This window comes from Salminus brasiliensis, chromosome 23 (assembly GCF_030463535.1).
Source record: "Salminus brasiliensis chromosome 23, fSalBra1.hap2, whole genome shotgun sequence".
In the NCBI taxonomy this organism is placed as follows: domain Eukaryota; kingdom Metazoa; phylum Chordata; class Actinopteri; order Characiformes; family Bryconidae; genus Salminus; species Salminus brasiliensis.
In genome coordinates, this window is record NC_132900.1 from 3,043,307 (window position 1) to 3,185,775 (window position 142,469).

The window sequence follows — 142,469 nt, forward strand, 5'->3', positions numbered from 1 at the left end:
CACTTTATCAGAAACACTTACCTTGTGCCTCCTCTCACTGGCCACTTTATCAGAAACACTTACCTTGTGCCTTCTCTCACTGGCCACTTTATCAGAAACACTTACCTTGTGCCTTCTCTCACTGGCCACTTTATCAGAAACCCCAACCTTGTACCTCCTCTCACTGGCCACTTTATTAGAAACCCCAACCTTGTGCCTTCTCCAACTGGCCACTTTATTAGAAACCCCAACCTTGTGCCTCCTCTCACTGGCCACTTTATTAGAAACCCCAACCTTGTGCTTCCACTCACTGGCCACTTTATCAGAAACCCCAACCTTGTGCCTTCTCTTACTGGCCACTTTATCAGAAACCCCAACCTTGTGCCTCTTCTCACTGGCCACTTTATCAGAAACCCCAACCTTGTACCTCCTCTCACTGGCCACTTTATCAGAAACCCCAACCTTGTACCTCCTCTCACTGGCCACTTTATCAGAAACCCCAACCTTGTGCCTTCTCTCACTGGCCACTTTATCAGAAACCCCAACCTTGTGCCTTCTCTCACTGGCCACTTTATCAGAAACCCCAACCTTGTACCTCCTCTCACTGGCCACTTTATCAGAAACCCCAACCTTGTGCCTCTTCTCACTGGCCACTTTATTAGAAACCCCAACCTTGTGCCTTCTCTCACTGGCCACTTTATCAGAAACCCCAACCTTGTGCCTTCTCTCACTGGCCACTTCATCAGAAACCCCAACCTTGTGCCTCTTCTCACTGGCCACTTTATCAGAAACACTTACCTTGTGCCTCCTCTCACTGGCCACTTTATCAGAAACCCCAACCTTGTGCCTCCTCTCACTGGCCACTTTATTAGAAACCCCAACCTTGTGCCTTCTCCAACTGGCCACTTTATTAGAAACCCCAACCTTGTACCTCCTCTCACTGGCCACTTTATCAGAAACCCCAACCTTGTACCTCCTCTCACTGGCCACTTTATTAGAAACCCCAACCTTGTACCTCCTCTCACTGGCCACTTTATTAGAAACCCCAACCCTGTGCCTTCTCCAACTGGCCACTTTATTAGAAACCCCAACCTTGTACCTCCTCTCACTGGCCACTTTATTAGAAACCCCAACCTTGTGCTTCCACTCACTGGCCACTTTATTAGAAACCCCAACCTTGTGCTTCCACTCACTGGCCACTTTATCAGAAACCCCAACCTTGTGCCTCCTCTCACTGGCCACTTTATTAGAAACCACAACCTTGTACCTCCTCTCACTGGCCACTTTATTAGAAACCCCAACCTTGTGCCTCCTCTCACTGGCCACTTTATTAGAAACCACAACCTTGTACCTCCTCTCACTGGCCACTTTGTTAGAAACCCCAACCTTGTGCCTTCTCTCACTGGCCACTTTGTTAGAAACCCCAACCTTGTGCCTCATCTCATTGGCCACTTTATTAGAAACCCCAACCCCAGTAACGCTTCACTGGTAAGAACATGTGAAACTAGTCTGCCATCTAGTGGTGAACAGCTGTTACCACAGTCAAACTGGTGTAAACAGAGTTCCGGTCACTGACAGGGCTACAGAGCACAGTCCAATGTATTTTAATATTCTCACTTGTCTTTCACCAAAATATTTTATGAGACACATTCACATCAAGGTAAATCACCACCCTGGTAGTAATATCTGCAGAGGGAAATGAAAGCTTGCTCTTTATTACAGACTAAAACTCAAATTAAGTTAAAAGAAGCAGAAGGACACGGATCACAGACATGCCTCAGTCATCTACAGGAACACATGCAGCTCTTTAAATGAAGAAAACCCAAATGACCTGCAACTATTTACACTCCCATCCTCATGCATACCTTTTGCGGGGACAGACGGACAAGCCACAGAAGCTTGAATCATGCACACACTCACACACACACACACACTCTCACAAAGAGGATGGAGTTAGTAATCACAGTGAGAGAGTAGAAGCGCTACAATAACGACCCGTCCAGGGTGCTGTTCTGTCACCTGAAACAAAACCACACCCCTGCACAAACAGAAAAATCACAAATCACAAATACCCCCTTTCAAACCTACACCCTCAGAAACGGAGAAGATCACTCCCATCACAAAAAAACAGAAGTTCTTATAAACGCTGCTCTTCATTTACAGTGAATCAGGAGTCAGGAGTCAGTGTATGAACTAGAAATGAGGCGAGAGCTTTATCGAGAGTGTGAGACCATCTCTCACAATCGCAGGGATGGATGTTCGAACCAGGAGCAGTGTCATGCACGAGGGGAGTATCAAAGTTGCAATTCACAGTAAAAAAAACACAAAGAAACTTCAATTCAACTATCAGTCACCTGAAACCTCAGAGTCCTTCAGAGAGAAACTTCTGCCAAAAATCAAATCGACACTGCTCCCATCCCCCGAATGTAGTTGATCAGCTTTGCTTCTTAAGCTTTGATCTGGAGCTACAAGGCTAATGCGGCTAACAGCTAACGGATGCTCATATCCACCCAGTCAGCAGAGATGTGAATGGGTATGTGTTTAGACAGAGGTGGGTATGGATAGGGATTGGTATGAAGATGGGGATTGGTATGAAGAAGGGGATGGATGGGGACTGGTATGAAGAAGGGGATGGATGGGGACTGGTATGAAGAAGGGGATGGATGGGGACTGGTATGAAGAAGGGGATGGATGGGGACTGGTATGAAGAAGGGGATGGATGGTGACTGGTATGAAGAAGGGGATGGATGGGGACTAGTATGAAGAAGGGGATGGATGGTGACTGGTATGAAGAAGGGGATGGATGGGGACTGGTATGAAGAAGGGGATGGATGGTGACTGGTATGAAGAAGGGGATGGATGGTGACTGGTATGAAGAAGGGGATGGATGGTGACTGGTATGAAGAAGGGGATGGATGGGGACTGGTATGAAGAAGGGGATGGATGGGGACTGGTATGAAAAAGGGGATGGATGGTGACTGGTATGAAGAAGGGGATGGATGGGGACTGGTATGAAGAAGGGGATGGATGGGGACTGGTATGAAGAAGGGGATGGATGGGGACTGGTATGAAGAAGGGGATGGATGGTGACTGGTATGAAGAAGGGGATGGATGGTGACTGGTATGAAGAAGGGGATGGATGGTGACTGGTATGAAGAAGGGGATGGATGGGGACTGGTATGAAGAAGGTAATGGATGGGGACTGGTATGAAGAAGGTAATGGATGGGGACTGGTATGAAGAAGGTGATGGATGGGGACTGGTATGAAGAAGGTGATGGATGGGGATTGGTATGAAGAAGGTGATGGATGGGGACTGGTATGAAGAAGGTGATGGATGGGGATTGGTATGAAGAAGGTGATGGATGGTGACTGGTATGAAGAAGGGGATGGATGGTGACTGGTATGAAGAAGGGGATGGATGGGGACTGGTATGAAGATGGTGATGGATGGGGACTGGTATGAAGAAGGTGATGGATGGGGATTGGTATGAAGAAGGTGATGGATGGGGACTGGTATGATGAAGGGGATGGATGGGAATGGTATTGGGATGGGTGAACATAAGGGTCGGTATGGGGATGGATGAGGATGTGAATGAGTAAAGAGATGGTATGGACTAGTATGGATTGGGATTGGTATGAAGATGGTATAGATGGGAATGTGAATTGTATGGGGACTGGCATAGAAGATGATTGGTATGGAGACAGGTATGGATGGGGACTGGTATGGATGGGTGCGGGCCTAAAAGAGGACTGGTATGGAGACAGGTATGGAGATGTGCATGGTATGGTATGGTATGGATTGTGGGCGGGCCTAGAAGAGGATTGGTATGGAGACGGGTGTGAATGGGAATGTGAACTGTATGGGGATGGATGGGGACTGGCATAAACAGGGTTTAACATGGAGCTGGTAGAATGAGGATGGGAGGGGGGGCAAAAATCAGCAGAGTGTACAAAAAAAATCTGAATCTTAGTTGCTCATCTTAAGTGAAGTGCTGTGTAGTAGACAACAAAACAATGGACAGCATACATCCTGGCTGATCCTACATTTGGGCTCAGGGGAGAATCTGTATCTGTATCTGTTGTGTATCCATTTAATTCACTCACCAAACGAACATGGTACCAAGATCTGTGTTGAACAAGGAGCTTAATATTTAATAACACGGCCTCAGTGAGACCTTGCTCTTTTTAAGCTTGCATCATCAAATATTAAAGACTCACTCAGGAGAAATGATTCCGACGTTAAACATTTTGAAACGTTAAGCACGCGTGGTCTAACTCCAACGCCCTTCGCAGCCAAAGGCACTCTTTCCCTAATCATATAAAAGCTGCCCTCCCTGCCCAGCTCTTTAACATCATCCTCAGCAGAGCAGAGTGGCTGCCATCGGGACAGTAACCTTAACCTTGTGCTTCAACAGGTTCATCATGTCTGTGGAGGTACCGCAGCTAACGGATGCCTTAGTTAGCTTCGCGCACCCCCCCCCCCCCCGCCCCCCCCCCCTCCCACCCCTCAGTATTTGCTCTCGTCCCACGGTGGTAGTCTGTTCACTACTGCTTTGTGGTCTATGTTAATGCTGGCCAGCACGCCGCCCGGGTTCTTCTCAGAGCCTGAGTAGTCGATCTCTTCTCCTTTAAGAGTGGTCATGTGACCCCCCAAGGCCTTTAAAATGGCGTTTCCGGCACAGATGTCCCATTTCTTGATGAAGGTCACGTGGATGTACATATCTGCCTTCTCGTATTCATCATCAGACACGTCGAGAAGAGCAAGCACCTTGTAACCTGCGAAAAGAAGGATACTGTGTAATGCGCCACATTCCTCCCGCTTTATAGCTGTAGTCTTATTACTATCAAATATTAGGACATGTATATTTTTTACGCACAGATGTGCAAATGCACACACACAGCTTGTCTAATCCATGTTAAGAAGTATTGCCAAAAGTACAGGAGACTCTCTGGAGCACCATGCTGCCTAATGCCAGGTGTGGGCTAGAAGGGTATAAAGGCCCCCAGCATTGAGGAGCTGTGGAGCAGTGGAAGAGCTGTGTTCATTGGAATGGTGGATGGTGGTGGAGCTCCATCCAGTACTTTTGGGATCGTTGTGGAGTTGGGGAGGTGATCCTCCAACATCCTGACCTCTCTAAGGCTTTTGTCGCTAAATGCAATCAAATCCTCACAGCAATTTTCCTCCAAAATCTAGTAGAAAGCCTTTTTCTCTGGACAGTAGAGACAGTTACTCCAACAAAAGCAGGGGAAATGCTTTTTAATACGAACGAGCAGGTGTCCCAATACTTTTGTCCACACACACATTATATATATATATATATATAAAATACATTTAATAAAACATAAACAGCTGAAAGTAAAAATGCAGTACCTGCGCCCCCTGCTGGTAGGATTTCAGTAGTGTTCCCAAAAGCCTGCTGAACAAAGCCCTTCACTTTGCCTGCATGAGAGCGCGACACAATCACCTTGGGGTTGTTTGCGTTGTAGGACTCACGGGGCTTCACGTTGGCTCCTTCGCCCACCATGCCCCAAGCTGAAAAGGAGGGGGAACAACTGAGCAACAAGAGGAAACGGTGCTTGAAGGAATCCTCCAGCATTCTCAACCCATTTGCATTTAGAACAGACGACCGGTGGGCTTCAAAGACAAACAGCTGCCTCAGAACCCACCCACTGACCTCATTGTTTTTACCTTTACTAAGTAAAAGAATAGACCCGTATGGCGGGCACAGCCATTTGCAAGAGATCAGACTGAGAAACACTGGATCCCTTCAAACACGTCTAATAACTTCCAGTGAAATACCTGAACTGTTCAAACTGATTATTTGGACAGCAAGTGTTTATTATTGTGCCATATTATCATAAATAACAACCGTATGTAATTATAAATATAATTAGATTAAAATTATAATTATAAATACAACACATTACAAACCCTTGCATTGTCATTTTCACCATGTTCCAATTACTGCCAGCATTAAAGGGTTAACTGGCCTTGCTGTTGGTGTAAGTGGTCAAACAGACACACCTGTGTACCCAGTGAAAGGTTTGTGGATCACGCCCACAACAGGATCTCCGTCCACAGCCACACACACCATGGTCGTGACGTATTTACGCAGGTTTTCTGTTAAAAGAAAGAAAAGATAAAGAACTGTACGTGAAAACGCAGTGATACCTGATACATAATTATGTATAATAACATTATTATAGAATTATTATTATTATGGTTTTATAATTAAAGTGTTCAGATGTTTGTGATAAGGCACAAAAACTCAGCATTTTATGCAAACTTACAATTTTACATATTTCAATGTACTGATTAAATAACTGTCCATTTTTATGTTTATAGGTAATAATTCTAATAAATAAAGACACATTTATTATTAGTATACTAATGATTATATATGTTTTGAAATTTTACAGACACTATCTGTAATTGTTATTTTCGATTGTCACATTATTTACCAAATATTTACATTCATAATTATATATAACACGTATTGCAGTGTTAGACATAAATAAATGTATTGGAAATATTTCATTTATATAATGTTATTCACCCTCTAGGTAATAATGTGCATATATTGACATAATGGTATTTATAGCAATAACCATACCATAATTAATTATAACACTGGTATAATATTACAATATATATGATAGTTATTCATATAAATAATTATATATAACATGCATTAGGTCATTATTGGTCATTTGTAATAACGTTATCATAATGTCCATTATAAATGTAATTATTATTACTATTAACTAATTATAAACAATAACTATTATAAACAATGTTATTGACCAATTGGTAATGCATTTATTGCAATTATTTAATATATATTATGTTATTCTCCCTATATGTAATAAAGTTAAAATAAATTAATTAGTTATGATGAGATAATATATAATTATAATATTATTATAATATAACATTGACACTATATTGACATAAGGTGGTACGAGGTTAGCATCATCAATATTGATAATCAACAGGATTTTATGGTTGAAGTTTAGACATTAATAGTGTCTTAATTTTCTAATATCTAATATTTTTTTTAGCAAAACTCAAATATGAAATATTGCCATATTTCCATTCTGTCCGCATGTATCTGCCAAGTGTGCTGTCTGTAATCTGGATGTACCCTGTAGTGTAACATTTCCATTCAAACAACTGATACTATATTTGAGTAAACACACACACACACACATACATAAACACACATACACACACACACATACACACACATACATACACACACACACATACATACACACACATATACATACATACACACACATATACATACATACACACATACATACATACACACATACATACATACACACATACATACATACACATACATACACATACATATACATACACACACACACACACACACACACACCTGTGTATTCCTGAGTGGCATCCAGTGGATCGATCCACACGGTCACGCTGTCTGCGGGCACCAGTTTCCCCGCTGGGATCTTGTTCAGGATCTCAGAGGGGATGTTGCGCGTCCATATGGTGGCTTCTCCATCAGCGTTATCGTGCTCTTCTGAGACCACCTAATAAAGACATGAATATGAATGAAGCACATCTCAGCCAGCGCACAGCGATCCTCAGGGGTCGTGCTGAGGGTCAGCAAATGTGTGTCCCCACAAACAGCCATTTTAGTCACTATCCAAGCCCACCAGTGGACCTACACAGTGGACCGTGTCTTCTGAGCTGTGTATGTAATGTTGGTGATGGTGTAATAGTGAATACTGCAGAAACTGGCCTAGGATATTACTGTAATATCAGACAATGATAATCTTTTATTTACTAATTTATCTAGATTACATCTACAGACTGTTAAGGTGGGCTATATTTGGTGACTTTTCTTTATTATTTTCTTTATTAAAATGAGTTTAACCTTAATTTAAACTGAAATATGATCATTTTATGCAACTCTAAGTGTGATTTCAATTTTGCTGAATTTAACATACTGGAAAAAATATGCAAAAACGATGTGATATTAAAAATCACATGTTTGCACATGTTTTAATCCCCTAAGTCTAATTTCACTGTTGTTTTAGGCTTTGGAGAGTTGTAGGTAGTTGTATTTATGGTTTATGATTATGTAATGTGTGTAATTACAGTTTTATGCAAAGGTTTAGACACCCCTGGTCAAATTCCATGTAATTCTTGTAAGATATAGAAATACACCTCCTCTACAGAGTCACATTTCTGCACTGTTTAATACAGAACTGCTGTTTATCGTAATTATATAATATCATATCATTATCAAATGTGTTATTAAATATATTAAAATATATTAATACAATTTAATCATGTATTCATATAATTTTTGTGGGGGGGGGCGTTAAAACATAAAATCTGACATGTGCAAACATTATAATCATATTTAATATCATATTCCATTGTTTGTGCATATTTTTTTCCAGTATGTTAAATTCAGCAAAATTAAAATGGCACTTAAAGAATTGCATAAAATTATCATATTTCAGTTTAAGTGAAGGTTAAACTCATTTTCACTCATTTTCATTTAGAAAATCAACAAAATGTATAAACTTATTTATCATGTAATAAAAAAGTCACCAAATGTAGCCCGGAATATGATATTAAATATGATATAATGTTTGCACGTGTCAGATTTTATGTTTTAACCCCTCAAAATTATATGAATACATGATTAAATTGTATTAATATATTTTAATATATTTAATAACACATTTTTAAATGATATGATATTATATAATTAATAAACAGCAGTTCTGTATTAAACAGTGCAGAAATGTGACTCTGTAGAGGAGGTGTATTTCTATATCTTACAAAAATTACCTGGAATTTGACATGGGGTGCCTAAACTTTTGCATAAAACTGTAATTACACACCTTACATAATCATAAACCATAAATACAACTACCTACAACTCTCCGAAGCCTAAAACAACAGGCCGACCCCAGCGTAAAGCAAGGGTGCCAAGTCCTGGTCCAGGAGATCCACCGCCCGGAGGCCCCGGCGTCCCGGCGTCCCGGCTGGGTGGGGGGAGGCTTACCTGGATCATGGTGCCTCACCTGGACTGATCTCAAACTGTGCCTTCCTCCAGGACTGAGACTTGACCAATGCTGGACCCCCGGCCTAGAGCACTGCCTAATGACGATGCAGGGTCATGCCTGATCTGATGGGGTCAGCAAGGTCCCCCACCACTTCTCCCACTCACCTGTAGGTTGGGGTAGGTGTTTCTGAACAGGTAGAACATCTTCCTGTGGGAGTTGAGGTCTCCCAGTGTCAGCTTCTCAACGGCCCCCTCTTTGGTCTTTCCTTTAGACCTCTCCTCCAGGCTGTCCTCCACGCGGATGCGCTTCACCTCCCTGCCCCCCTGCACCGCGGCCTCCAGGGACAGAGCCAGGAGCTCCCGGAGGTCCACCGTGCTCTTCTGCCTGAAAGCGGCGAGCCTGCTGGACAGGACCCCGGCGTACAGGTGGTAAATCACGCCGACTCCGAGAAGACAAAACACGGCCACTCCAAGCGGGGACAGCCGGATGCCCATGGGTGCCATAGCCGCAGCTGCTGGAGCCCCAGCTCCGTTCACCACCGAGCTTAGGGACGCTTCTCCTGCCCACCAGCCAGCCCACCAGCCCACCAGCCAGCCAGCCAGCCAGCTAGCTAGCTGCTGAGGTCGCTTGCAGGCATCTGCATTGTTTCGCAAACGGAGCGAGACCTTAATGGAGATACCTGCAAATCCACGGATCTCCAGCCAGCATTTAGTGAGTTATTAAATTGCTATAAATGCGATATTCGCTCGCTTTTACGACCAGGTGCTGTCAGCAGCTTTGGGCGTGAAAAAAGCCCCTAAAAGAGCCCGAGAAGAACAAACAGCCCCAGTGTTCAGAAAGCTCAGGCTGGTTCCACGTCCGCGGTGGATGACGGCGCACACGCACATACACACAGAAACAGCCCCGTCTCATTTCGCTCACGCTCCCTATGTAGTGCACTAAACATGTCGGATTCGATATCAATAGCCATATTGAATTACTACTCTTATACTAAACGCTATCAATTCTGGAATATACCGAGTATACTACAATACAATTCTAACGTTTTAATGCATTATTTGGTGGGAAAAACACAGTTTTATGGCGTGACCCATGTGCACTACCAAGGGAGCATGATGCCATTTGAGACGCGCCCACACAAGCGAGGCTATTCCTTCCAGGTTGACCCCAGCGACGACTACGAGGTTGGGTTCCAAATCGCATCGTGCCCTACAGAGTACGCTACGTCCGCCATGTTTGTGCTTGTAAAAATTTTAAAACCGGCTGTGTCCCAAATCAAATAGCGCCAATGAATTGATTCTGGAGATTCACGAATTTTAGGTGATTTAGTGTTATCCCACCTACGCCAGTCCCGAAGTGCACATTTTTTTTAGGTGTGGTGTACGTTTATGTACGTTTATATTTCTCAAAATAGCAAATAAATAATTATTTTTCTTTTTATTTTTAAATAGTTTTTTTTTTTTTTTACTATTTTAAGAGTTTTTAGCTTTTTAGAAATCTGCAGTAAATAAATATGTTCTGAAGCTAAAGTAACTTTAGTCCTTTAACGTTTATCCCATCCCCTAAATGTCAAAACTGGCCTCCCAGAATAAGGAGAGCTTAGTATTGGAAATATGAATAATGCTAAATGCTACAAGCACTGGCTAACTCTTACACATTAAAATGATATTAAATTAAAATAAATCTGCTATACTTTTATAACACCAACATCTCTGTTAGTACCCTACATCTCCCAAAACCTCTTATCTACCACAGTAGATAAAGCTAGCTGGCTTTTGAAGAGTTTATGTGCAGCGTTAGCTTACATGTAGCAGCATTTGTATTTTGACTGATTAATGAGCTCTTGAGAACCCTAATTAGTTCTGAATTAATTGAGAACCCAACAAGGAACCATTTAATCAGTTAAACTGCCAGAACCATTGCCTTCAGGGGAGTGGTGGTTCAGTGTGTGTGTGTTCACTACACCGACGGGTCAAAGGCAGAGGCCAAATCTCATCTCTGTCCAACACTAATGGTGACCATGGTTGTCTTGTCTACTAAAGAAACCCTTACAGAACCCTCCTTCTTAAATGAATGAGTTCAACACCATTTTCACGAAGGTCTTGTGGCTGAATGCAATCAAATGCTTCTCACAGCAATGTTCAAAGGAAACCGAAAGCCTTCCCCATAGAGAAAAGGCTGTAACTACAGCAAAACATTAACAAAAATTAAATACTCTTTTTTTTAAATACTTTTTTTCTGAAGAAACATTATAGCAGGAGGTGTCCACAAACTTTTGTCTGTTTAGTCTGTTTGCCATTCTGCTGCGAAAACCTGCAAATGGGAAAATGAGAAGACAGCCCAAGGGATGCTCTACTTAAATCTGAGAACCAAACATCTACATCTGTGGTGGTGAGCAGCAAGTTTTACCACAAAGGCTTATTGATCACAAGGTTGTTGGTTTGATACCCAGGTCTGCTAAGCAGCCACTGTTGGGCCCTTGAGCAAGGCCCTGAACTCTCCAGGGGTGCTGTAGATAGCTGCATAGCTGACCCGGAGCTCTGACCCTGGCTTTCTACACTGGGATATTTGAGGAGAACAACAACAACATAGTACTGTAAAACATAAAGACAATCAGGGCACTTATTAATATATTATTTGTTTAATATTATATAATATGAAGACACATATAGCTGAATTCACCATGTCAGCTTTATTTTACAAATATGATATTGTGAAGTGATGATTGTGTAAGAGTGATTATGGCTCATAAGGCATGATTCTGCAAAAGAAGAGAACTGCTGAGGCCCGCAAAGCCAGTTTCATTATCATACGCACCTCATATTTAGCACAGAGGTAGCCTAAAGATCCACAGACGTTCATGTTAAACAGAATAAATAACGCGGCAGTGCATCTCAAACGTCAACACAAACATTCAGGATTTCACAAAATACTAAAAAGTCTCAGTGGAATGACCGTATAGTCCAGCACATGCTCCTCTTACCACGACACAAACTGCTCATATGATACAACATTTACAACAGACTCATGCTATAGAGTTTAATTATTGGCAACACTAGAACTGGGGGTAAGTGGAGGGAGAATTCACACCGGACATGAACCCATCTACCCTCTACGGTACACAGGGTCTCTACGAACGTTTGGCCGAAAGTGAAGTTCACAATGGTCTTTCTTCTGGCTAGTAAAGCCCACCTGAGCTATGAATGTGAGTGAATATTTAATCACATGTACCTGTTTGAAGAGTGATTCAGTTCAGATTCATTTGACTCCTTCGGATTAATCTGATTACAGAGGGCTTTAGTTTGAGTATCGATTCTGTTCAGATGATCTGACCCCACTGCAGAGTGCAGAGTTCAGACAGACACTAGTGATTCAGTTTAGATGAATCACTAGTGCTGTTTGAAGAGTGATTCAGCTCAGATTCATTTGACTCCTTCAGATTAATCTGATTACAGAGGGCTATTCGAGAAGGGATTCAGTTATAGTATTGATTCTGTTCAGATGATCTGACTCCACTGCAGTGTGCAGAGTTCAGACAGACACTAGTGATTCAGTTCAGATCAAACTGATTCCACTGATTTCATCAATCAGCCATAACATTAAAACCTGAAGCCGATGTGTTGGAAGCTGGGGAAAAAAATTGACGACTGGGTCAGAGCATCCCCAAAGCATTTCCAGGTCTCTTGTGGGATGTTTCCTATATGCCGTGGTCAGTAGTACCTACCAAAAAGTGCTCCAAGGAAGATCAACCAGGGCTCATTAAAGCTCACTTCTCAATCTACAGGACTTATAGGATCTGGTGCTAACATCTTGTTTTGGTGCCAGATGCCACAGGACACCTTCAGAGGTCTTGTGGAGCCTGTGCCTTGATGGGTCAGAGCTGTTGTGGACACATGAGAGCGACCTACACAATATTGGCTATGTGGTTTTAATGTTATGGCTGATCAGTGTATGTGAGTACATGTACAGTACTGTAGACTGAGACTGGCCTGTGACTGTTAGCAGAGAGTCAGCGGATATGAACGTATATAAATAATATTTGAAAAGGTAAACCTGGATGTATATTTTGCTGCTTAGACTTTGTGGAAAAGAGCTGAGTGACCTGCATTAGACATAGATATACACAAAGGCCACGTCCCGACAGCCTGTCCAGACGCAGCCTGAGAGGTTTAGTCAAGGCTTCGGCTCCAGCGGTCAGCGACGGAGCCAGATCCACGTGTTGACCAGCCAGAATGCCACAGTGAGCGAGTACATGACCATCTCCCGCTTGGCTCTCTCTTTGTTCTCTTGCTCCAGCAGTTGAAGCCTTCGGTTCAGCTTTATGATCTGTTCATTAAAAAAAAGGGAAAGATAGATTCAGTAGAATGAATCTGACTGAGATGACAGAGCAGTGATTTAGGTGGGATCCACTTTCTTAGGTTTCTCCTTTAGTTTGATGTGTTCGTATTAAGTTAATTCCAATGAATCAGATTCTATAGAGTAGATAAATCGGACTCCAAAGTGTTTTTTTTAGAAGCAACTCGTTTAAGTCGAGCTCAGAGTGCTGTTTGTGGAGTGATTCAGTTCAGAATAATTTGATTCCTTTAGATTAATCTGGAGGGTTTGAAAAAAGTGATTCAGTTCAGATCAAACTAAGTACAGAATAATGTTTGAGGAGTGATTCAGTTTACACAACTTTGATTCCAGAGTGCTGTTTGAGGTCTGATTCAGTTTTCAGATTATTTGATTCCTTCAGATTAATCTGATTACAGAGGCTTTTTTTGGAGAAGTGATTCAGTTCATACAAATCTGACTCCAAAGTGTTTTTTGAGAAGTGATTCAGTTCAGATTGAGCCAAGTACAGGAGTTGGTTGATTTTCAGGATTCCAGAGGACTGTTTGAAGTCTGATTCAGTTCAGTTCCACAGTAGTGTTCAAGTAGTGAGTCAGTTCAGATAGATCAATTCAGTTCAGACAAATCCTATTCCAGAGTGCTGTTAAAGGAGTCATTCAGATGAATTGAATTTGATTACAGAGTGTGTCTGATTCTAAAATAGTGTTTACAGATTCAGTCTCATCACAGCTTTTCGAGAAGGGATTCAGTTTTAGCATCAATTCTGTTCAGAGTTCAGACAGACACTAGTGATTCAGTTCAGATCAGATCAATCTGATTCCACTGTGGTGTTTAAGCAGTGATTCAGCTCGGACGCATCAAATTACAGCGTGGTGTTTTAGACATGATTCAGTTAGATGAACCACATTACAGATTCATGTTTCAGTACTAATTTGATTCAGAGGAATCTGATGATCTTCTATGGTGGTGTTCAAGCAGTGATTCAGATTCATGTTTCAGTACTAATTCGATTCAGAGGAATCTGATGATCTTCTATGGTGGTGTTCAAGCAGTGATTCAGATTCATGTTTCAGTACTAATTCGATTCAGAGGAATCTGATGATCTTCTATGGTGGTGTTCAAGCAGTGATTCAGATTCATGTTTTAGTACTAATTTGATTCAGAGGAATCTGATGATCTTCTATGGTGGTGTTCAAGCAGTGATTCAGATTCATGTTTCAGTACTAATTCGATTCAGAGGAATCTGATGATCTTCTATGGTGGTGTTCAGGCAGTGATGTTGAGTAGTTTAAATGGATCTGACTACAGAGTCGTGTTGGAGAAGTGATTCATTACCTGTCGTCTCAGGCCTGCTGCATCCACTAAAGATGCATCATCTGGAGTGTTCTCCAAACTAGCATCCAGGGTCACGAGAGCAGTTCTGTCACAACACAGGCAAAACATCCAGCTGCGTATGAGTATAGAATGTGATTCTACATGAACTATACATTTCTATATAATCATTTGTGTAAACAGTCTCATGGTCTAATCACCAGACTGCCACTTTAATTGCCTCTCAATCTTCCCTGACATAATAAGCGTGCAAGACGTCCATCACAGCAGAGCATGCAAGCAGAACAAGAAAACAGCAACAGTGCTCCATCGTCGCTTTTCTAGCCACGCTGCTCCCAACCCGCTCTGTGCTCCAGGGAAAATCTGTCCTCTCCGCTCAAGCTCCACCTCGCTTACCTCTCTAAGAAAGAAAGCACAGCCTGCACAGCTACTTAACCCTGCTGCTGGAGTAGCCGTGACCAGCACATACCAATATATTATTTGGACAAAAGTATCAGGACACCTGCTCTTTCATCGTTTCGTCCAAAATCAAAGGTATTAAGAAGAGGTTTATCCAGCTTTTGTTGGAGTAACCGTCTCTACTGTCCAGGGAAGAAGGCTTTCTACTAGATTTTGGAGGATTATAGCTGTGAGGATTTGATTGCATTCAGCAACAAAAGTATTAGTAAGGTCAGGATGTTGAATGATGATCACCACCCCACTTCATCGTCCCCAACTCATCCCAAAAGTACTGGAGGGAGCTCTACCATCCATCATTCCAGAGAACACAATGCTGGGGGGGCTTTATACCCCTCTAGCCCACGCCTTTAGGCATTAGGCAGCATGGTGCCAATAGGACAAGCTACAAAAGAGGCATCTGGACTGAGGCGGTAGAGTAATACTACAGGATTTACAGTGTAGTACAGCGTTATACAGTTATGCAGGGCAGCAGCTTGCGGCCGATGTAACCAGCAAATTACCGTCAATTCACGCAGATTACAGGTGTCGCTGCATTTTGACCGGGTCTTAGGGGCACTGGGGAAAGGAGATAGACCTGATGAACTAGCCGAACTAAAGCAGATTGTTGCTTCTCGTTCTACCTGAATGTTCTATGCCGAACATTTCAATCCCATGAGTAAGACCGTACTGACCAAGGACCAGTCACGATAAATGCCACTGGTGGGACCGTACTAAAGGGGAGCAACAGTGGTAGAGTCAGTGTTACAGCAGTGTCTCAAAACGAGGAGGGAGTCAGGGGGATGGTGGCCATGCAAAGAGAACATGATTATCTGACTTAGCTGACCATTCAAGTCAGGAGCTCACCTGCCGTGACGGTCATCCAGCATGGTCAGGACCTGCTCGTAGGCTCGGCGCGTGGTGCACTGGATGTAGGACAGGATGCCACTCGCGCTGTACAAGTTCTGGCAGTCCTGAGGGCTGATGAGAGGGGGACAGGCGCGGATCGGAGCGCTAGGAGACGGACTCGCACTGGCCAGCAGAAACAGGAGCAGGAATTAAACCAAAACACCACGGGACATGAGGAGGAGAAGGGGTGGGTGGGAACAGTTTAAGCACTGAACTAAACAGGGTATGATGAACAATGGCAGTTCAAGAAGGCTCCCATTTCTCAGTAGGAATGAGAGTTTTAGAAAGGGTGAAATAATAAAAATAGACTTTTTGAACAGCTGAACAAGAACATGCATTGTTGTTATCTAAGTAAATGACATAATTTTTTCTTAATTTTAAGTTAATTGATGACTGAATGACTTTCATTATTTTTAAGCATCATTCTTCCACAGGTATTTACCACAGGGAGGCTAATCATTGTTTCTGTTGCTAAATAGCAGGACTAAAGCGTTACCTTAACCCTCTGGAGTCTATGAACGCGCCAGCATATCAAATTCAATGGTTCGCCATTAATATTTTTAATGATACAGTGGAGACATGGGGTTTAAACACTTCCTAGATCTGTAGACTTTCCACTGCATCTCATTGCCAGACCGTACATGACTCATATCCGGAGTCACGAGGCTATGAAGGCAAGTCGAGATACTCGTCTCTGCCTCTTGTCGTGTCTAACTGGTCATCTGCCTCTCTTTTGTAATTATAAAATTCGTGGGTCGGTCTTTGGTTTCGTGTGAAACTGACCAATTGACACTCAGAAACTTGTCTTCTGCCTCTCTACATTTATTTACTCAAAATATTTTACTGGTTTAGTGAAGCTAAGACTCAGGTAAACCGTTTCAAGACACCAAAACAATTTTAACAAATTTTTTTTTACAGGAAATATGAAGTAATTCTAAAATTGTGGGGTTTAAGGTAGGAGTATCGGTTCACACAGTGTTCTAGGTCACATGGGGTCTCATTACAGGGTAATCGGGGGTCTGGACATGCTCTGGAAATTTCAATATGTTCAAAAACATGGGTATTTAATATGCAGGTGCCTTTAAAGGCGATTTTGTTTTTGAAAATATTGCAAAAATGGAAAATGCCCTCATAGACTCCAGAGAGTTGAATTCGAGTTACTCACAGCCCTGATTTCAACAGCTTTATGACTTAATTTGACAACATCCAGACAACATCAGCACTTTAAAAAGTCACAAATAAACATAAGCAACCTAAACTAGTCATGCAGCAGACACACACTCGTGGGCTGTGGAACATGGGGCGGAAACTGAATGGCACAGACCACAACACCACAATGCCTCCCTCAGATACACTATATGTCCAAATGTTTGTGGACACCCCTTCTAAAGAGTGATTTCAGCAACTTTAAGTTGCACCTGTTGCTGACACAGATGTGCAAATGCACACAACACACACAGCTTGTCTAGTCCCTGTTGAAAAGTACTGCCAATAGAACAGGACTCTCTGGAGCAGACGGTAACCATGAACCTATCTGCACCATGCTGCCTAATGCCAGGCGTGGGCCTGCATTGAGCTGTGGAGCAGTGGAAGAACGGTGTTCTCTGGAATGATGGATGGGGCTCCATCCAATATGTTTGCAATGAGTTGGGGAGTTGGGAATGATGAGTTGGGGTGGTGATCATCATTCGACATTCTAACCTCACTATCGCTACTCCTGTCACTGAATAAAATCAAATCCTCACAGCAATGCTCCTCCAAAATCTAGTAGAACATCTTTCTCCCTGGACAGCGAAGACAGTTACTCCAATCAACAACAACAAAAAAAAGCAGGATAAAATACCCTTGATTTCAGAAGAAACAATGTATGAGCAGGTGTCCCAATACTTTTGTCCATATAGTATACCTCTAAAGACACATTTGTACAGTATGGAATGCACGCACACACAGACAGATGCACAAACAGACAGATGGTCCAGACTGCATGAAGAGAGAGAGAGTGTGTGTGTGTGTGTGTGTGTGTGTGTGTGTGTGTTATGTGCTTTACTTACGCTTCATATTTGCTTATTTGGCCATTTTGGCGGACAGCTGAGTTCTCACTGGCACAGCGATCACGCCTCAGTCTTGTGTGAGATTGGACCTTTGTAAAGAAAGTGCAGGAATGATGTTAGGTATTTATGAAAAAGGATCTCCTTAACCTTTAAAACAGAAAAAAGGGTCACAGAACCTGTTCTGATTGGTCTAAAGTTAATCATGACTCCTCATACAAACAGTCTAACAGCACCCAGCTGAAGACTACTGGATGGTTCATTTTTAAAGCTGGTGAAACAACAGGCGTGCATTATATGATTATATTCAAAAGTTTGTGGACACCCCTAGCTACAGACAGATGTGCAGATGCACACACAGCTTGTCTAGTCCTTGTTGAAGAGTACTGCCAACAGAATAGGACTCTCTGGAGCAGAGCAACATAATTAACCTACTGGCACCATGCTGCCTAATGCCAGGCGTGGGCTAGAGGGCTATAAAGCCCCCCAGCACTGAGCTGTTGAGCAGTGGAAGAACTGTGTTCTCTGAAATGATGGATGATGGTGCTCCATCCAGTACTTCTGAGATGCATTGGGGATGCATTGGATTTTCCATCCAACATCCTGACCTCACTAACGCTCAAAACCTAGTAGAAAGCCTTATTCCCTGGAAAGTAGAGACAGCTACTCCACCAAAAGCAGGAGCAGCTCTTTTTAACACCCTCAATGTCTGAAAAAACAATGAAACAGCAGGTGTCCCAATACTTCCAATAGTCCATATAATGTATGAATGTTCACGGTTTCTCTACCTCTTCTTTCATCTGAGCTGGTGGTCCCATAGGCTGTTCGGGCTCAAGGAAGTGCAGAGGCTGTTCTTTGAGGGTGAGGACCCGCGGAGGAGCCTTTAACTCCACGGACTCCACTGGAGTGGACTGAATCAGGTCCAAATCTACGGGTCTGCCGAAGCGAGCATCATTATCGTCACCTGGAGCATGAGACATAAGGGGTCTTCATTTGCTTCATAACTTCAATTGAATTGTTGTTATAATTACTAACTCACTCTAAATCCAAGAAAACATGGAATCTGAGGTTACAGGACCCCTATTGTTCTCCATCTCCTGGCACACCCCTAATTTAGGCAGTTAACAGAAGCATGCACTAATAACCAGAATCAGGACAACGATGCAACTGCTGAAGTGGTGGGACGATTGATTTGGAAATACCTGCCACCACGATCCTCTCAGGGACGTGCATCATGGTGCTGTGGGAAGCTTCCATCAGAAGCCCAGTATGATCTTCGGAGGAGTTGGGCCCGATTTTGAGCCTGTCTGGGATCCTCATCTGCTGGCTGATGCCCTCTGTGTACTCCAGCTCATATTGGATGCGGTTAATCTCAGCCATGTCGACCTCGCTCATTTTCCCCACCGCTGTTTTACAAAGAAAAACAACAGAACAGCAGCATGAGAAGCTTGAAACGATGCATTTAACAGTTGGCCTTTAAGACTTTTTAGGGGTTCACAGGCATATGACAGGCCTTTCTGTGTATAATACATCAGTACAGACTGATAAGAGCTGGTAAACCTATTGGCATCATGTTGCCTAATGCCAGGTGTGGGCTATATAGAGAAGTATAAAGCCCCCCAGCATTGAGCTGTGGAGCAGTGTAAGAACTGTGTTCTCTTGAATGATGGATGGTGGAGCTCCATCCAGTACTTTTGAGATGCACTGGGGATGATGAGGTGGGGTGGTGACCATCCAACATCCTGACCTCACGAACGCTCACAGCAATGCTCCTCCAAAACTCTAGTAGAAAGCCTTCTTCCCTGGACAGGAGAGACAGTTACTCCACCAAAAGCAGGTCCACCAAGAGCAGCTCTTTTTAACACCCTTAATGTCTGGAAAAACAATGAAACAGCAGGTGTCCCAATACTTTAGTCCATATAGTGTATGAATGTTCACTGTTTCTCTACCTCTTCTTTCATCTGAGCTGGTGGTCCCGTAGGCAGCTCAGATATGAGATATTAGGTATCTGTAGACTACACTGGCTTTCTGTAGCTGCTGCCCTCATCAGATTCAGAACCCTGACTCTGGCCTACAAAGCCAAGACTGGACCAGCCAGCCCCTCCACCAGTACTTGATGGCGATGGTCCAAAGCTGATCTGCGCCAAGAGCCCTTCCAGCTTCAAGTACGGCTCGGCTCGACCCGCCATCCTTTAAGATCCACGGAAGACGAGCGTCCAGACTTTTTACTGTCCTGCACCGAAGTGGAGGAACGAGCTTCCCCTGGGTGTCCGAACAGCAGAACGCAGATGACTTTGACGTGAAGTGCTGAGTATTGTGTCTCTATACTGACTTCTGTATTTAGTAGTATTACTGTATTTTCTACAGGCTATATTACGCTACGGTCATTACATGGGTAGTTGACAGATATGGCATTTTTGTAAAACATCATTTTTGAAGGCAAAAATTATATATTTATATGGTGTGCTGTGGTGTTTTAGGCACATAAGGAGTCCCTTATTTTAAATAATATACAAACAGCATGATCTGCTTGCACTTTAAATATTTACTGTCATATTTATTTAATGTGAAATTATTAACAACACTATTTTGAGGCAAACTTTGCTGTAATCTTTTGGAAACTTCTGAAATCCATACCGGTTTAAGACCAGTGAGAATTATACCTCCTCTAATGCAAGCCTTATAATCATAGGACATCACAATATATGGACAAAAGTATTGGGACACCTGCTCATTCATTGTTTCTTGTGAAATTAATGGTATTAAAAAGAAAAAGAGCTCAGGTTGGAGTAACTATTGGAGTCTCTACTGTCCATAGAAGGTGGCTTTTTACTAGATTTTGAAGTGCGGATTTGATTGCTGTGAGGATTTGATTGCAAGAGCGTTGCAAGAGCATGGATGATCACCACCCCACCTCATCCCAAAGGTACTGGATGGAGCATCATCATCATCATCATCACCACCACCACCACCACCATCATCATCATCATTCTTCCAGAGAACACAGTTCTTCTTCTTCCGCTGCTCCACAGCTCAAGGTTTCTGGGGGGCTTTATACATACCCCTCATCTTACCCCACATGGTGCCAATAGATCCATGATGTTTATTATCTGCTCCAGAGTGTCCTACTCTATTGGCAGTACATCTCTACAGGCATTAGACAAGCTGTACGTGTCCATTTGCTGTCCACATGTGTGTGTCAGCAATGTATGTGCAGTCATTAGAAAGGGTGTCCACAAACTTTTGGACATATAAATACATGCCACACTAAAGGTCAGAAACGGTGGCTAGTTGTTGCATTCATTAGGAAGCAAGACTTATTGGTATTAATTCCCGTTAGTACACAAATATCACATATTAATTATTGATATTTTGATTGTTTTAGTTACTTTATGTCCAAAGCCATTAAACTCCACATTGCACAGAACTGGCTTCCTGCTAGCGAAGCGTTAGCTGGCTGGCTAACCTAGCATAGCTTGCTAGCGTAGCTACCTCGCTACTTTCACGGATATCCGCTTTTATAAAGGACAAAACGTCTAAATCACAAACGTTTCCGCAACGTTTTAGACTAATATAAATGTCAGGTTTCAGAATATACCGTTAGCTAGCTAGCTTAATGTCATATAGCTAGCATTAGCTACATAGCTAACCAACCTTATTCATCCGTCCGTCCGTCCGTCAGATTGCTGCCTCTCCTTTCGCTTTCACATCTCAACCTGCACTGTCCGGATTAGCTAGCCTGTCTAACTGGAGTATCAGTACGCCGTGTGCTTTTATAAACGCCTCCTGTAAAGATATGTAAGGAATAAACCGCTCCTACCAGATGCTAGTCCATCTGCAGCAGGTTCACTAGAATGAACACGGCCGTGGCTACGCTCGAATCTGCGCACTCGTACCCTATCTAGGGCGCCTATCTTGTGTTACTAGGGCTACAGCTAGCTAGTAAGCTATCTAGTTCTGATCACATTTATCAGGTTTCTATTGAGCCACTAAAGTATCAAGGTGGAAGATGAATAATGAATAATATTTAGAGACATAAACCGTTCCAATAATTTATTAAATCGTTCCCGGAGGAGGCGTTTTAGTTAACTGGCTAGCTAGCTAGCTAAAGGAGGGAACATATTTTAAGGGAACGCTTTATTATCTATATTGAAGGAATTCTTATTATGATATTATTATATACGTATTTAACAATATATTTAGATAATTAAGCCACTAAGTATTAGTTTATCCCCCGATAACGTTACATTAGTGGCTCCGTAAGGTCCACTAATCGAGAGCATATCCAGCACTGTTAGCTAACTAGCACTAGGTAGGTAGCCTAAATTGAGTTGGCATATAAGTAGCTAGCTAGCTAAACTGTTAGGTTTAGTCTGTATTCGCTTTGTCCATGTTTATGTAGCTAGTATGTGTACAATGTCGTTTTATAAAGTACATCAAACATAACCAATTAAGATCTATTAGCGATCTATTGACTTCAGAGCCCTTTTAGGCAATAACTGCCAGCCTCCGGCGCAGCCCAGTTCCCGTAGTGTAGTGGTTATCACGTTCGCCTAACACGCGAAAGGTCCTCGGTTCGAAACCGGGCGGGAACAGGCGACTGTTTTTACTTTTATTATTATTTTACTTGAAACTACTATATTAATCTAATCATCAGAGACTCGCAGACGGTCTGAGAGTTGCTCAAACCCAGTTCCAAACATCCACGTTCTCAATAGCACACTATTTATAGTTTGTTGGGGACTATATGTGGACCATCTGGAGCTCCCTGCTAGTTGCACCACGGCCACCAGAGCTGAACTATGCCTTCAAGGCTGTAATATGTAAATTGACTCTGTTCTGATTGGCTGTCCTGGTTGCAAAAGTAGCCAAGGCTGAAATACCCTGAATAACTTCAGGGTATGGGTGGGTGGGGCCTAGGGCTATTGATGGTTGTGGGTTCGATCTCCAGGCTCCGGGTTGTGGGTTTGATCTCTGGGCTATTGGTGGCAGGATTGTGGGTTCAATACCCAGGCTCTAGGCTGTTGATGAAAGGGTTGTGGGTTCGATACCCGAGCTCTGGCCTATTGATGACAGGGTTGTGAGTTTGATCTCCAGGCCAATAATGGCAGGTTTTTGGGTTCAATAGCCAGGCTCTGGCCTATTGATGACAGGGTTGTGGGTTCAATCTCCAGGCCATTGATGGCAGGATTGTGGGTTCAATAGCCATGTTTTGGGCTGTTGATGAAAGGGTTGCAGGATTGTGGATTCAATACCCAGGATCTAGGCTGTTGATGAAAGGGTTGTGGGTTCAATACCCAGGCTCTGGCCTATTGATGACAGGGTTGTGGGTTTGATCTCCAGGCTACTGATGGCAGGATTGTGGGTTCAATACCCAGGCTCTAGGCTGTTGATGAAAGGGTTGTGGGTTTGATACCTGGGCTCTGGCCTATTGATTACAGAGTTGTGGGTTCAATCTCCAGGCAAATTATGGCAGGATTGTAGGTTCAATAGCCAGGCTATGGGCTGTTGTTGAGAGGGTTGTAGGTTCAGTACCTGGGCTTCACAACTATTGTTGGAAGGGTTGTGGGTTCAGTACCCAGGCTATTGAAGGCAGGGTTGTGGGTTCAATGCCTGGTCTCAGCAAGCTCTTACTGTTTGGCTCTTGAGCAAACTCTTAGCTCCCTAGGTGCTGGAGTTGGCTGCCCACCACTCTAGGAGTTTGTGTGTGCTCACTGCCCCCAGTTCACTAGTTTTTGTGTTCACGACCACAAAATGGGTAAAATGCAGAGGACACATTTTGCAGTGCACCTTTACTTTATATAGGTCAATACTTTTGATTCTTGTGACCTCCCAAAAAACAGATCTGGGGAGGAAACTACAGTAAAACAGGGACCACAGTCCAGAAGCTAAACCAACACAACAGAAAGATATACATGCCCTTCATGTGAAGAGACGTAGCCAGCAGGTGGCGCACATTCACCACTAAAGGCCTCTCATGGCCAGATATGTGAAAGTGGCCTGTTGTGATGATGCTGGAGATGATTCCTCTGGTAGGTTCTGAAGCAAGGTGACCTGAAATGCTGATTCCAGTCATGGAGACTTGGGGTGGGGTTATCAAGGGTTATCCAGGTCATCATGTTCAAACCAGACATGAAGCACTCACATGGTGTTTGTCAGCGAGCTGTTAATGCCAGTCGCACTGCCATTAACTATTAATAGCGACATCACATAAGAGCAGCTATCCTCCATCAAGGTCACAAAGGTCGGGACAATGTTGTTTTTCTGGAAGGCATCTTCATCCTCGCGGGTTGTCACTTACTGTTGTCTCTGCAATCACTCTGCGTCACGTCGATCAGGGGCTGTCCAGCGCTCTGCTAAAACCTCAGGGGCCTGTCCAGTACACACATTACACACCTGACTGATCTGAGCACGCTCACTTGTTAACTGGTAATGTGACGGAGAGGGAGAGCCTGTAGCTCCAGAGGCTCATTATTTAGGATAATTGCTGACTCCACTCTTTCTAATAAATGAGAATGGTCATGCTGGTCAACCAGTGTGGTCATGCCAATGATTCTGGTTGGCCAGCCAGGTCATGCTGCCAAGGCTGGTCAATTAGTGTGGCCATGCTGGTTGACTAGCTTGGTCAAGTTGGTCATACTGGTTGACTAGTTTGGGTGAGCTGTTGTTGGTCAACCAGTGTGGTCATGCTGGTGATTCTGGTCGGCCAGCCTGGTCATGCTGCCAAGGCTGGTCAATTAGTGTGGCCATGCTGGTTGACTAGCTTGGTCAGGTTGGTCATACTGGTTGACTAGTTTGGGTGAGCTGTTGTTGGTTGACCATTGTGGCCATGCTGGTCAACCAGTGTGGTCATGCTGGTGATTCTGGTCGGCCAGCCTGGTCATGCTGCCAAGGCTGGTCAATTAGTGTGGCCATGCTGGTTGACTAGCTTGGTCAGGTTGGTCATACTGGTTAACTAGTTTGGGTGAGCTGTTGTTGGTCGACCATTGTGGCCATGCTGGTCAACCAGTGTGGTCATGCTGGTGATTCTGGTCGGCCAGCCTGGTCATGCTGCCAAGGCTGGTCAATTAGTGTGGCCATGCTGGTTGACTAGCTTGGTCAGGTTGGTCATACTGGTTAACCAGTTTGGGTGAGCTGTTGTTGGTCGACCATTGTGGTCATGCTGGTCAAACAGTGTGGTCATGTCAGTGATTCTGGTAGGCCAGCCTGGTCATGCTGCCAAGGTGTGATCATGCTGGTTGACTAGCTTAGTCAGATTGGTTATACTGGTTGGGTTGACTAGTGTTGTTATGCTGGTCATGTGGATCAACCAGCGTAGTCATGCTGGTCAACAAGGCTTGGCCGTAGTTGTTAAGTAGTTTGGTCAGGTCGGTCAGACTGGTTGAGTAGTTTGGTGTAGTTGGTCACAGATTTGATCATGCTGGTCATGTTGGTCAATCACTGTGGTCATGCTGGTCAACCTGCTTGCTCATTCTGGTTGACTAGCTTGGTCATACTGGGTAACTAGTTTGGTCAAGGTGGCCTCCAGTTTCATTAAGCTGCTTGTGCTGGTCTAACTGGTTGTCTAGTTTGGTCAGGTTGGTCATGCTGGGTGACCAGCTGTCACCATGCTGGTGATGCTGGTCAACAAGCTTGGCATAGTTGTTAAATAGCTTGGTCAGCTTGGTCATACTGGTTGACAGGTTTGGTAAAGCTGGTCAAGCAATTTTGCCAAGCTGGTCATGCTGGTCAGTCAGCATGGTCATGCTGGATGACCAGCTTGGTCATACTGGTTGACTAACCTGGTCAACTTGATCATACTGGTGGACCAGCTAATCCATCTAACTCAAGCGAAAGCTTTTCCTACGCTGGTCAAGAGCTAAACTGGTCAACCATCTTAACCAGTTTGACCAGTTTGAGCTGAGTCCTGGTGGTTGGCTTCTGGGTACTGCAGCAGTTGGACTGCAGTGGCATTAGCGTGTCACTTGTGCCCCTGAAAACTGGATGGATTTACTGGCTTACAGTGGGTTAAACCCTGGCCCCACTCTGCTGCCCTGGGTGTTTAGGGGATTATGGTGCTAGGCCCCTATTTTCACCTCCACTGTGAGGTTCTAGCTCTGGTGCAGATGTGTCAACTCATGGCCGTGGGGGTGGGGAGGTCGTGGGTTCATGTCTGTGCGCATTGCAGAGCGTTTTAGCACTCTGAGGGTGTTTTAACACTCGAAAAATTCCATTTTACACTTGTAATTGTGTTTTTAACCCTTTGGATCCGTTTCTGGCTCCTGATTAAGAAGACTGGGCCATGAATCCCCCATACTGAACACAGTCCCCTTTGGTCAAGCTGGTCAACACACCCCCTTTATTCGGCCTGAGTGGCAAAACATATAGGCAGCAGCGATTGTTGGGGAAAACGGCCAAACCTGGAATGAAGCAACTGATTATCTGCTGAAGTTAAAGGCAAATGGACTCAACAGCGATCCATCAAAATTACAAAAATACTAAAGAACCACCAGTCCATGGACGGTGATGTGTAACCAGGAATGTCCAGCTAACCGAGGCTCAAATCACACCTGTTTAGAAGATAAAGTCGAGTGAATGGCCTTAAGAGTGTTTTCCACTGTTTTCAGGCACATTTCGTGGACTGGGTCATCCAGGCTTGCTTGCTCACCCCTTTCAGTGACCTCCGAATTCCTGCTGAATCAGTTTGTACAGCCGTTCACACTGAGCGCTAACGCTGCCGCTCAGACGGACGTTTTGCCACTCAGTGGGTGTGGCTGCAGTGACTCCCGCCACCTGTGCTGTCAGGTGCATGCCCACTATCCACCTTATTAACCATGAAACAATGGGGGTGGCCATCGTAAGAGAAGAAGATACGCTACAGCGTTATGAACACAACTCAAAGAGATCTGAGTGCTGTGGGATGTCCAGTGTCCAGGGGTGGTTCTAGACCATTTTAACTGGAGGAGGGCAGGGGGGTGCAGTCCAGGGCCAAGGGTTATGTTAGAGGGGCCGATTGCTTTCTAGATTATGGTGCTTGTTAAACGTTAAACACTTAGCTTCATATATAAACGACTTAATATGCATTCTCAAAAATGCTAACCTAATTATATGATTATTAATTATAACGATTATTTGAACAGTTTTGACAAAACATTTGACTTTACTGTTAGTTCTTCTAGGTTTTTCTTTTTAGATACTTTTAGCTGGTGAAATAAAATATAGCCACTGAAACGTTGCACCTAATTTAGTGGGGTCGCAGGGGGGTCCAAGCGTGTTGTCAGGAGGGACACAGGTTTCCCTCGGCCCCCTACCCTAGAACTGCCACTGACCATATCACTCTTCAATGCCTTCTAAAGAAGAGGACCCATGTCAGTGGATGAAGATGCTACATTAAAAACATTCACCCAAACGTTCGTACATCAGGGGAAACCAACACCAGAACATCCTTAACCAGAGACGTGTCTCGGTTGTGCAGCTCCGGTGCTAGTGGGGTTAGCTCTTAGGCTAATGCCCTACCTGATGTCCTCGTCAACACCTGGCGCGTCCGCAGATTCACCGCAGCCTTATAACTGTTATTTCGTCAAACAAAATGGCAAGAGAAGGCGTATGGACGTGGTGTATGCTGGATGTATCAATACTTTTGTCCGTATAGTGTGTAGCAACCAAATATTTAAAATAGTTATAATAATAAATACTAAATCGAGCAGTAAAAGATGTAAAGCTAAACAAAATAAAGCTAATTCTGCTAGTTTGTGAAGACAGGCAGAATAATAAGTTTGTTCACAGAACTCAGGATGTCATGTGTAATCCCCAAAGTAATCCCAAATTTAGATCAGTTCCACTTAAGGAACATCCTCCACAAACATTTTGTAGCAAGATATTTTTAAATTGGACAAATATACAGTGTGGCGACGATCTCAGGGGAGCTCAGTCAGACTCTTTTATGCACTTATTATGGAAAACAGTAGTTTGTGGACAGTAGAGACAGTTACTCCAACAAAAGCAGGATCAACTCTTTTTAATAGCCTTGATTACAGAAGGAACAATGAATGAGCAGGTGTCCCAATACTTTTGTCCAAATGCAACAAGCATATATTGTGGAGTCCCTCAGGGTTCAGTTGTAGGGTTAAGAAAGTGAAGTGATGAGAGTGATGAAATTAAGTGTAGTATACAGTACATCAACATCAACAACAGCCATAACATTAAAACCACCTACAGCTCCTGTCATGAGGTGGGATCTACATATTAGGATGCAAGTGAACCGTCATTTCCTGAAGGGGATCTCAGAGCATTTCCAAAGCATCTCCAGGTCTTGTGGGGATTTTCTGGTATTCAGTGGGCAGTATGTACCAAAAGGGTCATGGGGACCTCATGGAGGCATGGAAAAGGTACTAGAATGTAAGAATCCAGAACCTTTGGACATGGGTTGGATTTTCTTGAGGACTGGAGAACTTTTAGAAATCTTGGGGTGGGGGGTGGCTTCCAAAATGAGCAGCCTAGGCCTTGAAGGCCCCCTCACAGCCTCCGCATCCTTGGGTATGACTTTCTCTGGTCCTGAAACTGATGTCTGTAGTACTTCCGATGCTGTTTTCCAAAAAAACGATGAAACGGTTGACCTAGAATGCCAGTCTGAGTGGTCTGGGTGGGGTAAAGGTAACATATCTGGCGTCCCACTTTGGTCTGAAAGCCATGGATGTGGAAATAAGGTGCTGTGAAAGTTTAATGAGAGGCTGTCATCTTTTAAAAGTCCTCTCTTCGCCCACTGGCCTGCCCGTTCCACACCTATCCGTGCAGACCCAGACCACCACTCAATGACCTCATTCTGCAGATAGCAGCCAGACAGCCTGAAATCTGGTTAACGGTGAAAGCCATGCTTCAGCTAGAAATCTAATTTACACACTCCCGCCCCAGTTTTCCCAGTTGTAGTCGATCAGCCGAGGCATGTTTGGAGTCTGAGGCTTTTTGCTTCTGTTGTTTTAGCACTGGAGGTACTTGGCTAATGTAGCTCGTAGTTTATTACATTATATGTCCAAATGTTTGTGGACACTCCTTCTTATCAATGCATTCAGCTACTTATATGACTCTCATTACAGATAAAACACGGACCTATTGGCTCCATGCTGCCTAATGCCAGGTGTGGGCTAGTAGAGGGGTATAAAGCCCCCCAGAAACATTGAGCTGTGGAGCAGTGGAAGACCTGTGTTCTCTGAAATGATGGTGCTCCAGTCATTTTTGTAATGAGGTAGGGTGGTGATCATCATCCAACATTCTGACCTCACTAATGCTCTTGTCACTACATGCAATCAAATCCTCACAGCAATGCTTCTCCAAAATCTAGTCGAAATATTGCCTGGACAGTGGAGACAGAATAAACTCAGAAGACAATGAATGAGCAGGTGTCCCAATACTTGTGTCCAAATGCAAAACCCAATGTGAATTATAATGGCAACCATTTAGCAAATTTTGTGGAATACCTCAAGGTTCCATTCTAGGGTTTGTGAAATTGCTGCTAATTGTGGAAGTAATGTAGTTATGAGAGTGAAGAACTGAAGTGTAGTATACAGTACAACAATCAGCCATAACATTAAAACCGGTAAAGTGAATATTATTGATTATCTAGTTTCCAAGGCTACTGTCAAGAGGCGGGATCTACATACATACATAGACAAGCGTGAGGATCTCAGGCCAAATTCTGATGTGGAGACGAGTCAGACTTGGTCAGAGCATTCCCAAAACATCTCCAGGTCTTGTGGGTGGGGTGTTTCTGGTATGTGTATGTAGCTGTGGTCAGTACCTACCAAAAGTTGCTAATGCTTATTGAGGCCCCACCTCACAACTTACAGGATCCAGTGCTATTGTCTTGATGTAGCGCCAGATAGCACAGGACACCATTAGAGGTCTTGTGGGGTCCATGCCTTGAGGGGTCAGAGCTGTTTTGGCGGCACGAGTGGCGGCCCTAAACAATGCAAACAAGGCAAGTGGTTTTAATGTTATGGCTGATTGGTGTACTAGCCTTTCCCCTGTGCCCCCTCTGTCGCATTGACCTTTTGCCATCGGCTCTAAACTGTTCCTTTGAGGGCAGCACAAAGCCAGCGCTGAGAGGTCACGGTGGCTTTCGTGAGCATGCAGAGTCAGGGGCCTCGTTCACCCTTAACCATGAAAATGAAAACACCCCCCCACCTCCCACCTCCCACCTCCCACCTCCCTCTCCTTTCCCCCAAACCACCATCTCAGCAGCAGTTGTGTTAAGCTGTGTAATGTGTTCGGAAGCAGCCGCCCCCGTGGTGTGCATATTGTCACCTCCAGCTTGTGAGTAAACAGATCCTTTTTGGCTGCTTTTGCGCTGACACAGTTCACCCCACCACCCCCCTCCCTCCCCCCCGCCCTCTCGGCTGGGTGCTTGTTCAGGAACAGACCTAGAAATGGAGGGATGGTGGGATGGTGGGATGGCGGGAGGGGGAAAGTAGAGAGGAAAGGAGGGGTGGAGTGAGGGACTTGTGCAAAACAACAGATCACTGCCCCCCTTATCCCTTTGTGTCGACAGTGATAATCCATCAGAACAAGCCCCCCCCCCTCCCCTTCTTGCCTCCTGCCTTGTGCTGAGCTGAGCGCATCCATCACGTAAACAAACCTCATAACACTCCTCTTTGACATTTTTCCATCTAGATTCCTGGAAAAAAAGCAGAATACACCATAATAAGTTTTTTTTGTTTTAATTTTCACCCACTTCAAAGCACGAGGCTTCAAAGCCTTAATTGAACTCAATTGCCACTTTTTTCGGAAGCACAAAAAAGCCACCAAACATCCGTGGAGACAAATCCGAACACAAAATCCAGTTTTTTGGTTAGAGAGCGAGGGATAAAAGAGGAAAGAGAATATGTGTGTGTGTGTAAGTGTGTGTGTGTACGAGTTAGGGAGTGTATGAGTGCTTTCTGGCACTCTTGTTTACTAGCTGAGGAGATTGGGAGTGGCTCTGGCTCGCACTAGCCAGAGTCTAATGAGGTCACACCCTGGCAGTGTTTATCAGCCCTGGGTCCGCCCACTGGCTTGTGATTGACATGTGGGCTTAGCCCCGCCTCTTTTACTACAGCCCACAGCCTGTTCATAACAACAACAACACAGAGGATAGGGAGCTGTCCGGGGTGCTGAAGGCAGCAGAAGCAGCAAGCAGCTGAAAGAGCTGAAGAGTGGAAAGGAGGCAGGAGGGAGGGAGGAGAGAAGGGGAGAGGAGGAACAGGAGGAGGGAAGGAGGCGTGTTCTTTGTGTTTTTGGTGCTCGAGTTAATCTGCCGTGGCATCCACACGTTCAGGAGCATCCTACGACGAGATGCCCAGCTTTGCTTGCTGGCTTGCAGAAGGATAGTGCTCGGAAGCAGCTCCGTTCACACACTGTGGACTTTCTTCTCGGAAGTGTGTCAGACTTGTTTCCTGGCTTTCAGCGAGGCTTGGATGACTGGAATCGAGGGAATCGAACTGTGCTGGAGGATGCTTTTAGCTTCATCCAGTTGATGCTTTTAGCTTCATCCAGACTATTAGTGTAGACTGGTCAGATGAAGAAGGGAGCATCTGCTGGACTTGCATTAAGTTTCGCAGGGTCTCCAGGGACTTCAGGGTCTTCAGGTGCCCGGGAGAAGGGGCTGCGGGCTGGGTAACTTCAGCCCCAGCTGCACCCTCCCCTGGATTGTGGAGCTTCAGGAATCTGTAGGATTTCTACGGTCAGCTTTTTGACTGGACGATGGCCAGTGCTGTTCATGCAGGACTACTGTTGATCTCTCAGGATTTTTCAGCCCAGCTTGCTCGCTTGCCGTGGATTCACCTGGACAGGTGTGCACCACAACCAGCAGTAAGTAGCCTAGTAAACAACGTAGCGCTCAGAACTGTCACTCACAGTTCATGTCACAGTGTTTCTGGTAGAGCTGGATGTCTAGATTGGTGCCACTCAGCAACTGAACTTCATGTGGGTGGATGTTATGGTTCTTTATGGTTCTAGACTCTTAGAAACAAATGCCACAGAGTTATTTGAGCAATGTCGAATAAAACCCCCTTTTAAATCACATGTAAAGCATATTTCAGAGTTGTCTAAGAGAGTTTGGAGAACCTTAACATGGTTTAAAGAACCTTCACATGACACACAGGTTCTATACAAGGAGTTCTTCCTAGAACCTTTACAATTTTAACACTTCTAACACTTCTTGTGCATGTATCTTATCTCTCTATGGTTAGATAAGGTATCTATGGTATAGGTATTTATGGTTCACTAATATAGCATCCATTGGAAGGTTCTACAGAGAACCAAGGGTGGTTCTTTTATGGCATAGTGCAAAGAACAAATATCTTTTTTTAATTGATTGGTGTAGAACCTTTATATATTTATGAGGTTCTTAACATTTGCACAAATTGGTCTGGAGCAGTTGAGACAAGGTTCTCAACTAAGCAAAACCCAATTTATTGCTGTATAGAACCACAAACAGCATGCTAAGAACCTTTCCGCCAGGCTAAGAACCATGTAAACAAATGGTTATTTGAGTCTTGCAACCTTTGAAGCCCAGCTTGTAAAGTTTAACTACTGTTTCGACAATGTAAAGGTTCTAACCTCATTAAAGAAATGTCCTAGAACTACATACCCAAGGCAGGAACCATTGAGGAACCTTCATGGTTAGCAGCAAACCTTTATTGACTGTATTAACCTATATCTGGAACCCTGGCATATATACAGATAGATACCAGGGTAACAAGGTAAGAGATGCTCAAGTACTGGACAGTTCAGAGGGTTCCCTGCCCTCTACCTGCATCAGGTGTGTTTACGCAGGGAAACCACCACGCTGCACTGGACTGCAGGCCTCCAGGACGGCGGAGGTAGACAGAAATGCCTATAGATGTTGCTCCAGCTTCTGGACCACAAAGCATCACCTTTAATCCAGGTTGCTGCTCGTCCTGTCCACCTCCTGCAGCCTGTGTCACTGCTCGGCACGCTGTTGCTTAGCTACATGCCTCGCGAGCCACCTTCGCCAATTTTAGAAAGTCTTCAGAGCATCCGGAGAGCTGAGTGCTGCAGGTAAAGTCAGGAGGAGGGTTAGACGAGGTAATAAAGTAAAGGAAGAGAGAGAGAGAGAGAGAGGGGTGCAGAGCTTTGCAGGGCGATAAACAAGCTGGGGGTTTCGCAGCTGCAGAGCAGTGGGCTTACAGGATTAATGAGAGCAAACGTCTCCGGGGCTTAAAGTCAGGCAGCCGTCAGGAGGATGCTGGAACAGTGACTTCCAGCAGCAAACACACACACACACACACACACACACACACACACACACACACATGCATCTGCATGCCTCAGGTATGACTGACAACACTGCACCATCACACACTGCAAACACGGACATCGTCAACAACCTTGTTCATCATTAAAAGTGAAGGACGCTGGCCTGGATGCATGGTTCTAGACTCTTTACAGAAGTGCCACAAGGGTTCTGATGATGATGCCTCCTGATGATGAACCACCTTTGGTTCTCTTTAGAACCATGTTTGAGAAAGAGATCTGTGAGTAAGAAGAAGGTTTATGTTAAAATATATCAAATTCCCCTGGGGTTTTTTTCCTAGAACCGTAATATGATCTGGAGGTTCCCTCAGCCTTCAGAAGATGTTTCACACCCACACCTCATTTACAAAAAATGGTTCTTCAAAGAACCATCTACTGAAAGGCAGTTATGTTTAAGAGTGTTTTAACACTGTTAAAGGTATTAGATACTTAGGAAGAAACTTTTGGAGGAAACTGTGGAGGAATCTCTTAAGGTGCTTTGAGGAACCTTTAAGGAACCCTTTTCTTCTAAAAACCTTTTCTTGAGGTTCTTGAGGTTCCTCAAAGAGATTCTTCCACAGTTTCAAATCGAAATGTCCTTTAAGGATCTTATACTTTTTACAGTGAAGGGAACCCCTTTAATTGGTGTAGAACCTTTATATTGCATGGTGGTTCTTTAAAAAGGTTCTCTGTATTTATACTCCTCACTGACAAAAAAAGGTTCTCCTTGGTGAAATACCATTACACCAGGGTTTTTTGCGGAACCAAAATGGTTCTCTTATGCACCACTTGTATCAGTGCAGGCTGTTGAACCTGTTGCCAGGTTACCCCCCCCCCCCAATTACATGGCTATTAATCAGCTATTAATCAGTTATGAATTCAGAATGGTTCAGTTATTGATTATTAATAAATTAGTAGTATTTTGTTCAAATCAATTATTAATCATCATTATTCTGTTATTAGTTATTATAAGTTATTATTCAGCTATTAATCAGTTATTGATCAGTGATTTAATTATTAATCAGTTATTATTTAGCTATTATCAGTTATTGATTGGTTATTATTCAGCATGATTTAGTTATTTGTTTTTTTATTGGTTATTATTCAGCTATTAATCAGTTATCAGTCAGTTATTAAATTAGTTATTACTCATGATTGTTTAATTATTGATTATTAATACATTTGTATAATTTTGTTCAAATCAATTATTAATAAGCATTATTCTGTTTTTATCTGTTAGTATTCAGCTATTAATCAGTTATTGATCAGTTATTATTCAGCTAGTACTCAGTTACTGGGTTATTAATCAGTTATGTAAGTATAGTTTAGTTATGAATCAGTTATTATTCAGCTATGTCTAGTTTATAATTATATTCTTCCACTATTGATCAGCTTTTGATCAGTTATTAATTAGTATGGTTCAGTCAGTAATCAGTATTACTCAGTAGGTACTATGTAACTAACCTACAGGTTATGTAAACATGAGAGCATCATCATAAATGATGATATATATTAATATAATTATATATATTAATATTAAATAAGAGCACACACAGCAAAAATATAACCATGAACCATCCCACCAGCTTTTCACCACAACTTGAAGATAATTAATAATTAACCCCTTAGAGTCTCAGGCTTATTTCATCCTAAGGCTGGTTATTCAGTAACTGCAGTGAAAACAGTGCGAGTTCTATAAGGAGTGATGGACGGAGGCCTGGACCCTTCAAACCCTTCAGGCTGTTTTTTCACTTTGCCTTATTTTAATCATGGAATTTATTTGACTTGAATGAAACCAGGTCACTATTTAAACTCCACAGGCCTGTGTGTGGGTTCCCCACTCTCAGAACCACAGAAATATCCTTCGTGTAGGCGTCAGCAAGCCAGTAGTCAATTGATGCAATGTAGTTTATTCATAAATCACGCAGATTCACGTCAGCACTGTCTTGTTTATTTTGTTTGCTGAGAAAAAACAGCATTTTAACCCCTTAAACTCCAGTATACTGCTTGTTATCCAGCTGTTATTATTATTATTATTATTATTATTATTATTATTTAAAATGCAATTACAATGTAAACTATTAAAGTTATGATCGTGCTACAAAGCAATGCCAATGAAGAGCCACTGTAGGCTTCATAAAGAACCAGACACATGTAATACATGTAGCACATCTGAAGATGAATAACCGCCCTTTAAGGGGTTAACAGCAGATAAGAGCTGTAGAAGATGCTGCCCAGTTGCAGGTCTCAGAGATGGCCGTGTAATTCCCATCTGGCTGCCCTCATTGCCCCCTCCTCCATCCCTTCATCCCCCCTCTCTCCACACACACACACTCACACACTCACACACACACTGCCTCCTGCACATAAACAAGCATGCTTGCAGTCTCGGCCGCTCTGCACACACTGACCTACATAACGGCTCTCCCTCCACACTGCAGATGTGTATCGTGCTTCCACACCCCCACACACACTCCGCACCGCTGCACGACACACATTTGAGCGGCAGTAAGCACATAAACACGAGCACATGCGGTGCGGAAAGCTTAAAAGTAGACCGGTGTCCCAACACACACACATATATACACACGTACACACTGCAGAACATTCAAACTGGTTTAGAACTGCAGGGCTGCAAACACACACACACACACTCGGAGTAGGTGCTAGCAGCAGTCAGTAGTCAATTCCTGGACAAATATCATGCAAATCCAAGCCCAGCACTCTCTTATTCACCTTGTTTACTGAGAAAAACAATATTTTAACCATTTAACCCCCTGTTTCTCTATTAAGTCTGTCTAATATGGCTAATTATGCAGTTATTACTATTAATTACAATGTAATTACTATGTAATAGCAGTCTAAACAATTCGTTTTAGTGTTTTTTCCGGGTAAACAGGTGTTATTCTAATGATTATGTTTATGTAATTCACTTTTACTCCACTGCTGTGAATACAAATCAGGCTATAAGCGCCCCCTCATGGACAGCTGTACACCTGCATTTCTAGACAAGCTGATCTGAAGGTAGAGAAGCATGTGGACTGAGGCGGTAGAGGCGGTAACTCTACAGGATTGTACACTAATATGAGCGATACAGTGTGACCAGTTCTGGAGAGAGGTTCTCCTGCAGCTCCACCAAAGTTACACAGTGCAGGAGCAGGGTTCTGGCCCCACCGTTCCCCCCATTACCATCAGTCAGTGGTGCATCAACAGGATTCTGAAGTCACTGCTGTATTTTAAGGTACAACTGCTACATAATTGTGCTTCCCATCATCTAGTACGTCGAACGTAGGATGGTGTTTCCAATAAAGTGGCCACGGTTACTGGTATGTAAACTGAAAGACAAAGCAGCGCAGGAAGTGAGTGGTCCAACTGCTAAACAGCCTCTTTGTTCGTCAGAGTGACCGCCCCAAAAGCCCGCCGCTCTGAGCGTGAGAACAGGCCTGCACTGACAGCAGAATCTCATTGACCCAGAATAGCCGCATACGCACACGACAACCCACCCAGGGCCAGCCGAAGTAGTTCACTCAGATGCAGAAGCGATCGCACCGCACGCGCAAATGGGTTAGCCGGAGTCACTTCTAGGACGCAGAAAGAACCCAAGTCTCGGAGGGATGGGAACTGTGCCTGCCTCTTATCTGTTTGCTTTTCCGCTCGTCTTTGTTCCGGTGCTGTGTGTGTTTACCGCAGGGAGGCCTTCTCCTCTCCCCTGACTGGGACTGCACGCTTCCCCCAGGAGAGAGTGACGCAACGTCTGGTGGCTGTAATGATGCAACTATTACCTCAACACTGGGCCCGAGTGACTCTACACACTGTATATACCCTCACTGGCCACTTTATCAGCTCCTTCGTAGCTCCCCCTGTAGCCCATCTGTTGATGCCCTGCTTGTGCGAGCCATTCGATAACCATTCATCAGCGGTCAGCTTCTGACCACAGAGCTGCTCCTGTCTGGATCGGTTTGGGTGGTGGACATGCAAATGACAAGCAAATAGAAATGCATGGGTAGGTGTCCCTAATAATGTGGGCATGAGTGGAACTGCAGGGTAGGCATTTCCAATGAAGTGGCCAACATCTGGAAATGCAAGGTCTGTGTTTCCAGTAAAGTGTCCAGAAAGTAAATATGTACAACAGAAGTTTCCAATAAAGTGGCCAACATCTGGAAATGCAAGGTCAGTGTTTCCAATAAAGTGGCCAACATCTGGAAATGCAAGGTAAGTGTTTCCATTAAAGTGGCCATGAGTGGAAATGCAGGGTATGAGTTTCTAAAAAAGTGTCCAGCGAGCTGAATTGCAGGGTAGGGGTTTCCAATAAAGTGACCATGAGAGGAAATGCAGGGTAGGTGTTTCTAATATAGTGGCCAGTGTGTAGAAATACAGGGTAGGGGTTTCTAATAAAGTGTCCAGCATGTAAAAATATGAGTTGTGGGTTTCCAATAAAATGGACAGTGAATAAAACTGCAGGGTAGCTGTTTCCTGCAGGGTAGCTGTTTGGAATAGGGGTTTCTAATAAAGTGGCCAGTGCATGGAACAGCAGGGAAGGGGTTTCCAATAAAATATGGCATGTGAGTTCTATTGCAGGGTAGCTGTTTCCAATAAAGTGGCCATGAGTGGAAATGCAGGGAAGGTGTTTTTAATATAGTGGCCAGAGCATATAAATCCAGGGTAGGTGTTTCCAATGACATGGTCAACATGTGGAAATGCAGAGTAGGGGTTTCCAATAAAGTGTCCACAAGTGGAAAAATTAGGTAGGAGAGTCAATGAGTTTGATTGCAGTGTAGGTGTTTCTAATATAGTGGCCAGTGCATGGAACAGCAGGGTAGGGGTTTCACACATGGAAGTACAGTATATTGATATACATTAATTGAAGCCTGTTGTGTTTGCAGAATGTCCAGCTGGTATGAACCATGATGAGCACCAAAGAGGAAGACACGCTGCGATTTCTCCAGTATGTTGAAGACAGCGGTCTGAGAGCGTATAACGGCTTGGTCACTCAGAACCTGGACTACGTGTGGAATGAGAAGAGCTGGAGCAGCATCCAGGAGAAAAACGACAAGAAGAGAAAGCAGGAAGAAGCTGTGAAAAGGTCAGTGTGTGCTGGAGAGGAGCTTTCAGGGCTTTATTGTTGGGTCAACACCTGGTTTGGTGGTAAATCAGGGCTTAATGATGGTAAATCAGGTGAGCTGCTGCTGCTGCTGCTGATGATGATGGAGTTGAACACATCCTCCACGCTGTGCTGGCTGGACTGGGGGGCGTCCAGGAGAACCCTGGAGGAACCGAGCTCTGTTCTTCAGACTAGCTCACCAACTTGATGTCACTACTTTCTTTCTTCAGAATGAGAAGCTCTTGTTTCTCCTGTTTACTGGATTCATGTTCACCTGCTTTATCTGTTCTGATGAGATCTGGAGCTTCTACAGTAGAACTCTCTCACTGCTGACTACTACTGACATGATTTACAGTAATGGGATTAGGTGCCTAAAACCTCTTTACTGTACTGTAAATGCATCACATACACACACACACACACACACACACACAGATGACCACTGCTAGCTAACAGCTACATTTCCCCCTGGCTTTGGCACAGTGCCACAGTACGGCCGGCCAGCGAGTGTGTCCCCCCCTCTCCTTGGAGGCTGATTAATTTTTCAGAGTTGGACATATTTAGGCCTTGTTCTCGTTCACGATCCGTTTTTGTCCTTGGTGCTGAAAGCCAAGGTGGCGTGGGTGAAATGTTGAAAGGGTGTAGATATGCTGGTGCAGTAATAATACACCACCCTCCACTGTTTCTATTCCCATGTCCGGTCCAAAACTGGACCAGTCGATCTAAAACGCACTATACGCTATATGGACAAAAGTATTGGGACACCTGTTCGTTCCATGTTCCTTCAAAATGTTCAATGATAATAAAAACAGTCTCTCCTGCTATTGTTGGAGAAACTATCTCTACTGTCCAGGAATTAAGGCTTTCTACTAGCTTTTGGAGAAACATGGTTGTGGATTTGATTGCATTCAGCATCATGAGCATCGTTAGTGAGGTCAGGATGTTGGATGATCACCACCCCACCTCATCATCCCCAACTCCCTGACTCATCCGAAAAAGTATTGGGGGGCTTTATACCCCTCTCTGCTCCAGAGAGTCCTATTCTATTGGCAATACATTTGGACATATAGTGGATTTGTACAGTGCAAGTCAAGGGGGGGGCGAGCCATGCTTACAGCACCCCTGGAGCAGGGAGGCTTGAGGGGCGCACCCAAGGGTCCAACAGTGGCAGCTTAGCAGACCTGGGTACTGAACCAAGCCACCAAGCCACCACTGCAGACCTATGAGGCTTGGAGGTACACCTGCCTCTTCAGCAATTCCTGGTGTAGAAGTACTGTAGCCAGTTTTCCAGGCATGACGTGAAACTTCATGACCAGAACATAAAAGAAAGCTGCTGTTTCTACCACCATCCCACCGCCACGGCCCAAATCGTGTGGTTTTACAGTGTTGTTGACGACAGAAACATTAAGATACTGAATAATGAATCACTCCAGCAGTCCCAACGAACCCCACCGACACAGTGCGGCTGTAAATGTGCTGTATAAGTCACTACTCTAGACTCTAGCTGCTCTCCGTAATGCACCTTCCATGCAGTGTGTGGCTCAGTCTCAGCTGGGTTATGACGTAACCCTGCGCTTTCCAGGAATCCTTCCTCCCTCACCGCAGCGAACAGCGCGAGGTGGCGTTTTACGCAACCTCTTCAAATCAGAGGGTATAATTACATAACTTTATACGTTGGAAATGTACGTTTTATAGAAGTCACTGAATCATTTATAACGCTTATGGATTAGCAAGTCTTATGATTAATAACTGTACAACAAAACAGTTATTTCCTGCATTTGAAAATGACAGATGACCTTTTAACTGAAGAGCTCATGAGCTAGTGTGTTTCCTTCTCTTGAGAAGTTTCTAATCTGGAGATGTGCTTTGTCCTCTGAGGCCAAAAACATCCATTTAGCAAAGTTTATAGATCTTTTAGAGAAGGAAATCAATGAAAACTGTGCCTTTTAGGCTTAATTGAAATAGTTTGTTTACATCTACTACTTCCATGACATCGCTGTACAATAAACAAAATCATAAGTAAGTTATTTGCATAATAATTGTGACCAAAAAACACTAATTTTGCAAAGCTTACAGACTTTTTTGGAGACAAAAATCAATAAAAACTGCTGTTTAGGCCTAATTAATAGCTTATTTACAAATACTACTTCTATGCTGTTGCTGTCCTTTTAAAACCTCATAATGTAGTTAATTACATCAGAATCTTTACCCAATAACATGAACTTTACAAAGTTTTTAGACTAATGCCAACAATGTTTTTTGGTCTTATTGCTATATTTGGTTTACACCTGCCTCTTGCACGTTATTGGTGTACCATCAAAATCTAATAACTGAGTTATCTGCATCATAATTGTGACCCAAAAACACTTATTTTGCAAAGCGTATTTTGACAGTTTGGAGACACAAAACAATAAAAACTGCTGTTTAGGCCTAATTAATAGTTTATTTACATATACTACTTCTATGTTGTTGCTGTCCTTTTAAAACCTCATAATTGAGTTAATTACATCGTAATCTTTACCCAAAAAGTTTATAGACTAATACCAACAATGCTTTTTACTCTTATTGCTATATTTGGTTTATATCTACCTCTTGCACATCATCTGTGTCCTATCAAAATCTAATAAATGAGACAAAAATTATGTACATGATCATAATTCTGACCCAGAAACCTTTTTCACGGCATTGCTGATCTATAATAAACTCATAACTGAGTTATTTGCATCATAATTTTGACCCAATTTTAGACTTTCTGTAGGAGAAAACTAATAAAAACTTATTAATATATTTGGTTTACATCTACATTTTGCATGTTATCGGCGTGCCATCAAAATCTAATAATTGAGTTATCTGCATCATAATTGTGACCCAAAAACACTTATTTTGCAAAGCTTATTTTGACAGTTCAAAAACCAATGAAAACTGCTGTTTAGGCCTAATTAATGCTAATCTATGCTGTTGCTGTCCTTTTAAAACCTCATAACTGAGTTATTTGCATCATAATTGTGATCCAAAAACTTAAATTTTGCAAAGTCTATAGATGTTCTAGAGAAAAATAACGAGTGCTAACAATGTTTTTTGGCCTTATTGCAATATTTGGTTTACATCTACCTCTGGCATGTCATCGCTGTCCTACCGACTCTGTTTATTTCATCATAATTTGGTGCACAAGCAACAATTTTGCAAAGTACATACACATTCTAGAGAAGCAAATCAATAAAGAATCTCCTCTTTCACGCGCCCTCGCTGTCCTGTTGATAACTTATAAATAATTGTGACCCAAAAACATCAATTCTGCAGTGTATAGACCTTCGAAAACTGTTATTTTAAGGCCTCATTAATAAAGTTTATATCTTTAGAGCTTCTTACATGTCAAGTATTTTGATTACGAGGTCGTTGGTTTGATACTTGGGTCCACTAAGCTGTTGGGGCCTTGGGACCTTAAGCAAGACCCTCTACCATCCCATGTTTGGTACCATGACCCTGAGGAGTTTCACTGTACTGTACAAGTATGCACATGTAAAGCACATTATTATTATTATTATTATTATTATTGTTGTTGTTGTTGTTGTTGTTATTATAAGCTTCCCTTTACATTAACATACTTTACAAGTTCAGAACTTCCACCTTCATCCACCAACTGATCATTTCTGAGCTATGAGGTTTTGTCATAAACATGGATCAGAACACAGTACAGCTGTTCAGTATCTCTCAGCATCCTCTCCGGCACGTTTGAGGATGTCCCTTTATCGAGAATTTGCTCAAGCGCCACGTTTGTGAGTGAACTCCCTCTCTCTGCTCGTCTTTTCAGCTGTTGCTGAAGTTAAATATTCATACGTCGTGGCTTGAAGGAGAAAAAATCTGGATTTTTCATGAGGCGTATAAGTGGGTCAATGAGACGACCCATTTTTTAGAGACAGAGAGAGAGAGAGAGTGGCAGAAGAGAGAGAGAGAGGCTGAAAAAGACAGGGGGTGTAAGACAGAGAGAAAGACACTACGAGAGAGAGAGAGAGACTGTGGGTAAGAGCTTAAGTGTGAACAGCCCTGCTAGCAGGAGACGTGTTCTGCCTGGTGACAGCTGGAGCAGCCACCAGCCAATCAGATCACTCAGTTTGCTGGAAGGAGGCGGGTCTTTCCCCACTCTCCGGCGTCCCATTGGTGGGCCGATGGTGTCTCTAGGAGCGCGTGGAGAATGTACCCATGCGCTCAGTCACGTGCTCGCTTCCAAAAACTCAGCATCAAAGCAGCAGAGCTGGAGCTGCACATGCAGAAACTCATCATCCACAGATTACGCCGGCATACACCGCAGGTCCCCTCAGATGTTGAGTTATGAGTTATGTGCTAATAAACAAATAAATATGCAAACAAATGCAGCTCATTTTTTAAATTCATGTTTTATGTTTAATTGGCTCACCTTGATTCGGTCAAACACCCACAGAACATCTGTGATTGGTCAGGAGGCGCACAGGACCCAGACACTGGCTAGAGACTTATTTGCATATTGCAGACTTCAACATTAGTTCAATGAGTTATGCTGTGTTTGAGTTATGCCCTATGTGAGTTATGCTGTGTTTGAGTTATGCCCTATGTGAGTTATGCTGTGTTTGAGTTATGCCCTATGTGAGTTATGCTGTGTTTTAGTAATGCTGTACTTCAGTTATGCTGTATTTGAGTTATATGGTAAGTGAGCTATGGTGTATTTAGGTTATGCTGTATTTGACTTATATAATATGTGAGTTACTGCTGTATTTGACTATGTTATATGAATTATATATATGGTATGTGAACGATGCTGTATTTGAGTTATATGGTATATAGAATATGTTGTATTTGAGTTATGCTGTATTTAAGTTATTTGTTTATGAGTTGTGCTGACTTTGAGTTATGCTGACTTTGAGTTATGCTGTATGTGAGTTATGCTGAATTTGAGGTATGCTGTATTTGAGTTATGCTCAATTTGAGTTATGCTGTATGTGAGTTATGCTGTATGTGAGTTATGCTGACTTTGAGTTATGCTGTATGTGAGTTATGCTGTAATTGAGTTATGCTTTATGTGAGTTATGCTGACTTTGAGTTATGCTGTATGTGAGTTATGCTGACTTTGAGTTATGCTGACTTTGAGTTATGCTGTATGTGAGTTATGCTGACTTTGAGTTATGCTGACTTTGAGTTATGCTGTATGTGAGTTATGCTGAATTTGAGGTATGCTGTATTTGAGTTATGCTGTATTTGAGGTATGCTGTATTTGAGGTATGCTGTATTTGAGGTATGCTGTATTTGAGTTATGCTCAATTTGAGTTATGCTGTATGTGAGTTATGCTGTATGTGAGTTATGCTGAATTTGAGTTATGCTGTATTTGAGTTATGCTGTATGTGAGTTATGCTGTATGTGAGTTATGCTGACTTTGAGTTATGCTGACTTTGAGTTATGCTGAATTTGAGTTATGCTGTATGTGAGTTATGCTGATTTTGAGTTATGCTATATGTGAGTTATGCTGTATTTGAGATATGCTGTATTTGAGTTATGCTGTATGTGAGTGGTGCTGTATTTGAGGTATGCTGTATTTGAGTTATTTGTATATGAGTTATGCTGTATGTGAGTTGTGCTGTATTTGAGGTATGCTGAATTTGAGTTATGCTGATTTTGAGTTATGCTGACTTTGAGTTATGCTGTATGTGAGTTATGCTGAATTTGAGTTATGCTGTAATTGAGTTATGATGTATTTGAGTTATGCTGTATTTGTGTTGTGTTGTATGTGAGATGCTGTTTGAGTTATGTTGTTTTTGAGTTTTGTTGTTTTTGCGTTATGTTGTCTGCGAGTTAGGTTGTATATGAGTACAGGGACAGAAGTGAGCTGAAACCCTGACCACAGGCTGCACCTGTTCCGCAGCCCCTCTCTGCTTTACTGAGCAGAGGACAGGCAGACTTAATAAAACACCTCGCTCCCAGACACACACCTGTGCCAACATGGCAGACTGGCAGCCCATGTCTCGCCCTTTTGTCTCATCTCTGACTGATAGTGGCTCGTCTTTTCTGTACGTATGGTTGAGCTATGGCAAATAGATCACCCAGGATAACGCTGCTCTCAGTTTGATGGCTTACCTCAGCAGGTATTCACACACCTACACCTAAAAGTGTTGTATATAGCGCTGAAAAAGAGTTCTACATGGTACTGTAGAAGGGTTCTTTAACTTAGAACAATAGTGGAACCCGTTTTGGTGCTCAACGTTGTTCATGGTTCATGCCATTGTTCTATATAGAACAACAAGCTTTAATACAGAACTCCTGAAGACCCTGTTTTTGTGAGGGGGCTTTTAAACATTCTAAGGGTTCTGTGAGTCTTCTACACAGGAACTCTGCTTTATGTTATCATGGTTCTATACAGAACCCCACTATATTAGACCCTTGAAGAACCCAGTTTTAAAGGGAGCTTGAAAGCATTCTAATATTTCCTTGCCATGGTTCTATACCACACCCCTGTCTTTACTAAAGAACCCTTTAAGAACCCAATTGTTAAGGGTGCTTTTAAGCATTCCAATGGTTCTATAAGTTGTTCTATGTTCTATTCAGAACCCCTTCCTTTACTACGGAACCGTTGAAGAACCCCACGTTTAAGGATCCGTTTTAAGCATTTCAGTAGTCATATGAGTTGTCATAAACCATTGTCTTCACTACAGAACCCTGAAAGAACCCCGGTGCTGCTATTGCGGTTGTCATGGTTCTATACAGGACCTCTGTCTTTATGACAGAACCATTTTTAGGGTGCTTTAAAGCTTTTAAATGGTTCTTTGGGTTATTATGGTTCTATACAGAACTTGACCCTTGAAGAACCCAGTTTTAAAGGGTGATGTTCCGATGTTTCATTTCATGGTTCTATACAGGTTCCCTACCTTTAACAAAGAACCCTTGCAGAACCCTCTTTTGTAAAAAAAAAAAATCATTATTGATTATAGATCAGTGCTGTTAAAAACTTCAGTTAAAACCAGTCTAAAACCAGAGACTCGCTCAGGGTTGGTTCTGGACGGTCCCCGGAGTGTTGGAGTTGGCTGAGGCAGCAGTGAGGCGGCAGTGAGGCGGCAGTGAGGCTGGCTGGAGTCAGTGTCTGGCAGAGTTTTTGGTTGTCGGTTCTGGGCGTGATCAGGAGCATGCAGCGCAGACAGCTGCCCCAGCACCCTGCTCTTTCTGCTAATGAGGGCTTAATGCCTCAGCCATCATGTGTGTGTGTGTGTGTGTGTGTGTGGGGAGCCTCATCAGGAACGTGTGTGTGTGTGTGTGTAGACTGGTTGTTCGGAGCAGCAGCAGTAGCAGATTTTGTGTCTGCCTTGCGTGGGTACCCTGTTGCTAGGCAAAGTTAAACCCCTGACCAATGAACCCTTCTCTCCAGACTCCTGCTGTTCAGCAGCTGTGGGGCCTTGTGTGCATGTGTGTGCGTGTGTGTGTGTCTCTGTGTGTGTGTAAGTCACACACTCGCACACGTACGCTCAGGTGATAGAAGGAAGAACCAAACTGTGATGTTCTAGACATGTCAGACTGGATCAGAACATCTCCAGAACATCAGGCAGGTGTTATGGGTTGTTCCCCTACCAAAAGTGCTCCAAGGAAGAATAGGTTCAACCTCCTAGGATGCCATAGCAACTGCTTAGCAACAGCGTATCAATCACTTGAAACCACAGAATTGGCACATTCATTTCATAGAACATCCTAGCAACCACTTGTGACATCATAATAACCACGTAACAACCAGAATGGCATATCAACTAGTCAGCAGCACCCTACCAACCATCTAAAAACCACCCAGCAGCATCCTAGGAACCACCTAGGCCTGCATAGCAACGTCTTAGGAACAGCACATCAACCATGTGGAAAAAGATAGGAACTGCAGAGCAGTCCTCTAGGATCCTATAGCAACAGCATATCCTTGCAACACCTTGAACAGCATAGCAACCACCTTGAACAGCATAGCAACCACCTTTCTCACACTAATAACAGCAGATTTTGCACATTCATTTCATAGAACATCCTAGCAACCACTTGTGACGTCATAACAACCTCATAGCAACTAGTCAGCAGCACCTAGCAACCACCTAGGACTGCAAAGCATTGTCGTAGGAACAGCACATCAACCATGTGGAAAAACATAGGAACTGCAGAGCTATAGGATCCTATAGCAACCACTTGGAACAGCATAGCAACCACCTTTCTCGCACTAATAACAGCAGATTTTGCACATTCATTTCATAGAACATCCTAGCAACCACTTGTGACATCATAACAACCACATAGCAACCGCATAACAACCAGCTTGGTATATCTAGCTCATCAGCAACACCTAGGATCCTATAGCAACCACTGAGCAACAGCATATCAACCAATTGGAACAGCATAGCAACCACCTTCCTCGTTTTAATTACTACAGAACACATTATTTTTGTGTTTGACATCATAAAAACCACACAGCAGCATCCTAGCAACCACCTGAGACTGCATGGCAACATCACAGCAACCACTTGGGCAAGCATAGGAACTGCCTAACAAATATAGAGCAGATCCCTAGGATACCATAGCAATTTCTTAGCAACAACTTTGCTACTATGTGGAATAACATAGGACCTGCCTAGCAACTGCATAGCAACCCCCTTCCTCACTCTAACGACTGCAGAACAGCTCATCAGCTAATTACCAGCCCTTCCTGAGCTGGGTCAGACATATTGGTGACACAGAATAACTCAGAGGGTCAGAGGGTCTCCCGGACTGGACAAACCACCGATTTTTACTGTGTGCCAGCTCCTCTTTGTTCATGCACCTCAGTGTGTGTGTGTGTGTGTGTGTGTGTGTGTGGGGGGGGGGGGGGGGGGGGGTGTATAAGTGAGTGTGTGTGTGAGTGTTTGTTTGTCATCAGCAGCTCTCCACTAATGAATTGCACGCTGGAACTACTCATCTGAGAGAATGGCTCAGTCAGAAGCATCGATTTGTGTTTAACCCCGGCTGTGGGCCACACTCGCAGACACAAAGGCGGAGTGAAAGGCCCCGGCACAGCGTGAATTGATTTCTTTAAGCGGATGACTGGCCTGAGTTTAGAGCTGTAGACTGAGGGGACTCTCTGGCCTTGCCAGCGCGCTCAAGTTTTTCTCGCACTGCTAGCAAAGACTGAGAGATGGAGAGTGAGCAGTGTGTTTTGAACCTTTTATGATGTTTAAATGCTACATTAAGCTCTTTTTATGGGAAGAAATTGGGGCGAATGCAGAAGTTAGCCATGAAAGAAATACTGGAAAAATAAACGTGGGCATGCAAATCACATGCAAACCATCAATATCCCATGGAATTCTCCAAATATGTTCTCCAAAATATCTCCAAAATGTTAAAACTTCACAGGAGAAGCAAAAAAAACCCTCTGAACTTTCAATGGAAGCCAAAGTAAAACTATCTTGGAGCATTTTTATTGGTCAATTCGTCACAAAACCAGTTTCCCAATATGTCAAAAAGTGAGATACAAATTTTTTTACACGATGGCAATGATAAGCAGCTTTGCACTACTCACCAGAGTTCACTTCGAAAGGTCAGCATATGCAGAAGCCCTGCATTAACCCTTACTAGACAATCGGCACTGAGTTAACCCTAAGTCATGTAGAGCTTTTAGTGCCATTTTGCTGTAGTATTAACTTATAATGAATCATTATTACATATTAATTACATACTTATTACACTCTATTCAATTAGGGATGTACCAATCTGATCAGTCAGTATCAGTATTGGTCTGATATCGGCCAAAATCACCTGGATTGGATATCAGAAAAACAAACAAACAGTAAGATCTGATCTGATCCATTAGCTTAAAGCTTTTATCAATCATGTGAATGCTTAAACCCTACAGCCCAGGCATACATGGTTTGCCTGTAGTCTAGGCCTCATTACTCAGGATCAGTGTAACTTACAGACAAGATACTCATATCATAACAACAGCAACAGTGCCATTGGCCTTCCATCTCGTCATGAACCTCTAATAGTGGAATATCTGATGTTATTTAGATGGCTATGTTAAGCGAAGTTCACCCAGATAAATGTACTATTAACAGTATCGGACATGAAAAAGTGGTATCACACCACCCCTGCATTCATTTAACGATCTATGTTCACTGGCTTTGGCCAAAATGCAAGACAAATAGTGTAAAAATGATGAGTGTTAAGGGGTTAATAATATTGTCTTCTTCTATCTCTTATTCTCTCTCTCTCTCTCTATCTAGGACGGGTGAGGAGGTTCCAGCGGAGGTCAAGCACCTGCGCATGGCCTTCGTGAGCATGCCGGCTCCAGCTGAGCGCGTGTCCCCCCAGCAACCCCAGCTGTGCAGCGCTGGATTCGGCGTCCGCTCCCAGTCCCTGCACTCCGTAGGGGGCGGAGAGGAGGAGGGCAGCCCCACGTCCCGCAAGCAGCCTCCGCCCAAACCTCGCCGCGACCCCAACACCAAACTCAGCATCTCCTCCGATGCCGTGGACCTCAGCAGCTCCACCTGCAGGGGCGGAGACCCCGACAGGTGTGATGGTAAGTTCAACTCTGCAAGCTGCAGATTGAGCGTGATTGAGGGTGTGTGTTATAGGCCATAAAACCAAAAACACCGCCCATCATTCATCAATCAGCTCTACTGTCCAGGAAGGAAGGATTTCTTACCCTGGCTGTGAGGATTTGGTTGTACTAAGAGCAGTAATTGTGGTCAGAATGTTTGGATGATTATCACCTCACTTTATATGCAACTCCCCAACTCACCCAAAAAGTCCAAGATCCATCCATTAGATGCTCCAGAGCTCAATGCTGGGGGGGGCTTTATACTCATCTAGCCCACGCCTGGCATTAGACAGCATGGTACCAATAGGTTCATGATGTCTATCTGCTCCAGAGAGTCCTATTCTAATGGCAAGGTCTAGATAAAACTGTGTGTGTGTGTGTGTGTGTGTGTGTGTGAGAGCATTTGCATATCTGTGTCAGCAATGAATGCAACTTAAAGTAGAGCAATGCATTCATTAGAAGAGGTGTCCACAAACATTTGGACGCATAGTGTATTATGATTATAGTAAGCATTTAGGGCTGGGACTGAGAGCTGACTGAGAGCTGAGGAGCCAGTGGTCCACTACTACAATCAGCCTCAGTGAGAAACATCCCACAAACATCTCATCACTCGTCTGGGTGATCTAAGACCTTCTGAAAGATCCTCTCGCTGGCTGTGCGCCAAGCTGCAAATGAGGCAAGTAGTTAAGTTATTAAGTGGTGAGTTGAGGAATGAGGACACTTCTTGCCAGCTGGGATGACCGGGGCTTGGCCCAATCTCACATCAAGTAGTAGTAGTAGTAGTAGTAGTAGTAGTAGTAGTAGGCAGCTGGGATGTCCCAGGGTCACTGGGTTTGCTTGCATATCTGCTGCAGGACCACTACTGTCCTCAATTCCATCCCATTCATTGTCCTGGCCTGCATTCCCATGCAGATTACAAACGGGAGAATCGCGCTGTGTTTTTTTTTAATGCGGCCCCGGCTTCGCTCTGCTCTACTTTTGAAAGCGCTATTTTTCGCGGCAGGGAGGCCTGGGACTCGCACTAATCAAGTTACTGGCTTGTGCTGGAGCAAGTTATTGGATTTGGGAGCAAGTTATTGGATTGCGGATATTATCTGTGTGAAAAAGGACTGGAAGAACGAAAAACCTGAAAGCGATTAGGTGTAATCTGTCATATCTGAAGTCGGTTGTGTTTTAAACGCAATAAAAGTACATGCATAAACAGATTACCGTGGCTTGTACGTGATGAAACTTTCATAGTGCAGTGCTTATTGGGTCACGTTATATGGACAAAACGGTGGAGCTGCATTTAAATTGCTGCATATTGTAACATTGCAACATATTAAAACACATCGGAGAAGCGATAAGGTCATGCTTAGAGACTGGTCTGCACATGGATACCTCGAGATACTCATCAAGGCCATCTACAGAAACTGTAGGCTAGACAGATCACCTGCACTTCCTAGTATTCTGCAAAATCCCCTCGAAAAAACACCAGCCCTAAATATCATGCTAACGTTTGAAGAAGCTAAAATATATCGTACAGCCCTGGTTGACTTTGAATATTCCGATAAGACTCAGAGCTCCCAGAAAGTACTGAGCTCTCGGAAAGTCGGGGCTTTCACAACGTCAGGGCTTTGGAGTGCAGGCTGGGAAGGCATTAAGTGAGAGGATATGCTAATGTGTTGCTGTAGTTGCTGAGGTACAGATTGGATGGGGATCGCAGTGGGCACACTGATCTTCCTCAATGCCACGGCAACCAAGCCCACAGAAACAGAGACCCCCTACAGCTCCTCCAATCCCCGTGTCAGCCACAGGCCTCGGCCAATCGCCGGCCGACTGACAGCAAGTCAGATTGCCTCGGCAACCAATGGGGGAGCGCTTAGCCGCCTAGCTCTGCTAGACTCTCGTCCAATGGGGAGTGGAGAGTGGGGGATGTTCCTCATTGAGAGGAGAATTGCGTTGCGTGTTGCGAAGGGTGGTGGAGGGTGGAGGGGAGGGGGGGGGTTAGTGCGTGGGGGAAGTGGAGGAGGAGGGGGGGTGGGTTAGTGAAGAGGGAGGGGCCAGGCCGCACAGGATTCATTCAGGAGGAGCGATTGACCTAGATTTAGTTCCCCTGGAGGAACGAGGGCGAGGGTAAACACATCCACTAGCGCAGAGAGGGAAAGGGGGAGGTGAAAGAGAGAGAGGGAGAGAGAGAGAAAGAAATTGCTCCATTGCTCGTAGAAATGATCTCAAGATCCACCAAACCCTTTCACGTAATTAACACATCTATACCGTCTTTTTCCTTTTTTTTATTTGTACGCCCAGGCATGCGCAAGGGCGCCCTCTGACTCACACGTGGCGCATGAAAAATGCCTTAAATCTGGGTGCAATGCAGCTTCACACCTCTCTCTGCACCCACCGTGTCTTTTTTTATGCTAAAATTCATTGTCCTTCCCTATTTGCGGTAGATCAAGGATGCCAAAACCCGAACTACTGGCCGGGATCATCCTGCTCTGGCTCTCAAACTCACTTGAGAAGGGCTTATAGGCCACAGCATTAGCTGAGGCAGTGCTGGTGGGTCCTGGCCATTTATGTGGGTCACACCCTGAAACCTAACTGTGGGTCCAGACTGAGAAGTCCATATGTGTGCTGGGTTAATGCATACATTCACTAATGCCTAGGCATATTTAATTATGCACATCATACCCACAAGTGTGCTTGTGTTTAAGATGATAGTGTTGGAATGAAAGGGTGAGCCTGGACCATCTGGTATCTGAATAATTCACAGTGGAAAAAAAAATCTCCAGCGTACTGTAGATACGGTCAGACTTTCTTCAGAATATCAAAGATAAGCAGTTCTCATATCCCAGCAGGCCTCAGGTTTTTGAGCATCAGTGTTTCCTTCCACTGGTGCCCTTTTATGTAGTACTAAAACAGGTTCAGAAGCTGACTAGGTACAAAATGCCCAGAACGTCTTGGAAAATGCCCAGAAATATCAAATGCAAGCGAGAACTGCAGTGAATTCCATTTGTGAAAGTTTTATGCTGAAAAATGACAAATCATGACAGTAAAAGGTCAAATTTACAGTTTCTGCAAATACTGTGCAAATACAAATCAGCAAAAACACATTTTTTTTATCTTTTTCTGAAGAAAATGCAATATTTTTAATGGAAATATTGAAACAAATGGACAAATATATAACATTTGTTGCTGTTCTGCATTTATTTTTTGACATTACTCCAACAGAGGCCTTCACAACTGGACTGCAGGGGCCCAGAGTCCAGCACATATTTATTTATCTACGTCACCGATCACCTGCTGGAGAAATGCTGATGCATATTTCTGCATTCGGGCATGAGCGGACGCTGTAGCATTTAGCCAACATAAAGCCACACTAAACAGCAGAGAAAGTAGCAACTAGCCTTTACAGTCTTCAATACTGAGGCTAAGCAGCTGCACCACAAATAAGAGTACAACTACCCACATAGGGGAAGGTAGCCTGGGGGGAATGACCCACATGATGATGGTAAGTAAGGGGGCATCATCTATTTGCATTCTGAGCATGTCCCCACCCTCCTTGACTCACCACCAGTCACCAGGGTGTAGTCATTCCTCACAGGCTACTCTCTCTAACTGCCCGGCCTCACTGTTTCTCACTGTTGAAGGCTGTAGGAGCAAGCATTTGCTATGCTGTTCAGTGTGACTCTATGTAGGCTGGCTATTGCAGTGGTCAGTCTCGCATTGCACTGGGATTATACTGTCAGTTTTTTTGGGAAATAATAAATATTATTTAATATTCAACAATTAAGGAATGAAAGAATAAGAAAGTTTGTTGGTAAGGCTTGACATTTTTACAGTAATTTTTTTTTTCACAGTAATAAAATTGCCAGTATTTCAGGTCATTAGATTGTTCAGAAACAATGAGATGATTGACATGCTTTAACTGAAAGAACTCACTTCCTTTCTGAATCTGTTGCAACATCAGCGGAGAACTGGCCTACTGAACAACACACAAGGCCAGTAAATCACAGGCCAGAACCCCAGAAAAATCAAATCCAGGGTCCAACATTTCACATTTGTTAAAAGTTCATTTCTACCTGATACTTATACCTGCTTTTTTCTTTTCTCACCCAGCAATGCAAGGCTGTAGTGAGGACTGCAGAAGGGTCCCACCTCCAAAGCCCAAGAGGAACCCCAATACTCAACTAAGCACCTCGTTTGATGAGTCCTACGTCCGTAATGCAGCTTCGAGAGTTTCACCGCCCATGCCCTACTCCAGGGAGGCCAAGGCTTCTTCACCTCCTTCTCCTCCTCCACCTCTGCAACCCCAGAGCCCACAGCAGGACTCGGACTCAGAAGAACCTGTTTATATTGAGATGTCGGGCAGCGTATGCCGAGAACCGCCCAGTCGCAATGAGGACGAGGAACCGGGCGAGGCTGTCTACGAGGAGATGAAGTATCCGGTCTTGGATGAGTTTGATTCACGTTGGGATCTTTCCAGTTGCCGCTCGCAGTGTGCCACACCTTGCCCCTCTGATATAGACTTCCATAACCCCTTGAGCCGGTGCTCGACACCTCGGGGGACACTTTGTGACATTCCCGCACCTTTCCCTAACTTGCTGACCCACCGACCGCCTTTACTTGTCTTCCCCCCAGCCCCGGCGCAATGTTCACCCAATTCGGACGAATCCCCTCTTACACCTCTGGACGTGGCTAAATTGCCCATGTTAGATAATGGGTCCTCCTATGGCAAGTCACCCACTTCATCCTCCTCTCTGGAGCCACTCAGCTCCGCCTCGACCTCACACATAAGACGGGCAGAAAGGGAACTGACTGCAACTCCAACCATAACAGTCTCAGGACGTTCCTCAGCACCCCCATTACCTTGTGCGCTCTACAGGAGCTCAGGCAATTCCCACAACTACCAGAGGAGTCACTCAGCTTGCCCATCACCGGTCAGCATGGGCCGCTGCCTCACCCCACTCAGCCTCATGAGGACCCCAGCCTTTGATGGGCCTTTCTCAGGACCTGCACTGCCCCGAAGCGCCTCAGCAACACCGCATGGCAAGGGTTCTCCTCCCCAGGACCAATCAAGCCGCCATCATGGGTCCATGCAGAACGTCTCGTCGGGACGCTCAAGGACACCAACCAGCCCGCTGGACGAACTCACCAACCTCTTCACCACTGGCAGGAACATGCTGAAGAAAAACTCCAGCGGCAGGAAGAGCAAGGAGCCTGGAGAGAGTGAGTTCCTCTCTGTTGATTAAATGAAAAAATGCCTCACAAACACTGATAATCAATAAGAGGCCTGTCGATTCTGGTCTCAAAGTGAAAATCATTGCACTGGATCACTCAGGTCAATGAGTTCCTAATAGGGGCATTTCTTAAAAACCAATTAAGCCAAAAGTCCTTTAGGTCAAGTCAAGTTAAATGTATTTAACAATATTTAAACAATTTTAACACAATATTCATGCAAAGCAACTGTACAGAACAGCTAAAACATGTAACCCTAAGTAAGCAATACCAACACTCCCAATGGGGGACTCATCCTCCTCTGGTCAAAACTCCTTATAAATGACTAATTAATGAGATTCGAACTGGGATGTTGGATTTTCCGAGTTCCAAGTAGGAAATTACAACTGGAACATCCCCTGCAAGTTTGATTTCCTACTCAGAAATTCAGATTTAGAGAGACTCAGAGCTTCACCAACCCCCCAGTTCAGAATCCAAGATGGCCGCACAGTAGTACAGTAGTACAGTAATAGTGTTATACAGTTTATCAGCCCTTCTATCTATTTCTCAGACTCAGTACTGTCCACCTTCTATCTCCGGATGTGTTTCTGTGATGTTTGGATGAGCAAAATACCATATTTTTCATTGCTATCAACTAGTATCGCTGGGACATTAAAAGTGGGACAACTTTTGGTTAGATTCGCCGTACAACCCCATTAAAGGATTATCAAACCAGTTTTGGTAAACTCCGAAGTTTTTAACTAACTGTTAACTTTTAAAATACTTGAAATAGTGTTCAATTGTCTGAAGTTTTAACTGGAACACCATGTGACATACGTCTGAAGCTGTTCTCAGATGTACTGATATGATCGTTGCTTAGCAGAAGTGATAGTAATTCTGCTGCTGAATCAGTCCCATCATATCTCCAAGGGCTGGTACAGCAGGGTGACCAGCTGAGATAGAGATAGAGGTAGTTGCAGTTAAAGGTGTGGACTGCAGCAAATGCCAAGTATGGAGGTAAGGCAAGGTAGCAGACCCTAGAGAACCTGCCGGACAGTTTTCCGCAGCAGTCTAACTGAGAACACTAGGTCCAGCACTGGTCCAAGAACTGTCACTTCAAACATGAAGAAGGCTTTCATTTGTCCACCATCGCCAGCTGTGGGACTCCTGGCCTGCTTCCTCCGCAAGCTGGGTTAATCTGAACGCTGCAAACAGGCTAGTACAGATCATATGATTTAATCCGCGGAGATTAGGGGCTGGAGCAGCCTGTATAACTCCATGGCTACAGAGGCATTAAGCCACGGCAGCGCATTACTTTTAAATATGTAAACACGATGTTTAAACACCGGCCACTACACCCCTACCACGAGCCCCCTGCCAAATGTTTGCGGTACTGGTGGAGAGATGATGGCTTTAATATGGAGAAACAAATGCGGTTTGTTAGAAAGCTGGGTTTTCCAAGAATATTGCATTAGCATAGTTTGCACATATGTACGTAGTTACATGCAACACTATATGGACAAAAGTATTGGGACAGCTGCTAATTCATTCAATTCATCCTTTTGTTGTTGGAGTACCTCTCGCCACTGTCCAAGGAAGGCTTTCAGATGGAGTTGGGAGCATTTCTGCGAGGATTTTAAGAGCGTGAGGGTGAGGTCAGCATGTCACCAGCATCCGTCATTCCAGAGAACACAGTTCTCCCACTGCTCCACAGCTCAATGCTGGGGGGCCTTATACCCTTCTCACACCTCTCACACCTGGCATTAGGCAGCATGGTGCCAAAAGGCCAGAGGGTCCTATTCTATTCACAGTACCTCTCTACAGGGCCTAGACAAGCTGTGTGCATGTGCATTTGCACATCTGTGTCAGCAATGGCGTACTGAATGGCGTAATACTGTCTGCATTACAGCACTTAGGGCCGTGCACTTGTGATGAGATGTGAACTGTCAGTCGTTACGGGCTGCATCTCTTGAGCAACAACCTCCACGGTGGTTGCTCTCCTAGAAGAAAGGTCATCTCAACACAACCTCTTTTAAACCGGCTTGTTTGCTCGTTCACTCGCTCGCTCGCTCTCTCTCTCCCCGAGCTACGCATCAGTGAGACTGCCCTGTTTAGACACAGCGTTGTGAGCTGCTCGAAAGAAGTGATGCACACTCTCTTGCTGGCGAGCTGAGTGTTCGTCCTGGTAACAGAGGAAGGGAACTCCCTGCAGATTCTCCCTCTGAGGAGCGGCAGACCAATCAGGATGCAGGTCACGGCCGCCCTGTTGCAGGGAACGTGTGAAGCTGGGAGCTCTCGGTGGAAAAAACAGGCAGCAACAGAGAGCGCTGCACTACCTGCACAGACATGTGCTGCACTCCAGAAAAACAACTGCTTCTTTCATTACAAGCGCTTCCAGCTCAGGCAATTAGCTTGGTGTTAATTGGTAGCTTTGCGGCTGCTGCTCAGGACTGTCTGGATACACTTTCACCCGCTGCAGTGCTCTACAACCCTTTGTTGGCACTGCCTAGTTGCAATGTGGCATGTACTAGTAGGTAGTCTTGTCTGGTAGCCATGCGATTTGCCTCTGTTGCCATGGGCATTGTTTGCTGAGCACATTTTCGTATGGATCAGTGGAGGTTTGCACCTGTGTCACACCTGTATTTCATCTCACGGAGCGATTCGGTTGGCTCCGGGACGGTTTGCTTAGGAACATCATCTGTCTTGGTTGTGGGTGGAGAGCACGGATGTGTTTGACCTATTTATCAACCCACCAATCAATGTTCCCTTGCCTGGCAGGGGCTGTAGATTAAACTGTACTGACAAGTGCTAATGGTAGAAACGGTGATGGTGATGAAACCTTCAGAAGAAATGACAGCTCAGGAGGTACTGGACGTCAATTTGACTCTAACATTGTACTGTCCAAAACCATTGGGCTCTGAGTGGTCCAGTGGACTAAGGTGCTCACACTATGATCCCAAAGATTGTTGCTGGCTCGAATCCAGCCTCACAATTGGCTCTGTTCTCTCCGGGTGGGTAGGTGTCTCTAGCCAGAACCTGAGAGAGCACAATTGGCCCTGTTCTCTTTGGGTGGGTAGGTGTCTCTAGCCAGAGCCTGAAAGAGCACAATTGGCCCTGTTCTCTCCGGGTGGGTAGGTGTCTCTAGCCAGAACCTGAGAGAGCACAATTGGCCCTGTTCTCTCTGGGTGGGTAGGTGTCTCTAGCCAGAGCCTCCAGGTGGGTAGGTGTCTCTAGCCAGAACCTGAGAGAGCACAATTGGCCCTGTTCTCTCTGGGTGGGTAGGTGTCTCTAGCCAGAACCTGAAAGAGCACAATTGGCCCTGTTCTCTCTGGGTGGGTAGGTGTCTCTAGCCAGAACCTGAGAGAGCACAATTGGCCCTGTTCTCTCTGGGTGGGTAGGTGTCTCTAGCCAGAACCTGAAAGAGCACAATTGGCCCTGTTCTCTCTGGGCAGGTAGGTGTCTCTAGCCAGAACCTGAGAGAGCACAATTGGCCCTGTTCTCTCTGGGCAGGTAGGTGTCTCTAGCCAGAACCTGAGAGAACACAATTGGCCCTGTTCTCTCCATGTGGGTAGGTGTCTCTAGCCAGAGCCTGAGAGAGCACAATTGGCCCTGTTTGCTTTGGGTGGGTAGGTGTCTCTAGCCAAAGCTTGAAAGAGCACAATTGGCCCTGTTCTCTCCAGGTAAATCACATCACTTCAGTGCGATGCTGACCAGCATGGGCGTCTGCTAGCCTATGCATCAGAGCTGGGTACCTGGCGTTTTTCCTCCAAGGCATTGAATGTGTGCAAACCCCTTAAATGCGTGGGTAAGTTAGTGGTCTCCGGTCCCAGCAACATGCAGGGAAAGTGGGCAACAGGGGCAGGGTTGGGAACCACTGGATTATGGGAATCGTTTGTGGTTGAGCACTTGTGGAATGTATGCTGACTTGCTTCTGTTCTCCAACAGGTGAAGCCAAGGGGAGATGCCACAGCTCCGAGTCCAAGAGGGAACACAAGGAGAGGAGCCATCACAGCAAGGAGTCTAAAAGGGACAAGGAGCGCAGCAGCAAGTCCTCACATCGTCGTGAGAGCAAAGATCGAGAGGCTAATGGCACCGAGGCACTCCCAAGGCGAGATAGCAAGGACAGAGGCTGCGGTAATGCGGAGCCATTATCCAGACATGACAGCAAGGACAGGGGATGTAGCAACGGAGAGCCATTACTGAGACGGGATAGCAAGGACAGGGGATGCAGCAATGGAGATCCGTTACCACGACATGACAGCAAGGACAGAGGCTGCAGCGGCCCAGATCTGCTTCCCAGGCAAGACAGCAAAGACAGAGGATGCAGCACTGCCGAGCCTGTCTCACGACTTGACAGTAAAGACAGGGGCTGCAACACCACAGAACCTTTAGGCAGACGAAACAGTAAGGACAGAAGTAACGGCCCAGAGATCCTTCCCAGACAAGACAGCAAAGATCTTTCTAGGAACGGCCTGGAACGGCGTGACAGCAGAGACCGAAGTTACGAACTGTTACCCAGGCATGACAGTAAGGAACTGAGCAGGAATGGCCTGGAGTGCCGAAGGAACAGCAAGGAAGGTGGAAAGAATGGCTTGGACTCTCGTCAAGGTAGCAACTACAACGAGTGCAAGGAATGGAACAGTAATGGGACAGACATTGTAAACAGAAGAGACTGTAAGGACAGGGGGGTGCACACGACAGATGCCTTGTCCCGGCACGACAGCAAAGACAGAAGCAGCTACAGCACAGAGTCGCCCAAAGCACATGATAGGGATGCAAGGTCTGGACTACATTCAAGTGTGTCCGGCAGACCTGGACGATCCCCTGTGAGTCCCACGGCGATGGTGGGGAATTCTGGTAAGTCTCGAAGGATTGAGTGTGATACGATGATCACTTGCGTATTGTGTATCTCCTTATCATGCGATACATGTCCAAATGTTTGTGGACAACCCTTCTAATTCTAATCTACCTTAAAAAGAAAGACAGTAGAGACAGGATAAACTCTTTTTTACTGCCCTTAAATATGGAGCAAACAATGGGCTAGCGGGTGTCCCAAAACTTTTGACCATATAGTGTAACTTAACCTTCTTTTGAACGTGTTTTGGTCAACCGGGAGATCTAGTTGTTTGTGTTAAAAGACTTCAATCTCTACTTACAGAACTGAGGGCAGGTCCAAAGGTGGGCCGCTCCCCGTCCACACCAACTGCACCATCTCCGCTGGGGACACCTCAGAGGCAACCCTCAGAAGCCCAACAGGTACCCTTATAGTTTCCACAATTATAGTTTGCTGCCACTAAATATAAGCAAGTGTTGATAATCATACCAACCCCCATCCTCAAACTTCTGTCCTCCTCTTTTGCAGATGCCACCCATGCCGTGGGTATACGGCGACGCCACCATGCTGGAAATGATTGAAAGGAAACAGCGCCTGTGCCGCGAGATCAGGTCCCGCCAGCGGCTTCCAGACCGGAGCCCCTGCAAGAAGGAGACCCTGCCGGCTGTGCCCAACTGGAAGAAGGCCAACGGGGCAAAGAAGTATGGGCCTCCTCCATACCCCACCCAGACCACTGTCTTCTGGGACACAGCAATCTGACTGGTTGCGGAGCACTTCAGGACTTAGGACTTAAGACTCTGCCCATCGTCGCTGAGATGGGCAGGGCAGCCAATAATTGTGCTCCTGCTGGAGGACAGGCAGTGCGCGATTAACATAGCAATACCGAGTGTGCAGATCGTCAGGTTTTCGTATCAATGTTTATATCCGATATTTTTGTATTGTGATTCCTTGTAAATGACCTAGGGTTAACAGATATTTTCTAAACAAGATGGAATATCTTTGCAAAGAATATGTAGAGTTAGCACAATACCATTTTACTTTTCTTTTTCTTTTTATTATTTGTTTTTTTTTTTACATCACAATACAAAAACTAGCTAATCTCATTGTATCACTGACAGTCACAGGCCTTTATCTTTCAGACCTCTCAAAATTAAGGTTACGTGGCATTTCGCCATACTGAATGAAGTATATTTTAACATTGGATGTGAAACTGGATGAGGGCTAGCTCTAGTCGCAGCCTTGTCTCGCTTTTCATTTAATAGAATGTGCAATTAAGTCATCAAGTACTCGAATAGATGAAATATTCTCAACAGTCAATTATTCCGTTGTTTTTTTTTTATTATTTATTTCATAAATGCTTTACTGCTCGAGCTTTGGGTTTGGGTGCACAATTACAAAAATCGAGGGTTTTGGTATGTAAGATAATCGAGAGTTACCGAAAGCCGAGAGTTACCGAAAGAAAAAGAGAGAGAGAGTGTTTATGAAAGGCAGTGGATGGTAAGAAATAGGGAAGAGAAAGGATGACAATGAAAAGGACATAGTTCTAAGGGCCCATTTTTGCTCTGTAGATTTGGCAGATAGGTAGCGCTGTAATCCTGAGGGTGTGGCCCTCTTTTTTGGGTCTGTGGCAATAGCTGGCAGGAGCCGGTGAGAATCCTCTACCATGCACTATGAGGATAGTTGCCCAGAGATTAAAGACAATCTGGAATATTTAAAGTATTTTTACTTCTTAACATTATTTAAAGGTTGTGTAAATGCTTGTTTAAAGAAATGGTATCTGGAGGAGTAGTATTTGCTGTGGTCCTGCACTGGATGACTGCGTCATTATTTGTTGGTAAGTTGTTCCTTTTTGTCATTTTGATTGATTTGTGATGGACACAATCAGCCCTGTTTGGGTGTTTGAAACCAATGACCAATGGCTCTTAGCAAAGGACTTAGCAACCGTGGCTACATGACCCAGTAATAGGGGCAACCATGGTTGCATGACAAAAAAAGGGGCAGTAAAGAAAAAAGTAAATGCACTCCCATAACCTTCTACATTATTTGGCTGGAGACTTCCATCAGGCCACCCTCCCTCTACCTCAACCGTTCAAGGTTAGTCCAAGTGGTCATTACATTTGCACGACGAATGCAACATCTGCATTGCCAAAGTGTTTTGGATCGTGGAGCGAAAACCGCGCCCCTGCCCCTCCCACTCTACTCCACTTTATTCCCGCCATGGACTTTATTTAGGAAGAATTACAAAAATGTGTTGCCTTGGAGATCGGCGCTCACTGTGACTGGGTCACACTGAGGGGGGGAAGGTAACAAGCACTGTAGCCTAGCAGGCCCAACATGGGCAGCCAGTGCACCAGTGGTTTGCGGTTTGAAGGTAATATTCTGGTATGCCGCTGTCGGGCAAAAACCTCCAAAATCTCCATTGACATTTGGACATAATGTGAATCTGGCAGTTGTTCTTTATATTGTTTCAAAATTCCATGACGACCGGGCCAATAGAAATGCTCCAAAATGCCCCCAATTCTGACATTTTCACATTGAATTCCATTGAAAGTTACACAGGTTTTTAGGCTCCGAGTGGCTCAGCGGCCTAATGTGCTACCACTGTGGCCGGGGGGTCGCCATAGATTGCGATCGAAAGCCGAGCCATGCCACTTTGTTGCCATCAGCAGCCAGAATCTGGGAGAGCACAATTGGCCATGCTGTCTCTGGATTGGTAGATTGCACTCCTCCCCCTCATCGCTCTTAGAGAGATGTTGGCCCGACCCGGCCCAGGCGCCTGTTAGCTGGTGTGGTGGTGCTGGGGACCCTGTGCTTTCCTCAGAGCGTGTTGGCTGCCTGGCGATGTTTCCGAAAAGAGGCGGTGGATGGCTTTGCATGCAGCGGAGGAGATGTCCTTACCTTGCCTATACTTAGCGTCGGGAGCATTGCTAGCTCTAGGGGGAGCTATTAATGGGTGGGTTAATTGGCAGAACTAATTAGAAGAAAAAGGGAAACATACAATAGTCACACAGGTTTTTTCCTTCAGGTTTTTGGATGACAGTGACCGTATGCTTCTTCTAGCTGGCCACTGGTCAGTTCTTGATACTTTCACTTTCCTAGAAATGGCAAAAGGAGGCCATGAGCCCTTTTTAAACCAGACCAAATGAAGTATAAACATAGTAGCTGGAGTATCACTCAGTATATGGTCAAAAAGACATGCAAATTCTGAGATGTTTCCATACATGTGTGTGTCTGTATGTGTGCCAAGCTACATTGTACGCAGGTCACCTATTAAATGATTGTTTGACATTCACTCTCTTGTGCCCGGGAGGTGCAGGTTAATGAAATGTAACGATGTACAATCTCTTTGTATGTAAAATGTGCACTGTGACAGGTAGAAAGACTACGTCCTTTGTCTTATTGCACTGAGTGTTCTCTTATCTGTATAGTAATGTTTGAGCTAAAAAAAGAAGTATGCTGATTGTCACAAGGGTCTTTTTGAGAGAAATAAATATGGACTTCAAACTGCTAAGGAGATACGAGTCGTTCTGCTCATATGGGCTCTGTGGCATAAGGAATAGTGTGGTCTTCTAGCTGGGGGGGGGGTCAAAAGTAGTGGGTTCAAATCCCACCAGAGTTGGCACTGTGTGGTGGGATGGTGTGCTGCAACAGGTAACACCACTACCTGTCAGTGAGCTTGATTCCCAGTCCTTGGTCCTTGGGTAAGATACAACATCGGTCCAACTATGTAATACAAGTAAGCTTGTAAGTTGCTCTGGATAAGAGTGACTTTTATTTTTTCAAGTGAACCTGCACCGTAAAAATTTAGTCAGGCCAACTTCAAAAGAATAACTGATTAAATTGACAGATTATTTTACTTTTCAACTTAGTTTAGTCAAAAATAATTTATTTCTGCATCTCAGTTTGGTCAACATTACATCCTGAGTTTGGCCTCAAAAACATCAGTAAATGAGCTGCAGCTGAAACTGATACTGTGTAAGATGTTCGGCCTGTGGCTCCGCCCCTTCAATTACTTACTATTTATGCAGGTTTCCATCTGCAGGTTAGAACTTCTCCTATGACATTGGGGAGGCTTCCTATTTTCAGACTCCTGACCATGGAGGGCTGGGGGTGTTGATGGGATTCAAACTTATGATTGCTTCTTGACAAGTAGGCAGTTAGACAGTCGCCCCACTCTAGAGCTGTGAAGCCGTGTACATTTCTGTGTCTGAGAAAGAGGTAAGGTACATTTACTCAGATCTGTGTTTGTGTGTAGTGTAATTTCACAGCTCTAGACTGGCCCTATGGTCTAACTGCTGCTCAGCAAGTGTGAGGAGGTCATCACAGTTCAGCACTGCATTGTCAAAAGCCTCCCAGTCTGGGGATGTCATGTGATAGGGGGAGTTCTAACCTGCAGATGGGAATAAAAAGTCAACAAATTGAGGGGGTGGCGCCACAGACTAAACATCTCATGCAATGTAGCTCATTTATTAATGTTTTGAGGTTCAACTCAGTATGCATTGTTGACCCGGGGGTCGCCATAGATCGAGATTGAAAGCCGAGCCATGCCACTTTGTTGCCATCACCAGCCAGAGTCTGGGAGAGCACAACTGGCCTGGTAATTTATGATTGCTTCTTATGGTCTCTTGACAAGTAGGCAGTTAGACAGTCGCCCCACTCTAGAGCTGTGAAGCCGTGTACATTTATGTGTCTGAGAAAGAAGGGAAGGGTACATTTACTCAGATCTGTGTTTGTGTGTAGTGTAATTTCACAGCTCTAGACCGGCCCTACGGTCTAACTGCTGCTCAACAAGTGTGAGGAGGTCATCAGTTCAGCACTGCATTGCCAAAAGCCTCATCAAATGCCTCCCAGTCTGGGGATGTCATGTCGTTGGGGGAGTTCTAACCTGCAGATGGGAATAAAAAGTAAACAAATTGAGGGGGCGGAGCCACAGACTGAACATCTACTGCATTATAGCTCATTTACTAATGTTTTGAGGCTCAACTCAGTATGTATTGTTGACCAACCTGAGATGTAGTAGTAAAAATGTGAGTTAGCAGAATGTTTGACTTAAATATTTTGAGTTAACATTAAAAAATGCTCTGTAATGAGTTACTGCATCATGTTAAGTTGGCCTGACTTTTTGTACAAACCCCCCTCGTCACATGTAGTAACCTTGAGAATGGTGTTTGCCCTGGGAGTAGTGTAAGTATTGACCACGGGACATGAAGTGTAATCAGAGATAAATATTTAAAAAATATTTTTATTTTTTTAAATATAAAAAAAAGCATTTTATTATTGGAGTATCAAAATGTGTACTAGTCATCAGTTCAGTTTATGCAAATTCACAATGATTACAAGCAATGAATGAACATAAGTCACTCTATCATCATAAACACGGTAAAAGAATAAGGCTCAACCACCTTATTAATCACATTCCGGATGATCTGCCCAAGGTTCGTCACCATTTCATGCAGACGTGGCATCGGCTGGTGCGGTTCCGCTGCTGATCTGCAGCCTTCAGTGTTTGTGTCTGTGGGGACTCGACAAACTCGCAGCTCACGCGAGTCAGCCAAAAGCTGTAGATGTTGGCAAAGTAGTGGCACGTGCCACGCAGGCCCTGGCACTCCACGAAGGGCTGCGTCCTGAAGTCCTTCAGACAGCTTCCAGGAGAGGTCAGAGACTGACCACCACCCTCATCGCCAGAGCCAGTGTGCTGGGAGAGCAGTTGTTAGACACAGATAGACGTCTATCTGTCAATATATACATATACATGTGCACACATACAGTCATATCAGAACATTATGACCACCCCTGGGCGTCAGGATGCCAGGATCTCTTGCATGTATATATATGTGAGGACACCAGTCAGTTGTAGCAGAGTGCACAAAATTGTACAAATACTTTGTTACCTTACTTAAGTAGAAATGTTGGTTATCTAAACTGTACTAGAGTAATAATTTTTTACTTCTAGTTAAATTTTCACCCAATTATCTGATCTTTCTACTCCTTACATTTTAAAAACTATAGACCCCTGTGGCGCGTCCTAAGCTTTCGGCCTTTGTTTTCCTTCCATTACTTTTACTTTTCTACTTGAAGTCGTTCTGAAACCAGTACTTTTACACTTTTACTGGAGTAAAAAGCTTCAGTTGTTACTTCAGCTTCTATAGAAGTCTTTTAAACCCTCGTATCTCCACTCAGTTTTACCTGAGTGATGAATGTGAGTACTTTTGACACCTTTGGTGGTAGCATCAAGGTAACCAACAACTTTGTGGGATGTTCTAGAGCTGGCGTGACATTAAGTGCCACTGATGCCAGAGAGGTGATGATGACTGTAATGTGAGTGGTACTGAGCAACCGCTGTGGTGGGGCAGTTAACCTCTATAGTGAACACCTTCCATCACCTAATACAGTCCATGCCACAACGTCTCACTAGTGTCAAGTCAAGGTGGTTATTCCCGTTATTAGGTGGTCATAATATTTTAATATGACTGTATATATATATATATACAGATTATACTATATATAACGTCCAGCCCAGAGCAAAGACAAACTCACCATGAGGAATGAGTAGCCTATCCAAAGGCTTCTCCAGCCAGACGGACAGCTGGGCACACTGGAGTCCTGGTTATGGACTGCCACCGCTGGAGCAGGAGCCTGACACACCACACAGCGGCTGATGTACTGTTGGATCTCTCCACCTGATACTGGCATCATGGGCACGGGTCTGTTAGTGGTAAGCCAGTAGGACTTGTCATTGCGACTGGCGTAGTGACAGGCAGCAGAGTTACAGTAGGAGAAGGGCATGGTGCTGAAGATACGTAGACATGAGCCTGCTTGGCCTGAACACAGAGGGGGAGGAGGGGGGTTTCATATGGTCTGAACACATACATTTCCAGTATCATACCAGTAACTTTCCATGGGAACTTTAGCTTGGGAACTATGAAAATATTCCAAAATGTAAATTATTGTGAATTATTGTAGGAATTAATAGAAAATATTGGATAATTTGATCATCAATGTACTAGTTTTTGATCAACACCAGACATGACGGCATACCAGTACAATAACAATCGCCATGGGAATGAACAGGTAATTATGGGAATAAAATGAGAATGTATATATATATAACTTTATGCACATTTCTCATCTGTAGCTTTAAATATTCCCATTTTATTAAATATTAAATAAGGTAAATTTCCCAACTTTAAAAAAATTCCCAGAATTTTGTAACCCTAATCTATGCCACTGAGACGGGATGCAATCTTAGGTAAGCTGAGGTTGATTCTTCTTAGCTTGAAGACATACTGTGGCATCAATGTGAGTATCGAAGCCAGTAGCGATAACTAAGGTCCCCTAAACTGACATTTTACCTAAATCTTGTGTGTATGCTCTCTCCTGGCCCTCCAGATAAAGCAGGCTGTAACCACTCCAAAGAAGAGGCATGCCTAAAGGACACTCAGGTATTGCCTCAGATTGACTGTGGATCACCAGGAGAAACACAGAGCTCACTGACACACTTGGGCCTGGGAAACCAGGCTCTCCCTTGGGACCTGGAGGGCCTGGGGGTATATAGAAAACAAAGAAAATCATTCAGAATAACATCTACACATCAATGCTCTACACAAAGTTGCCCATTTTGTCTTTACCTTGTGGTCCAACAAAGCCTTGTGGTCCAGGATCTCCAGCTGCCCCACAAAGACCTGCATGTCCTGCAATTCCTTGCTGCCCAGGTGGACCACGATTGCCCCTCAGACCTTTCAGCCCTAAAAGGAGACCACAACATTATGCAGTTCCTCCCACAGCCTCCCATATCAAAACGATAGATGAGTTGAAGGGAGTGTGGGAAGACCTTACCTGTGGATCCTGGGTTTCCTGGAAGTCCAGGAGCTCCTGGGAATCCCGGTGATCCAGGTGGTCCAGGCTTTCCTTGTGGTCCCAGTCTGTATGGGGGAGGGCCTGGGATGACTATACCAGGTTGTCCTTGGGAACCTAGAAGGATGTAGAGGAGATAAACAACGGTATTCCAAGATCACTATGTGTCCAGAAGTTTCTGGACACCCCTTCACAGCTTGTCAAGTCCTTGTATAGAAGCACTGCCAAAAGTATAGGACTCTCTGGAGCTGAGACACACATAGACACATATTGGCAGCATGCTACCTAATGCCAGGGGTGTGCTAGTGAGGTATAAAGGCCCCAGGCATTGAAGTGAAGTTGACTGTGCTCTCTGGAATGATGAATACTTTTGGGATGAGTTGGGGTGGTGTCCCAATACTTCTGTCCATATAGTGTATGATCAGCAATGAGCAGCAAAAACTTACCCATGTCCCCTTTCATTCCTTTATCACCCTTGAACCCTGGTGGCCCAGGTCTGCCTACGAGACCTGGTGCTCCTGGAGGACCTATCAAGCCAGGTAATCCTTGCACCCCTGAAAATTCAGTTAAGAACACAGTTTGAAACCAGTTCAGGTATCCATGCATCCATGACAACAAATGTGAATTATCATGAACTTGGGTTTGGCTGTGCATGCTATTGCAGACGACTTGCCTTTGGGCCCTGGTGGTCCACTGTACCCAGGACGTCCTGGGAGTCCCTCTGTACCTTTCAAGCCCTTTGGCCCAGGGTGCCCTGGTAGCCCCACGTCACCTGGGTCTCCTGAGTAGGGGAAAACTAACCCTGGAGGTCCAACTTCACCTGGTGGACCTAAGACCAAAAATATTATGAAGAGCAAATGAACAAACAGTTGAGGGACACTGTTTATCAGTATACGGTCAAACCAGCATAACTGGGAGGTTATGGAAACAGGATAGAGGAACCACTTGTGTTTTGGTTCTAGTTGCTTGGCAACAACAGCAGCAGTAGCTAGATAGTAGCTAGACAAGCTTCAGCACACCACTTACTCTATAGGGACAAAAATATTGGGACACCTGCTCATTCGTTGTTTCTTCGGAAATGAAGGGTATTAAAAAGAGTTGATTCTGCTTTTGTTGGAGTTACTGTCTCTACTGTCCAGGGAAGAAGGCTTTCTACTAGATTTAGGAGGAGGGCATTGCTGTGAGGATTTGACTGCAGCGTTAGTGAGGTCAGGATGTTGGATGATCACCACCCCACCTCATCCCCAATTGCCCCAACTTATCATAAAAGTATTAGATGGAGCCCTTCTATCATTCCATTAGCCAGACTTCTCTACAGGGACTAGACAAGCTGTATGTGTGTGCATTTGCACATCTGTGCTAGCAATTACAACTTAAAGTAGCCAAATATATTAATTAGAAGGGGTGTCCAAAAACTTATAAACATATAGTGTAAAAAAATATATGTAAAATGTAGACAAATGACCGCGTTAACAACTAGTCCAAAAAGAACCAGCCTGGAGGTCCGTAAGGTCCAGATGGACCTAGGTCCCCGCTGAGTCCTGGGATTGATCTGTCACAGTTTCTGCCTGGGACGCCAGGTGGACCGGAGGTGCCAGGGGGACCTGAGGTAAAATCCACAGCATTATCATAAACTCAGCAAATAGGTACCCTGATCAAACACTGTATGAATAAAATATTTATCAGCCTTTTAACAATTAATATCCATCTCCATATTCAAACATGCTCCCAGAAATGCCTGGACGAATCCAAATTCTGCTCATCTGAGTGCAGAGCAATGGTGTTATCCACTATGCTGTCCTACCGCATTCTTGCGAAAAAGGTACCCATTGTAAAAAAAATTTAATTCCCAGCCCAAATTCAAGTATGGGAACCATTTGTTGAGACCTGGGTCTCCAGGCTGCCCTGGCAGGCCCTTCTGTCCTGGATGGGAGATTCCTGGATTTCCGGGGGAACCGGGCAGACCCTGGTCTCCAGGATCACCTCGTAAACCAGGAGGACCAGATATACCAGAACCTAGAATTGAAACATTGTAATATCAGACACATTTAAACACAACTGGTTTTTAACTAAAACAATATTTGGAGGTAAGGTCCAGATACTACTTTCATCAAAGGGTCAGGTCTCATAACAGAATAGCCACTGAGGTTTGTAATGGTCAACTAGTTACATTAACCGTTCAATTACAACATCCAGAAACTGCTTTGGATCGAAGAGCCTCCCTAGTGCGATTCTCTCACCTGTCCCGCCTCTCTCTCCTTTATTACCAGGGAGACCATGCAGGCCATCTAGTCCAGGAGGTCCTGGAAATCCTGGAAAAGAAGGAATCCACTGTCATCTAAAGCTAGAATGAAATACTGGCTGAATATCATGCTTCTTAGGAATTCTTGCTTGTTCCTGTTCATACCTTTTAGACCTGGTAGTCCTGGATAACCTTTAGGTCCTGGTGATCCTAGAGCTCCTGGAGGACCAGGAAGACCAAAACGCGAAAATCCTGGAGGACCTATGTGTCCTACACGGACACAAAAACACGACACGTCATGAATGGCTGCAGGTAGAGTACTAGGAGGATTGACGTTCTGTGAGGGAGCTTTCAGAGGCTTTAAATGAGATTACCTTGAGGACCTGGAGAACCTGGTGGTCCAGGAGATCCAGGGGGACCAGGCAGCCCTCTCGGGCCTTGAAGTCCTTGGTCTCCCGGGTCCCCAAAGACTCCTTCTTCCTCAGCTGTTAGGAAAACAGTAGTTAAAGTACTAATCTGGTAAAATAATAATAATAATAATAATTTGCATATGTAAACATGCCAAATGTTGCCAATCTGCCAAGACATGCTGCTTCTTAAGCAGCCTACAGTGGGTATATACTGAGCTACAATTAGCTAAATTAGCATTAGCTGAACTAGGACTACGTGTTGATTAATGCATTGTTGCATTTGTTAAATAATGCTGTTAATATATCATTTTTATATCATTTTCACTTCATTCATTTATTATTACATTGTTATATTACATCTTAATTTATAGATAAAAAAAAATCAGAGCACTTTGCTGCTGATGAATAAAAGGGAGGTTTCCAAAGACACACATAAACAGAGACACAAAAAAGGTCAGATTCCATAAAACACACAACTTAATTCTGAATAAATTCCATCTTAAAAAAAATTAAATTAAATAAAAATGAATACATATATCTGACCTTTTGGTCCATTGTCACCCTGAAACCCCTTCGGCCCTTGTGGACCTGGAATTCCGACAGAGTCTCCTTTGTCACCTAGAAAAAGTAACATAAAAATGGTATATGAAAAATAAAACGTTTGTGGACACCCATTGCTGACACAGATGTGCAAATGCACACACATTGCATGTCTAGTCCCTGTACTGCCAATAGAATAGGACTCTCTGGAGCAGATAAACAAGAACCTATTGGCACCATACTGCCTAATGCCAAGCGTAGGCTAGAGCAGGGGTGGGCGATGGGGGCCGAAGTCCAACAATTAACAGGTGTGCCCCAGCCCTCTAGAACCAAAATTGCTCACCCTTGGGCTACAGAGATATAACCCTCCTAGCTTTGAGCTGTGGAGCAACGGAAATGTGCTTTCTGGAATGATAGTGGTGCTCCATCCAATATGTTTGGGTTGAGCTGGAGATGAGGTGGGGTGGTGATCAACTAATGATCTTGTTGCTGAATGCAGATAAATTTTCACAGCAATGCTCCTCCAAAATCTAATAGAAAGCCTTTTTCCTTGGACAATACACACAGTTACTCCAACAAAAAGCAAAAGCAACTCTTTTTAATACCCTTGATTTTGGGAGAAACAATAAATGAGCAGGTGTCCCAATACTTTTGTCAACACAGTGTACAAAGTTAAGAAGTTAGGAAGCTTAGTTACTGTATATAATCATGAGAACCTACAGTATCTTATGATTACCAGCATATCGGTAGCCATGTGAGTCTTATACCTTGAGCTCCTGGCAGTCCCTGGTTTCCTGGTGCTCCATTTAGTCCAGGAAGACCTGGATCACCCTGCATGAAGAAAGCTATTATTATCTGACACTTTGCAGCTCTATTTTTGACACAGGCAGCAACTCACCTGATCTCCAACATGTCCTGGGAAGCCCATAACTCCTGGATATCCTTTAGGTCCAGGTGGGCCTGGTGATCCCTGAGGGCCACTTCTTCCAGGTAAGCCAGGAAAGCCTTTCTGAAACCCAGGGCCACCATTCAGTCCATTCACGCCGTGTTTACCAGGTGACCCTGGAACACCTTTAGGTCCTGATGAATGGACATATTTCATAAGTACATTATACAAACCTAAACCTAAGCATAACAAAGCTAAAACAAACAAAAAGAGCATAAAATCTTATTGGATGATGGTAAAACTTAAAAAACAAAATAATGCTGAAATACAACAATAAACACAAATTAATAAACATAAGTAACAATTTGTAATTTGTATTAAAATAAAAAATAGAAATAAATAGAAACAAACTTAATTTAATACAATAAAATGTTATTAACTATTTATTTTCTTGTATTTTTGCTCCCTAAGAGCCCCCCTAAGACCCATTTACCTCTAGGTCCTGTAAAGCCTGGCCTTCCATTGATCCCAAGTGAACCCCTCCTGCCTTTCAAGAGAGATACAAGACCTGGAGGTCCTGGAAGTCCGCTAATACCTGAGCAAATTGTCCACAGGACATGACAAGAACATGGTACACAGCTTAAGGTCGTTGGTATGTACACTGGGTTGGCCATTTTATCAGAAACACTGTCCATATAGTAGCACTTGTGGGTTATTGCAATGGCCATGAAGGGTTAACTGCCTTGTATACACTTTTCTATTAAAGCCAGGAAGTAAGCAGTGTACCTTTAGATCCTTTGCAGCCATCATCCCCTGCCACACCTATCTGGCCCTCATCACCTTTCACCCCTGGTCTACCCGGTGGCCCTGGAAGACCTGGGTATCCAGGCAATCCTTTTAATCCAGGCAACCCAGGATGTCCTCTGATTCCTGGAATGCAAATTTGGGTATGCATTTCTTTACATCTGCACAGCCATGGATTTGATGGATAGATAATTAGGTTTCAAGTGTTTAAACATAACAATATGACCTACCTTTCATTCCAGAGAGCCCACCTGGCGCTCCAGGTGGTCCTCTTAAGCCATGAGGTCCAGGTGCACCAGGGGGACCAGGTTGACCAGGTGGACCAGGAGTTCCCTTCAGTCCATTTCCAGGAAAACCTGCCAGTCCCGGTTCTCCTTTCACACCTCTGATGCCTTGCAGAGAGCACAGTGTCTTATGAGTTACATGAAGGTTATTTGGAAAAAACAGCAAATTCAGCAAAGTCTTCTCAGCCTTGTTTACCTGGCTGTCCAGGCAGGCCTGGAAGTCCAGAGGGGCCTGGGAAGCCTGGATAACCATTACAGGAGCCAGAGCTAACTCCTGGTGGTCCATGTGGGCCTGGGTCTCCAGGGTCTCCATGTTGCCCTTTACATCCTACACTTCCAGGAAGGCCTGTTTCTCCTTCACGAGACAAACATGAGAACATTGGACATTTGAACATTAGAAGCAAATGGGAAAAGGCTGTGCAACACGTACCTTGTAATCCATTGGGGCCTTGAAGACCTTGACCACCCTTTGGACCAGGGAGTCCAGGAAATCCTGTTCCAGGTATTCCCGGTCTACCTCTGAGGGAATCTCCTGGAGGCCCCTTTAACCCTGGAGGTCCTGGTGGCCCTGGTGATCCTGCTGCACCATTATAGCTGCATCCAGGGGGTCCTGGATCTCCTGGATCGCCTCGTATTCCTGGATGACCTATGAGGGTGACACTTGAATTCACATCAGCAAAACAACAAATCAGTTAACACAGTTTTCCCAAGGACAAAAACACGAGATTTCAACTTACCTGGAGGTCCGTGCCCCCCACTGTTTCCATCATCTCCTTTTTCGCCTTTTGGTCCCTGTAGACCAGATAAGCCTTGATATCCAGGTGGTCCTGGTGGTCCAGGCGGTCCTGGTTATCCCAGAAGAGAACTAGTCTTTTGAAACCATCCCACAAATGAGAAAGGTAAATTATCCAAATAATTCTCTGCGAAATTATTGTCTACCTTGGTCCCCACTGTCACCCTGTGGTCCTGGTGGGCTAGGGTTACCCGGAATACACGGAAGCACATCCCCTAAAAACACAACTGTAAAGCTGTAGTTCCAGTATTGGATCTACTGTAAAATTTGGCAGCACTCATATAAACATGTACCTTTTTGACCTTTAGGCCCAGAAGATCCTGGTGGACCTTCTGTGCCCTGGTCTCCTGGTGGTCCTGGTGGCCCTCTTGGCCCAGGCACACCTATGCCTTGAGGTCCTGCAGGTCCTGGGTATCCTTTAAGCCCTGCAGTTCCAGGGTATCCTTTGTATCCCTTGGAACCAGGATAACCATCACCCTAGGAGGACAGTTTATGACAAATCTTATAGAGTGTGGCTTCCAAACCTGCAGTGGACCAGCTTGTATCAGCTTGAAGCTAACACCAGACCACCGATTTCAGGAGGACCAGAGATCGGGCTCAGGGATAGCTTCAACACTTGATCAAACGCAAAGCAAACAAGCATTCCCATCTCCGGAAACAAATACCTAAGGCTAGTGTGAATTCTTAAAACTGAGGCTGTTAATGAAAGGTCACATTGTACCTACACCTATAGGCCCCAATATATACAAAATAGATGCCATTTGTAGACTGTAGCCCATCTGTGTGGCACCTATGTGACAGGTGTTTCCAATAAAATGGCCTACACGTGAATGTTGAAGGTGGGTGTACCTCATAGACCAGCTTGAAGAACTCTTGTAGCTACCTAGTAGAGTGAAAATCTACACCATTAAGTGAAGTGTCTTGCTTATGAACTTACTGGTGGTCCTGGGTCTCCAACCAAACCAGGTTGCCCTGGAAGTCCTGGATGACCAATAGCTCCTTGTGGACCAATACGCCCTGGATTGCCCTGGTCTCCTTTTATGCCTTAATTTAGATGGAACAAAATATAAGTATATATGTAATATATATAACATACAAATACTCAAAGCTGATTGGTCACAATTTGAGGCCGGTGTTGGTATTGAGCTTATCTAGTACCTGATCTCTAGTAGTAGATATTATAAATATTCAATAGTAGCGACTCAGCTTTAATGAGAACCAATGAGAACTTGAGACAAGCCTAACGGAGAGCCACGAATCTTACCTCTTGTAGTTGAATAATAAGGGTCTCCTTTCTGACCTTTAAAGCCCTTAGGACCAGGTGGACCTGGAATTCCCTAAACATGAAAGATTTTGTAATGATCATTATACATACTACACTATATTGACAAAAGTTTTGGGACAAATTGAGATTTTGAAGATTTGCCACGAGGATTTGATTGCATTTCGGTGAGAGCATTGGCGAAGTTGGGATAATCACCACCCCAACCAGCATTGCTCCACATGTTGGGTAGGGCTTTATTTGGCATGGTGCCAAAAGTTTTATGTTTATTAGCTATTGTTTCCATGTGCTATTTGGAGGAATAACAGAATATTAGGCATATACTTTGGCTCATCATAATGTTTTGGCTTATCTGTGTATATATATATATATATATATATATATATATATATATATATATATACGTATGCACAGCACTCTGGAGTTCACTCACACTAGGGCCTAGTGGACCTGGGTCTCCTCGGGGCCCTAGTTCACCCCTCAGTCCCTTCGTCCCAGGAAAACCATTATATCCTGGAGGTCCGGGTGGGCCAGAAGGGCCAAGCTGGCTTGACCCATCAGAGCTGCAAAAGATATCCCCGGGACAGCCTGAAGAAAAGAGCATGGATTACATCATGCACCCACTCAGCCAGTCTGTACTAAGCAGAGGTAAAACAGTAATACACACCTTTCTGCCCTTTATAGCCTTTTACCCCAGGAAATCCTTGGTCCCCTTTATCTCCAGGCAGGCCGGAAATACAACAGCAGCTCAGGCACCGAGTGTCTGTCAGACCATGTAAAGTTACAGAGCGGGGTCAGGGCCGAGTGCTGAGCTCAGAGCAGAGTGCAGAAAAGCCTCCAACTGACTCAATATCTGCAGCAGAGCTCCAGACCTGCTGCTGCTGGTAGAGCTTAGAGCAAAGGGGGAGCAGCTCCATATTAATACAGCCTATGGGTTTAGAATGGGATGTCCTATAGGTATAGTGGTTGCTGAGGTGTTGCTAAGCAGTTGTTATGGTAGCCTAGTGATGTTGCAATGCGGTTGCTATGGCGTTGCTTAGTGGTTGGTGGGGTGTTGCTAAGCAGTTGTTATGGTAGCCTAGTGGTGTTGCTAGGTGGTTGCTATGGTGTTGCTTAGTGGTTGCTGAGGGGTTGCTAAGCAGTTGTTATGGTAGACTGGTGGTGTTGCAATGTGGTTGCTATGGAGTTTTTAAGTGGTTGCTGAGGTGTTGCTAAGCAATTGTTATGGTAGCCTAGTGGTGTTGCTAGGTGGTTGCTATGATATTGCTTAGTTACCTGATTGCCCAGGTGGGCCTCTGACTCCTTTGATCCCAGGAAATCCAGGTGATCCGGGTGGCCCAGGAATAATGTTTAGCAAGCCTGGGTCTCCCTTGAAACCTTTAGGTCCCTCAGGACCATGCAGTCCAGGAGGGCCAGGGGGACCTACAACAATCAAAACAATGGCAGGAAAAAGAAAGTAAGGATAAGAGGAGAAGATTTAGGAGTGACGCGTGTTGAGACGTGAAGGAATAGACTGAGGTGGAGCTAGAAAGCTAATGAAACGGTAATAGAACCAATCCCACATTTGCCTCAACCATGTTTCCACGGTTAACCTCAAAGAGACCTATAGACCACATGATATGCAGTTATCTAAAAAAAACTGATGCGTCAAGCATGTCTCGTTTGATTGACCACACTTAAAAGAGTCTATCAGAATGGGTTTTGGTGTAAAACAGCTCACCAAGTCAGAACTAAGGCTTAAGTAAGGCTTAACATTCTCTGGTCAATTTGAAAAAGTTTGTGGACACCCCTTCTTCTGAATGAATTCAGCTACTTAAAGTTGCACCATTGATCTTACCACAAGTGTGCAAATGCACACACAGCTTGCAAATCCCTGTAGAGAAGTACTGTCAACAGTATAGGACCCTCTGGAGCAGACAAACATGGACGTCTTGGTAGGGTATAAAGCCCCCCAGCATTGAGCTGTGGAGCAATGGAATTGTGCTCCCTGGAATGATGGATGGTGCTCCAGACAATAATTTTGGGATGAGTTGGGGAGTTGTAGATGATGAGGTGGGGTGGTGATGGTAATCATCCAACATCCTGCCCTCACTAACGCTCTTGTTGCTGAATGCAATTAAATCCTCACAGCAAGGTTCCTTCAAAATCTAGTAGTAACCCTTTCTTCCCTGAACACACAGGTGTCCCAATACTTTTGACCATTTGTTGTACAGTGAACCCCAATTTTACACCAAATCCCACTTGATGCTTTCTAGGGATAGATTCTAGAAGATAGATGCTACATCAACCTGAGAAGGTCGCTCCACTTTGTCCAGGTTGTCCTGGGTCTCCCATCAGTCCAAAATCCCCTGAAGGTCCTGGTGGTCCACGTGGACCCGGGTCACCTGGGTAACCTAAAGATTGACATATTGTCAAATAAGTGACTTAAACAGAATCTCCAAGGAATGCCCTGAATCTTTTATGTGTATTATTTTCTAATAGGTTCTACATATTCCAGCAAAGGTCAAGTGATCAAGGTTCCTCACCTGGCTGTGGGTCGAGATGGCGATCCCCTGGAGGACCTCTTAAACCTGGATCCCCTCTTCCCCCCTAAAGAAAAGCCCATGATGTAAAAGTCATATCTGACCGTGTGTAGGTATTAAGGTCTGACTCATATGGGTGGCCACTCACCTTCAGACCTGGGCGACCACGCTGACCAGGTGCTCCTGGGTCTCCATGAGGTCCCTGAGAGATTGGGAAGACTTTAGTGAGTTGCGAGAGCTGAATTGTTTCGTACAAGAACGTACAAGATATTTCATGTCATTTATAACCTGTGAACCTCGAGGTCCTGCCAAGCCATCAATACCTGGAAGACCCTGCAGAGAGAGGAACAGCAGGACTAAAAAACAGACATGTGAAATGGAGAACAACTGGGAACAACAATAAAATATACTCTATATGGACAAAAGTATTGGGACACCTGCTTAATCATTGCTTCTTCTAAATTCAAGGGAATAAAAAAAAAAGAGTTGCCAGCTTTTGTTGGAGTAAGGAAGGCTTTCTGCTAGATTTTGGAGGAGCGTTGCTGTGAGGATGTTGCGAGGTAAGGATGTTGGATGATCACCACCCCACCTCATCCCCAGATGATGGAGCACTGCTGGGTGGGCTTTGTGCCCCTCTATTAGCCCACGCCTGGCTTTAGGCAGCATGGTGCTTATGGGTTCACGCTTATCTGCTCCAGAGAATCCTATTCTATTGGCAGTACTGTCTTTCTACAGGGAGTAGACACGCTGTGTGTGCATTTGCACATCTGTGTCAGCTTGAAGTAGCCGAATGCATTCATTAGAAGGTGTGTCTTGACATCATGGTGACCCCTGGTTCTATTCACCAGCACTGTAACCTGAAACCTCTGCACTGCACCAAGATTTGCTGACATCTCAACCAATGAGGTGGGATTCCCCTTGGCTTGTTCCAGTCGTCACAGTAAAGCCATGCAGATGGTCCTCTCACCCGAAGGCCAGGAAATCCCGGAATCCCCTTTTCTCCTTTCACCCCAGGTGCTGACGGAGTTCCCTGAAGATAAGCGAGAGGGAGGAGTTTGTCAGCCAGTCAGATCTGCACACACACAGCACTACCTCACAAAACCATGGCTGTGAAAAAGCCCTGAATCATGAGGAATCAGTCTAACGGTGGTGATTCAGCTGAGAACAGACAATAATACTCAAGCAGAGAAGAGCACTTCCTGAAGGAAACGCAGATGGTTGGACAGCTAAAGTGGTCGCCACCTCCTGGCAGATGGTTGGCTGGTCTGACCTGGCCGATAAGTAAGGCTGTTTTGTAGGTATTTGCAAAAGAGTTGCTAGGTGGCTGCTAAGGTTTCTCGAGTGGTTGCTATGGTATGGCTAAGTGGGTGCAAGGTAGTTGCCATGGTGTTGCTAGGCATTTGCAATGGTATCCTACATGTTACAACAGGTGGTTGCTATGGAGTTACAAGTTGATTGCTATAGCACTGTAAGGTAGTTGCAATGGCATTGCTTAGTGGTTGCTGAGGTGTTGTCAAGCAGTTGTTATGGTAGCCTAGGTGGTTGCTGTGCTATCCCAAGCAGTTGCTATGGTGTTGCTAAGTGGGTGGTAGGTAGTTGCCATGGTGTTGCTAGGCATTTGCTATGGTATCCTACATGGTTACTACAGGTGGTGGCAGTGGTGTTGCTAGGTGGTTGCTATGGAAGTACAAGTTGTTTGCTATAGTGCTGCAAGGTAGTTGCAATGGCATTGCTCAGTGGTTGCTGAGGTGTTGCTAAGCAGTTGTTATGGTAGCCTAGTGGTGTTGCAATGTGGTTGCTATGGCGTTGCTTAGAGGGTGCTGAGGTGTTGCTAAGCAGTTGTTATGTGCTATCCTAAGTGTTTGCTATGGTGTTGCTAAGTGGGTGGTAGGTAGTTGCCATGGTGTTGCTAGGCATTTGGTTGCTAGGCTATGGTATCCTACATGGTTTATACATGTGGTGGCAGTGGTGTTGCTAGGTGGCTGCTATAGTGTTGCAAGGTGGTTGCAATGGCATTGCATTGAACAATTTCAGATTTCCTGATACACTGAACTGTTTCCTGAACACACACACACACACACACACACACACACACACACACACACACAGAAATATACTCACATCTGGTCCATCTGGCCCACAGGCTCCTGTATCCCCCTTCTCCCCCTACAGTGAAAAGCATCAAGGGAACACTTGATTATTATTTTAATGACGTCCTGCTGAGCTGATCACGCCGGGACCGTATTTACCTTCGCTCCTTTAATGAGGTGGTCCACAGGAGGCTCCTCCAGCTCATCTGGTCCAGGTAGACCTTGCATGCCAGGAGCTCCCTAAAGGACAGGAAGGATGCTGAATGAACCTGTCAGCCTGTTCCTAGTGGTGCTTTAGAGAAAACCAAATCGCCTATAAAGCTTAAGAGAATGCAGATCTGCACATGCTCACCATTTTACACCATATATTTCAAATTATATATATATTTTATTATATTTTCTTACTATATAAAAACAAACACACAAACACTTTCTCATTCTCAGTGATAATAAACTGACATAGTGATTCTGGAGCGCCACCCGGTGGATGAATCCCTCCTGTACTTTCTCTAATCCAGGACATTGAGGAAACCAAAAGCTCCTGTCTGGCCTGTAGTGCCGCCGTGTGGCCACAGACTGCCTAAACAGTGCCAGGTTAAGATACAGGGATGTGCTAAATACTTTGCATATCTGGGGGGCCGCAAGGAGCCAGATTCACTTCACTAGAAAGAAAAAGCCCACCAAACATTTTAGAAGCGTAAGTGCATCACTGCATGTCTGCTCACCTCATTGCCTTTCGGACCAGGAAGTGACCTGCCATCATCACCCTGAAAACAAAGACAGTGTATACTGTATGTGTGTGTGTGTGTGTGTATTTTTAACCGTCATTTACCATGTCCTGATGCGTCAGGACATGGTAACCATGGTAACCACAGCTTCGGCCAAAAGTCTAGAAGTCCTCATATCTAGATTCCATTCCTCCCTCCATCTGTGCAATTTTAGTACCACCACCCCAAAGCATGACAGATCCCCCCTGCCCCATGCTTCACGGGTGGCAGCGCATTCATCCAGAACTCATCCAGGTAACGTGTCCTTCTTATGACTCCACCACCAAGATCATGTTTGTGCAAGCAGCACTGCACAGCGGGACGGGGCACCACCAATCCTCAGGTTCTTGGCAGTCACATGCCAGCAATTCATTCTCTAATTACACAAATGTGTGTGTCGTTGATTACATGCATACTTACGGGTGGTCCCTGAGGCCCTGGAGGACCGGCAGGACCCTTTTGGAAATGGAGAGAAATCCATAAAAACAGTGTTATCTCAGTATAATAGTGTAAATATCCCACAAACGTTTAAAAGATTAAGATCTTAAAGGATTCACTGTTGTGAAAATCGGCATGCAAAAATCTCATCTTACAATAAAGCCAGCTGGACCAGGAGGGCCTAGGCCTCCAGGGAGCCCGTCAATGCCAGGTAGTCCCTAAAATAGAAGAATGCACAATGTAAAATATGTATAGCATATTCTTTATATATATATATATATATATATATATATATATATATATATATATATATATATATATATATTATTATATATATATATATTCATATAATTCATAGAATATATATATATATATATATATATATATATATATATATATATATATATATATTCTATGAAACTAATTTGACAGCTACAAAGTTGAGGAAATATTTATTTTTACATATTTTATAATATTTTATTAGATTTATAGTGGTATTGAATATTGAATATTACATTTGTTAATGTGTGAATATGTGGTATGATCTGATGGAGGCTATGTGAACCAGGAATGCAGACATTCTGGAGATGCAGATAGCCCAGAGGTTAAAGGGTCAGAAGCTTTAGGGTAAGTCAGATATATTAGATATATACTTTATTAGTTTTATAAGTAAAAGTTTTTATTTATAGCATTATCCACGTCATTATTATTTATTAAATCATGTTTAGTTTATGTATATTAGTATTACACTACTGCTGTTACTACTTCTACTAATAATAATATATTTTGTGTAGGTTTACATAGAAATGTTATTTACAATTACAATAACTGTTAATATCACACAAATATGTATAATAACAAACATAAAAATGGAATAATAGCCATACGTATTGTTATTAATATTGAATTCAAGTAAATAATATTACTGTTAATAATAATTTAGTTAGAAAATTATATTGACACTTTCTAAAGGTCATTGTTTGTAAACACAAGCTTGAACTGCCTTTGTATTGGCATGATAATACACTTTATCTTTAGTAAACATTAATATTTCAGAACATTACAGCAACTTACAGGTGGGCCAAGAGGACCCGGCAGACCAGGGTTTCCCTGCAGGAGAGTAAATTAAAAACATGTAAGAGAAGCCTCAGGTCATTTCAGCCGCACCCAGATTCACAGTAGCTCTCCTCTACACTTAGCTGACCAATGGTAACACTACCATCGCCACTAGTCACTTGCCACTGGGCCGCTGGACGATTCTGCTAAATGCTAAATCTAGGGCCTGGAAAGTTCCCCCAGAATATAAGGAGGAGAGAACTTTGGCCACTGGAAAAGCATCTCTAGATATAGCCTGACCAATCAGGTGCATGCATTAACAACACACACACACATACACACACACATACACATAGGTAATAAAACACACAACTGCTTTAAGCTCACATACTGGAAGTCCCCCAATGGATACAAACGTTGCCTCCCCCTTCAGGCCTTTGGGACCAGGCAATCCCTAAGTAAGAGAAGACACCTCTATGAACAGTCACTTACAGATCACCTGACACACATTGCTTTTACATGTACGCTATCAGGCAAAAGTTTTAGAACACCCCCCCATTTTAATCAGCAACCCACTGGCAGTGCTGCCCGGCCGAGTCAAGCCTGCTTCTCGGCCCTGACTTTCCTTTTTCTCATTCAACACCCCCCCCCCCCCCCCCCCCCAGCTTTTTTCCCCATGAGCGCTTTACTGCTTACCTTTGTACCATCTGAGGTCACTGGACTTTGAACCCTTTTTCTCGTCATTAATCTGGGAAAATTGGGGATGTTCTAAAACTTTTGACCAGTAGTGTGATAATGTTTCAATTGGAAATATACAGGACTTACATCTAATCCAGGTGCTCCACCAATCCCTGATGGCCCAGAAGGGCCAGGATCCCCCCGACTGCCATTACAGCCATTCGGACCAGGTGGGCCAGGAAGGCCTCCTGCACCAGGGTGTCCCTGACACACAACACACACACATGGCATGCTACGTTAGCCATAATAACAAAGATGTGATAATGCACACAGTGTTTTAACATCACGATTTAAAGGAACGGTTCATCAAAAATCCCTTTAAAACCATTTAATTGATGAACCATTCTTTTCAACTCAAAAGCCTTTAGTGTTTTATACAAAGTATTTACAAAGGCTTTATAGTTTACTTAGATTATTGTCAACTTAAAAACTCAAATTAGCCAAATAATCATGGAAATACATGGATGGAATCAAGGAAAACCATCAATGTTTTTTTTATTATTATACTAAAGTATTAAAGTTATGATGAATAATTCCGCTCACGTTAACACCATTTGCTCCAGAAAACCCTGGAGTTCCGGTACGTCCCTTGAAAGAAATGGGAACAAATTAGCAGTTACTTACACATATATCAGATATACACATATACAAGACATTTCTCTAAGTAAAACACAGCCCGGGGATGTCCTACTAGGCATGTTTATCGGATATCAGCTTTTTTAGCCACAATCCAGTTCCGATCCTTTGTTTTTACCACTGTGTTCTAGCAGAGTGCCCTCTGGCGCCCTCTAGGTGCCATGAAGAGATATTATCCCCAGCCTGATGCAACGAGGAGCATTCTCAGAGAGCAGCAGAGCAGTTTAGAGTCTGCAGGGTGGAGCTATGTGAAACATATGTAGAGCTTTGACTGCGTTTGAGCTGCTTTTCCTACAGACGTTGGTCTATTTTCTGCATTTTTTGGCCTCTCTGCCCAAACAATGTGTGGAAACACACTCCCACCCATGTCTTTACTCTTTAATTACAGCTTTAAAAAAAAAATCAACTGTGGCGGAAACCTAAACATCCGATCTGAGTATTGCTTTAACCCCTAAAAAAAAAGCCTACAGAAGTGTTCCTGTAGCTGCTGAGTAATACACTTTAGTGGGTAATATGCCTTGGAGTGTCAAGGGGTTACTTACCCTCTCCCCTGAAGGCCCCTCTAACCCAGGCTCTCCCTGGACTCCTCGTCTTCCTTTTTCTCCCAGCCGACCCGGTGGACCACGAGGCCCTGACTCACCCTGCGGACCCTGCTCACCCAGCTTACCTGGAGGCCCCTATAAAAAGTAGAGGCGAAATCAGCGCTACTTAGTTTGAACAGAACCAAATAAAAAAGTAAAGCCTACTGCTCAGCTTACTTCAAAAGTCATTAAGAAATCCAGCACCTCAGTATGTTCATACCTGCGCTCCTTTGGCCGGCTGGCACCTGCACACAGAGCAGTCTCTGCCTCTACATGGCTCCAGTGTGTCGCCCTGATAAATATTAAAGAAGCGAGACACAGGGAAATCAGGACCTGCAACACTAAGCCTGCTGTAATGGTTCACAACACTCTTAGTGCCCTATCTTACACCCTGCGCAAGGCGTATCGTGATGCCCATTGCTATCTTACACCCCGCCAACAGTCTATTTTCACACCTTCGTCCTGCGTCGTTTAAACAGCAGCGCTGCTTGTGAATATCTCTACACTCATGGGCACGGTGGTCTCAAAATGAGGGGTGTTCAGGTCAGTTTCTGGAGTACTGCTGTGTATCTTGACTACGGAAAACACAGGAGGAGCTCCACTGACTGAAAACAGCCTAGTCAGACATTCGTCAACAGTCAGACGCTCGTTGCTATCTTGGCAGTGAATTGTCAACACAGGTGCGTGCAGCCCGAAGCTCGTATCCCGCCCCCCCCCCACGCTTTACACCAATGAAATAGCAACCCGCCAAGGTCAGTCTGACCGCACCTGGCTCTTAAAGGGATGGCAAGCGACACGCTGATTGGTTTATTACTGCACGTTACGCCCAAAACAAACACACCCATGATTAATTAAGAGACAGTACATGAATACTTTTGAGCGTTTCAAACCGCACAAGGCGAACTTTTCCCGCCGTTACCATAGCAAAGACACACTGACACGCCCCCTAAATCAAGTTGCATGGTGCGTGGGTGACGGATCACCCGTGGGTGGGGTGGCAGGGTTTAACATAGCGGGACTGTATGGGCCCTTTAAAGATGGTTGTATTGGTGGGCTGGGGGTATTGTGGGAAAATGTACCCTCATACCTGCTATGAGAAACTATTTCAGCGGGAACACGAAGAACCTGGTTATCAGAACTGATCTCACACCAAATTCCTGTCCCACATTTCTCCCACAAAGTGCTCCCATAAACACTGAGAAGTCCGACCAAAATATTTACCAAATATTTGGATGCGGAGGATCTGAGGTGAAGACACTCCTCCGAGCAAAGCTGCCCACAGGCTGGAACAGTTTCACTTTCAATAAGCAGCTAAAATCCTTATTCCCAGGCATTAATTATTAATAATTAAGAGGAAACAAGGATGCTGCGGGGAAATACATGTCTTATACGGTATTATAAACATCAGCATGAGCACACATGAACTCTCTCTCTCTCACACACAGTCACACACAGCTGAGGGGTAGAAATATGCAGTGTTTTAGTAACAGAATAAGGACTGACCTGTGGTCATTACATACTTATGGTCATTCATCACATTCTCTGCTGTAGGAGGTATTGCCCATATAGGCATTATAATTGACAGAGTAGATAAACATGAACCTATTGGCACCATACTTCCTAATGCCAGGTGTGGGCTAGAGGGGTATAAAGCCCCCCAGCATTGAGCACCCCAGCAATGATGGATGGTTCTCCATTCAGTACGTTTTGAATGAGCTGGGGTGACACTTTTGTGACTGGATGCAATCAAATGAGGGGTGATCATCCAACATCCTGAGCTCACAGCAATGTTCTTCCAAAATCCAGTAGAAAGCCTACTAATTTTCCCTGGACAGTAAGGACAGTTACATTTTATAATAGCCTTGATTTCTGAGCAGGTGTCCCAATACTTTTGCAAGAATTGATTATAGAATAATCAATGGAATTGGCACTTATTTCAAAGTTACTCAAACTGAATCATGAATTGAAAGAACCCCCCCACCCCCCCACCCCCCCTCAACACTGAGCTGTGGGGTGGTGATCCTCCAGCATCCTGACCTCACTAACTAATGCTCTTGTCGCTGAATGCAATCAAATCCTCACAACAATGCTCTTCAAAAAATCTAGCAGATAGCCTTCTTCCCTGGACAGTAGAGACAGTTACTCCAACAACAGCAGGATCAGCTCTTTTAATACTCTTGATTTAGGAAGAAACAATGAATGAGCAGGTGTCCCAATACTTTTGTCCACATAGTGCACATTTACTATTTATGCTGCAAAGAACCCTCAGTAAACTCAATTGAACTGGATTCATTAGAAGTGCAGAAGTGAAGTATGTCTCTATAGATGATATTACTTAACCAGGGGTGCCCACACTTTTGCATTAGACTGTATATAAGGTAAGCAGGGGAATGTTATTCGCTTGAACGATGTAAACATGCTCATTAAGCCTGGTGACAGGAGCACTGAAGGAAAGGGCACTCACCGCGTTGGCCTGCTGTTCTGAAAGGTAGAGCAGAGCGATCCACCTGCAGCAAAGCGAAAACATGAATGAAAACACATGAATTTGCAGGAAATCCGCGCATAGCAGAGCTGTTTACTGATCCTGACCAACACCACACTGTCCGAATGATTGTGCAGAAAGTATACCCTTCATCCGGATAAAGAGGCCGTTTTTAAGCAGGCCTCAGGAATGTGATAAGGTGTCGTTGGCTAAACAAGAGGTAAAGCATGTGGGTAATGGGTTGATGATGATGTAATGATGTAAGAATTCTCAAAAATGTGATCAGATATTGCATAATTGGTATAAATGGTGTTACATTAACAACCAAGACCCTGATTTACATTTTTTTTTTAAAGTTGCATTACATTACATTAAATAATAATTTAATCACATTATTATTCTTATTTCTTTGCATTTTTTTGCACATAAAGTTAAGTTCACATGTATAGTCTTCTGGACACAGGGTTAGGGTTAGAGTTGATTTAATGGTAAGGTTTAGCCTAATGTTAGGGTTAGGGTTGAATCAAGGGTAAGGTTATGAGTAATGTTAGGTTAGGGTTGATTTAATGGTAAGGTTTAAGTTAAGGTTATGAGTAATGTTAGGGTTAGGGTTGCTTCAAAGGTAAGGTTTAATTCAAGGTTAAGGTCAAGGTTAGGGTTAGAGATGTTTTTTTAAGTTTTTTGGGTTGATTTAAGGGTAAGGTTATGGGTAATGTTAGGGGTAGGGGTAGGCCTGATTCAATAGTAAGGTTTAATTTAAGGTTAGGGGTAGGGTTATGGTTAGAGTTGATTCAAGGGTAAGGGTTATCTTAATGTAACGGTTAAGGTTATTGTTTGAGGTTAATGTTAGGGTTGATTTAAGGGTAAAGTTATGGGTAATGTTAGGGGTAGGGTTAGGGTTGATTTAAGGGTAAAGTTATGGGTAATGTTAGGGGTAGGGGTAGGGTTGATTTAAGGGTAAGGTTATGGGTAATGTTAGGGGTAGGGGTAGGGTTGATTTAAGGGTAAGGTTATGGGTAATGTTAGGGGTAGGGGTAGGGTTGATTTAAGAGTAAGGTTATGGGTAATGTTAGGGGTAGGGTTAGGGTTGATTTAAGGCTAAAGTTATGGGTAATGTTAGGGGTAGGGGTAGGGTTGATTTAAGGGTAACTTTATGGGTAATGTTAGGGTTAGTGTTAGGGCTGATTTAAGGGTAAGATTATGGGTAATGTAAGGGTTAGTGTTAGGGTTGATTTAGAAGTAAGGTTATGGGTAATGTAAGGGTTAGTGTTAGGGTTGATTTTTGGGTAAAGTTATGGGTAATGTTGAGGTTAGGGTTAGGGTTGATTTAAGGGTAAGGGTATAGGTAATGTTAGGGGTAGGGGTAGGGTTGATTTAAGGGTAAGGTCATGGGTAATGTTAGGGGTAGGGTTAGAGTTGATTTAAGGGTAAGGGTATAGGTAATGTTAGGGGTAGGGGTAGGGTTGATTTAAGGGTAAGGTTATAGGTAATGTTAGGGGTAGGGGTAGGGTTGATTTAAGGGTAAGGTTATGGGTAATGTTAAGGTTAGGGTTAGAGTTGATTTAAGGGTAAGGTTATGGGTAATGTTAGGGGTAGGGTTAGGGTTGATTTTTGGGTAAAGTTATGGGTAATGTTGAGGTTAGGGTTAGGACTGATTTAAGGCTAAGGTTATGGGTAATGTTAGGGGTAGGGGTAGGGTTGATTTAAGGGTAAGGTTATGGGTAATGTTAGGGGTAGGGTTAGGGTTGATTTAAGGGTAAGATTATGGGTAATGCAAAGGTTAGTGTTAGGGTTGATTTAGAAGTAAGGTTATGGGTAATGTAAGGGTTAGTGTTAGGGTTGATTTTTGGGTAAGGTTATGGGTAATGTTTAGGTTATGGTTTGGATGGATGGCTCACATTAACTGTTGAGCTTTGTGCCAGACGTGGTAGGTCTACTGTTCTGATATTGTGGTGCTCCTTTTGTTATACAGTATGAATGCAGGACTCACCAGACAGTAAGGATTAGATATCTAACCACGTTGGTCAACAGCCTCATAGTTCACTGTCAGGTCAACGACTTTTCTTCCCTCCGTCCTTGTTTGGCGTGCTTGTGCTTGCATCAATGTTCCATGAAGCGTAAATGAAGACTAGCTGTGACATAATGCAGATATCAACTGATAAATTGCAATGAACAGATATAATAAATACTAATCAGTGATCAAATTACCCATAAATAATCAATATTTCCCTCATCAAGAACAAAAAAATGGGTCATCTTGCATGTTTAAGGTGGTAGTAACTTCAGGCTCCTGCAGATGGCGCTGCACAAGGGCTGCAAATGATCAGGCTACAAATACCTGCAAGGTGCGTGAAGGAATTTATAGATTCATAGATAGATAGTAAATGGGTCACTAAGCAGATGCACAGCAATGCTCCTCCAAAATCTAGTAGAAAGCCTTCTTTCTTGGACAGTAGAAGAAACAATGAATGAGCAGGTGTCCCAATATTTTTGTCCATATAGTATATGCAGGTGCTGTGGGTCTAACCCCAACCAAAGTCACAGACTTACTATTTATGCCACAAGAACCCGTAACAAACGCATTTTAAGGCATATTTAACGAACTGGATTCATTAGATGTGCCGAAGTGAAGTGTGTCTCTATAGATGATATTACTTAACCAGGGGTGCCCAAACTTTTGCATTAGACTGTATATAAGGAAAGCTGAGTCACCAGCCACCGGGTGTCCGACCACAAAAAAGAATTAGCGATTGCATTTGGACGTGGCAAAAGTCCATAGTGTGAAGGAAGTAGCTGAATCTGCAGATGCATGGAAGCTTACGGTCATACTAGCAGTGGCAGAAATCCCATTGTAAAATTCATTAGGCCTGTTTGTTGGAACACTTTTTGACGAGTCAGTAGCTGGGCCCGAAACTGTGCCCTATTCATTACATTGGGGTTTCGCAATTTTGCTGTGGTATCCGAAAACATTGCTCCACATTTTCAGTGCACCATAGCAATCCCACAATGCACCGTAACATACAGCGTAGAAGCAGTGTATGTTCGTACTACCAAGAATCCCCCACTAGTAAAAGTTTTAATAACAGAATTAATAAAGAGTGTTAACCCCTCATACACGGGTAATACATACACTACATGTCCAAATATTTGTGGACAGCCCTTCTAATAAATGCATTCAGCTACTTATTGCACACAGGTGTGCAAATGCACCTACATCTTCTCTAGTCCTTGTAGAGAACCACTGCCAATAGAATAGGACTCTCTAAATAAACAGATACACATGAACCTATTGCTACCATGCTGCCTTAACACCAGGCGTGGGCTAGAGGGGTATAAAGCCCCCCAGCATTGAGCTGTGGAGCAGTGGAAGAGCTGTGTTCTCTGGAATGATGGATGGTGGAGCTCCATCCAATACTTTTGGGATGAATTTGGGAGTTGGGCATGATGAGGTGAGTGGTGATCATTATCCAACATCCTGACCTCACTAACTAATGCTCTAGTCACTGTATGCAATCAAATCCTCACAGCAATGCTCCTCCAAAACCTAGTAGAAAGCCTTCCTCTTTCCTGGACAGTAGAGACAGTTACTCCAACAAAAGCAAGACATTCTATTTTTAATATCTTTGCTTTCAGAAGAAACTATGCATGAGCAGGAGTCCAAATACTTTTGTCCATGCAATGTGCAGTGAAATCCTCACCCTGAACATCTCAACAGAAGCTCTTACCTGCTTTTCTCACGCTCCAGGATCTCAGGTAGCTTTCTCCAACGCTCAGCAGCTCACACACTCAAGCCGATGAGCATGCTTTCTGCAGTCTAGAAGCTCAGAGAAGATGCAGACTCCTGAGTGGGGTTGAACAGTGGGTTGAGTTTCACTCCCTCATTAGCATCTGCTCAACAAGCCTGGAAATCGACCGTAAGAGTCCTCACAGACGGTGGCTAGATCCTCAGAGAGCAGACTGTGAGACTAGGTTGATGTTGAAACGCAGCTGAAGTGAAGTGGCGTGAGGGCTCCTGGAGCTTCGGGAGTGGAGGAGGAGGATGGTGATGATGAGGTCAGCCTGGATGCTGCTGGTGCTCCACAGCATAGCAGTGATGCATGCCAGGGCAAAGGAGGTAGGTCAACTCACTCTGTCACTTTTGCAGTTATGGTTTGTTATGATGATAGTTCAGTTATCTGATTTGGTGGGTCTATGATTGAAAGGTCAGTAGTATCATTTTTTTTCACTTCCACTTAAGGTGCTTTAAGGGAACCTTCAAGAAAAGTTTTTTAGAAAGAAAAAGGATTCCTTGAAGGTTCCTCAAAGCACCTCAGGAGGTTCCTCCACAGTTTTAAATCGAAGAACCTCTAAAAGTTCTTCGAGGAACCTATTCCTTTAACAGTGTACTACTATATATTAGATATTAGTGCTGTGTATATATTGGAACAGTGCATATTACAGGTGTAGTAAACTATAGTAACCATCTAATTTTCCTAGAAAGTTCTAGGACTTTTCCTAGAAATTCCTTTTGCTCAGAGCTGGAATTTAAAAGCATTCAGTTGGAGACCTTAAAAAGTCTGAAAATACAGAAAAAACTTTGGATAATGCAGGGAAATCCAGGAAAAGTATGGAAATTCTGATCTATTTTCAAATATTCTGTTCAGTATTCTGTCAAATCAATATTATATCAATATGAAAATCCCCAGAATTGATATCCATGTAGACCCTGTATGTGTAGCCCAACTGGGAACCATAGAGTTGTGTCCTTGAGTTCCACGTTGGCCCCACATGTGGATGCTCACCAGGTTCAGTGTTAAACGAGGGGTTAAATATGGGTCCCATCTAGGCCTTGTATGCAGTGTACAACCCAGATGGGACCCATGCTTAACCCCTTGCTTAACACTTGTTTAACCCTAGGTTAAGGTGGGCTGTAACAAATGAGGCCCATTTGGGAAGCCCAACTGGGTCCCAGGAAAAATGCATGGACTAACCCACTCAGAGCCCATATGCCCATCTGGAACCCAGCAAGCCCAGGTTCTTAGATCTATAGATAAATGGAACACAGCATTACTGTTGGTCACAACACCACAGTTCAAATCCCGGGTCATGCTGCTTGGCCATCGGCAGCCGGAGCCTGGGAGAGCACAACTGGCCATGCCCTCTCAGGGTGAGTAGATGGCACTCTCTGCCTTGGCACAAGCATCTGTTGGGTGATGTATAAGAGCTGGGGAGCGCTTTGGATGCCTAGTGATGCTGCATTGGCGGCAGTTTGAACAGTGGCGGTAGCCTCCTAGTGTCGGGAGCATTGCAGGTGATTAGTGAAGTCCTAGTAAGTTTGTAGACACCTGCTCCTCCAGAGTTGCTTTTGGAATTAAGGGTAATAAATATTAGGGGAGTTGTTTTTCCTTGCTGCAGTAACAGCCTCTACTCTTCTGCGAAGGCCTTACACTATATTCTGGAACATTGCTGTGAGCATATGATGGCATTTGGCCATGAGAGCATTAGTGAGGTCATGGATGATTAGGCCTGGATGAGAAATGCCACTCAAACGTCTCTCAAAATCCCAGAGATGTTGTCTTGACCTCCAGTACTGCACAGAAGAAGCCCAGTGCTCCCAGCCCTGCACCCCTCTATCTACTGGTTAGCCTTGGACATGCTGTTTTTGGAATTATGCATGGACGTAAACAAGCTGAGCATGCACAACAACATGCCTGTGTCAAGGATAAAGGGTGCAAACACAAAGAAGCTTTTTTAAAGGAGTGTCCGGATACTTTTGTCCGTTTAGTGCATGTTTATACAGATAGATTGACAGACCAGTCTATCTGGTGGTGTTGTTACTTAATTTCTGGACTGTTAGCGAGGCACAGTGTAGCATATGGTATAAACAGACAAACAATGTCGTCTAGATCAGCAGACAATCCAGGATCATGTAGGTAATTAATGCCGAAGTGTCTGGTGAATGCTTTTTGAACTTTCCTCCACTAGTGTGTGTCTGCTTCAGTCCTGGTGGTCTCTTCTGTGTTTACAGGCAAGAGTAAACAGTAGCAGAGAGAAAAGTAAGGCGGATGTCAGCCAGTGTTGCGTGTGTTGCTGTATGTGGTTGCTTATAGCGGTTTAGGATGCATTAGGATGCCCTGACTCCAGGAGTTTAGTCTTTCGCTGGGGTATTTATTCAGGCAGGGCCGTGCAGTATGGACTAACCTCATAATAAGGTCACACTGCTGGACAGATACATACAACTTACATGATCCAGAAGGACAGTGAGTGCAGCGTTACAGTAGCACGACATGTAATTGCAAATTAACAGACATACACTATATGGACAAAAGTATTGGGACACCTGCTCATTCCTTGTTTCTTCTAACTGTTCAGGGAATGCTTTCAACTGGACTTTAGAGCAGTGCTATGAACATTTGATTGCATTCAGTGTTTGCAAGAGTGTTTGGTGAGGTCTATATGCCCATTCCAGTGCATTTGGCTACTTTAAGCTGCACAGATTGCTGACACAGATGTGCAAAAGCACACACGCATAGCTTGTCTAGTCCCTGTAGAAGTACAAATATTGCCAATTGAATAAACACAATGATGCCTAATACCAGGTGTGGACTGGAGGGGTATGAAGCCCCTCAGCAGCAAAAGTAATGGATGGAGCACCATCATTCATCATTCCAGAGAACACACTTCTTCCACTGCTCCACAGCTAAATGCTCCTGGGGGGCTTCATACCCCTCTACTAGCCCACGCCTGGCATTAGCCAGCATGGTGCCAATAGGTTCCTCAGGTTTATCATGTTTATTTAGGTGGCAATATTTGTACTTCTACAGGGACTAGACAAGCTATACATGTGTGCATTTGCACATCTGTGTCAGCAATGGGTGCAGCTTGAAATAGCCAAATGTACTGGAATGGGTGTCCACAAACATTTCTCTGTATACTATGGATTAGGCACTTTTAGGCCACTTATGCTCCATGGGACTTCCGGATGGCTTTGGCATCGCCAGGGATTGAACCTACAATGTCAAATTTGCTGAAATTAACATTTGAGACACCTACTTCCATTCGCCATAACATTAGGAACACCTACCTAATATTGAGTAATTCGAGGCATAGACTCCTCAAGACCTCTGGAGATGTCCCTTGGTATCTGGCACCAAGACAAGACGTTAGACGTTAGCAGCAGGTCCTTAAAGTCCTGTAAGTTGTGAGGTGGGACCTCCATAAACATCAATGAGCCTTGACCACCCATGACCTGGATGCCGGTGTCACCGGTTGTCCTTTCTTGGAGCACTTCTGGTAGGTACTGACCACTGCATACTTGCATGCCTGATGTTTTGGAGATGTTCTGACCCAGCCTAACTCATTTTTCCCTCATCTTTCCATCACCTTCAAGAACTGGGTTCACTTGCTGCCTTATATATCAGTGTATACCTGTCAGTGGTGCTAATGTTATGGCTGATTAGTGTATGTGCCACTTTTATGGCCTGTGTTTCAGGGATGTTACTGTAACAGGAAATCCATGTGTCATTGTGAAGGAGTCAAAGGACAGCGGGTGAGTAATTAATTTACATATTAAACATGTTTTAGACGGACAGACAGACGGACAGACAGACAGACAGACAGACAGGCAGACAGACAGGCAGACAGACAGACAGCCAGACAGACAGACGGACAGATCTGAAACTCATTTAAGCATCCAAATGGTTCTTTAAGTTGTACAGGATCTATGTAGAACCTCAACCTTTGCTGAAGAACCAGTGAAGAACCCTTTTGGTGTATAGTGAGTCCGACTACTGCAGGTGACGTCACAGTTCGTTAATATCATCATGCTTTCCAGACTAATAAACGAGTAAACTCAGTTGGATTCAGTTCGGTTCAGACTGGGCTCCTCAGTCTGGCTCACATGCTCAACCACAGCTGTAACAGATCACTCGTTCAGGCTGACCCGCAGGCCGTGTGCTGGTGTAGGAACGCCGAGGTTTCTGAGGACCTTGAACTCAAGCCCACATTCATCCTGTTGCGGCTTTACTGCCTAATTTCATGAATTTTATCAGCATTCTTTATTTGCTTTCATTTAGTCGCAGTCGTTTCCCACCACTGTGCCAACCTTGTCTTCCCACATCTTCACTCACTCGCTCACGGTTCGCAGATAGCAAGGAAATCACCTCAAGTCACCTGAGATCACCTCAAAGCAGTAAAATTCCCTGGTTAAAATTCAGTGGTTAGAGCGGTTAGAGGTTGTGGGTTCAATACCCAGGTCCACTAAGCTTGTCTAGTCCCTGTAGAAGTACAAATATTGCCAATTGAATAAACATGATAAACCTGAAGAACCTATTGGCACCATGCTGCCTAATGCCAGGTGTGGACTGGAGGGGTTTGAAGCCCCTCAGCAGCAAAAGTAGTGAATGGAGCACCATCTACTACGTACTTCTACAGGGACTATACAACTAGACTATGTGTGTGTTCATTTGCACATCTGTGTCAGCAATGGGTGCAGCTTAAAATAGCCAAATGCACTGGAATGGGTGTCCACAAACAAGGGTGAGTAATTAATTTACATATTAAACATGTTTTAGACGGACAGACGGACAGACGGACAGACAGACGGACAGATCTGAAACTCATTTAAGCATCCAAATGGTTCTTTGAGTTGTACAGGATCTATGTAGAACCTCAACCTTTGCTGAAGAACCAGTGAAGAACCCTTTTTAAGGGTGTATAGTGAGTCCGACTACTGCAGGTGACGTCACAGTTCGTTAATATCACGGCTATAATAAACATTTGCTTCACTCACTCGCTCACTTTTCTCGCTCACGGTTAAAGGTTGTGGGTTCAATACCCAGGTCCACTAAGCTGCTACTGTTGGGCCCTAAAGCAAGGCCCTTAACCCTCTCTACACTAGGGGGTGCTGTAGCATGGCTGGCCATGTGTTCTGACTGCAGGATGAAAATGCTTATGCTATTGAATTAGCATGCAGGTTGTAGACCGAGGTCAGAAGGCACAGCTCTGCACAGTGTTTGGACCTGAAGCTCTTGGTAGCGTCAGGCTGTTGCTCTGCTCAGCCTCAAAGTAAACTGAATGAAGGGATGAGTCAGAGAAGTGGTAGCTGGGAGTAAACGGCAGGGATGGTATATAGTGCTGGACAGACTTTAGATAGTTACTGATATGTGGGTTAGAGTGACACGTTTAGAAGAGCTCAGGCTTGAGTGCTGATCTTCTCTGTGAACTCCAGACACTGTATGGATGAGTTCAGGTCCACCAGCAGCTCAGCTGATCTACTATATTAAAGGACTGATTAGGTGAAGTTTGCAGTATTAGGAGAATAAGAGGATTTATCGTGGTTCTGAAGTACATCTAGAACCTAAATATCATAAAGCAGACATTGTAGTAAGTAGTAATAGTTAATAAATGCAATATTATTAAATAATATTTAAAAAAATAATAAAAAATTAAACCACAGGCCGCTATCCAATGTACGGACTAACCTCATAAGGTCATACTGCTAGACAGATACATACAACGTCCCAGAAGGACAGTGCGGCATTACAGTAGCCCAACATGTAATTGCACATTAATAGACACACACTATATGGACAAAAGTATTGGGACACCTGCTAATTCCTTGTTCCACAGGCCACTATTCAATGGACACACCACCAACTCCCGCCTTCCAAGTACCAGAACGTCTTATATACATCTTTATGTACATTGCAGACATTGTGTCATAGTAATAGTTAATATATTTAATATTATTAATATAATATTATTATATTTAGTATTTTTAAAATGATTATTTATATATTTTTTTATTTATTTAAACTCCGGGCCGCTACCCATTGGCCATACCACCACCCCCCGCCGTCCAAGTACCAGTACACCTTTATGTATATCTACACCTATACATGCATACACACGCCTTTGCAAACATACATACGTATACACACACATACACAAACCTACACAATTACAAAAGTATCCATACACACCTTTTCCCTTTTTCTTCTGTTCTTATCATCTTTCTGTTCACTTTCCTTTACAGTACGGAGACCATATAGATAAAGCAGTGGTGAAGCTTCACCCATAGGTCCCCAAATGCTTCACTCCCAACACCCATGACCCCGAAATTAGCACCCTAAGTGGTGAACTACAGGTACAGACCTAGCTGAACAGACATAGACTAGACGGACAGAGAGATCCAGAACAGACATGGGCAGGGACAGACAGAGCAGACCTAGACCATCACTAAAACATGACATGTTTCAGGGTATACCAAAGGAAATGGCAAGGTTTAGGCTCTAAGATAAAACTTTAACACTTTCCGTTATTCCTCTAGGGAAGTAAATGGCTCCCCCTTCTGGACTTACTGATTATATATATGTATATATACAATATCTCAATGAATCAATGAATGCTTTTTAGATTGCAGAACCTTTAGGATATTGTGAATGACATCTAGTGGTCTTGGTTGTAATGTGTGTTATTATATATAGAGAGAGATACAGAGGTTTATATATATATAATATAGAAATATATATATATATATATATATATATATATATATATATATATATATATATACCTATGCATATTTCTCTCTCTCTCTCCCTCTCTTTCTCTCTGTCTCTCTCTCTACAAACACACACACACACACACACACACACACACACACACACACACATATATATATATATGTATATATATAATCTAGAAATATATATATACTTATGCGTCTTTCTCTCTCGCTCTCTCTCTCTCTCTCTCTCTCTCTCTCTCTCTCTCTATCTCTATACATACAGACACACACACACACACACACACATATATATATATATATATATATAGAAGAAGTTTGGAGTGTGGAGTGTGGAAAGAGGACAGTCATTTCTATATAATTTATGTTGAATTCTTATTGCTCTAGGGAAGCTAATGGCTCCCCCTACTGGACTTATTGATGATTTTTAGATTGCAGAACCTTTAGGATGTTGTGAATGGATGGATCTAGTGGTCTTGGTTGTAATTTGTGTGTTATTATATATATATATATATATATATATATATAGAGAGAGAGAGAGAGAGAGAGAGAGAGATGCAGATGTTTATATATATATAAAATATAGAAATATATATATATATATATAAACCTCTGCATCTTTGTCTCTCTCTCTCTCTCTCTCTCTCTCTCCATATATATATATAAGTTGTGAGTGTGGAAAGAGGACAGTCATTTCTATATAATTTATGTTGAATTCTTATTCCTCTAGGGAAGCTAATGGCTCCCCCTACTGGACTTACTGATGCTTTTTAGATTGCAGAACCTTTAGGATGTTGTAAATGGATAGATCTAGTGGTCTTGGTTATAATGTGTGTTATTATATATATATATATATATATATATATATATATATATATATATATATATATATATATATATATATATATAACTTAGGCATATTAAAAACATTTAAAATAGTGGTGTCGATCTCAAAGATCTATAAAAGTTTAATTGCTTTAATCACAGCAATATTCACATAATTAATACAGATTAATTATGATGAAAATGAAAAAAATCTGTTACAATACTAGCTAGCACATCCTTAAATGTTTGGGCGGAAGAACAAAAAAAAGTCTAATAAACTGTCTAGACTACTTTTAAAATATAATACCTCAGTGAGTTTTAAGAACTTTAGCCTGGAACATGATGAGGCTCAAATACAGAATAGTAGAGAAAAGGCTTCATCAACTTTTAAAGGGAGACGTGAATGGTCTGTCATTGAGCTACGAGAGGAGCAGCAGTGTGTGTGTGTGTGTGTGTGTGAGTGAGAGAGAGAAAGAGAGAGAGAGATGAGGGAAGGGTAAGAGAATGGGAGTTAGTTATGAGGTTTAATCATGTTAAAGAGATCTTGTCTGTGAGCTAGTCTGAAGAACAGAGCTTGGTTCCTCCAGGTTTCTCCTGGACGCCTCAGTCCAGTCCAGCCAGCACAGCGTGGAGGATGTGTTCAACTCCATCAGCAGCAGCAGCAGCAGCAGCTCATCTGATTCACCATCATTAAGCCCTGATTTACCATCAAACCAGGTGTTGATCTGAGGAGAACTCTAAATAATACTAGACTTCATGAGAGAGGAGAACTTTGGAGATGTTCTAATGGTAAACACAGCGATGGAGAACCACCTCCACCACTTTCTGTAGGAGTGTTATTATTAGTGTTTATTCTATTTTTTTTACTAAAGAAAATTGAGAGTGTTTTAACTTGCTAAATAAATATAATAATTTCAGAGTTATTAAAAGGTTAAACGGTTGACAACCTACAGCTGTTTTGTAGTATTGGAAGGAAAGTAAGCTTTGAAAGCTCATGCAAACCTTTCAGGTGTCCCTGAACCCTATTTTGCTGCAGGATTTGTACAAAAAGACAGAGAAGCTGCAGATAAAGTCAAGGTGTCCGCTAGGTCAGTCCCCTAAACCATCAAACAGCTCCAATTCCACAGCAGCATCTGAAGACTAGAACACTTTTGATTTGCAAACCAGAGAAAGAGGACAATTTACGGTCCCAAATGACATAAAACCCGAAGCGGTGCTGTGTCCCTGTACATCACCAGCTTCACAAAGCTGGAATTTATGGCACTGCTGACGTTGGGAAGCCCATTTGTGTCTAGGACATTTGCTGGAACACTGGAGCAGTGGAAAGGTGCCGAGCTCTGATTATGATCTAAAACACCTGACTATCTCAACAACTAGATGTTTAGGAGAAGTTGTGGAGCACAGAACGTGAGGTAGACGTTCACCTTACCTTTTATTTTCCATGCCCAGTACACCACCACACCTGCTACTAAACTTAGAGGGATGGCATATGTATGCTTTCACATTCCCAATATATATAGTACATGACTATTTCATACATATGCCTCATATTTCCATATTTCCATATTAAAAGATAAAACATGTCCCACAGGGTGAGAGAGGATACCCTGGTCCTCGTGGGCCTCCTGGATTAGAAGGCTATGCTGGAGCTGAAGGTCATCGAGGCCCTCCAGGTGAAAAGGTAACCTACTGTAAAGCAAGGGTGGTCAACCGGCTTGACCAAGCTAGTGAATCACCTACCTAACATGTCCATCTGGGGCCCAAATTGGGAAACTCTAGAAAGTTGTGTCCACTGACCCATATGCATGCCCATCAGGGTCAGTGATGGGACCAGGAGGGGTTAAACATGGGCCCTAACTGGGCTGTGCATTGCATATGGGGCCTAGATGGGATGGGTTACGCTGGACTGGAACAATGGGGCCCAATTGGGGAAGCCAAATCCATTCAGAGCCCATGCCCACCAGAAACCCACCTAGCCCACGTTCCACCCATGTGGGCCCCACATGAGCATTTTGGCATGACCAGCTTTATGGTGCTCCAACACAGCAGTAGAGGTGCAGTAGTAAAAACAAAGGATCAGACCTGGAACAGAATCTGAATATATGAACATCTCTGTCTGGTCACTCTGCTTATGTAGCTTGGTGTGGAGTAAGAACTACTCCTGTGTCTATAGGAGATATAAGAAAATGTACAGCCTGAATACAAGTGAAGAACAGTGAAATTCTATGTGAAATACTGTCAAATGAACCTTTTACTCTGTTGTTTAAGGGATATCCTGGTTCTGTTGGTGTTCCTGGAACAAAAGGGGACAGGGTATGCATTTTTATAGTCTGTGTCTGTGTGTAGTGGTCGAGTGTGTGCTTGTAAATGGATTTGAATATCACCACCTGTCAGAAATGGCAACTTTACTTAACTTTTATCATTAGCTCAACTGTCTAAGGGGGTAGTAACTTCAGGCTCCTGCAGATGGCGCTGCACAAGGATGATGGGGCTAAAAATACCTGCGGGTGTGCGACAGGATTCATAGATTAAGAAAAGATGTTAATGATTGGCTAAAAGGAGTGATTGTATTTAGGCGTGGCCAAAGACCATAGTGTGAAGGAAGTAGCTGAATCTGCAGGTGTATGGAAGCTTACGGTCATACTGGTCTACCAGCAGTGGCAGAAATCCCAACCTACAGGAATTCTCAATCTACATTCTCCTCCGAATCAAGTCAGCGGAGGTCCTTCACCACCAATTTCTGAAAGAACACTCTGCAGGGAGCTGCAGACCATCAACATGTGGAGCAGAGTGTCTTGCAAGAGTCCTTCACTCACTTCTGCTCATGAATAAGGAGAATTTCCTGTAGACTGGGGTTTCTGCCACTGCTGGTAGACCAGTATGACCGTCTGCTTCCATACACCTGCAGGTTCAGCTACTTTCTTTACACTGACCAATTTTCCACACATCCAACAAGACACCCTCTCTACTAGACTGCCTCTTCTCAATCTACGAGTCTCGACACACACCCTGCAGGAATGAATAGCCCCATCATCTTTGTGCAGCGCCATCTAAAGGAGCCTGAAGTTACCACCACCAAACAAGCAAGGTGACTAAGCATATGTTAATATAACAAGATTCTCTAATAAGACTGAATTTGAGTCATGATTGTTGATGTATTCATTATGAATTTCTTGTGGTATATAATAAATATATATCTTGAAGCTGTTGCACAAAAAACAAGTGTTTCTATTGGTCCTTTCATTTGGAAGTCCTGTTTGTGGAATGCAATGTTTTACACATTGACCTGAAGGTTTCATCTGTATTTAGGGACCTAATGGAAATATAGGTTTCCTTGGATCTCCAGGGTTGCCGGTGAGTTTGTCTATCTTTAACGTCTGCACTGTTACATCGTACATTACCTGAGTGTGTGTTTAGTCAGATTCGGGTACAGTTCGGGTATCAAGTTCACTCAATAATACTGAATAATTAGTTGTTATTGATTTAAAATAGGTCTTAAAATTAAACCTTAAACCTAAGCCTAGGTACAAATACCAATAAGATAAAGGCACATCTTCACAGGTCAGTTCACTGATATTAGCCACCTCCTGTCATGGACACAAAAACAGAAACACCTGATTAGTCATATGACTTTTTAGTATGTACAGCAATGTATTTACAGCAATGTGTTTCTATGGCGATGTATTCATTTCATAGGCAAACAGATATGTGTCTCAAACAAGCACACGAACCATTATGCGTTTGGTAAAAAAAAAAATTCAACGATTTAATGATAATTGGATGATTTTTTTATTTATTATGTCAAAATATGCTTAAAATAATGTGTGGAATTGGTCCAATTCTTCAGGGCATTCCAGGAAATCAGGGTCCTGCTGGTCTGCCTGGTAGCCCTGGATGTAATGGCACAAAGGTATTTACTAATATGAGCCATGTAATTGTTGAATTATGTAAAGTAAAAAGTGAAGTATATTTGAAGGCAATGTATTTCTGAATATCATCATCGTTTCTGACCACAGGGAGAACCTGGTGGACCCGGCCTTCCAGGCCTTCCTGGCTACACTGGACCAACAGTAAGAAAGCAACCTTATAATAGTCTAATTGTTTCTTTTGGGTTCCTGTAGAGAATATGTTACAGTGAAATGATTGAACCAGGCAGAAAACTGACTTTCCTGTTGTTTTAACCTGTAGGGAGCTGCTGGTCCACGTGGGCTAAAAGTGAGTTTCTTCTCAAACTACCTTCTTCTTCACTGTCATCAGCATTATCCTTGTTTTCTGTCTGTTCATGGGTCATGTAGTCGTCATGAACATCAGTCACCAAGCTGAACAACAACATCGTCTGGTGACGAAAATTCAACCTCTAGACAACGTTTAAAACCAACGTTGGTTGATGTTCAGTAACCAAACCAAAATCCAACGTCTTCCAAACATCACATATCAATGTCATACTGATGTGAAGTTCTAATGTTTAGTTAAAAAAAAAAAAAACATCTGCTAAACCTCCTGATGTTAATGTCCAAACAACAAGAAATCTGACCCTCATTAGATGTTGATATGAGGTTGGTTTCAAGTTGGGATGTTCCATACAAAAAATCACATACCAACGTCATACTGACGTTAAGTTCTAACGTTTATTTAAAAAAAAAGTCTGCTAAACCTCCTGATGTTAGTGTCCACACAACATGAAATTCAAACATTATTAGACATTAAGATGAGGTTGGTTTTGAGTTGTGATGTTCCATAACAAAAATTCAATGTCTTCCAAATGTCACATACCAACATCGTACTGACGTGAAGTTCTAACGTTTATTTAAAAAAAAAACAGCGTCTGCTAAACCTCCTGATGTTAACGTCCACACAACATGAAATTTGAACCTCATTAGACGTTGAGATTGGTTGTAAGTTGTGATGTTCCATAACCAAAATGCAACGTTTTCCAAACGTCACATACCAACGTCATATAGACGTAAAATACTAACGTTTAGTTGTGAGGTCTGGATGCCAACACCCAACATCTGCTAAACCTCCTGATGTTAATGTCCACACAACATGAAATTCAAACATTATTAGACGTTTATATGAGGTTGGTTTTGAGTTGTGATGTTCCAAAACAAAAAAAAACATCATATAGTAGATCGTCATATAGTAGACCGTCATATAGAACGTCTGCTAAACGTTCTAGAGTTCATTGTCCACACAGCGTGAAATTCTAACATCGTATATGAAGTTGGTTTTGAGTTCAAAACTCAACATCTGTCTAATGTTGGAGCTTGATGACAACCCAGTGTTAGTTTTTGATGAATGTGTGGCTTTGATTTCCAATCTGTACAACATTGTTTTTTGACATAAACACGATTTTCTTTCTCAGATAAAATTTAACGTCTATCCAACATCTTTTTAACATCAACATGATGTCCATTTCCATGTCCATTTAGTCTTTAAACCCCTAGGATTCAAATGAATTAGGGGCTGAGTGTGGGAATGGCCAAAGCCTCATACATTATATGGACAAAAGTATGGGGACACACCTCTTAATGACTTCATTCAGGTGGTTCATTCAGTCCCATTCAGCCACAGGTGTATAAAATCAAGCCCCTAGCCCTGCAGTCGGCCTTTCTTCCACAAAGAACGGGAAGGTTCTAAAGAGCTCACTGAACTCCAGCGTGGTTCTGTATGTAATAGGAGACACCGCTGCACCAACAACTACAACAAGTCAGCTGGTGAAATTTCCTCCCTCCTAGGTCTTCCTCCATCAGCTGTGAGTGGTGTTATTATTGAACAGTGGAAGAGTTTAGGAGGAACAGCTCACAGAGAGCAGCTCAGGAACCGAGTGTCTGTCAGACCACGTAAAGTTACAGAGCGGGGTCAGGGCTGAGTGCTGAGCTCAGAGCAGAGTGCAGAAAAGCCTCCAACTGACTCAATAACTGCAGCAGAGCTCCAGACCTGCTGCTGCTGGTAGAGCTTAGAGCAAAGAGGGACCCTTTAAATTGAACTTGTTACTTGTTACTTTTTCTAAAAGGGTGAACCAGGACCATCAGCTCCAAGTATAAAAGGACCACCAGGATCTCCTGGATTTGATGGTGCTCCAGTATGTACTTCTCCTCCCTTCTCCAATCACTTTTATATAAACCTCTCTCTCCTCACGTGGACATGGTCTTCAAAAGTATTGAAAAGTTACCTGTCTCACAGGGACTGCCCGGCACACCTGGCCTAGATGGATTACCGGGGCCTGCAGGTTACAGAGGAAGTGATGTGAGTATCTTTGCCTAACTGGCAATACAAATAACAACTATATTAAAGCAGTAAATGATACACTATGTGGACAAATGTTTGTGGACACCCATTTTAATGAATGCATTCAGCTACTTTGAGTTGCACCCATTGCTGATGGGCAAATGCACAGATGGGCAAATGCAAATGCACACATACACAGCTTATCTAGTCAATGTAGAGACATACTGCCAGTAGAATAGGACTCACTGGAGCAGATAACCATGAACCTATTGGCACCGTGCTGCCTAAAGCCAAGCGTGGGCTGGTAGAGGGGTATAAAGCCCCCCAGCATTGATCTGTGGAGCAGTGGAAGAACTGTGTTCTCTGAAATGATGGATGCTGGAGCTCCATCTAATACTTTTGAGATGAGTTGGGGAGTTGGGGATGACGTGGGGTGGTGATCATCCAACATCCTGTTCTCTTTAATGCTCTTGTTGCTGAATGCAATCAAATCCTCACAGCAATTCTTCATAATCCAGTAGAAAGCCTTCTTCCCTGGACTGTAGAAACAGTTACTCCAAAAGAGGCAGGATACATTTTGGAAGAAACAATGAATGAGCAGGTGTCCCAATACTTTTGTCCAGACTGTGAATTTTACCATTATGCAGTTTTGGATTATGGATTTTATCTCAATATTCATAAATATGTGTAGCAGGTGTATCTGTAGATATGTGGATGGACCTGTTATTAATATTGTGAGTCTGGAATTGTTGTCTTTGTCTCTATAGGGACCTATTGGGCCCCAGGGACCTCCAGGATTAAAGGTATTGTTTGGCCACAATTCTTTTGCTTGATTTGGAACTGTTGACCATTACATCTGAACTGCAAGTGTGTATGTATTTATCTTCTAGGGTAGAGAGGGGCGGCGGTCTGGTGTTCCGGGACCTCCTGGTCCAAAGGTTAGACCTCATCTATTATGAAAGCCTTTCTCATCCTCCATCCAACTGTTGCTCCACAGGACAGTTTGCTGTTGTCTCACAGGACAGTTTACTGTTGTGCCACAGGATAGTTTACTGTTGTCTCACAGGACAGTTTGCTGTTGTCCAACAGGACAATTTACTGTTGTGCCACAGGATAGTTTACTGTTGTGCCACAGGACAGTTTACTGTTGTCCCACAGGACAATTTACTGTTGTCCAACAGGACAGTTTACTGTTGTCCCACAGGACAGTTTGCTGTTGTCCCACAGGACAGTTTACTGTTGTCCCACAGGACAATTTACTGTTGTGCCACAGGATAGTTTACTGTTGTGCCACAGGATAGTTTACTGTTGTGCCACAGGACAGTTTGCTGCCACAGAACGGTCTATTGTTGTCGCATAGGATAGTTTACTGACAAGGACAGTTTACTGACATATGTCAGTTTACTGTTGTGCCACAAGACAATTTACTGTTGTCCCACAGGACAATTTACTGTTGCCCCACAGGACAGTTTGATAGTTTGATAAATAGGACAGAGTACTGTTGCTTCATGGTACTATTTGCCTTTGATTCATAAGCCCATTTACTGCAGTTCCCGCAGTTAAATAAGGCAAGTTTACCACTGCTGATATGCTTAACCGCTGATATGCTTATTATGGGTTATTTGCTGGGTGTTTCTCCCTGCTTTTCGATGTGGTCTTAATTCATGAATTTGTATTTTTAGGGAGATCATGGACCCCCTGGGAGCCCTGGTCTAAGAGGAACAAAACTGTATGCAACTCTCAAACAAGACTTAAAGGTAATGTGTTTGTTGGTCATTCTAAATAATGCAGAAGGAAATGACCAGCACGGCATTATTGTGTACAAACAAGGACAGAATCTAATTCTGATGTCTAATATTAAATGTATTTAAAATTAATAATTGATAGGATAGTACAAATAAGTAATAATAATAATAATTATAATAATAATAATAATAAACATATTTTTGTTCAAATTTGTCCAAATGTCTAATTGCCAAATGTCTTTCCTCAGGGTGATAATGGAGATCCAGGTGAAAGGGGCTGCCCTGGTTCCCCTGTGAGTATCTCCATATATTTAGAGTTGAATTAAATAAGGAATGTCGGTCTGTTCTTTAGATTATTTTAACCTTCAGTATTATAATTATTAGTCTATAATATGATTATGGAATATATCATGTTTTCTTTTTGTCTGTAGGGGCATCCCGGCTGTCCTCACCACAGAACTGAAAAGGGGGACAAAGGTGATGCAGGTCCTGAGGTAAAGTTTTGTCCATACATAACTTCCAATTGTCGTTTCTTGCATTTTGCGGTGAGTTTAGCGATGCACGTCTCTGCCCATGGTATCTCTGCTGTGACACATTAATCCATTGACACCAGAATTACTAGAAGTCCCTCAGGGATCAATTGTAGGGCCTATGAAATTATTGGTAATTATGACCATAATGTAGTTTATGAGGGGGAATTGTTGACTTACATACTTACACTACCTGTCCAAAAGTTTGTAGACACCTGCTCCTCCAGATTTTCTTTTGAAATCAAGGCTAACTATTGCATCTGGAACATTGCTGTGAGAATTTGATGGCATTTGGCCATGAGAGTATTAGTGAGGTCAGGTACTGATAATGGATGATTAGTTATATGCGATTCAGACATATATCCTAGAGGTATTGGCTGGATCTCCAGGCTGCTTCTCAGCCCAGTTTCACCAGTGCTGCAGGGCTTTATGCCTATTTATCTACTGGTTGGCATTGGGCATGCTGACTTTGGACTTCTGCACGGCTGCTCCAGAGGGTTCTGTCATATTGGCAATGCTTTTCTGTGGTGATGAAACAAGTAAAGAAGCTGATCATTATCAGAAATCTTCAATTAAAAGCCTGTGTCAGTAATAAGAGCAGCGCAAAGTAGCCTCATTAAAAGCTCATTAAAAGAAGCGTCCGCATACTTTTGTACATAGTTGTGGCACGACTTCAGAACTTTTTGATTGTCTTCAGACATTTTATATGACCATATATTCATTGGTCAGAATAGGTGCAATTAAATAAATGTAGGAATTTATGTTTAATTTAACATATTATTTAATTTAATGTTTTTTTTTTACATTTAGGGAAAATTAGGGAAGGATGGATTGCCTGGAGTCGGTGGATTAACGGTACCGTTTTTCCTCATTTTCTGCTTCATACTTTTATACTGTAGATCTACAAACCTTGAGGCAGGAGATCTACACACACACACACACTAATGTACATGTGTTTATGAAGGAGTCAATCACACAAATCAGCCACAACATTAAAACCACCTGCCTAACACTGTTTAGGTCCACTCCTGCCGCTAAAACTGGTAAGGTGAGACCTCTATAAGCATCAATGAGCCTTGAGTGCCCATGACCCTGTGGCTGGTTTTGGTTGAAGACCTGCCTGAGGTTCTGGAGATGTTCTGACCCAGTCTGACTCCTCTCGCCTCACAGTTTGGTTCTTGTCAAAGTGTCTCAAAGAGTCTCATGCTTCCATCACCTTCAAGAACAGGCTGTTCTCTTGCTGCCTGATAGATCCACCCCTTGTCAGGAGCCACCGGAACCAGATGATACAGTTTATTCACTTCACCTGCAGTGGTTTTAATCTTATGGCTGATGTTATGGTGTATAGTTACATTTTATCGGGAAAATGTGGCTATGGTATCTGCACCTGATTCTGTCGGTGTATCCATTTGTGTGTATCTATTAATCCTAAGGGTGAAAAAGGACACCCTGGTTATCCAGGATATCACCCTGGCCCCCCGGGAGTCAAGGTCAGCGTTACATAAACATAATGTATACAGCTATATCATTTTAAAAGGACAGATTCCTCAATCCTGTCATCTTTTTTTTAAGGGAGAGAAAGGAGACCAGGGTCCAGTAGGTCCTCCTGGAGAGGTGTGTGAAGCATACTGTATATTGTGCTGTCCAATGAAAACCGTGTATCTCCAAAAAACAGCAACTTTACAGGAACTTTACAGGAACTTTACAGGATTAGGATTCAAGTCCAAGTCAAGTCAAGTCAGATTTATTTGTATAGTTTTTTACAACTGTTGTCGTCACAAAGCAGCTTTACATAATTAGTAATTAATAAAAGACAAAAAAGAAAAAAGAAATAACGTAAGACATGAAGGATCAAAAGACCCCCAGTGAGCCCCAACGACAACAGTGGCAAGGAAAAACTCCCTCAGAGCTGGAGGAAGAAACCTTGGGAGGAACAAAGACTCACAAGGGGGACCCGACCTGTCCTCCTCTGATCAGAACTATTTATTAATTATTGATAAAAATGACCAAACCAGATACAGCAGATAGTTAATAGTGGTGATATTATTAACAGTGGCAGATAGTTACGAGTCCATTAGGGTTTGAACATGGTCATTAAACAGGTAGCAGTGGTAGGAGGGTGTGCCGCTGGTCTGGTATGGGTGGTGGTGGGTGGGAGGCCTGCTGGTCGGACTGGTAGGTGGCAGCTGGTCTGACGCAGGTAGTGGGGTCCGTTCACCCAGAAATATTGATACAGTGTACAGGACATCTACAGGGTCCAAAGGATGGAGAAAACTAAAAACGTCCAAACATGGAGATACATGTTTTTCATTTGACAGCAGCGATATGATTTAGTTTGTTCATAACAGACTTTGCATTGCAGGTTTTACAAAATTGAAACTTTGCATGAATTCTGATAATCTGAGCTTTTGAATATCAAACCTATGAAAGTGAACATAAATGGAAACACTATCACCACTGTGGCCTGCAGGATAGCCAGTATTTTCCACCCAAAGGAAATCAGGGGCCGCCGGGTCCTACAGGACCACCTGGTTCACCTGGGAGACCAGGTGAGTGCAACTAATGCTGTCATGCAAAAGCCTTGTATCTCATTTTTTTTGACATGATTTAAATTTGTCAGAATTTCATAACAAAGTCTTTTTACATTGACTTCCATTAAAATGATTTCTTCTTCTACTGTGATGTTGCTATTTTGGAAATACAAGGTTTCTGAGTGACAGAGACAACGTATTTTCATGAATATTCATATATTTATATATTTGTTTATCATATGTAATTCATGTAAAGGTATCTTACACTCTATTGCTGCTGTCATGACACAACCGTGTATGTCATGTGGAATTTGGTAATTGGTAATGGTAACTGGTAAAATGATAATGATAATTGGTAAAAGAAATGGTAATTGTGGACCATTTCTACTGGTCCATTTATAATGCAGATGATGAAATGATGATTGTAAAAATAATAGTGCACTAGCCATCAGCAGCCGGAGTCAGAGAGAGCACAACTGGCCTTGCTCTCTCAGGGGTGGGTTCCTCCCCACGTCTCTCCTAGTGTGATGTTGGTCGGCACAGGCGACAGTCTGTTAGCTGTTGTGTTGGAGCCGGGGAGCCCTGCTTTCCTCCGAGAGCACGCTGGATACCTAGCGATGCTGCATCAGTGGTAGTTGGAAGAGAGCCGGTGGCTGGCTTTACATGTGTTGGAGGCAACGTGTGCTGGTCTTCACTTTCCTAGTGTTGGGGGCCTTGCTAGTGATAGGAGGAGTTCTCCTCCTATAGTAATTGGCCTTCCAAATTGGAAAAAAAATAAAATTAGAAAACAACACATATATATATTTATAGAAGCAAAAAATATTTGTAAATTTAATATTAATGTAATAACATTTTTTTAAAATTGTTTTGGCTCTAATTAAATTTGATATACAATGTTTATTAAATTAAAATTATTTTTACTATTACAGTAATGCTACAATATATAATTTGTTATGTTACATTTTTTAAAATTGCATGCATATAAAATTAAAAAATTTAATTCTTACACTGGTTATTTGTAGATTGGCTTTGTCTTATTTATAGTAAAAAATAATGTATTAATGTATAATATATGCATTTTTTTTACCTTAATTATTTTTGTCCTTTGAAGGTGTCCCCGGGTTTCCTGGACCCCAAGGCATACCAGGTAGAACAACTGTCATTTTCTCCTGATGTCCTAAACATCCATTAGAGCTTATTGTACAGTTGTGTTCAGTTGTTAGTAAACATACAGTACAGTCAAATCCATACGACGTCTCACACTGTCGTGCTTTTGTTCCCTCAGGGTCGCTTTCATGCATCATTAGATTGGTTTAATCATCCAGTCCTCCAGTGTTTGAAATGTACACAAATTCAGGAATTCAGACGGGGTCCAACATGTTTTCACAGCACTGTAGGTGATAAAGTGTGTGTTTTCATATGTGTGTGTTTGTGTGTGTAGGTGAATATATTGTCCCAGGACCTCCCGGACAAAGAGGCCCACCAGGCCAGAGAGGGCCCAAAGGGGATAGGGGTGAGCTGGCTGCAGATCTTTTTGGACCTCCTGGTAGAGATGGACCTCCAGGACCCCCAGGGCCTCCTGGTGACCCAGGACCTCCAGGTGCAATATTGCCCACAGGTAGTGACCAAATCTCTACAAAACATCGAACAAAATATGTTGGTGTATCGTTCATAAAAAAAAAAAAAAAAAAAAAAAAAAAAAATATATATATATATATATATATATATATATATATATATATATATATATATATATATATATTAAAATGTAACATTTTTTAACATTTTTAAAGATGTCACAGATTATACCAACCAGGGGCCTCAGGGTCTGAAAGGAATCAAGGGTATGATAGGCCCTCCTGGAGATAGTGGTGGGCAAGGCTGTAAGGGTATGCAAAATTTTATATTATAGGATTATAAAATAGTCATATTAGTCATGATGTTTATAATAAAGATATTACAGTCATTTTACAGTGGCCGCAAATCTGTATTTTGTATTGCAGGTCAAAAGGGGGAGCCCTGTTTTGAATGTTGCCATGGACAGCCAGGCCCGGCAGGCCCTCCTGGTATTCCTGGTAAGAATATAATCAGTATCTACAGTTAAATATTGTGCAAAGATTTGCAGTGAATTGGAAAATGCATTAATAATTAATATACTGAATATGCTTTGAAGTTTTTTTTTAATGCTTTACACTCCCAGGTTCAAATGCACCACCCGGGCCGAAGGGAGATGAGGGATTTAAAGGGTTCCCCGGTGCACCCGGCTTTCAGGTGTAGTGTTGATGAGAGCACTAGTACACTTATAAATAATGAACTAGACCCTAGAAAGTATTTCTAGGTGTATTTGCAAGTATTCCAAGCTTCTAGGAAATAATGGAAGGTATTCGTACCAAGTCATCACAGTACGAGTGAGGGTTGTGGTTCAGTGCATGCAGTTCCACAGAGAATTCGAGGTACGCGATATTAGGGTAAATACAGTCATTTCACAAGTGGACGCCACCTGGACACCTTAAGCTAGATGCTGTTGAATTTGCATGGTATTGTGGTATGGTAGTGGTTAGGAGTATTGCTATGGTAACTGTAGTGTTGTCCATACGCCCTGAGAGATGACAGGGTCAAGCCGAGCCGTACTTAAAGCACAATGGGCCCTGGGTAAGGATTGGGTTTTGACCATTGGCATCAGGTAGGGAGGAGCTGGACCATTCTTGGCTTTGCTGGCCAGCATCAGGGTTTTATATCCGCTACAGAAAGTAAATGAAGGGAACACAGCTAGGAAGTGACATGGGGAAATATCGGAAGGTTGAAGACAAGTCAACTTGCTGCATTCTGGATCAGTTGCAGAGGCCTGATGTTGAGTTGCAGTCTTGAGATAGCAGGAAACTGAACGAGCACCTGGGTGGCCTCCCTAGATAGAAATGGTCAAATTCTCTGAGTGTTGTAGAGGAGACGTCTGCATGGCTCCAGCAACTAGTTCTAGATGTTGCTCGGCTGAAAACATTGGTCCAGATTCACTCGAAGGCTGGTTCTGATGACTTTACCTTGTCATGAAAGGGGGCTCCAGGCCCACCTGGACTTCGGGGTGCACCAGGAGCTAAAGGCATTGGAGGAATCTTCTACCATGAAGGGGAGAAGGGGGATAAAGGATCTCTGGGTTTTCCTGGTCCACCTGGATTACACGGCATGCCTGGTTTTCCTGGACTCGCTGGGCTTAAGGGACCACCTGGGCCCAAGGGGGATTCGGTAAGTGGTCTAAAAGGGGGGTTTATTTATTTATATAATGCATTTGGCCTACATATTTAACAAGCCTGCAGTAAAATGGTCCCCAGGTCAGCCAACGGAAGGCATTGGCATTTTATATCTCCTTAATGTTGAAAGAATCCATCATGAAGTATTAATCTTTATATAACTAGAACTTGGAAATCAGTGTCAGGGGAGATCCTGGACCTCCTGGGTTTCCAGGGCTTCCAGGACGCCCAGGGCCAAGTGGGCTACCGGGACCTGCAGGACATGGACCGCTTGGCCTTGCTGGACAGAAAGGCAGCCGTGGAGTGCAGGGCCTCAGAGGTCCTACTGGACCACCAGGCAAGGAACACAAGCTCTCATGCTAGACTGTCATTGATAATGTGACTTTCTCTTATTAAACTTCTACTCTTCTTTGTTAGGTCAGAAAGGGGAGCCTAGTGGCTTTAATGGAAGTCCAGGCCTTAAGGGAAAGAAAGGACCCCCAGGGCCACCAGGATCAGAAGGTAAGTAGTGGGAAAAGAGCATTAACACTGAATGGTCATGAATTCCAGAAGGTTCAGTGAAGGTTTGGCCCAAAATGTGGTGTATAAACTTTGCATTTTCCCACTGGAGCTAAGAGGCTAATAAAGCTAATAAGCCTTAGCTCCATAGGAAAATGATAGTTGGTGCTCCATCCAATACTTTTGGGATGAGTTAGAGAGTTGGAGACTGGGTTTAAGTGGTGATCACCCAACATCCTGGCCTCGCCAACACTCTTGTTGCTGAATACAATCAAATCCTTGCAGCAATACTTCTTCAAAATCTAGTAGAAAGCCTTCTTCCCTGGACAGTAGAGACGGTTACTTCAACAAAAGCAGGATAGACTCTTTTTAATAGCCTTGATTTTAGAGGAAACAATGAACGAGCAGGTGTCCCAATACTTTTGTCCCTATTTTATAGCTTTAATATGACTGTCATGTTGCCTCAAAGGTTCTAGATAATAGCATATGCTCAACTAGGATACACTTAGCGATCAGAACAAATGCAGGAAAGTGACAGCCCATTACTTTGTTTACAGGGAGTCCTGGGGAACCCGGCAGTGCAGGAAATCCAGGTCGACGTGGGGCAAAGGGAAACCGTGGCATTTGTTGCTCTGAAAATATTGGACCACTGGGAATTAAGGGTGAGGATTTATTCAGCTTATACATGAAAATATGAATAAAAATAATAATAACAGGAAAAAAACAGCACCCTGTGCTTGGACCCCTCATGATAGCACATTGTAATATAAATAAAGAAGTGCTTAAGTTCACCTACGAATTTTAGGCTAAATATTATTGGTATATTATTAATAACACACAAGTACATAAATAGAGCATTGCTATATGAACTATAGTAATATCATTAACTGTACTATATGGTTTGTATTTGCATTTTTCTATAGGTAACAAAGGCCAGCCTGGGTCTCCAGGTGTTTCTGGATTAGGCTTAAATGGCCAACCTGGACAGATTGGACCACCAGGATTACCAGGGCCAAAGGTCAGAGATGATTGATGCAGCAATCATGCAAAACAAACAGAAAAAGTTTGTGGACATCCCTTGTAACGAATGCATTGAACTTCTTTAAGTTGCCCTCATTGCTGACACACAGCTTGTCTAGTCCCTGTAGAGAAGTACTGCCAATAGAATAGGACTCTATAGAGCAGATAAACACGAACCTATTGGCATCATGCTGCCTAATGCCAGGTGTGGGCTAGTAGAGGGGTATGTATAAAGCCCTCCAGCATTGAGCTGTGGGGCAGTGGAAGAACTGTGTTCTCTGGAATGATGAGTGAAGAAACTTCATCCAGTACTTTTGGTGGTGATCATCCAATATCCTGACCTTACTAACACCCTTGTCACTGAATGCAATCAAATCCTCCCAGCAATGTCTCATAATCTTCTAGAACGTCTTCCCTGGACAGTAGAGACAGTTAGTCCAACAGAACTGAACAAACCTAAAGCCCTTGATTTTATAAGAAACAATGAACATGCAGGTGTCCCAATACTTTTGTCCATGTTGTGTTGTTTCATTGCTGAAAATCTGGAGAACAGTGTCACTGATACTAATTGCCTGTAGGGGGAAGTTGGATATGGACCCCCAGGGCCAGATGGTATTCCAGGGAATCCAGGTGAGCCAGGTGTTATAGGTCCTCCAGGAGACCCAGGGTTGTCTGGTGGGCCTGGACCGCTTGGACCACCTGGAAGGCCAGGAGGCCTTGGCCTGAAAGGTAAACAACCAACAAGCATTTTTACCATTTCAAGCTAATTACTGGTTAGATGAGCGCCCCTTAAGGTTGAAGATTCACTGACTGTTATCTATTCATGTGATTCTGAAACAGGGAATAAAGGTGTGGTGGGAGTGCAAGGCCCAGCCGGCCCACTGAGCGACTGTAGAGCAACGATTGGTCCTCCAGGAAGTCCTGGAATTACAGGCCAACCAGGTCCACCAGGTTAGTCCATGGTTCCAATCGATCTTAAACCCTATCTGAGCTGGATAATTGAGTACAGTCACTGTGAGCTTTACACATATGAAGCCATTCTGCAGGACCAAATGGACTGAAAGGCATTGGAGGCAGTCCTGGTGTCCCAGGCTTTGGTCTGCCTGGTCCACCTGGACTTCCTGGACCACCTGGGTCTTCGGTTCAAGGGCCACCTGGGCTTCCTGGAGAACAAGGATTCAAAGGGTCAGTTGGACTTCCTGGAGTACCAGGTAATGTGCATTGCCACATTTTAAACAAGTTGTTTCTTTATTATTTACATATGACTATGTCTGTCTTTGCTGTTCTATCAGGACTTCCTGGAGACCCAGGAATCCCTGGAACATCAACCAATGGCCCACCTGGTGCTCCTGGATTAGCTGGACCACCTGGTCCTAAAGGTTGGGCACTTACACACATGCTATAGGTCCTCTAATCAAACAAGGTGCTATTAACGTAGCGCACTAGGTGGTGATGTTTGTTATTTTTGAAGATAGCTTTCCTATCTTCATTTGAAGATAGCTTTCATCTGCAACATTGGTGAGATCTCAATCTGGCTCTACTGGCAGGATCTCGAGGTGTAGCAGGCGTTAAAGGTCCAAGAGGTCCCAAAGGAGTTTCTGGAGATGTTGGAGAAAATGGGCTACCGGGTCCTCCGGAGATTGGTGAACTTGGACCTCCTGGAGATCCTGGGCTACCAGGTCTGTAGAGACTCGTAGAAGGTTTTTCTAAGTCCAGCCGCCATTTCCACGGTGTGAATGTTTGCTGATGTATAGACAGATAGAAATGCAGTCACATAGCTCTGCATTGCAGAGACTGTTCATGACAGTGAGAAGCTACCTTGTGTTGATCTTTAATATAATAATATAATGATGTAATAGGCCTGCCTGGTTTCCCGGGTGAAAGAGGAGATCCAGGACCTCCAGGACTAAAAGGAACTGATGGACGAGATGGCATACCTGGACAACCTGGACCACCAGGTACGTACAGTATGTGTGTGTGTGCGTTTATTTGCTTTATTTATGAGGGGAAATTAGTTTACTGTGGAAACCTCTGCAGGTCTGCTTGGCAGTGATGTGGTCTTCAGCTTTACGTTCTTGTTTCCTAGGCCCCATTGGTGATAGAGGTGCCGACAGCTACACTCCTGGTGCACCAGGCTCAGCTGGACCTAGGGGAGATCCTGGACGTATAGGCTTTCCTGGTCAGGGTCTTGGAGAAGCCCAATCCACTTAATTATTTTTCTTAAATCTGCATCTCTACGTGTGTGGCAGCTGTGTTTTATTCCAAACAAAGCTGAGTTATCTGAATTTACAGACTATAAATAGCATAAAGTCCCAACAGCAATTTGAAAGACTAGTGGAGAGCCGGCCGAGACATGAGAGCTGTGATTGGCCGTCGAGGTTATTATTTCAGCATAGTGATTTCTGAATACTCTCAAAGTTCAGATATTAGTACTGTGTTTAAATCTGAATAAAAACTTCTTTACATTATAATTATTATAATCATGTATTTGCATTATTTGAGCAGTTGTTTTTGAGCAGTTGTCATTTCTGCTCAGAAATAAATAAATGCTCAAAATATTAATATTTTTATTCTGGAATTTAGGAGAAATGTTGTCCATGGTTTATGAAATACAACGTAAATGTTAATTTCCCTATGAATAATATATATATATATATATATATATATATATATATATATATATATATATATATATATTCCCAAGCTCCTTTATGAGTCAGTGTTTCCTCTAGGATTTCTTTCACAAGCAGCAGCAGACCCACAAAAAAGCTCCAAACCAACTTTGTAATATTATTTTAGATCCATGTATACATATAGTATCTTTACCTCACTGTGAACTGGCTGTTTACCAGCCACTAGCACAGTAACGCTACCTGAAATAACTTTTTAGAGCATTTATTTGTTTCCCAAAGGACTGTCTGCCTTCATCTGAGCAACGTTTAGGCCACATTTGATCTTCTGTGGCTTTTTCTCAATATTTATTATGTATATAAATATATGTATATATGTGTGATGAGGAATTGACATGATTACCATGATTAAAAGCCCTCTGCAGAGTTTTGTAGTTGTGATTTTATGACATTTCATAAAATTCCAAAGCAGCAGCAAAAACTGATTAACGTCACTGTGAATCTGAAAAATGTGCTTTTTGAATCTGGCCCATAATATTTACCTACTTCCACTATGTGTACTGTATCATATCTATTACAAGATAGAGCCAATGTCTATTACTTACATTTCATTGGTGGCCTATCCTGTTTAATAAGGTCCTCAAGGTGTAAAGGGAGAACCCGGTTTATCTGGACTGCCTGGGCCTTCAGGAGTACCTGGTCTACCAGGACTTAAAGGACTTAAAGGAGATCCAGACACTGGGTCTGTGGGACATCCTGGGCCAAGAGGGCAAAAGGTACATTGTCTATACTATCTATACCGTGATATTTTTACTAGAGCAAAATCTCAGTCTCTAGCAGATGTTTATCATTATTTAATATGTATAGTATATTATTTTACTTTTCCAACTACCGTCTGTGGATGTATGTGTGGTGTTGTCTCTCCACAGGGTGAGCCTGGACTACCAGGTGGCACTGCATGTAAAGGTGAGAAGGGAAATGTTGGACATCCTGGCCTGCCAGGTAACTATGGGCCAGCAGGATCTTCGGGAGACGTGGGAGCCCCTGGATTTGAAGGTGAACACCAATTTAGTTGAAGTGTTTATGGCAGTGTACTTACTAAGATAACAGTAGTTCATTTGTTTATTGTTCATTGTTGTTGTTTTTTGTTCTCCATTATTTCTATAATTTTCCTGTCTTAGGACCCCCAGGCCCAACTGGTCCACCAGGCTCTATTGGTCCTCCTGGGCCTCCTGGACCTACAGGGTTACAGGGACCACTAGGTATTTTTATATGTTTTACATCAGTATGATGTGTATTTCTGAGGTCAGCTTCAAATTCCAGTCATCGTTCTGCACAATTTAAAGACCTTCCTTGGAGTTTAAAGGGTTAATACCACAAAAAGATGAAAATTGAGATTTTCATAAATAAATAAATAAATAAATAACATCATACAGTGTCCATATATGGTAATTATCAGCTGCCCATTCAACCTACAGCAGACAGTCTCACTAGGTTCTCCTGGTGCTCATGAGATTCTTCTTTTGCTCACTTGGTTCTTGCGTCCCATCAGTTGTTTTTTTTTAGTCTAAGCTGAAACTAAACTAAACTTTTTCACACATTTCAACCTGGATTTCTTTGTGAACCGACACATATAATGTTTAATACAGGGCAGCCAATCAGAACAGAGGTTATTTATGTATTTCTATTTATATATTTGTCTTAAAAGCTCAGGTATGACATAAGGAATAACCACCCTTACCTGTAGAACTTAGAGAGATGGAGAACTTGCCAGGTCACTTGTCACTATGTTATTGTAGGCAAGTCAGTAATGCCTTTGTTTAGACTGAATGATGGACATGGGCCCTGAGATGGGCTTTCTGACCTTTCCCAGGGCCTCCTGGTTCTCCTGGACCTCGTGGACCTGTAGGAGAGAAGGGAAACCAAGGGCTGGATGGCTTTCCTGGAACACCAGGGCTGAAGGGAGACACAAGTATAAGCCTACTTTGAATTCAATATGTTTATTTTATTAGCATTATTAGAAAATATCAGCAGGTCCATAATATCTGCAATGTAAGGTGTTGCCTATACGCTTTGCATGTTTATGTCCTTTTTAAGGTTTTATAGGGGGAGTTTCAGGCAGAAAAGGAGACAAGGGACAACCAGGTAATAGTAAAAACATTTGTGGAACAGGCCGATTAATAAATTGAGCAGATTCAGGTCAGATACCTTCATTCGATGTATTTCGGTGTTCAGTTATCTGTCTATGTGCTCCACGTCATTAATATAATCATCAGGTTCTAAGGGTGATGCAGGACTTCCTGGAATTCCAAGTTATGGGTCTTTTGGTCCTCCTGGAAATAAAGGAGACCCCGGGCCCTCAGGACCTCCTGGTGTACGTGGTTATCCTGGTGCTTCGGGTGAATGTTTCAGTGGGAGGAAAGGGGAGCCTGGACTTCCAGGCAGGCCCGGAAATCCAGGTGAGGACTCAAGTCAAGACTGATCTCAGCCTCGGAAATTTCACCACATCTATATTACATATATTTATAATCGCAAGCAACCGATTTGAGACTTTGTAGTCATGTAGTCATGTGTGATTTGCAGGGCCACTAGGCTCTAGAGGCCCTCCAGGGCCTTCCCTACCTGGATATAAAGGAGACAAAGGAGACAGGGGGCTGCCAGGCCAACCAGGTCGTGCTGGTGAGAGGGGAGACAGCGGACCCTTTGGGCATCTGGTAAATTACTCTTCTGAAGCCTCAAATTATCTGATATTTTGTTTGAATGTGTTTTAGGATTTATCATAAATAGCTCTGTACATTTAATTAAGTGTGAAAATTGATCCCAAACCACAGCAGCATCCATCTCAGGTTTTCCAGTAAGAGCAATTACAACACATCCACAATGGACCTGTATGTGAAACTGGAGCTTCATGTGTTCTATAGTGTTTTCCATCATTGTATGTTGTATAAGCTCCATGCTGCCTTTATTGTTGGATGCGCTATGATTGCTTCTAAGGGAGTGGACACACTTTCTGAGCACAGTTCAATTCACAGTGCATTTGTTTCAATCTTAATTATGTCCCTAGTAAGATATTCTCCTGAAAGACACTTTGCGAAACAAATAATAATAAAATAAAAATGCATAATTTTACATAAAATTACATATTAAATAAATGCAACAGCAACTTTGAGAATCCACCTCTGTAAAGGCAGAAAGCAGATAATACAGCAGAAACATGTTATTTCTATTTAGATTATAGCTGGATAAATACAGTACCAGTCAAATGTTCATATCATCATCTCATAAACATTTGATCCATAAACTAGAATGGCCATAATTTTTGTCTTAAAGATAAGATAAGATAATCCTTTATTAGTCCCACGGGTGTCCACCGTGGTTAGGATGTTGTGGCTGGGGGTTGGGGTTGAACTAGGCCTGAATTTTAGGTTGAACCAAAAGGAGGGGATTTGGTCATATAGGCTTTTATTGGTCTGGCTAAATGAGTAATAATGTGTTAATGTACATTAACATACTGTAGCAGCAGGGTTTAAGAGGTGTTTCCACCTATGTTTGACACATTGCCCCAGTCCTACAATGTAGGTTGTAACATTATTATGACATCTATTTAGGTTGGAGACCAGTGTGTTTCTCTGGTGTCCTCTTTTCTAAAAAAAAAACACAAATATGGTGACCCAAATGTTTTTAAGATTTAAGACAATCAGCATCCATTCCACCAGGTGTGTCCAAACTTTTGACTGGTACCGTATACTGTGGTGTTCACAGTATTTGATTTGCATTTGACTTCATCATGCTTCAATTTGCACAGGGGCCTGTGGGTGGAGTGGGCCCTCCTGGGGTACAAGGGGATCCCGGACCATCTGGACCTCCTGGGTTACAGGGTGAGAAACTGCATTTTTAAAAAACTCAAAATAATTCAGTGTGAATATGGGAGAGCATTCTAGAACAGTGGGAATAGGAGGTAATGTAGAACAGTGGGAATATGAGGTAATGTAGAATAGTGGGAATAGGGGGTAATGTAGAACAGTATGAATAGGAGGTCATGTGAACAGTGTGAATATGAGGTAATGTAGAACAGTGGGAAAAGGAGGTAATGTAGAACAGTGTGACTATAAGGTAATGTAGAACAGTGTGAATAGGGGGTAATGTAGAACAGTGTGAATATGAGGTAATGTAGAACAATGTGAATATGAGGTAATGTAGAACAGTGGGAATAGGATGTGATGTAAAACAGTGTGTATAGGAGGTAATGTTTGAATAGGAGGTTATGTGGAACAGTGTGAATATGAGGTAATGTAAAACAGTGTGTATAGGAGGTAATGTAGAACAGTGGGAATAGGAGGTAATGTTTGAATATGAGGTAATGTAGAACAGTGTGAATATGAGGTAATGTAAAACAGTGTGTATAGGAGGTAATGTAGAACAGTGGGAAAAGGAGGTAATGTAGAACAGTGGGAATAGGTCATGTAGAACAGTGGGAAAAGGAGGTAATGTAGAACAGTGTGTATATGAGGTAATGTAGAACAATGTGAATATGAGGTAATGTAGAACAGTGTGAATATGAGGTAATGTAGAACAGTGTGAATATGAGGTAATGTAGAACAGTGTGAATATGAGGTAATGTAGAACAGTGGGAATAGGATGTGATGTAAAACAGTGTGTATAGGAGGTAATGTTTGAATAGGAGGTTATGTGGAACAGTGTGAATATGAGGTAATGTAAAACAGTGTGTATAGGAGGTAATGTAGAACAGTGGGAAAAGGAGGTAATGTAGAACAGTGGGAAAAGGAGGTAATGTAGAACAGTGGGAATAGAAGGTAATGTAGAACAGTGGGAATAGGAGGTAATGTAGAACAGTGGGAATAGGAGGTAATGTAGAACAGTGGGAATAGAAGGTAATGTAGAACAGTGGGAAAAGGAGGTAATGTGGAACAGTGGGAATAGAAGGTAATGTAGAACAGTGGGAATAGGAGGTAATGTAGAACAGTGGGAATAGGAGGTAATGTAGAACAGTGGGAATAGAAGGTAATGTAGAACAGTGGGAATAGGAGGTAATGTAGAACAGTGGGAATAGGAGGCCGTTTGAATAGAGAAGCGTTCTCGGAATGGGAGAACATTCTAGAACAGTGTAAATATGTGAAGAACATTCTAGATCAGTGAGAACCCAGTGAGAACATTCTAGAACATGGTAAATGGGGGATTTACAGCAAAAGAAGGGAAATAAGGAACAAAATGAGACATATTGTTCATAACAGTTGTGCCTTTTGATAAGGTGAGACCGGAGAACCCAGCTACTATCCAGGACGCAAGGGTGTACCTGGACCCAAAGGACCTCCTGGACCACCAGGTCAACCCTTATAGAAAACACATGCTGACTTCGGCCATAATGAGTAGGTCTTTGATCTTATCATGGGTGTTTGTGGGCTACTGCAGGTTCAGAAGGGCCAAGTGCTCCACAGGACTACACTGACACACCTGGAGACCCAGGGCCAGATGGAAGCCCTGGAGCCCCAGGCTTACCTGGATATACTGGACCAACTGGACCACCAGGGCCTGCAGGTGTGCTCCTATGAACCTTCTGAGGTTGCTGTAGGCATGTTGTATTTTTAGATTCGTTGTTTTCTCGCTCATTCATTCTGTCTACTATAGGTGTCCAGGGCTCCAAGGGCTTTCCGGGGCAGTCTGTTGCAGGTCTTCCTGGTTTTCCTGGACAGAAAGGAGATAAAGGAGCACCTGGGCAGCCAGGTAGATACACAGCTATCAGATTTAACCGAATGGACCTGTGAAATGAAACATTACCTGAACGTTTAGTAAATTAACTTCCAGTGTTCTCTTTCCAGGGCTCGAAGGTTATATGGGCCAGCCTGGGCAGAGAGGTCTTCGTGGACCTCCAGGTAGAGAAGGTCCAGGCTTTCTCGATAGTTTCCTGCTGACCAGACACAGCCAGAGCATACTAGTGCCCACCTGCCCACAGGGCACTTCTCTCATCTACTCAGGATACTCCTTACTCTTCATAAACGGGAATGAGAGAGCACATGGACAAGACCTAGGTAACCCAAAGATGAGCCAGAAACGCTTCGTCTACATGAACTCAAGCCAAAATCTCAAATCAAGATTTTACATTGTCTTAAGGGGCCAGTTTTCAATGATTCCTGACGATTAGGCAACACTAAAGAAACCATCCAAGCAAAACCATAGCAACCACCTAGCAATTCTAAGCAACACCATAGCAACAACATGGTATACTATAGCAACCACCTTATAACACCATAGAAATCATTTAGCAACACCAAAGAAACCACCTAGCAAGACCATAGCAACCACCAAGCAAAACATCTAGCATAAGAAGCAAACATCTAGCTACCACCTACCAACCACTAAGCAACCACCTGGGATACCAGAGCAGCCACTGAACAATGCCATTGCAACCATTTAGCAACACCATAGTAGCCACCCAACAATGCCATTGCAACCACTTAGCCATAGCAACAACCCAGGTATACTATAACAACCACCTAGCTACTACCACCTGGCAAAACCATAGCAACCACCAAGCAAAACCATAGGCAGCAAACATCTAGCAACCAACTGGGAAACCACCTCATTTAGTAACACTACAGCAAAAACAGCAACCAAATATGAAAAGTATGCCAACCACCTAGCAACCACCTGGCATACCATAGCAGCCACCCAACAATGTAATATCAACCATTTAGCAACACCATAGCAACCATTGTTTTACTCAGGTACGATGGGGAGCTGTCTGCCTCGCTTCTCCACCATGCCTTTCCTGTTCTGCGACACGGAGCACACCTGCCGCTTCGCCTCCCGCAACGACTACTCCTACTGGCTGAGCACGGAGGAGCCCATGCCCATGGACATGGATCTGATCAGGGGTGACGTTCTGGCCAAATACATCAGCAGGTGCAGAGCCAGTCTGGTTCATCTCCAGGAGAATTACTGAAGCCCGGTATTGAAGCCAGAATCTGAAAAATCACTGCATTCATCTGTTTGCCAGGTGTTCAGTGTGTGAGAGCACAGCCAATACCATCGCCATCCACAGCCAGACCACACAGACACCCCAGTGTCCTCGAGGCTGGTTTTCACTCTGGACTGGTTACTCCTTTGCCATGGTAGGAGTCAGACGTGTCACTATTTCTGTTATCTACAAAGTGTAAAGCGTCAGCAGCCTTCTAATCTAATTTTCTGTCCCGGGAGCTTATGTTTTATATACTATACTACAGCCTTTTTCTTCACTCTCTGTGTTTTAGCAAACAGGTGCAGGTGCGGAGGGCTCCGGGCAGCCCCTGATCTCTCCTGGTTCCTGTCTGGAGCACTTCCGACAAGTTCCCTTTATCGAGTGTCATGGTCGCGGCACCTGTAACTACTACCCAGACTCCTACACCTACTGGTTGGCCTCCCTCGATGCCGGACACATGTTCAGGTGACTCTGGCAGTTGCACTTTATTTGGAGAGGTCCTCTGTAGGTGATAAATACACTCTTAACAGAGTATCAGTAACACACCAACTGCAGATCAGTGCAGCAGTGAAGCACCTGAATCCTCTGAGGTAAAGATCCTGATGATGTTCTAATCCTAACCTTAACCTCGACCCCAAACCTAATCCTAACCTTAACCTCGACCTCAAACCTAATCCTAACCCCCCTTCAGATCCTAATTCTAACATTAACCTCAACCTCAACCCAAAACCTAATCCTCATGCTGGTCCTACCTCTAATATTAACCTCAACCCCAAACCTAATCCTAACCTTAACCCAAAATCTAATCTTAACCCCCATCTTGATCCTAATCCTAACCTCAACCTAAAGTCTAATCCTCATGCTGGCCCTACTTCTAACCTTAACCTCAACCCCAAACCTAATCCTAACCCTCATCCAGATCCTAATCCTAACCTCAAACCAAAACATAACCATGGCTCTAATCCTAACCTTAACCTCAACCCCAAACCTACTCCTAACCCCCATCCTGGACCTAATCCTAATCTCAACCTCAAACCAAAACCTAATCCTAACTAATGGGGCAGTGGTGGCTCAGCGGTTAGAGCACCGGGATATCGATAACAAGGTTGTGGGTTCGATTCCCGGGCTCGGCAAGCTGCCACTTGAGCAAGGCCCTTTACCCTCTCTGCTCCCCGGGTGCTGGAGTTGGCTGCCCACTGCTCTGGGTGTGTGTGTGTGTGTACTCACTGCCCCTAACACGTGTGTGTGTGTGTGTTCACTACCAGATGGGTTAAATGCGGAGGACACATTTCGCTGTACAGTGACAAATACGTGCACCTTTAACCTCAACCCTAAACCTAATCCTCAACCCAAAACCTAATCTTAACCCTCATCCTGGGAGCTGATTGGTCAGGGAGGAGAGTCAGACTGGATTATAAGATATTAAACTCTAAAACGTGATTTTAAGAAAAGTCTCAACCAAATCAGTCTAAACTAAATCAGTCAGTCCAGAAACTCTGATTACATAAAGAATGTTATAAAGAATGAATTAATTATCAGCTCATTTTGATCTAAACTGGATTATTTATCGTCCGGTACTCAGCATTAAGAGACTGGGATTGGATATGGGGTAAAATACCCTTGTATTTTGTGTGTGTGTGTGTGTGTGTGTGTGTGTGTGTGTGTGTGTGTTTTGTCTTACAGTAAACCTGTGCCTCGAACTGTGAAAGGCCCAGAAATGAAGAGCGTCATCAGCCGCTGCCGCGTCTGCATGAAGGAACTGTAGGACCAGCTGACGAGCCGCTGACATATTTACATTAATTATTATATACATTATTAAACGACCTGCACTTGTTCTTTTAATTAAAAAGTGATATTAGTAATGAGTGTATGGCTGCAGTAAACACACTTTAACAGCACTAGTACTGGGGGCCAGGGGGGTTGGGCGGGGTGCAGTGGGTTATGTATTGTGTATTTGCTGAATTCACAGATGTACCCAGAGGCCCCTGCCAGTCAGTCTGAGGATATGAAGTGAATTCATGAACTGTATATGTGGTAAATGTGGCCGATTTTTTATATCGTCAGCAAATAAAATAATTAGAAATGCTGCCTGATGATTTTTTTTTGTGGTTATATACAGACATATAGGCCTATATATCTCCATAAACCTTCATAATACCATAGTATTTACAACACCATTAAAACCACCTGCCCAATACCGCGGACGTCCGGCTCGTGCTGCTAAAACAGCCCTGACCCAACAAGGTGTTAGCCCATGAAACCCTCGGCTAATGATTTAGTTATTAATCCTAAAAAGTGGAAAAACTACTTTGCACCGATCAGCCATAACATTAGCACCACATGCATAATACTGAGTAGGTCTCCCTTGTGCCAGTGCAACGGCTCTGACCGCTTGAGGCATCTGAAGGTGTCCTGTCCCCATGATGTCACCAAAATAGCTCTGACTTGTGAAGACATGGACTCCTCAAGACCTCTCCAGGTGTCCAAGTCCTGTAAGAGGTGGGTGGGCCCTACATGAACATTAGTGATCCTTAGGTGCCCATGACTCGGTCACCGGTTCCTTGGTTGTCCTTCCTCTGAGCACTTCTGGTAGGTACTGACCATTGCATACCAGGAACACCACACAAGACCCCAACAAGAGCCTGATGTTTTGGAGATGTTCTGACCCAGTCTCTTCTGACTCGTCTAGAACACCACAGGTTTTTGTTTGCTCTGGTTTGGTTTGGGTCAGCGTGTCTTTTATGCTTGCCCATTTTTTTCTGCTTCCAACTCATTAGCTTCAAGAACTGACTGTTTATAGAGTCCCAAGAACCCTCAGTGAGCGACATTCATGAAATGAAAAAGCGTCAGTGAGGTCAGGGGCTGATGTTGGATGATTACTTCTGCCATTCCAACTGGACAGATGGACAGAATGGCTGTACATACATAGTGTAACACCCATATCAGCAGTGGGTAAACCGTACAGAGACAAACGCACTAATTAGAAGGGTTGTCTGCATACATTTGGACATGTTCAGTTTCCAGACAGGAATTATGCTCTGTCCTGGACTGGACTGTGTGCTCCTTTTAGTGGAGTATCTCCATTCAGAATGCTGTGTGGTTCAGACTCCACAAGACCTCTGAAGGTGTCCTGTGGAATCTGGAACACCAAGATGTTTGCAGCAGATCCTTCAAGTCCTGTAAGTTGTGAGATGAGGCCTCTATGAGCATCAATGACACCTGCATGATGTTTTGGAGACGTTCTGACCCAGTAAATGTAAAGGAAGGTGCCAGAGCGGTGGGCGGCCCACTCCAGCGCCAGGGGAGCAGACCGAGGGTAAAGGGTCTTGCTCAAGGGCTCAACAGTGGCAGCTTGCCGAGCCCGGGTATCGAACCCACAAGCTCTAACCACTGACTGTACACTTGCTGCCTAATATATCCACGCCTTGACAGGAGCCAATGTAGATGAGGATGACCAATGACCAATGATAATGCTATGGCGGACTTATGGCCACCAGATTTTGTGAGTCACACAGGGCTCTATTTGAGGGCCTTCTATTCAGAGGTTAAAGGACTCATCTCTGTTCATCTCTGTTTGTGAAACCAGCCTATAGTCTTCATCCTTTCCAACTGAACTGCCTTCTAACCAAGATTTGCTTGCTTGGCAAACGAAGCCGACAAGGCCCAAGCAAAGACACTGGGGTCAAATCCTCGGTTCTCCCAACAAATCCAGTTACGATGAGTCTAGCAGTTTCATTTTCCACCCAGCCTAGATAATGCTGCTAGCCGGCATCAGTCACTTAATGCTTTACGATCTGGAAAAGGAAAGGTCAGCACAGAGGTCACCAGGCAACACAGTAATGTAATGAACAGCCATTAGCGGTTTATTAGGGTGGGCCGCACACTTTGTTTGGCCTTTGGAGAATTAGCCATTAACTATGCTTGGGGAACTCTTTAGAAAAGCGGCTGACGATGGAAAAATTGATGCGAGCTTGATTGGTGACCCAGCGACTTGGGCGAGCTAGGTCCGGCCCAGGTTTACGATGTGGCTTGAGGACCTGCGTTGTAAAACCTTTCCATGCGAAAATGATTTCATTTAAGGACAAACAAGCCAGCTGTATAAAAGCTAGGCCCTGCAGCTGGAGGCAGACAGGGAACAGCACCCGAGGGGCACTGCCAAGCTTCAGATCTCCACCAGCTCCTTGCTACAGACCGAAGAAATGCCCTCCTCATCACTCCACCTCTCCCTCTCTCTCATGTGCCTGCTCGTGGCCGTGGGCGTCATATCGTGTGGTCGCTCCCACATGGTGTTGAATTCCCTGGAAGGCTCTCGTGGAGGACCAGCTGGAGAAGAGGTAGGAGCCAAGAACAAGAGCATGAAGTTCTTGTTGTTGCTGATGCTCAGATTTAGAGCTTAGAGACGGTTGAGTTGGATCAGGTGTGCAGGTGTGCAGGTATCCACCAAGCTGTGCAGGATTAAAGGCCTACCTGGACACCTGGATTTAGAGATTTGGTGATGTGATCAATTCTGACTTGTTAATTATTATTATCAATATTATCAATATGACCAGAGAACCTATTTCTCATAGTCTCTTGCTGAGGAGAGGCTTCTGTCTGGCCAATCTGCCATAAAGCCAGATTGGTGGAGGGTCGCAGAAATGGTTGACCATCTCAACGTTTCTCCCATCTGCATACATGATCTTTGGAGCTCAGCCAGAGTGACCATTAGGTTCCTGGTCACCTCTCGGTCCAAGACCCTTCTCCCCTGATTACCTAGTTTGGTGGGGAGGCCAGCTCAGTCCTAGTTGTTCCATACTTTCAGTGCAGCAGGATGTTCTTGTAGGCTTCTCCTGGTCCTGAGCTCTACTGGCAGGTCTTTTCTCCTTGGTTTTTGCTCTGATATGCATCGTCAGCGGCGAGACCTCATACAGACAGGGGTGCGTCCTTCCAAATCCAATCAACTCCAATCAAGGTGTAGAAACATCTCAAAGATGATGATCAAGAGAAATGCGAGCCCCCCCCAGAGCAGCAATTCAAGGGTCATAGTAAAGGGTCTGAATACTTATGTCCAAGTAAATATTTACAACCCTGTTATTAACCACAATGTTGTCAATTGAGCTCTACTGCTGCAGACTTGCACTGGTCAGATTTGTCCTCACACTGTGCTATTTTCTCTCCTTTGAACGTCCAGCTCTCAGAAAGGTTCAACTTCCCTGACCTCCAGTGGATGCTCAGCAACTCCGAGCTGGCGCCCATGCAGGTAGAAGAACCCCCTCAGAGCAGGCTGGAGCTTGAACGGAGAGACAACCCAGTCACACCCAAACCAGTCACCTGCATGAACTACTTCTGGAAGTCCAGGACGGCCTGCTGACCGGCGACCACGTCTCGGCTCGGAAGCTGGACCCAGAAGCATTTCTTCTGAACATGCTGCAGAAATCCTCCCCCACCCCCAACCCCCACTTCTTCCTCTGTAGCCTTCACCTTCCAGGGCAGGCTGCCGTGTAGCACAGCTGAACCTCTGTAATTGTCGTAATTGTAGCAATTGTAGGACTGACGGTTCCTCGGTCTCAGTATTATCCTGTTCTAAAGCACAAACTGCTCCAAATAAAGTGAACATAGCATCAACGAACTGGTCTGTGTGCTTTAATGTGGACATTTCTGCCGCTGTTGACCGTACCACCACAGAGAGGAAGAGGAAGGCTGTAGCTTAGTGACAGCCAGTGCTGCGCTCTTAAAAGTAAAGGTGCTTATAACGGTTCTTCAAATCTAGACCTTGAAACCAGCTTCCAGTCCTGGACTTTGAAATCCTTGGTAGGTGTGACACGACCAAGTATGAGGAACCTTTAAAAAGAAGGAAAAAAAAGGTTTAAAGAACCTTCACTTGTAATATTTCTCAGCCAAACTAATGGTTAAAAGGCTCACACCATTTCTACAAATATGGTTCAGTACGGAACCCTAAGCAGTTCTTCTATGGCATCACCCAAAGAACCCCTTGTAGCAACACCTTAGGATTTAATATATGTAAAGAAACTTTAAATTGGTGAAGGACTTTTATATTAAATGGTTCTTTAGATGTTCTACACACAAAAACATCTCTTTTTCCATAATACAAACATGGTTCTGTATGGAACCAAAAATGATCCTTCTATGGCATCACCCTTAGTAGCAAGAGAGTAGGGCTTTAGATGTAATATGTGTGAAGAACTAGACCCCCTAGTAGCAAGAGAGAAGGGCTTAAGATGTAATATCTATGAAAAACCTTTGAACTCATGAACTCTTAGATCAAATGGAGGTTCATCAGACCTTTGACAAGGTTATTTATGGAACCAAAGATGGTTCTAGGTCATTGCTCAAAGACCCCCCTAGTAGCAAGAGAGTAGGGTTTAAGATGCAATATGTGCGAAGAACCTTTACAACAAATGTCGGTTCTTTAGACGTTTTAAAAGGTTTCTGACACATCTCCATTACAAACACAGTTCTTTATGCAACCAAAGATGGTTCTAGGTCATTGCCCAAAGACCACCTAGTAGCAAGAGAGAAGGCTTTAGGATGTAATATCTATGAAGAACCTTTGAACTCATGAACTCTTAGATCAAATGGAGGTTCCTCAGACCTTTGAAATTGTTATTTATGGAACCAAAGATGGTTCTAGGTCATTGCCCAAAGACCCCCTAGTAGCAAGAGAGAAGGCTTTAGTATGTAATATCTATGAAGAACCTTTGAACTCATAAACTCTTAGATCAAATGGAGGTTCATCAGACCTTTGACAAGGTTCTACACACCCACAACACTTTTTATATATTACAAACATGGTTATTTACGGAACCAAAGATGGTTATTATATATATGAAAGAGAGCTGGGCAATATGTCGATATTTTATCGTATCGTGATACATAATTTGTTGTGGTGATAATAATCTTTTCTAAGCATATGGAGGAGACTGTTAATCATGTGCTTAATAAACACTGATTAGCTGCAGGATTCATTACTAACAGTGTAATTAGACTGGTTTCATTAGATGAAGAGCAGCAGATGTTAATAGTGTATAAATCAGTGTATTCAGTACAGGAGAGGATCTGAATAGTAGTTTATAAGAATCTGTCCCTACCGATGTTTTTAGTCTGTGATGACTTGTATCGTGATAAAAATCAAATGCGAAAAAAAATCTTTAAATATCGTGATAGTGTTTTTAATATATCGCCCAGCCCTACTTTGAAAAACCTTTACTTTTTAGAGTGTGAGGACTGTAAAGGACACTGCATAGAATTTCTACTGACAAAAGAATTGTGTTCTTATATCCTGAAATCTTTAAAAGTAAAAAAAAAATAAAATCACACAGAAGAATTATGTATTAAAATTCAAGACAAAAACATCTAAGAGATGTAAGGTAACCACTAAAAAGACTACACATACTCTCACCGTATAGGATTTTTACGATTTTACAGAATTTAAAGTAGTAAAAATGTAAAATTACTGTACAACATCCTTGCTGGTGAAAATGCATTTGTTGACCAGGTCAAGAGAGTCACCTCCAGGCCAATATGAGGTTAGGCTGGGTTTGCTTAGGTCCAATACAATGTACTGCGTGAAGCATCAGAAATGGTCCAAACAATGTCGGCGAAAACCGAAGAAACTGGAAAAGAGTCTGTGGTCCTCCTTTCTCTGTGGTCCTTATCTTCTCATGAAGTTCTTCTCCAGGGAGGCAGAGGTCCTCTGAATGGAGTGAATGTTTCGTTTCACTCTGTCCTCCACTGACGAGGTGGCAGCACTCTCCAGCTTCATGTTGCTGAGTGGAGAAAGGCAAAACACAGTTAAAATACACAGCAACAGGTGTGTAAAGTCGAGCCCCTAGCCCTGCAGTCTGCCTTTCTTCTGCACATCAGTGAAAGAAGGGGAGGTTCTGAGGAGCTCACTGAACTCCAGCGTGATTCTGTATGTAATAGGAGCCAACAAGTCAGCTGGTGAAGTTTCCTCCCTCCTAGATCTTCCTCCATCAGCTGTGAGTGGTGTTATTATTGAACAGTGGAAGCGTTTAGGAGGAACAGCTCACAGAGAGCAGCTCAGGCACCGAGTGTCTGTCAGACCATGTAAAGTTACAGAGCGGGGTCAGGGCCGAGTGCTGAGCTCAGAGCAGAGTGCAGAAAAGCCTCCAACTGACTCAGTAACTGCAGGAGAGCTCCAGACCTGCTGCTGCTGCTGGTAGAGCTTAGAGCAAAGAAGGGGGACCAGCTCCTTATTAATAATGCCTATGGGTTTAGAATGGGACTCCTGTGAGTGTCCCAATACTTTTGTCCATGTAGTGTATAGGTATATGACACTTACTCCTACAGTTCCAAATCTGGCTAGTGCGCCCCCTAGTGGCTGAAATTTTAGTTCTGCAGAGTCTGAAACCCAAATATCAAATTTTATTACGTATTTTGTTATTTTGTTACATCCATCGCACGGCTGTGGGTGTAGACCTTCTGAATGCTGATGCTCCCATTGGTCGCCATGGAAGATGAAAAGCCACTGATTGGCTGGTGTGGTTCTTTAGTGATACTCACTGTATGAAGCTGGCATGGTGGTCGTGTTTCGCATCAGTCCGGGCTTTCTCCTGTTCGTCCTGTCGCTTGTACCTCTTCACGTTGCTCTCCCTCTCCTCCTCTCTTTCACGGGCGAAGCCCATCATCTCCTTCCTCTTCTTCTCCAGCTCTTCAGCTGAGAGACGCCTAGGAAACAACAACAGATGGTGAGAGCTTACATTTACAGATCCCTGTAAATCTGCAAGCACTGCGCAGCACTGGTTAAAAGTCCCAGATGTGTGTGTATGTGAAGCACACTCTACGGACAAAAGTATTGGGACACCTGCTCAGGCATTGTTCTTCTAAATTCAAGGGTATTAAAATGTATCCTTATTAAAAGTTTCTCCTGCTTTTGTTGGAGTAGCTGTCTCTACTGTCCAGGGAAGAAGACTTTCTATTAGATTTTGGAGAAACATTGCTGTAAGGATTTGATTGAATTCTGCCAGAATAGTTAGTCAGAGATCAGAATATTGGCTGATCGCCACCCCACCTAATCCCTCAAAAGTATCGGATGGAGCATCATCCATCATTCGAGAGAACACAGTTTTTCCACTGGAGGGCTTTATACCCCTCTAGCCCACACCTGGCATATAGGTTCATGTCTAGCTGCTTCAGAGAGTCCTATTCTATTGCCACTACTTCTCTAGCGGGATTAGACAGATTGCACATCTGTGTCAGCGATGGGTGCAACTTAAAAGTAGCTGAATGCATTCATTAGAAGGGGTGTCCGCAAACATTTGGACATGGAGTAGATTTTGGAAAGGCAGTCTTAATCTTTCTTTGTAGTTTGGATGAGCCCCTTTGTACCGTGAGGCCTTTATAACCGACAAACAAAAAGATAATAATTAATAAATAATAAGTAATTACTCCTTTAAACTATCAGCTTTAATTATGTGTACCCTGTTCAGGTAGAGACGTACTTGCTGTAGTTGGTGGTCTGTGGTCTTTGATAGCGCTCTCTGTGCCTGGGGGGGCTGGGGGCTCGGACTTTAGATCTTTTGTCTGACTCATGAGAGGAGTGGTTGCTTTTCTCCTCTCTGTGACGCAGCGGAGAGCGACTCCTGCCTCTGCGGTGATCAGCGTGGTTCGACTCTGATGACTGATGAGATCTGCTTGCTGGAAACTGCATCAAAAACCAGATCACAAAACATTAAAACATGCTTTAGCACACAGACACTGACCTTCACAGGGAAGGGTGACCAGCAGCACATGGTGTCTCTGGTGTGTATTCTTCATTTAGAGTCACTACACAGACTTACACTACACACACGACTTGATGGAAACACTCACCTGGAGTCCGTAGCCAGATTTGTGGTGTGAATGAGAACTGGTCACTCCATTCTCTTCCTTTGACCTGCTGGAGGAAAAAAAAAAAAAAAAAAAAAAAAAAAAAAAAAACCACAATAGGTTTCAATGAGCTTCAGATTCAGAGTCAAAGAGGCTGTTTAATGCCTGACATTAACACACAATTCATATCTGGACAGTAGGGCTGGGCAGCATGATCAGAAATGTGTATCGCAAGGGCCTAAGCGGACTAAGGCGCCATGATCAGCTGGTTGCTGGTTCGAATTTTGCTCATGCTGCTAGGGGTAGAGGCCCAGAGAGAGCACAACTGGCCTTGCTCGCTCTCTCTCTCTCCCTCTCCAGGGTGGGTAAAAGGCACTCTCCCCTCATGTGTCAGAGGGGGCGTGTGCTAGTCAGCCCTCACTGGTGACTGGGGCACTGCCGTGCAGCACGATGGGGTTACGTACAAGTTGGGTAACTGGCAGTCCAAACTGGGGGTAAAATTGACAGATAAATTGACATTATAGGTGAACACTGGCTTCGTTTACTACTTTAAAGTGTATATTAAATATTTTTAGTGTGTAAAACAGAACAAAATAATAAATAGGTGGATAATTACAGCTTTCTTTGAAAGCCTTCAGTTTCTCTACATTATGGTAGCGTGTTCAGAAAGTGCTTGGCAAGTGTGTGTCAGTGTTATGTATATATATATATATATATATATACACACATACATACATATATATATATATATATATATATATATATATATATAAAAATGGTGGCACTGATTACCACTGTTTCCTTTCTTATATCAATACCAGAGTACCGATACCGATACTGACTAAATATTAAATAGATGCTTTAAATCCTGATATTTATAGTGGTCCACTTTTTATAGGCTGTATTTTATTTTTAATAAAAGTTTCAGAGCTGAAAAATAAAAAAACAGCCAGAATGCAGAAACACGTGCAGGCAGGGAAGCATAATCTAGCTCAGCTTCACCAAACAGCTTTTAACTGCTGTTTAAATTCACATTTCAGAGCAGTAAAAAAAACCCCAAAACACCAGTTTAGACACACAAAGAGCTTCTGCAGCAATTTCACCTTTAAGTCCACGTCTCTGTGTAAAAGGCTACTAAACTTCAGAGTGTTTTCTTTAACCTCAGGAAACAGAAAGTGCTGGTAAATGTCTGTAATAATAATGAAAAATATTTATGACAGGCTTTTACTGGTTGTTTAAATGTTACGATAACTGATAAATCGATACAAACATTTTTTTTGTAATTTACTGGGTGATTTACTGGGTCCAGCACTACTGGACAGTTTCAGGAAGGCTGGTCCGGCTCTTGGAGAGCATGTACTTTAATTAACTTCTACCTGTGCTTTCGATCTTCCTCATCAGAGCTGGAACTCCTCCTTTTGTGCTTCTTGTCTTTCCTCCTTTCCTTCTCTTCCCTCTTCTCCTTCTTGTCCTTCTTCCTCTTCTTCTTCTTGTCCTTTTCCTTCTCAAGATTTTGACGCAGCTGTGGGGTAAAAAGGGGAATTAATGGCACTTGATGTTTACGAGGCACCGTAATCTTAGCAACACATTCTGAGGAGGCTTTGAAGCTCACCATTTTTTGGATTTCTTTCATTTTTACGGGATTTGTGAGAACGCTCCTCTTTTTGTCCTCCTCTCGTTTACTGGAAAAGAAAGAAAAAGACACTGTTACTCATAAAGCTTTATCGTCAGTTAATCACTGTAATTACACAACAGCAAAGTTTCATAAAGCAGCAAATCAGAATCAGTTCAGAATCCTGTTGATTCTCCACTGACTGTAACAGGGATGAATGGCGTCTCCATCACTGCCACTCCGGGCCGGACAGAACGCTGCTGCTACTGCACTATGGAGGTTTGGTGGTGGAGCTGCAGGAGGAGAACCGCTCTCCAGAACTGCTGCTGTGTAACGCTGCGTAACCCATAGAGTCATTAGTGTAAAATCCTGTGGTATTGCTCTACCGCCTCAGCCCACATGCTGCTCTACCTTCAGATCAACCTTCTGCAGCTCTCAGACTGTCCAGAAATGCATGTGTACAGCTCTCTATGAGGGGGAGCTCAAAGCACAATTTGCATTTACGGCTATGGATTGCGGCCACTCCGCAACTGCAAGGGGAGCCCAAAAGCAAAACAAATAAATAAATAATAATAATTAAAAAAAAAGAAAATCACATAGTGCTTTATGTACATTTACTTGCTAATGCTATTATTTTTATTTATATACTTCAGTACAATACAATTAGATATGGAGAGAAGAGAGCGCTAGTTGAGTGCATCTGCTCACCACATGATAGGTGTGGTTGGTGGGATGGGGAGGAGAAAAAACTTACTAAATAAATAAATAATAAAAGAAACAATAATAATAATAATATTTTTTACTGGTTAATATTATTTCATCGCCTATTAGTACATGATGATGTAATTAAAAACACTTAAAAAAAAGATACAAATACTTAAATACAAAAATACATAATACACTTTATTAAAAAGTATCAAATATCACAAGACAAAAGAAAAGGCCAATCTTGCTTCCTGGATCAGGACATCCTTAAATGGTTTCAGTCAATGAAGAATATTAAAAAACACCTATTAAAACAAACAACACTCACCGTATCTCAAAAAGTGGATCCTCCCTGATCTTAGCAGCCATGTCCAGGCTGGACGCGGGAGTGCTGGGGTTGAAAATGGAGCCGGGCAGTAGGCCAGTCTCACTGGAAGGACCACTCTCTGGTTCCTCATACTGCTGCGTGATCTGCTTATCAACGGGACGGCCCAGGAGGTACTCCTCGCGAGAGATCTGCCCTGCTGGGCCCTGATACATCCAGTCCAGACGCTCATCTTTCCTCCTGAAATGTCAAAGGTAAAGAGCTTGAGTGGTAGAGCATCTTTCAGGGTATTTTAAACTGATGGGGCTTAAATAGATATTGAAAACAAATGGGGCACTGAATGAACCTTAATTCAATGCGCCTTACCTCCACACGAATAAAGCTTATTAAAGGTTCATTTTCCACTAACTTCTGCATAATTCAATCACTGAGACAGAGAGTGGGTTTGATGTGGCGGATCTGTGACAGAAATCTTCCACAGGAAGGAAAGTGTATAGTCCTTGAAGAGTTTTTCCGATTCTCTATTAAAATTATTTAATTAATAAAGGAATTTAGTCTAGAATAGGTTTAAACTCTGTGGGAACCAGCCCATAAGGTTTTAATTTTAAGCTTTGGTAAATCAGTGTCTCGGGGTTCAGGCAGGGTATTCATAACCTTAATCTGGTATTAAGGAGCTTTTAGAGGCATTCAATTCTATAGCTGTTAAATAAATAAATAAATAAATATTATATTATGTATATTAAATACAGAAATACAAACTTGAGATCCATCAGTGTTATTTAATTTTTAGTTCAATTTAATGTGAATCATTTTAATTTTGAGTCATTTCTGTTGATTTAATTATTCATATGTAAACATTTGAATTAAGTAAATTTCATGCATAATTGTTTTTTTGGGCCTAAAATTTTCATATCTTGAACGTTTATGAACAATAAATGACACATCAAACAAACGAGCTGCAGAAAAGAAGTAACGCACTTTAAAGCCCCCGTCTCCTGGGCGTATCTGGTGATCTCCTCTCGAGCTCGCTCCTCCTTCAGCTCCTTCTGCAGCTCCTCAATCTTCTTCCTCTCTGCCTCATGTTTCTGCTCGGCTTTCCACACCCGCTCGATGTTCTTTAAAGTTTGCGGATGCCAACTTTTCTTCAAGTTCTGAGGAAATGGGGGGAAAAGGATCATTCAGAACCTACATTCAGACACAGCTGAAAAGAACTCTGTTCGGCCATCAGATTTACTGATGCTGTAAACGCCAAGTACAACACCACTGATTACATGGGTCATATTCGTGTGTATAAATTAATGAAGAGCTGGAAATTAAGGCTTTATAATTGAGAATATTCACATTTTCATCATTACCATTGAATAACTGTGAAACTAGAGGTTCTACAGATGGTCAAACTTACACAGGGCCTCAGGGAGAGGTTAGCTCATGTACATTCACAGCATTTATCTGACGCTCTTATCCAGACAGACTTCCATCTGAATCATGTGAGCCAGGTAGGAGAACATAGAGTTAGGAGTCTTGCTCAAGGACTATTATTGGAATTTGATCGACATGAGAATCAAACCCCAGTGTACCTTGAAACCACACGGTCAGGTCACGTGTAAAATTTAGATTTTTGAAACTGAGCGAGTGATTCACTTTGGTTGAGCATTTAAAATGATTCAGTATGAGCATCACTAACCGAATCATTTAACACCTCATATTAATACTCTCTTAGGTAGAATTGCTAAAGCCATACTGTGGTCATGTGATGCCTGATATGTATTTAATATACCTAGAATCATACAGTAAATACAGATAATTAACTAACAGGATACTTGATAAATATTATTATTAGGGATTCGGGATCTGATCTGATGCTGCTGATTATTTTTAGCATCACTAAAACCAACTCTTACATGAGATCACAGAGTTAGGAGTCTTGCTCAAGGACTCTTATTGGTATTCGATCGGCCAGGGAGTCAAACCCCAGTCTGCCATCACATCATGTGATTCACTCCGTTTAGAGGACATGATCAGGGGCAGTGCTGGCTCAGCGGTGGGAATGCTGGGCTACTACAACTGGTGGGTTGTGGGTTCAATACCCAGATTCTCTAAGCTGTCACTGTCAGGCCCCTGAGCAAGGCCTTGGCCTTCTCTGCTTCTCTCTGACTGACCCATCTGCGATCTGACCACAGCTGTCCAACCTGGCTGTGTGCAAAAAGCAGAATTTCATTATTATACACAGGGGTTTACGTCTAATTACAGTAAAGGTGCATTCTTTATACTCATTTAATACAACAAATACATAAACATCACTGATATTGTTAGATTATGTGACGTCAGGTTAAAACCGAGCAAGTGATTCAGTTCGTTCGAGCGTTTTAAATGATTCAGCATCACTAACCGAATCATTTAACCACCATTCTGTACCATTCAGTGCTAGAGCCATACTAGAGGACTTTCTACTGTCATGTGATGCCTAATATTTATGTAATATGCCTAGAATTATACAGTAAATAGATATAATTAACTAATTAACACGATAATTGACAAATACTAGCTATATAAAACTATTACTATTAGGGATCTGATCTGATGTTGTACATGTTGAACATATCTGCTGATTTATTGTTCTTAAAATGTACTAATGAAGACTAAAACCATTTGGATTGATATTTTAGAGAACTAGAACACATGTAGAGTTAAAAATGCAGTAAAATTAATAAAATACAGATATTTTAGTGTAGAAGTTAGGCGCCACATAAACGTCCTGCTCTTTTAAAGTCCATTAAATACATTAAAACACATTAAAATACATTGAAATACTTTGAAATATCAGTTAAATCTAATCATCTGTCCACACTCTTGTACAGAGTAACCCAGGATCGTGTATCGAACATAACAGCCAGCTAAATAATCGGGTTATTTATTATAAAGTACGGATTTTACACCAAACTAACGAATAAAACACTCAGAAACCCGTACTTACAAGATCTCCGCCTCCCATACTGGCGAAGACAGGCGAGAAAAATGTGACTAAATATGTTTAAATGGCTGAATTTCGGCTCAGAGCGTCGAGATGTTGGTATATTTCCTTCACACGGTCGCCATTTTTGTTGTGGAAGTCAGAGCGAACGTGACTCGTTTCCATCAGTGTTGCATCAAAAACGGCCTCTACCACAGCCTGCACCCCAAGGACCCCTGAGGGTCACTGTAACGTCTGCCTGATTCCTTTCGCTATTACCTCAGCACAATTTAAAACTAACAACGCTTTATTATCAGCATAGTATGTTTTTTATCTATATGAGATGAACGCAAATAGTCGTAATGCTCATTTATTTGATATGAACTGAATAGAAATATTTGCATTTCGGCGGGAAATGCTAGCTAGCTAGCTAGCACACAGGCGGCTTTATTATTTATTACAGGCAACCGAAACATTGAAACATGTTATAATTATGACTTAATTTTTTCTTAATACATTTTATTTTATTTATTAAAACATTTAACTGCTGCTTCCGAATTAGCTATCCAATCCTATTCGGCAGGAAACCAAGGGATGCAGGATTGTGCAGAGACGTAAATAAACTCAACACCGTGTTTTTCATAATTTTATGTATTTTCGAGAACAATCAGTAGTAGTAGTAGTACTACTAATAATAATAATAATAATAATAATAATAATAATAATAATAATAATAATAATAAATATTTTCTAAAACCTAGTCCCTATAGTGGACAATGTCTCTGCTTCAGAGCTATCCATCTAAACTAGATGCAAAAATCCTCTCAAAAATATATAGTTTATTTATTATTATATATTATATTATGATATTATTATTATAGTTTATTTCATGCATAATGCTGACATAATTACATTACACCTGGTAGCCCACATACTGGCTTATGTGGCTTATTATGGCTTATTAGTTCCATGTCCAGCTTGACCAGATACAGACAGGGGTGCAAAGGAGTCCGGATAGGTCGAATAGGCTTCTTCTTAGGGACCCTCGCCCAACATGAGCGTGTATGTCCACATACCATAGACACCCACCATTTCCCCATGAACATGCTAACATGTATTTGACTTTCATGACTTCCATGACTAGAATTCAATAAATCTATTATATTCTATTATAACTAGAACAGCAAGTCTATTTGGCCTCATCACGAAGGACATCAGTGGAGCAGCAAACGTGCTACAGCACTGCTGCTATATTGACCCAGTAGGCCGGAGGGGTCGTGTGTTTTATATTGGAGCTGCAGAACTGAACTGACCTGAACCGATGGACGCTGAACCAGAGGTTGACTGTGGAAACCCTGGCTTGTGTCACTCTCATTTCAGAGATATAGTTTAGAATCTGAGGATAATCTAACATATAGGAGACCCCCTAGTCAGATGCTTCTGGCATCTGTCATCTTTTATGGAGTGGCCTGCTGGGGCAGTAGCGTCTCGATGACAGAAGGAAGAGACCTGGGAAGCCTCCTTGACCCAGTGCAGGTGGTGGGAGACTGATGGAGGATGATAGTCAAGCTGGCATCCATGCTGGAGAACAGCTCCCACCCATGCATGAGACTCTCCTAGCATACACACACACACACACACACACACACTTACAGGAAATAGAGCTCCTTCAATGTAATGTAACATTACAATGTGCAATACTTTTCTACCCCCCATAAATCATATATATATATATATATATATATATATATATATATATATATATAATACTGCTAAAGGACCTTATCTAACAGAGTTTGGACATGAGATTTGACATGAATGGGCCGAACTGAAGGCCTGGCTCCAATAGTCATGGTCCACCACTGGATTTTACACAGTGCTTTATGACCTCTTTCCATTGCACAGTGGACAAGATTGCAGCCGCCTGGGTAAGGAACCAGTTTAGGTTCATTCTGGTCTGATCTGGTCTGATTATCACCCATTGCTAATATATTGGAAACGTGGACTAGTATGAGGTCACTGTACCTGGAGGACCGGTAAAATAAGCAATGTCCCTGTTTCCCTGAATTTAGTCCAGCTCAGACCTGCATGCTGTAAACAGCGCCGGCTTTATTGGGCTGAGATAAAAGGGTCACCTTAGAAACACATCAATGTGTGTCATTTACTGAGAAGGCCTAATGGACATGTCACATGATTTACACTCTTCCTGTGTGTGTGTGTGAGTGTGTGTTTTCCGAGCCTATGTATATATATATATATATTTGCATATATTCTAAAAATACACCGATCAGCCATAACATTAAAACCACTGCCAGCTTAACTGAATAACATGATGATCTGGTTCCAGTGGCTCCTGTCTGTCAAGAGGCGGACTTATCAGGCAGCAGGTGGACAATCAGTTCCTGAAGGTAATGGAAAGGTGGAGAAATGAGCAAGCGTAAGAACCTGAGACACTCTGACAAGAACCAGACTGTGATGTTCTAGACAAGTCAGACCTGGTCAGAACATCTCGGAAACATCAGGCAGCTCTTATGGGGTGGTCAGTTATATGGTACCTACCCAAACTGGTGAACCAGTGATAGGACCATTGGCGCCCAAGACTCACTGATGCTCATAGAGGCCCCAGCTCACAACTTACAGGGCCTAAAGGATCTGCTGCTCATGTCATGGTGTTTTAGTGACCACTGGACATCTTTAGAGGTCCCGTGGGGGCACAAGGGGACCTACAAAATGTCTGATTGGTATATGTGATGTTTTTCCATATTCAGCCAGGGCACACAGCCGTTAGCGGCGCTCTCTAGTTGTTAGGGGATGTGTGTGCACCACAGGTTCATTAGCAAACCCCACCCAGTGCCTCGGTAGGAGCGTTTCCCATAATAAGGCATCCAATAGTGTGGGTCTGCTCTATGTGTACTCTTTGTTTAATGACATCACAGGAAACTGGGCTTGTAAATGAGAGGGATGCACCAGTGTTCAATGGATAAACGGAATTCCTGGAAGATCTGACGTTCCTTATGACGTCAAGATCACGAGCATAAAAGACCACCCAAACCTTCAGGTTTAAAACTGACGCTCGCGCTCATTCTTCAGTCAGGAGCTGTCTGTAGTGCAACAGAAGACTGGAATAATGCTGTTCCACTGCGGCTTCACATTCGTCTGCCTGGCACTGACCATCGACTTTACGCTGGGAGAGACGTCCCGTCTGCTACCGAGGCGAGACCCGGGCGAAGCAGGCATCGCTTCCAACAGCGAGCAGGTAGGCCTGTCGTCTCTCTAACTGCCATTCTCTGTATATGTTCATCAGTAGCACCTCAACACAAGCCAACCATGAGTATGGACTAAAGGTCTGCTTGGATTTTCAGGCACCTGACGACTACATATGGCTCATGACCTCAAGGCAAAACAAACTGGACGATGCTACCCCCTTCATAGAGAGGTCATTAGACCAGAGAGAGGCCGTGAAACGTCAAGAGGAGGACGTAGATCAGTTAGCAGCTTTAGACACCACATCTGACGAGAAGAGGCGCAAACCTGGGTGCAGAAACTACTTCTGGAAATCATGGACAGCTTGCTGACCGCCCGAGGGCTCAGCTTGATCGCTGATCTTTAGAGTTATCACCGTTTTATGACAGTCTCTCAATCTCTCAATGGTGCCGTTCCAAGTTCTCATTTTTTACTTTAATTTATTTATTTTTTCATCTCTTAATCAACTCTTCTTCATTTCTTCTTAAATCTGTTTAAATGGGATTGATGAGGCTTACTTTGGACCAGTTTCTTTACTGCATCAAATAAAGCACATAAAACCAAGCCAAGTGATCTCGTAAGTGAGTCTATTAGAGATGGCCGATTACTGAACACCTCAGATATAGATGTTATAACCATCATTAAATATTTCTCTGAGACTCTGAGCCACCAAAAAAAGCAGGACACAGGCGACCTCCTTTCATCGCAGGAAGAAGGCCCAATCCAGAAGCTTGTTTACCCATTGTAGGCACTTTTGACGGTGGACAGGGGTTAGCATGGGCACTCTGACTCTACAGCTGAGGTATTCCTCTCCTAACCATTATTAAATTAAATTAAGTATAAATCTGAGGTGTGTGCCACGGAAGTCATACCCAGATGGGAAAGCCTTCATTGCCTGGTTTTTAATCAGAATGTCCTCAGAAGTTACTTACCTCAGCTGACCAGGAGCCCCTCACAAGCCTTGCTGTTTGGGAGATGCCCTGCCAGGTTGTCTGGACCTTGTCATTGATTATTCCAAGATTACAGTGGGACAACACTCATCACATCGCAAATATACATTTAATATTTGATATTTATTAATCACTTAAACAGACAGCTATTGCCCAATTCCCAGAAATATAGTTGATCATAGATGTATTGTGTCTAAGGTACTTTTATTTGGGCACTGGAGCTATGAGGCTGGCTAACAATGGACATTTGTAGCCACAGATTAGCATGTAGTGCTAATTACACGCCAAAATCATCACACACTGTCCTCAAAATATTTTTAAATGTTCAGTAATGGCTAAAAGACTTGTTATCTAAAAAAAAAGATAATAAATAGATAGATATAGATAATATATGTATATATATTATATTTATATATATATATGTAAGTTTATTACAGATAACTAAACACCTCAGACTGGTTCAAGGTGACTTAAAGTGAATGTATGATAAATTTAGGTGTGCTGTTAGCACCATTAGCATACCAGTTAGCTACTGTAAATTAGCCTTTTAGCTAAAGAAGCAAACTTCAGACACTATTATGATCTTAGCTGATCAGCTACATCTGGGTTATGTGGGGAAACTGTGTGAATGTGCTTTTTGAACTGAACTACTGCT

The 142,469-nt window shown here is 43.3% G+C and overlaps 7 protein-coding genes and 1 non-coding gene across 11 annotated transcripts; 4 read left to right on the top strand and 4 right to left on the bottom strand.

The window, feature by feature from the left end:
* Positions 1–4,485: 4,485 nt before the first annotated feature.
* On the bottom strand, positions 4,486–9,746 carry bpnt2 (3'(2'), 5'-bisphosphate nucleotidase 2). Its single transcript, XM_072669001.1, has 5 exons — positions 9,210–9,746; positions 7,392–7,551; positions 6,005–6,100; positions 5,351–5,512; positions 4,486–4,755 (listed from the first exon to the last, which is right to left on the bottom strand). The coding sequence occupies exons 1-5, from the start codon at positions 9,546–9,548 to the stop codon at positions 4,487–4,489; spliced, it is 1,026 nt and encodes a 341-aa protein (XP_072525102.1). The 5' UTR covers positions 9,549–9,746; the 3' UTR covers position 4,486.
* A 1,921-nt stretch (positions 9,747–11,667) lies between these two features.
* mffb (mitochondrial fission factor b) lies at positions 11,668–21,972 on the bottom strand. 3 transcript variants are annotated; one of them, XM_072669162.1, is made up of 7 exons: positions 21,922–21,972; positions 19,304–19,507; positions 18,890–19,065; positions 18,105–18,193; positions 16,012–16,176; positions 14,713–14,797; positions 11,668–13,371 (listed from the first exon to the last, which is right to left on the bottom strand). In XM_072669162.1, exons 2-7 carry the CDS (start codon positions 19,494–19,496, stop codon positions 13,240–13,242), a joined length of 840 nt encoding a protein of 279 aa, XP_072525263.1. In that variant the 5' UTR covers positions 19,497–19,507; positions 21,922–21,972; the 3' UTR covers positions 11,668–13,239. The 3 variants fall into 3 exon arrangements, with proteins under 3 accessions (XP_072525263.1, XP_072525262.1, XP_072525264.1); XM_072669161.1 differs by lacking the exon at positions 21,922–21,972 and adding an exon at positions 21,756–21,914; XM_072669163.1 differs by lacking the exons at positions 16,012–16,176; positions 21,922–21,972 and adding an exon at positions 21,756–21,914.
* A 651-nt stretch (positions 21,973–22,623) lies between these two features.
* trnav-aac (transfer RNA valine (anticodon AAC)) lies at positions 22,624–22,696 on the top strand. The gene has a single exon. It is a non-coding gene; the product is annotated as a tRNA-Val (tRNA).
* An 8,638-nt stretch (positions 22,697–31,334) lies between these two features.
* On the top strand, positions 31,335–62,550 carry nyap2b (neuronal tyrosine-phosphorylated phosphoinositide-3-kinase adaptor 2b). The gene is made up of 7 exons (XM_072669029.1): positions 31,335–31,922; positions 38,252–38,451; positions 48,712–49,007; positions 53,127–54,236; positions 58,170–59,081; positions 59,383–59,480; positions 59,587–62,550. Exons 2-7 carry the CDS (start codon positions 38,273–38,275, stop codon positions 59,815–59,817), a joined length of 2,826 nt encoding a protein of 941 aa, XP_072525130.1. The 5' UTR covers positions 31,335–31,922; positions 38,252–38,272; the 3' UTR covers positions 59,818–62,550.
* Positions 62,551–63,532: 982 nt separating this feature from the next.
* Positions 63,533–87,500, bottom strand: LOC140545949 (uncharacterized). The gene is made up of 47 exons (XM_072669026.1): positions 87,454–87,500; positions 85,446–85,488; positions 83,202–83,273; positions 82,943–83,077; positions 82,308–82,352; positions 81,852–81,968; positions 81,418–81,480; positions 81,045–81,080; positions 80,126–80,188; positions 79,953–79,988; positions 79,491–79,532; positions 78,925–79,005; positions 78,797–78,841; positions 77,643–77,705; positions 76,964–77,008; positions 76,824–76,877; positions 76,679–76,742; positions 76,442–76,546; positions 75,423–75,575; positions 74,821–74,901; positions 74,587–74,741; positions 74,136–74,208; positions 73,809–73,915; positions 73,165–73,348; positions 73,018–73,086; positions 72,816–72,923; positions 72,509–72,724; positions 72,275–72,433; positions 72,025–72,186; positions 71,777–71,920; positions 71,484–71,585; positions 71,003–71,184; positions 70,872–70,935; positions 70,108–70,182; positions 69,529–69,639; positions 69,320–69,424; positions 69,153–69,224; positions 68,800–68,928; positions 68,409–68,516; positions 67,586–67,741; positions 67,359–67,466; positions 66,895–67,029; positions 66,687–66,803; positions 66,411–66,599; positions 65,596–65,879; positions 64,461–64,753; positions 63,533–63,943 (listed from the first exon to the last, which is right to left on the bottom strand). Exons 1-46 carry the CDS (start codon positions 87,498–87,500, stop codon positions 64,499–64,501), a joined length of 4,959 nt encoding a protein of 1,652 aa, XP_072525127.1. The 3' UTR covers positions 63,533–63,943; positions 64,461–64,498.
* A 5,458-nt stretch (positions 87,501–92,958) lies between these two features.
* LOC140546201 (uncharacterized) lies at positions 92,959–124,021 on the top strand. Its single transcript, XM_072669419.1, has 51 exons — positions 92,959–92,991; positions 98,387–98,476; positions 99,064–99,108; positions 100,105–100,149; positions 100,643–100,705; positions 100,812–100,865; positions 100,984–101,010; positions 102,812–102,880; positions 102,982–103,044; positions 103,794–103,829; positions 103,917–103,964; positions 104,709–104,783; positions 105,020–105,064; positions 105,203–105,265; positions 106,112–106,156; positions 106,735–106,791; positions 106,874–106,915; positions 107,772–107,850; positions 108,944–108,979; positions 109,274–109,432; positions 109,635–109,721; positions 109,836–109,907; positions 110,033–110,103; positions 110,884–111,072; positions 111,243–111,414; positions 111,495–111,578; positions 112,133–112,237; positions 112,499–112,593; positions 113,174–113,324; positions 113,436–113,546; positions 113,744–113,806; positions 113,888–113,974; positions 114,143–114,274; positions 114,455–114,553; positions 114,682–114,774; positions 115,862–116,001; positions 116,155–116,281; positions 116,407–116,487; positions 117,099–117,197; positions 117,323–117,370; positions 117,502–117,684; positions 117,809–117,939; positions 119,031–119,103; positions 120,495–120,569; positions 120,656–120,781; positions 120,872–120,967; positions 121,063–121,272; positions 121,969–122,146; positions 122,241–122,355; positions 122,494–122,666; positions 123,885–124,021. The coding sequence occupies exons 1-51, from the start codon at positions 92,959–92,961 to the stop codon at positions 123,964–123,966; spliced, it is 4,722 nt and encodes a 1,573-aa protein (XP_072525520.1). The 3' UTR covers positions 123,967–124,021.
* Positions 124,022–126,343: 2,322 nt separating this feature from the next.
* On the top strand, positions 126,344–127,805 carry sst2 (somatostatin 2). Its single transcript, XM_072669041.1, has 2 exons — positions 126,344–126,535; positions 127,372–127,805. Exons 1-2 carry the CDS (start codon positions 126,401–126,403, stop codon positions 127,549–127,551), a joined length of 315 nt encoding a protein of 104 aa, XP_072525142.1. The 5' UTR covers positions 126,344–126,400; the 3' UTR covers positions 127,552–127,805.
* A 258-nt stretch (positions 127,806–128,063) lies between these two features.
* cwc25 (CWC25 spliceosome associated protein homolog) lies at positions 128,064–137,755 on the bottom strand. 2 transcript variants are annotated; one of them, XM_072669035.1, is made up of 9 exons: positions 137,646–137,755; positions 135,650–135,822; positions 134,675–134,911; positions 133,642–133,711; positions 133,406–133,551; positions 132,033–132,096; positions 131,663–131,865; positions 130,725–130,889; positions 128,064–129,967 (listed from the first exon to the last, which is right to left on the bottom strand). In XM_072669035.1, exons 1-9 carry the CDS (start codon positions 137,661–137,663, stop codon positions 129,853–129,855), a joined length of 1,191 nt encoding a protein of 396 aa, XP_072525136.1. In that variant the 5' UTR covers positions 137,664–137,755; the 3' UTR covers positions 128,064–129,852. The 2 variants fall into 2 exon arrangements, with proteins under 2 accessions (XP_072525136.1, XP_072525135.1); XM_072669034.1 differs by having other exon boundaries at positions 132,033–132,099.
* Between the last annotated feature and the right edge of the window lie 4,714 nt (positions 137,756–142,469).

What these genes read in the sequence shown, in the direction of transcription:
- LOC140546201 (XM_072669419.1), top strand. Translation starts at nt 92,959, where the DNA reads ATGTGTCATTGTGAAGGAGTCAAAGGACAGCGG. An exon ending in AAGGTGATGCAGGTCCTGAG is followed by an intron (nt 105,266 to 106,111) that starts GTAAAGTTTTGT and finishes TTTTACATTTAG; the next exon opens with GGAAAATTAGGGAAGGATGG. An exon ending in AGGGTTACAGGGACCACTAG is followed by an intron (nt 116,488 to 117,098) that starts GTATTTTTATAT and finishes GACCTTTCCCAG; the next exon opens with GGCCTCCTGGTTCTCCTGGA.
- cwc25 (XM_072669034.1), bottom strand. An exon ending in CAGGAGACGGGGGCTTTAAA is followed by an intron (nt 134,912 to 135,649) that starts GTGCGTTACTTC and finishes TTGACATTTCAG; the next exon opens with GAGGAAAGATGAGCGTCTGG. An exon ending in CAGACCACCAACTACAGCAA is followed by an intron (nt 130,890 to 131,662) that starts GTACGTCTCTAC and finishes GTTGTTTCCTAG; the next exon opens with GCGTCTCTCAGCTGAAGAGC.
- sst2 (XM_072669041.1), top strand. Translation starts at nt 126,401, where the DNA reads ATGCCCTCCTCATCACTCCACCTCTCCCTCTCTCTCATGTGCCTGCTC. An exon ending in GAGGACCAGCTGGAGAAGAG is followed by an intron (nt 126,536 to 127,371) that starts GTAGGAGCCAAG and finishes TTGAACGTCCAG; the next exon opens with CTCTCAGAAAGGTTCAACTT.
- LOC140545949 (XM_072669026.1), bottom strand. Translation starts at nt 87,500, where the DNA reads ATGAGGCTGTTGACCAACGTGGTTAGATATCTAATCCTTACTGTCTG. An exon ending in AGGCTATAAAGGGCAGAAAG is followed by an intron (nt 74,742 to 74,820) that starts GTGTGTATTACT and finishes TCTTTTCTTCAG; the next exon opens with GCTGTCCCGGGGATATCTTT. An exon ending in AGGAATGAAAGGGGACATGG is followed by an intron (nt 67,030 to 67,358) that starts GTAAGTTTTTGC and finishes ACATCCTTCTAG; the next exon opens with GTTCCCAAGGACAACCTGGT.
- bpnt2 (XM_072669001.1), bottom strand. Translation starts at nt 9,548, where the DNA reads ATGGCACCCATGGGCATCCGGCTGTCCCCGCTTGGAGTGGCCGTGTTT. An exon ending in ACACCTACCCCAACCTACAG is followed by an intron (nt 7,552 to 9,209) that starts GTGAGTGGGAGA and finishes TGTCTTTATTAG; the next exon opens with GTGGTCTCAGAAGAGCACGA. An exon ending in CCTACCAGCAGGGGGCGCAG is followed by an intron (nt 4,756 to 5,350) that starts GTACTGCATTTT and finishes TTCTTTTCGCAG; the next exon opens with GTTACAAGGTGCTTGCTCTT.
- mffb (XM_072669162.1), bottom strand. Translation starts at nt 19,496, where the DNA reads ATGAGCGAGGTCGACATGGCTGAGATTAACCGCATCCAATATGAGCTG. An exon ending in TGAGAGGATCGTGGTGGCAG is followed by an intron (nt 19,066 to 19,303) that starts GTATTTCCAAAT and finishes CTCATGCTCCAG; the next exon opens with GTGACGATAATGATGCTCGC. An exon ending in CAGCTCAGATGAAAGAAGAG is followed by an intron (nt 18,194 to 18,889) that starts GTAGAGAAACCG and finishes TTCTTTACAAAG; the next exon opens with GTCCAATCTCACACAAGACT.
- nyap2b (XM_072669029.1), top strand. Translation starts at nt 38,273, where the DNA reads ATGATGAGCACCAAAGAGGAAGACACGCTGCGATTTCTCCAGTATGTT. An exon ending in GGCGATGGTGGGGAATTCTG is followed by an intron (nt 59,082 to 59,382) that starts GTAAGTCTCGAA and finishes CTCTACTTACAG; the next exon opens with AACTGAGGGCAGGTCCAAAG. An exon ending in AACCCTCAGAAGCCCAACAG is followed by an intron (nt 59,481 to 59,586) that starts GTACCCTTATAG and finishes CCTCTTTTGCAG; the next exon opens with ATGCCACCCATGCCGTGGGT.